The sequence below is a fragment of the Peromyscus leucopus genome, chromosome 2, assembly GCF_004664715.2.
Source record: "Peromyscus leucopus breed LL Stock chromosome 2, UCI_PerLeu_2.1, whole genome shotgun sequence".
NCBI classification, from domain to species: Eukaryota; Metazoa; Chordata; class Mammalia; order Rodentia; family Cricetidae; genus Peromyscus; species Peromyscus leucopus.
The window spans coordinates 141,885,326-142,013,161 of NC_051064.1; the positions used below are offsets into that span (position 1 = coordinate 141,885,326).

The window sequence follows — 127,836 nt, forward strand, 5'->3', positions numbered from 1 at the left end:
CCCCCCCCCCCCCCCCCCCCCCCCCCCCCCCCCCCCCCAGCCTCCAGCCCCAGCCCCAGCCAGCCCAGCCCCAGCCCCAGCCCCAGCCCCAGCCTCCAGCCCCAGCAGGCCTGGTTCCCAGCAGCTTGCTCAGTCCCTGGTCCAGCATCCCACCCATAGGTTGCTTTTTCTCGTCTATATCATCGATGTGCCATGAACCCCCAGTTTATCCTGTAGCCAAGACAAAGCACTCTTACCATATTACCCAAGTTGGGGTTATCAAACCTCAAATTCCTAAGGAGCAGCCAGGCAAGCAAATATCTCAGTTGCAAGGAACCCCTCAATTTAATCACCAAGGAAAAGCCAGGTTAGACCCAGGGCATTTGTGCTTCTGCTGATTTATTGGCCTGCAGGGACCCATAAACACACTTGAACACAGCTTCCCTGTATGTGGAGAGGTTCAACTGTCCCACTGAGTTCTGCCTTGGTGGCACCTGTGGGGGGTCCCTGGGCCTCTCCTACAGGACAGGTGTATTGGCAGACAGCGCAGGGCTAGGCCAGCCAGTGGTCTCCTGCAGAGCCCCCAGGCCAGTTGACCATCCTCCTCAAGTCGGTGGGGCAACCACAGTCAATCCTGCGCCTCAGGAAAGACACTCTTCACCCGGAATCCGTCTTCCTGAGCTTCCACAGCTCTCCTCCAAGTCACTTCACCTCCGAGAAGATTTGGACAACCAGATTCTCAAACATCAGATGATGGGAGTGTGTAAGGCTAACTGTGATACCGGACATTCCCAAAGCATCTAGAGGCACCCATTGTGTGGCAGCTCAGGCTGGGTGGGACAGAGGCAGGTCCTGGCCAGGAGCTTGCAGTGGGAATGATGGTCACACTTTGATCTAAATGAACCCCTAGGTGCTTCCTGGGGGGGGGTAGAATCTCTCTTGTCTTGTGTGGAATCGTCTGACTTTACAATCATCCCCTGAAGGACAGGAGGCAATTGGTCAAAATAAAACCCCGGGGGCTTTGCACCATAGGAAGCACAGACCAAGCTGCTGACCATGTACCCACAGAGGAATTCTGGACTGTGGGGGGGTGGTATTTAGGGGTGTCCCATGGGTCATGTTGATCTACATGAGAGTCCATTAACTCGAGGCCCTTCTTTGGGGGGCACAAAGAAGATTCATGCCTGGGAACTAAATGGGCTGCAGGTGAGTGCAGACACTTGAAGAGAAAGGCTTCTGAGGGGAATGAATCACCCTGGGCATTCCATCTAGAAACTGGGAGTCTCTCGGTGCTTGTTGCTCAGGGGTCTGTTTCCATCTCCTGGGCGGATGCCCCATTCCAGGGGAAGAATGGGGGATGGGTGGTGGCTCAGGGTATCATATGCCACCACTTGAAGGCAAACGGTTCCCGGCGCACATTGGTGCCGCAGTGAACTTCTCCGTGCAGCATGTGGTAGGGTGTGAAGTCATCGATGAAGGTGCAGTGCAGACCCAGCGGCTCCAGCAGGGAGCGCACCTTCTCTTCCAGGCAGCAGCGGCCATTGATGATGGGCCCGAAGGGCTTGGGGATGCCCAGGTGCTTGCCCAGCACCAGCATGTTCACCTGTGAGAAAGTGGGAACCCAGATCAGATCAGAGGTGGGACTTCAACATCACCTTCCCACCCCGGAGGCCCCAGGAGAATCTGGGATCATCTCCAGGCAGCCTTGAATGTATCTGCTCTCTCCTTCCTGTGTGGTGGTACCTGGAGAGAGCCGGTGACTCGGACACCTGCAGAAGGGTCTGCAGAGCCCAGCTACTGCCCTCCTCATTGGTGGGCTGTGGTGGCTGCCCTGATTGTGCAACAGAAAGCCAACCTCCTAGATCATCTCCGGTTGGACCAAGTTAAACAGCTGACCAAGATGAGCTAATCAGATTCTCTCTTCCAGAAAGCATTGACATGGGGAGCATCTCAGTTATTGTCTACACAGGTGCAGAAGCTCATGGCCATGTTCACTGTGGTGGTTTGAATGAGAAAGGTCCCCATAGCCTCATATATATGAATGCTTGGTCTCCAGCTGGTGGAACTGTTTGGGAAGGATTAAGAAATATGGCCTTGTTGGAGGAGGTGTGTCACTCGGGGTGTTTTTTTTTTTTTTTTTTAAAGATTTATTTATTTATTTATTTATTTATTTATTTATTTATTTATTTATTTATTTATTATGCATAGTGTTCTGTGTGCATGTATGCCTGCATGCCAGAAGAGGGTGCCCAATCTCATTACAGATGGTTGTGAGCCATCATGTGGTTGCTGGGAATTGAACTCAGGACCTCTGGAAGAGCAGCCAGTGCTCTTAACCGCTGAGCCACCTCTCCAGGCCCTGGGGTGGGTTTTGAGGTTTCAAAAAGCCCACACCCTTCCCAGTTAACTCTATCTGCCTTGCACTTGTGGATGGGGGACTCACTCTCTAAAAGTGTAAGCTCCCATGAAATGTTTCCTTCTATACGTGGCCTTGGTCATGGTGCTCTGTTCACAACAGCAGAAAAGTAACAAAGACATCCGAATCTGTCTGCAGAGCAGCAGAGGGGGGAGGGGCGGAGACGTGGACACAGAAATGAGAGAGCTCGGGGCCATGGTGACGGCTGGCTGCATCCGTCCCCACCCTCAGATGTCACAGCGTCCCTGTGTCAAATCTCTATCTGGCTGAGCCAGCTCGGGCGGGCCTCTGCTTCAGGCCAACACGAGAACCTCAGTCCTTGCACAAGCTTCCGGGAACGTGTGGACTAATTACAAGACACCCCAAACAAACAGGAAGGAAGGGGAGCGGAGGGAGGCTTTGCAAGCAAGGACCAGAAGCCAGAGAGGGAAGCAAAGGAGGGCCGGGTTAGGGCTAGTGGATACAGGCTCGGAGGATGGCGGGTGGAGAGAGCAGCTGGTGACCAGCAACAGGGCCCCTGGCCTGTGTAAGAAGCAGCCACACTCCATGACCCTCCCTTAGACCCACTCAGTCAGGACACCTGAGGGAGCTCCAGGTGTTGGGTGTTTGAGATGGACACTCGTGGCTTAGAGACGGCAGAGGCAAAGCCGTAGTTCCATTAAAAGCCGTCTTCCGCTGAGCCCTCTGGGATCTCCACTCCATCTCAGGTTGGCTGCACTTTGTCATGTCTGTGATCTGACCCCTTACCCCCTCACCCTACCGAGCAGATGCTTGGGACACGCCCTCAGAGCGGTGAGGAGAGTGTCCCCTCAACGGGGAACAGGCACATCTGGTTCTGTGTGGGGTCACGGCAGCAGAATCAGGCTGACCCCTCGACTCCTGGATGACGTCATGTGTTCTGCATACATGATCCTGTGTAACTTTTCTTCATGTCACAGATGTGAATGATGTCCCTTCCTCCATGGGCAGTCACAGGAAGCCACAATGTCAGCCTGGGCATCCTGGGACCCTGATTCTCCTCACCACCACCCCCTGGTCACGGCAGTTCCACACATGAAGGCAATCGAATGTCTTCCCCCAGAACTGAGATTCAGAGCCTCATCCGAGGAAGCCCAGGTGAGGAACTCACCAGGTCGGGGAAGAAAGCCACGGCCTTCCTCCTCTCGGCCTTGAAGAGCTGCGGGATGTCTATGATGTCGCAGTCAGTCAGGCCCAGCTCCCTCTTCAGCACCTCACGGTTCCAGTCAATACAGCTCTGCAGGTGGGCAAGGGACCAGTGTGGTGGAGAGACCTTGCCAGTGTGGCTGAGGCAGGGGCTCCAGTGTCCACCAGCAACCATACAAACCCACCTGCCTAGATCCCTCTCTCCCATGTCCTGCCCATCTGTCGGAGCAAACTCCATTCCAGAATCCCAACTTAGGGGGGATCTCATTCAATACCTGGTTTAAGATTTATGTTATCCGTGTGTGTGTGTGTGTGTGTGTGTGTGTGTGTGTGTGTGTGTGTGTGTGTGGTGCAGTACCCTTCAAGGCCAGAAGAGGGCATCAGATCCCCAGGCCAAAGGTATATTCATAATTTTGACTTCCCCAAGTTCTTCAGTTCTATGCCTATGACCACCCAACTCTGGGCTGTTGGGGCCACAAACTTGCTGTTATTCCCACGTCTCCTTTCACCCCACATCCAACAGTGCCATCTCACTCTGTCCCCATCGGCCCCCTCCTCGCCACCTTCATCGCCTCCCCTTGAAGGCTGCCCCCTGGCCTGCTGGGTTGCGGTGCCTTTGCCCACTGATGTATCCCCTCCTTCTCCTGTCTGTGTCTTCACACAGTCCCCCCTTCAGGGACTGAACAGGCCATACCTTTGCTATAGACGCTGACATCCTTCCTGGGTTGAATTATATCTATCTCATTGCTTACAGCCCCGGGTGCTCATGGCCCTGCCTGCATTTCTCAGAGGCCAGGGCTCACACCCTTCCCCCAGGTTAAAGGAGGGTCTGGGCCTGTTTCAACCTGACTGACCTTTTGTGAACTGTGGGTCCCAGATTCATGCCCTGGCCCTGACCCCAACCCCATCCACACCCATGTCCCACCCACAGCCCCATGGCTTTTGTACCTGGGCAAACTTATTAAAGTTGATGAGGTTCTGGTTGGAAAGGACCTGATTGATGGAGATGGTCTTGACCCGCCTGTCACCTGTGAAAGAGACAGAGAGGCCTGGGGATGCTAGCACAAGGCTGTGAGGGCCTTCTACTCTGAGACCAGAGGCCGAGTTCACAGCTGCTGGTCTGGCTGAGTCAGTGACTCCTAGACGTTTCTGGGCAGGGGGTGGGCAGCATCTACGGGAGCTCAGCCTGGCCAATGAGCACATCTGGAGGAAGAAGAGGGATTGGAGGAGTCTGGCTGCCAGGGTGCAATGACCTGCGGAGTTTTGAGTTCACTGGAGGTGACTAATTGGGGTTAGCAGTTGCCCCGGGCACCTGTAGTGATTCCTCTTCTTCCAGCTCCTGGGGAGAACCTGGGTGTGTTGACATCCCTCACCCCAGGGCTGGGGTTTATGGGTTCTCTAGGTAGTGAACCAACCCCTCCCAGCAGGTCCTAGGAGTCCAATACCAACAGGTTTTGGCTTGCTTTTTAAGAGCAACTTCAGGCCTGGCTTTCCGGCCTGCCCAACGGAGGCCGTGGAGACAGGGCTGGCCAGGGGAGCGGAGTTTACAGCATTCCCAGCGGCCAGCTAACCAAACCCTGGCCATGAGGCCGAAAAAAAGCTCCTCGGCGGCCGGTGCCTCATTCCCCTGTACTCTGCTAGGGATGCGTCATGACCGCCACCTGGACAGCCGAGGAAATTGAGGCTCCGAGTGCTCGGGTGACTCACGGTCAAACAGCCAGGGCTCACAAGGGCTTCTAGACCCTCCTTTAATCTGAGAAAACTAAGGGTGTGAGCCATGTGCATCTGAGGGCCAGGAGGGGCAGAAGAGGGCTCCTTTGACCTACACACACAGCTGTAGGTCCCTGTCCCCACCTGGAGGCAGACAGCCTCATTACAGGCCAGCTCTGTGGCATCCTTTGTGAGGTGCTGGGGCCAGTACCTTCTCCCTCTAAGCCTCACTAAAAGCAGATTCCCCTCATCCCCCCTGCACACACCCCCCCTCCCCGCTCTCATCAGGGACCTGTCAGGGTCATCAGGATAATGACTGTGATACCTCAACCCTGGGGCCTGGCGTGTCTGTGACTGGGGGATGTGGCTGCTGCATGTGGCTGACATTGGCAAGCCCCTCTACTGCCCTTCCCAGCTGGGCAGGTCGGACTGACTCTGGCTCACCTATTGCTCACTCTAAAAACAGTCCCCAGGGAATGATGGGGAACCACTCCTCCCTGTCCTTACCTTTAAGGCTGTTTTTGTTTTGGGTTCAAAGAAACCTCACTAGGGTCTCTTTGGAGCAATGGCTTAGGGAACAGAGTCGCTGTTTTATTTTCTGGGCTTCAGTGCTGTGCTTGGAGCAGAGAGACCGAACAAGCCGAACAGGGGACTTGGAAGCAGGTTTGGGCCAGGAGGTTCTCTACCTCCCATGTGCCCAAGAAAATCTGGGACTTTGGTGCCCAGAGGGCTTTATTTTATTTTAGTTATTTTTGTGTTTTTTTGTTTTTTTGTTTTTTGTTTTCTGAGCCAGGGGCTCACTCTGTAGCACAGGCTAGCCTCACAGCTGTGCTTATCCTGACCCCATCCTGAGTGCTGGGGCTACAGGCCTGCACCATGCCTGACTACAATCCAGTCAGCTCTGCCCATCCAAACTGTTCCACTGAATCATGCCAGCCCAGGCTCCTCTTTCAAACCCAGGTGGGAAAAGCCCCGCTAAACACACGTACATAGAAGATGCTTCTCCCACAGTCTCTCTCGACTCATCACAATGTTCAAACTTGGTTATTTGATGGGGTATCCATGGGGGCAGTGTGGACCTTCACAACCCCGAGGCCTGGCTCTGATGTGTCTGCATGAGAGACAGACTCTGCTGGCATGGGGTGACTCACTGAGCCCGGCACCTTCCTTTCTACAGGCTCCCCACCTCAAGCAGCCACCGTCGGAGGTGGCCAGAGTGCCACAGCCTCCTGGCAAAGATGAGCTGGCAAGAGGCTCCTCCCACCAAGTTGCCCTTCAGCTGCCCCTGAAGGGCAAAGGCAGTAGACACCAGGCTGTGGGTTCCTCCCCAAACCCAGGCCCTGTTGCAGGCAGGGGTGCAACTACACCCTATGATAACCAGGGGAAGAAGGCATGGTAGCCGCAGCTTCAGATGGCAAGGTGGCAGAGAGCCCCTCCGAGAGAGACAGAAACCTACTGATGGAGGGTCTGGGTCCCTAGCAGCTTCGTAGACCTGTTAGACGTCACTTAAAAAATCATCTGAACTTCAAACCAGCGACCAAAGAACACTAAACCTGGGCTCTGGGACCTTTGGAGTGGAGGCATGATGGGACATCCCTGGGCACACCTGGTCCTCATCTTCTTCTCCATGCCCTCTGCCCTGCACCCGCCTTAGCCCTGCCCCTACCACAGGCAGTGGTCACCCGTGACACAGGGTGTGTGCCATTTCAAGAAGAAGCAGTCCTGAATTTTGGGAGTACCACTTGGCTTTAAAATGCTCATTCCTTTCTCAAGTCATGGGGTGCTCAACTCAGGAGAGAGACAATATGCTTCTTTGGGGGGACTTGGCATCTTTACTCACCAATGACCCCCTCAAAGAGGAGGGACCTGCCATGACCCCACTTCTGCTTTTCCTGGAACAGACTGAAGCAGGCAGCGGGGCTGGCCAGGAGGAGGCGGAAGCCCTGTGTGGAGAGAAGCAGGTACAGCTGAATCATGGCCTTATGTGTCCACCGGCCCCGGCTCAGCCCCACTCTCAAGGCCGCCAAGACATGCCCACGAGTCCTTACCTTCCTGTCTGGTGCAGGGACGAAGCTCAGAAACTCATCCACGTGGCCCACAGCAAGCCAGTCCACAAAGAGCTCCACCAGAGGCTGCACCTTCTGAGCGTGCAGGAAGTCTCGTACCACCCGGGTGACTCTGCGGCCTCTCGACCTGGGCCGGGGTTAGGAGAAGACGCCAGACTTAACATGCGCTCTAGGAGAAATGGGATGGCCAGACGGCTGCTCTTCCCAGGATCTGACTCCAAACTGCGCTCCCAGGCACAGGGGCACAGACCTAGCATTCCAGCCTTGGGAAGTTGAGGCAGCAGAGTGGAAGTTCAAGGCTAGCCCAGGGTTTATAGTGAGTTCCAGGCCAGCCTGAGCTACATAGCAAGACTTTAATCTCAAAGCAACATATTACTTTATAAACAGGGAAGACAGTAAGTGTATTTTAACATTCCGCTCAGGGTGGGTTCCGACGACCCCACTTCACACGAGCTAGTCACAGTGAGAATGATGCACCACACAGGCGAGTCCTCAGAACCATGTTCTCCAGGACGCTGAACCCCCCCCCACCACTCTTGTCTTGGGTTGCGCATAGCTGAACAGCTCTTCCCTAGAGTTAGTTTGCACTGCTCTTGCAGCCTCCGTTTCCCAGATGTCAGTGGGAGAGGTCAACGAGGTCGCCCCAGCGGATCTCACAGTCCTGATCTTTCTATTCATGCGTTTACAGCCCCTCCTTCTGCCTTCTGGAAAAATACCCACAGCACGCTCTCAACGTCGTCTCTCCAGCTTGACTCTGGACTCATTATCATTTGAGCTCATCTGTTCTGGTGGCTTTGCCTGGCTGACTGTAAATATTACTGTCCTTTTCCATCGTCAACCTGTGTAACATGTAGAATGCCGTGTGTGTGTGTGTGTGTGTGTGTGTGTGTGTGTGTGTGTGTGTGTACATCAAGGCTACTGCCATCTTAACTCACGTTTTCCTTATTCCCTCTCCTTCTCTCAGAAAAAGACCTGACATTAGTCATTTCCACCATAGTATGAACAAGGTTTGAGAGAAATGCTGTTTTTCTCCATGCTCTCAGCTGCTACCTTATATGTACCGTATGTTTATTTCACAATCAGAGGAGCTCAGTCTAGCTAGAATGTGCTGTGTGTGTGACTCAGCCTCTCTGGGCCCCCTTATAAAAGGAAAGGGTTGGACTTAATGACATCTTCAGTCCCTGCTCACTCTGGCCTGCTTGGCAGGTACATCTGACTTCCCAGGGTAAGCACAGGCAGTCTAGAGAGTGGTCTCCCCCTCCCCCCACTGCTCTCCATCCCCACCACCACCATTACCACCCAGGGCCTCTCACCCAGGCAGGTTGCCCCCAATGAGGATCCTCCCCAAGGGGTACTCCTTCCCATTGGCCACCACCGGCGGGCTGACCTCCAGGTTGCCAAAGGAGTCCAGGCCACTCACAGAATTGTCTCGCGGTTCCCGAGTCACATAGCCAAAATCTAGACCCTGGAAGGGGAAACTGAGTCAGGCAGGGGCGAAGTACTAGGAAGAGACTGAACTCATGTGCTACTCCCTGTACACCTGGGTGTCCCTGGGGATGTGTCATCTCAGTCCCTAGGGCTGCACTGCGCCCTGCCCCCCACTCACCAGGATCCTTTTGTAAGGAAAACCCTGTAGTTCCCCATTCCTCGGGGAATCAAAGACCACAGGCAAGGTCTTGTGTGGCGCCTGCGCGTAGCCCAGCTCCATCTCATCCTGCAGACAGGGAGAGAGACCATAGCTGTGGACAGCCCAGCAGCGCCCCCAAGCGCTGGTCACTGAGCTCTTGGGAGGGCAGCGCCTAGGTGTGGGTCATTCTCTGCCCTTTGAGGTGGGGGAGCCAGCAGAGAGAAGGGGGTGGGGCTTGGTCACCTGTGAGACTAAAGGAGACACAGACTTGGGGGTGTGCCTGTGCTGGGGCAGGGCAGGGTGGGTACAGAGAGAGACACAGCACGGCCCGAGTTCTACACACAGGCCACCCATTGAGCATGTACCCACTCCTATGGCCTCCATACTTGATTGTGAAGGGCTGGCAGCCCTGCTGAGGGACCCGAGACAGGGATGCCCCTTCCTCAGAGTTCTTAAGGAAACGATGGTCCAGAATCCACAACGGCACAGCCAGGAGAGGCCTGCTGTGTGCCACGCCCTCCTGAGCTCTTTATGAACACCAACTCCATCAGTCTCCATGACTCACGCATAGAAGATATTGTTATCACTCATATGATACATGAAGGCAGAGAGGAACAGAGAAGGCTAGCTGTTTGTCCAAGGGCACACAGCCTGCCTGTGACAAGAACCTCGACTCCAGCTGTCTCACCTCAGGACCCTTCCCAGAATCCCCTCACGGGACTAAACCTGACCTCGAGCTGAACTGGAAGCTCCTCTACAGCTTGGCGTTCAAGGATTTTCACCTCAGCACCTGTCCCGCTGCCCTGGCCCAGGAAGCAAATTAGTTTCAATCTTCTGCCTCCTGCCTCGGGACCTTGGCATTTGCTGGTCCTCTGTCAAGACCTCCCCGTCCCATCCCACCTGATGATTGGCAGTCCAAGTCCCAGCCTTTGTCAGAACAGTGGCCGGGTGTTCATTGCGTGAGCTCATCAGCAAACACCCAGGTGTGATTGCAAGAGGCCAGAGAAGATGAAGTGATGCCACGCAGGGCTGTGGGGAAGTGCCTGGGAAACAGCCATGAGTATTCTCCACATTCCACGTCTGGGGGATCTAGTCCAGCTCACACAGAGGCCCTTCCCTGCCCCTCCCTCCTGGCCTTTTCCTTGGAAGATCCTCCCCCAGGGCTCTCCCCCAGAAGCTCTGCCCCTTGGAGGACCCCCCCTCCCATCCATCCATTCCCCCAGCAGAAACAGTAAGCCTTCTTCCAGTCCCCTCTGGCACTCTGGTACCCCCTTACATCCTGGACTCTAGGGGTTCTGAAACAGTCATTCACCACTGTGGGGCTTTCCAGTCCTGTGCTGTTGACGCGTTGGACCAGATTCTTCCCTGTAGGACTTACCTTGGCACTGCAGTTTTAGCAACATTATGGGACTCTAGGCCTTTAGGCCGATCCCTTTCCCCACCCTGTGTGACAACCACAATGTCTCCAGATGCTACCTAATGTTCCCTTGAGGGACAAGCTGCCTCTCGGCCCAGCTGTGGGCTGGGAGTGTGTGGCTTCTGCCACCTTACCCAGAGGGAAGAGAAAATTTTGGAACGAGAACTCTGGAGTCAGGGAGCCCTGGGTCCTCCTGGGTATTTCCTTGCAGGATGCTATCCTAGTGGGGCCGCCTGTGACAATGCTTACCTGGATCCAGCGGTCATTGCGGTTCTCCGCCTGAGGACAGACGGTGAGTTTGCAGCCTGCCTTCCTGGCCAGCTCCTCCACAGCTTCCACAAAACACATGTTATTCCTCACCCTGTGAGCAATCCCGGAGGAAGGAGGAACTCAGAGCCAGGGCCCAGGAACAGAGCCGACTGCAAGGCTAGGACCCCACCCAGACTCACCGGCACACGTACACCTCCAGGGGCGGTTGGGTGCTGGGAGTCATGATCCAGGGCGCCACCCGGAACACCACGGTGTCAGTGAAGATTGGGGTCTCGGAGAAGTCCTTCACAGGAGGGCCAAGACAAAGAGTGCTGGACTCAAGAGTCCAGTGGTTGGACAAGATTTCTGGTTCTCTGAAGCCCCTCCCCTAGGGTTCTCAAAAAATCCCCTGGTTTGGGCTATGGATGTAGCTCCTCTGGAAGAGTCCTGGGATCTATCCCCATCATTGTATAAAAGGGGGCATGGCAGGGCATGCCTAAAGTCCTAGCACTCAGGAGGCAGAGACAGGAGGGTTAGAAGTTCAAGGTCATCTTTGGTTATGTACTGAGTTTAAGATCAAGTTGGCTACAAGAGACCCTGTCTCAAGACAACGTTCTTTGGCTTCTTTAGAGGATGGAGATGCCCAGTAGAGTAGTGAGGGAGTGTGAGGCCTTTAATTACATCTGCCAAGCACATTCGTATCACCCTCTGCCGGGCTACCCTTACCTCATTGGAGTCATCCAGCAGGGTGACGTGGAAGGAGATGAGCCCTGGGAAGCCCGCATCAGGGAAGGAGAGGCCTTCCACAAAGAAGCGCTCCTCATCGCCGTTGAGGCGGGGTACCTCATAGGACACCCTGTCTGGGCCCAGAACACACCTATAGGCCTCACAGGAATCCTCGGGACCTATGAAGAGAGTAGTTGTGACTTTCGGGCTGCTCAGGAAATGTGAAGATCTCAGGAGAGTTGAGCAGTCTCACCCAGGTGTTCCCTTCAAAGGACCCCTTCCTCTCCTACCCCCAGCGAAGGAGAAATGAGGCACAGCCCCAGTGGGCATGCCGGAGAAGGGCTCTCTTTTCTAAGAGACAAGCGATGTTCACCCTAGCCAGCATGCTGCCTCTCGCCATCTTTCCTACAAGAAAATGCAGATGGGGCTGGAGAGATGGCTCAATAGTTAAGAGTGCTTGCTGCTCTTGCAGAGGACCTGGGTTCAATTCCCTGCACCCATGTTGGAAGGCTCATAACCACCTGTAACTTCAGCTCCAAGGGATCTGATACCCTTTCCTGGTCTCCATGAGCACCTGCACACGTGTGCAATAATACCCTTCCCCCACATACACAAATAAAAATAAATCTAAAAATATATGAGTGCAAATTGCATTAAGCAGCTCCACAACGGGGTGGTGGTGGCGGCGGTGGCGGCGGCGGCGGCGGCGGCGGCGGCGTACGCCTTTAATCCCAGAACTTGGCAGGCAGAGCCAGGAGGATCTCTGAGTTCAATGATGCCAGCCTGATCTACAGAGTGAGTCCCAGGAAAGTGAGGGATATACAGAAAAATCCTGTCTCTAAAATCCAAAACCAAACCAAACAAACAAAAACCCACTTCAGGGGTCTTGTAGAGAAGCCCATTCTACAGGCCGCAAAGATGATGGCTCAATTGATAAGGTTCATTTTTTATATAATTTATTTGTATTTTATGTACATTGGTGTTTCACACAGGAGTTACAGACAGTTGTGAGCTGCCATGTGGGTGCTGGGAATTGAACTCAGGTCCTCTGGAAGAGCAGGCAGTGCTCTTAACCACTGAGTCATCTCTCCAGCCCCTGACAAAGTTCTTGATGTGCAAGCATGAGAATGCACCTAAGTTCTGTGCCCAAAACTCAGGTTTAAAAATCTGGTGAGGAAATCTGACTTAGAAACAAAACAAGACCGTACCTGAGGAATGATACTCGAGGTTGTCCTCTGGGCTCCATACAATACACACACACACACACACACACACACACACACACGCACACGCACACGCACACGCACACGCACACGCACACGCACACACACACACACACACACACACACAGGCACACACTAAATAAACAAACAAACAGCCTGCACTTCCAATTGCTCTGACACCAGGGCACCGCCAGAACCCGAGCTGAGATGCACATCTGCCCCACAGCAGGGAGACAGAGGAAGCTTCCCTGGTTGGGTGCCCAGTACACACTTACCACAGACGTGGAAGACTCGTGCCCGCTCTGCATCACAGCTGGAGGTGTGGAGGATAAGTTTGTGGTCATCAAAGAGGGCTTCAGGTCCCTGGGTCCGGAGGACCATGATGGACATGTCTTCCAGATCTGTGGAGCCAGACAGAGGGGGTTGACAGCGGCTCCACCCAGGCACTGAGCGTCAGGTGTTGGGGATCCCAGCCTCAGCTCGGGGAGATATTCGAATCCACTGGTGTGAACGAGAGAGGCGTGTGTGCACATGTGACACTGCCCGACTCCATGCCCTCTTTGTGGGCCCGCCCACATATCCTCATGTGCCCAGAGCAGAGTTGAAGGCCACATGGGCATCTTCCTGGGCAAGCCATGCCCCTTTCCATCTCCAGGGGATGCCTGCTTTAGAAGGCAGCTCTTAGCTGGGCAGTGGTGGCGCACGCCTTTAATCCCAGCACTTGGGAGGCAGAGGCAGGTGGATCTTTGTGAGTTCGAGGCCAGCCTGGGCTACCAAGTGAGTTCCAGGAAAGGCGCAAAGCTACACAGAGAAACCCTGTCTCGAAAAAAAAAAAAAGAAGAAGAAGAAGGAGGAGGAGGAGGAGGAGGAGGAGGAGGAGGAGGAGGAGGCAGCTCTTGTGAGCACAGTGCAGGCCTCACTCCAACACAGACAGAGATCCAGTGGGAAGGGGTCTGGATGTGGGGCTGGCAGTCCACAGGCTGGGTGTGCAGTTTGGGAGACCCTCCTGACTTGTGAGTCTCAGCCCTCTCCTCTCTAAACTGGGGTAGCGACCCTCACCCCCTTGGATGATTAAAGAAAGATCTGAGGGAAGGGCCTTGCACACAGTAGGTACTCAAACAATGCTAGCAGCCCCTTCTCTCCTGCAGGAAGAAAAGGCTGAGGGCCCCAGCACGAGTGTCACAAGCACTGGGGAATGCAGAGAGGCAGCCTGGGCTGGGTTCTGAAGATTCTCATGGTGAACTCTGACCCTCCCCTGCCCACCTTCAGAGCCCCTCCTGGGGGTAGAAACCCCTGTCGGGTAACTGAGGAGAGACCCTGGGTACCCAGAGACTGGGCTGCCACAGCATGCTCACCTTGCAGGCAGCTCACATGTTGGTCACAGTTATCTTGGGCATCACAGCCCACATCATCCCGATCACAGTTCACCAGCAGGATGGCTCCATACCCATCAGGCCCCCACACCCACTGCCTCTGTCAATGAGAAAACACAGCTGGCCACCGGGGCTCCAGACAGACCCAGGACAGGCCTCCTGCTCAGTACTTCCGGGTCAGCCTCCTGAGCCTTCACCTATCCTGTGAGACATCCACTTCCACTGAAGCAGCTCCTGCTCCAGAAACATCAACGGCACCCAAGTGCTTACACCATCAAGTCCAGTCCATAAGGCTGTCCATCAGGGCTGGCTGTGAGCTGCCCCCTGGCCACGGCCCTCTTTCTTTATGGGTAACTTCTTGACTCCTCTCTCATCCCTCCAGCTTAAGTCCTGTTCTGGTTAATGGAACCCCTCCCCCACCCAGCTCAGGCATTCCCGGAAGTCCTCCTTGCCATTCCAGCCACCTTGGCTTTGTCTAAACCCCCAATGCATCGGCACTACCAAGACCGCATCAGAGACCTTTAATAGTGTCTTGTTCAGTAGGCTGCTCTTTCTGCCCAGATCTGGGTCCTCACATTTACTACCTTAGGACAAATCCACTCAGTGCCTGTTTTTAATCAATAAAGTTTTATCAGATCAGAGTTCCATGATCAGTTTATGCATTAACTGGCTGTTTCAAAGTAGTACAGGTCACAAGGCCTGAAGCATTTACAATCTGGCTCTTATTTATTTGTTTATCTATCTATCTATCTATCTATCTATCTATCTATCTAGTTAGTTAGTTGTTTTGGGGGGATAATGTTTCTCTGTGTAGCCCTAGCTGTCCTGGAACTCACTCTGTAGACCAGGCTGTCCTTGAACTCAGAGATCCACCTGCTTCTGCCCTGAGTGCTAGGACCAAAGGCATGCTTGACAAAGCTTTTATTTACTTATTAAGTTTCATAACCCTTGCCCTACTTTATACATCTAGAACTTTCTTCTCCTCAATCAAGGATAGCTCAGGACTGGGAACCCATGTTATGGTCCCATTTGCTGATGACTCCAGCCATACCTGGTACTTATCAGGCTACCTCAACCTCGAGTCAACTGAGATGAAGTAGGGGCACTCATATGGCCTCACCACTCTGACCTGGAGCACAGGAACTCCACACTTGCCACCCCTTCTAAGGCTCAACCAGAAACCCACCTTATCCACGAAGCTCCTGTCCTGTCGGCCCTTACAATTCATGTCACAGTCCAGGGTGATGTCTGTTGGGAGGCAGCAGCAGATGAGTCCCCATGATAGACTATGGTGTCCATCTCAGTCATCTGGGGCCAGGTAGATGGGTGCCATCCCCCGGGAGACACCCAGAGGTTGGGGCCCTGGAACTTCCCATCCTAGGGCAAGGGGAGGGGCTTTGGGGAGGAAGGAGGGTTGGAGCAAAGAATGGACCAAAGGTTGCCCCTGCAGGAAGCTTTCCTTGAATGTAACATGTTCTGAAACCCCAGAACCTGTGCTGTGTGGGGCACAGTAGCACTGAGCCCAGGTGGCTGGGGACAGTCTCCATGGGAGGGGGAAACAGGAGAACCCTAGAGTCTTGCTGGCTAGCCAGGCTGGCTGAATCATTGAGCTCCAGGTTCATGGAGAAACCCCATCTTAAAAAATAAAATGGAAGCCAGGTGTGATGGTGCATGCCTTTAAGTCCCACCACTGGGAGGCAGAGGCAGGTGGATCTCTGTGAGTTCCAGGCCAGCCTGATCTACATAGCAAGTTCTAGGCCAGCCAGGACTACATAGTACGGCCTTGTCTCAAAAACAAAAGCAAAAAATCACTTCACGCACCCAACTGTGCCCATTAAATGCAGTTACAAACCAAGAAACTTGACACCGCAATCACTGAATCCAGGGTGGGGACATGGTCAGCTTGCAGAGCCACCCCACCCAGTGACCCTGACACTGTCTCCTTCTGTGATCATCTTCTGTATGGTTTATAACTGAGCACATGGAGCAAAGCATGTAGTCTATCGGTTTTCTGTGGCTGCCATCCCTCCACAGCTGTTCTTCCGTGAAGGGCTCCTTCCACCCACGTAGTGCTGGTGAGAGTCCGCCATCTTGTCACAGTGATTGGAGAATAAAATGACCCGAGCTCTCTCGCGCCCCCCCCTGCCCCCAATGCCTGCATCTGACCCCCTAAGCATTGTAAGCACTGCACTTTAGCATGCATGTGTCCCTGGGGCCAAACTCTGCTTGCAAAGGCAGGGAGGGTATTCTACTGCAGAGCTGTGTGGCCATCTCCCAACAGTTCATGGGTAGTCTTCACAGGGCTCCCGGCCACACCTCAGCCCCACCCGCTTACCCACACAGGTGAGGTAGAGTACGGCATAGGCCAGCGGCAACTGCTCATGGCTGGAGTGGTAGGCTATCTGAACCTGCAGAGAGACATGCTCAGTGTCACATATGGAGCATCCCATGGAGACCTGATGGGCAGGGACAGGACCCTCAGCCACCTCTGTCTCTGCGCCAGCTCCCCTTTGAGCTCCTCAGAGTCAGAGATTCCTATCCCTGGGCACATCTGTAAAGTGGGCACCATTTGTTCTGGGTCTGTGGGGATCTGGGTTCTGGTCCTACCAACAAGTACCTGGACTTGACTCCAGCATCTCTTGGCCAAGGACCAATGACTGTCTGAGCTGCCTCAGTTTCCCTACCCTTTCTGACCAGAGCTGAAGATCCTTTGAGGTTGGGACCTGCACGGGCCCCCGTTTTGCAGGTAAGAAAACTCAAGAGCCCTGATTTGACCTGCCTGTGTTTGCCACTCACTGGTCACAGAAGCGTACTACTTACTGCCTATGGGCTCTGTGGGGTGGCCTGGTCTCAGATCTCACACTTGCCCATCATGACTCTCCTGAGACAGTTTCTGACCTTCTCTGGGACTCAAATCCTCAACCATAAAGTGGGGGGATAATAATGGTTTCTACCCGATAGGGTGGGTTACAGCCAGATAGAGAGCATGTGGGGGTTCATCATAGCTGGCCCAGGCCCAGCTCCCAGGCACCATTAGGGGTGAGGACGGAGGTGGCCATGTTGGGAAGCTGGTGGCGGCAGCTCTGTCACTGACCCTTTGATCCGTTCCTCTCCCTGGGGCAGGCCCTGTGGACACCTGTGCCGTGCCACCCCGACTCTGACATCCTCCTTCATCTGGGTCATAGTGTCAGGACCCTGTGGAGCCCATCTACCCCTCAGTCTGGGAGCCTCCAAATTCTGCACCAGCATCTCAAAGGTGGATGAGGGGAGGAGCGCCTTCCTCGGTCCTACTGGTCCATGAGCCCTAGAGCTCAGGATCGGGAGGCACCCAGAGGCACCCATACAGCCTCAATGGGCAAAACACCAGGTGGCGCCTCCACAGCTTGGGAGGTCCTGTTGCCCAGCCCAAGGGACTCTGATCCTCACTACTCAACTACTCACTAGGACTTGTGACTTCAGATAAGCCACACCCCTTCTCAGCCTCAGTTTCTCCCTCTGAAAAAATGGGTTCATTGAGCTTAGGGCAGAAGCCAGATTCAGAGGGGAGATGGGAAGAATAGGCAGGGAGGGAGCCAGATGTGCGGGAATTCTTCTGTTCCCTGGCTGGGTGGACCCCCTGACAGTTACTCGGTGCCCCACATAGGGGAGGGGACCAGCCCATGATATAGGAGCTACCCAGGGCTTAGTAATGGTCAGTGCTTCTTAAAGGGCTAGCTCCCCAAAACCTTGACCTTGATGCAAGAATGTCTCCCTCCTGACTGGTCCTGGTCCCTATCAGTCCTTCAAAGAAATATCACCAGTCCCCAGCTCAAAGGCCACCCATTTCTTCTGTGTTTTAAATCTCTCCTACCTTTTAAATGGGGATGAGAAGAAGGTGGGTGGGAGGGAGGTGAGACCCATCTGGCAGCTCCTGGGCATCAGTTTCCCTCCCCATCCATCCAGAGCAGCAGAAACCCCCTAACCAATCCCTTCCTTACAGATGGGGAAACTGAGGTCCAACACAGCAGGACTACGCTAACGCCTCCCCTCATGGGGGCTGGTTAAGCCAGAGAAGACAGTCAGGATCTGTCCCCACCCCACCCTGGGAGCAGGACTGGAGTGGCCCCACCCTACAGACTGACAGACGGGGTCTGAGGACATATAGCCTGGACTTGTAAGTTGCAGAATCGAGAGTCGCACCCAGCTGCTCCTCCATAGAGCTGTGGCACCCTACAGAAAGAGGGACGCAGGACCAGGGGTGAGCTCACATGACTGTCGTTGAGGTGATTGCTCGGGGAGTTCATGACCACGATGATTTCCAGCCCCTCATTGAAGCACCACCGCCTGGTGTCAGCTCTCTCTCGGCTCCTCTCGATGCTGGGGGACACGTAGATGTCCACGCCGGGTGTCCCATAGACCTCAAACATGGCTGTGCCCTCGGGAACCGACCTGAGTAGAGCGGGGGAGCATGGGCAATGTGAGCGGAACTTACTCAGACCTGTGAGCTGGTCAAGCCTCACACCATCTGCCAGGAAGCCTTCCCCAACTACCCAGGCAGCTCACAGCAAGCTGTGGGAAGCAGAACTCAAGCAGGTACCCACAAACTCATGCACACTCTTGCGCCTAAGTGCTGAGATCCAGTATCTTACCTTCATCCAGCTTATTTGGTGCTGGTGATGTTGCGCGCGCGCGCACACACACACACACACACACACACACACACACACACACGCACACGCACACGCATGCACGGCAGGAAGACTCAGAGATGGATGAGTCAGAAAGACAGACATGGGCTAGGTACAGTGGCACACGCTTTTATTTAATCCCAGCATTCGGGAGGCAGACACAGGTGGATTCTGTGAGTTTGAGGCCAGCCTGGTCTACAGAGACAGTTCCAGGACAGCCAGAACTACATAGTGAGACCCTGTCTCAAAAAAACAACAGTTAAAGAAAAAAAAAAAAAAAAGGCAGACATAGGCACTTGAGCCAGGGAGGAAGTTCTCTCTCTTGCACCCCAAGGAGCACCCCACTCTCAGAGGCAACTGGCTTCCAGTAACCCAGAAAGCTGGTCAGATTTCTACAGCAGGCCGACCACCATGCTTGGTCCTGGATCCGCCACCACCGAGGGCCAAGGTGCCTTGACACCTTCCTGGTGTGAAAGCCCTTTGGCTCAGAGGTCCCGGTTGCCTCAGCTCAGCACCCCTGGGCTCTTCCCTAGGCCACCCTATGAGTCCTGAGGGAAGCTGGAGACAGCCTGGCTAGGAGGACCGCACAAAGGTGGTGGCTGCCGCCTCAGCAGTGGAGGTCCCAGTGATGCCACAGCCACAGTCAGCAGTCAGGTGGATATCGAGCTGGATCCCATTTCAGTCAGGTGACCTTGACTAAATCACCTAGAGCGTGGGATAATGACACACACTCGGCCAGCCTCTTGGGAAATCAGGAGGCTCAAGTGTATTAATAGCCACGAGAAGCTTGGAACACCCCTGACCAGGGTACCGAAGCTGCTATTAAGATGAATTATGGTGCAGGCTGCAGGAGAACATAGACGGCTTAGACAGCAAGCTGGGGTGACTGAGATGCATCTGAGGGAAAGGGGGGTTCACGCTGCAGCTTCAGGAGGTCAGCGTTAGACTGTCATGGCTTGAGTCCCATTTTACCCACAGGAAGTGCGGAACCGGCGATGGTTCTAGAGAGGAGTGGTGTGGCAAGATGATTGAAACCCATGGTCCCTGCAGCCTGGAAGCCTGCGTTCAAATCTCAATGCACTCCTCACACCCGAAGGATGATACGGCCTCCTCAGCACCCCACTCTGTCATCCGGTTGGGACCGGTTGGGATGACAAGGAGCTGGAAGGAGTGGATGTGGCTGTAAAGCACTCAGAATGAGTGAAAGTCATAAATGTTGTTTTTCTGTCGACTTAGCGGCTGTACCTGAGCCCCAAACCTCTGTAGTCAGCACCCCGACGCTCAGACCGAGGCCTGGAGGGATTTCCAGTCCACTGTCACTGGTTCGGCTGCAGCCACCAAATGTAGGTTTTTAACTAAGTCTCTATCATTCTATTTACTAATAAAGACTCGGGAGTCAGATGTTGGGGTGAAAACCTGCTAGATCAGAGAGGCCGAGAAGCAACCAGCTGACCTTCCTTTTTGGCCAGAGACCCAGGAAGAGAGGCATCTCTCTTTCCCTGTCCAAAACCAAAAAAGACCAAGAATTTCCAAGTCTCTCCCTACTCCTTCCTGTGAGGCTCTCTATCCATATTCCTGGGTCCTCCATCCTCTCTATGGCCAATTCTTGTCCAGGAGTCTCTGACCCTAATCCAAGGTTAATTTTATTAAAAGTTTTGGAGTTTCACAGTGCCATCAAATAGCCCTCAACATGTAACCTTATTTTACTGCTAGAGAAACTGAGGCAGTCAGAAAGTAAGACTCCAGACCCCCATCCAGGGCTGACACCTCAGCATGGAAGCTGTGTGTTGGGATGGCCAAGGTGGCTCCTGGAAGGAGATCTCTGTTCCTGGAAGTTAGGAAGTGCCTAGAACCTCTCTGGGCCAACACTCTTCCTTGGGCCAGGCCGCCAGGACAGATAGGGAGGCAAATCCCACACCCTAGCTTCCAGATGGTTCTAGGCCATTCTCCTAACCCACCTGAGCCTGTTCACAGTCCCCCCAGGTAGCCTGAGTGCATAGTGGCTCTGAACACAGCAAGGTGACCAGCCTTGCAGGAACCAAGGCACATTTTCTGGGACATGGAACATCTGGAGCTAAAACCTAGGCAGGGGCTGGTGAGATGGCTGTGTTGGTAAAGGCGCTTTCCACCAAGATTGATGATGTGAGTTTGATCCTTGGATCTACATGGTAGAAAGAGAACTGACTCTTCCTAAATATTGTCCTCTGACCTCCACCTGTACTCTATGTTACCCTCACCATGCACAAATAAATAATTAATAAATGTAATTGTGTGTGTGTGTGTGTGTGTGTGTGTGTGTGTGTGTGTGTGTATACATATACTTAAAAACTGGGCGGTCCTTGAAAATGGGGACAGCTCATTTACCCTACAGGTGGCCAGTCCCTGGAACCCTGTGGACAAAGCTCCCAGTGCCAGCGGCGCTGCAGGGACCTGGCCATCAAGCCCTTCTGATGGCTACTGATGCCTAAGCCTCATAGCAAAGGGACTGCTTAGAAATGCTGGCCCTAAGTCCCTGTTGGGAACACAAGGATGACTTGGGGTGAGACTACCTGTCCTGGGAACCCTCAGTATGGTGATGTTTTAATTGTACCGAAATGTGATTTTATTTGTATGTTAATAAATAAAGTTGCTGAGGGTCAGAGCTAATAGCAAGCCATAGCAAAAACTGGGTGGTGGTGGTGCACGCCTTTAATCCCAGCTCTTGGGAGACAGAGCTAGGCAGATCTCTGTGTGTTCAAGGAGACAGCCAGCATGGAGACACACGCCTTTAATCTCAATACCAACCATAGAAGACCTGGAGGTCTGTACAGACAGGCAGTGACGAGAAGGTCATGTGATTGGATTTACAACCAATGAGAAGGCAGAATAGAAAGTCTATAAAAAGACAAACAGACAGGAAGTAGCTCTCTGGCTGAGGAGGACAGCAGCGACAGTGAAGGGTAAGGTTTTTAGCTCTGACCTCTTGGGCTTTCATCTCTGCATTGGCTCTGTGTTTCTTATTTAACACCTCAGCCATCTCTTCCTCTGTGCCCTTGTTCCCCCTGGCCACAGTGAGGATCACACTGGTCTCCTCAGTGCTGGCCCGTGGGGCGGTGATCACAGTCCAAACAACAGCACAGGCTCTGAGTGGCAGTTTCATTTAACAAGGGCCCCAGATCCCCCTACCATACCAGCTTTGCTCACAGAACTAGGGCCAGGAGACTCTGGGTCCATCTGACCCCACATCCCACCCACCCTGCTCTGGTCCTGGACAGTGGTGGTCACACTGACCCTTCTCCAAAGACTGAGTGGCTCTGAGACCCCTGACTCAGTTCTTTGTGCAGATACTCAGAACCCCTGTGTCAGAACTGCCATGTGGACAGAGAGGCTTGCCCTGTTGGTCCAGGAGACTCTGAGGTCTCAGAGCAGAGCTCAAAAGGCAATTTCTTTTCCTTCCTTCCTTCCTTCCTTCCTTCCTTCCTTCCTTCCTTCCTTCCTTCCTTCCTTCCTTCCTTCCTTCCTTCCTTCCTTCCTTCCTTCCCAGAGGTTTATTTATTTAGTATGTATATAGTGTTCTGCCTGCAGGCCAGAAGAGGGCACCAGATCCCATTATGTGGCTGGGAATTGAACTCAGGTCCTCTGGAAGAGCAGCCAGTGCTCTTAACTTCTGAGCCATCTCTCCAGGCCCAAAAGGCACTTTCTATGCCAAACCCTTCTGGTGTCTTCCAGGAAATTGAGGCCCAGGAAAGAGGAGCCAGTAGCTCAGGATGGCATAGCCTTGGAGACACCTGGGACCCAAACTCAGGGCTCCTTCCTGGCTCCACTGGGCAACTCATTGGTGCCATGAGTTGTCTGCCTTCCCAACATGCCTCTCAACAAAGGAACAGGGTCAGCTTTTTTGTTTTGTTTTGTTTTGTTTTGTTTTGTTTGTTTGTTTGTTTTGGGAGCTGAGAATCGAACCCAGGGCCTTGCACTTGCTAGGCAAGCGCTCTGCCACTGAGCTAAATCCCCAACCCTTTTTGTTTGTTTTTTAAGAGACCCAAACTGCAACAGGGGTAGGGTGGGGTGGGGTGGGGAGGTGCTGGTCATGAAATCCAGGACCCCAAGCACACTAAGCACATGTTTTCCCACAATAAGGTACCCCAGCCACACCCCACATGAGCTAGCCTAGTCAACACTTTTTTTTTTTTTTGGCTAGGGTCTCATTTTTTGACAGGGTCTCATGTAGCCCAGGGTGGCCTTGAATTTATGGAGCCAAGGATGATCTTGAACTTCTGAATCTCTTGTCTCTACCTCCAGAGTGCTGGGATTACCGTCCTAAGCCACCACGTCTGCTGGTTTTTAATGGCACCAGGAATGAAACCCACGGCCCTGTCCATGCTAAGTAAGCCTTCTACTAACTTCTGTCAACTGAGCACCATCCTGGCAGTACTTTTTAAAGGTCCCACATGACTCAAAGATGCAGCGGGGGTAGAGACTCCACTGCAGAGAAGAGGATGCCACCTCATCACCAGGTGTGGTCACTTAAGAGACACTTGCTCGTAGAGAACAGCCTCCTTGGGGAAGCCCGGGGCAGCTTCCTGTGGATGGAGACCTCCCTAGTGGATCCCAGTCATGGCCTCCCTACCCTCTGGCTTTTCCAAGTGCTGCTTCTGAGGCTCTCTCCAAGGTGACTGAGATCTACCTGAAGGTCAAGGTGCCTGGGCTGGTTCAAGAGAGGCCAAGAAGCATGCAGCCACCTACGGATCCTGCCCCACCGCAGCCGAGCAGCCCAGACCTGACTCCACCTGAATACACGTGGGGCCCTGATGTCCCACCAGACCCACAGGACCTTTGGAACCAGGTCACCATCACCAGTCATCATGGGCTGTTTGGGTCCCAAGACCTGGTTTCTATCTTAGCTCACTTTCTCTATCTGGGTAAGTCCTTTCACCCACCAGGCCTCAGTTTCCCTGTTTAGAAGAAGGAGTGGGTGAGCCCCAGAGGCCACCACTGGAGCAGCCTGGGGACTGTTTTCCACAGTCATATGTGATATGTCACAAAGATGTCAGCTTCCCAGACAAGGAGCCCCATGAGCAGCCCCAGGGGACAGACGTCTAGAAGTGAGTCACATGGTAGGGGATGGCTGATGGCGGCTTTCATCCTGTCTTCCCGCCTCATTGCAGCTGGCGGCTGTGGCCCCAGGTAAGCCCACTCCCTGTTCCAGAACTTCCTCTTCCCAGTGTGAACCAATCTTTCCTTCTCTGCCCCCAAGGCTGAAGTCTCAGCTTTACACCTCAGCGGACACCTCAGCCCCAAGAAGGGTCCCGTGAGGCTCCTTGCTTCACAGCATAGAACGGGTCAGCCGCATGGCCCTGAGCCTCACCACACACATGTGAAATGGAGATGAATAAATACAGACGAGGCCTGGAGTCTTGCCTTCCTCCCCTGGCTGCTCAGGAGCTGCTCCTGCCTCATCCTTCAGGCTCCTCCTCCAGGAAGCCCACTCTGATTGCTCACATCACACTGATTTCCTTTTCCATCCATTCCTCCATCTCCCAGTAGGGCTCAGGAGCTGTGTCTTAGCCAGCTGGTACATGGCAGGTTTGGGAACACTTGAGACTTTCTCCAGGATCAGTGCAGAGCCATAAAATGATGGCGACGATAATGATGGTGATGGAGACCGTAATAAAATGTTCTGTGCATGCTAGTATTGGCTCTGCAGTCTATATTCTGCACAAATCTATGTCCTCCTCCCCGTGTCTCCTGAAGGAAGGACCAAACAGTTCAGACAGCCTCCTGCCTCTCTACCAACTGGCTGTGTGACCTTTGACAGGTTAGTTAACTCTCTGGTCTCACTTTACTCATCTATGAAGTGGTGGGGACACTTTGGCTGTGGTAAGCTCGTTATCTGGGTAAAGAACGTAGGATGGTGCAGGCCACTAAAAGCCTGGTGCCCACTCACATCACTGGCCCACCACTTTGCAGAGCTAGAAGCAGAGTCCACAGGGAAAGAATTCTCCAAGACGAGGCAGCTGGGCAGGGCCAGAGCCAGGGCTGAGCCTGCTGCTCCTGGTTTGCCGGCCAAGGCCGGGCTCCGGGAAGAGCCCTCAAGATGTCTGGTCTCGCTCTCCCCTTCCAGGATACATCCACAGCCCTCACTGGACAGCAGTCTGGCCCATGCTAGAACTCCCCAACCCAGGTAGGACCAGAGCCTTCCACTTCTTAGAGCCCCTGTGGCCAGGCATACGCTAATGCTCAAAGACCATGATGAGTGTGTGACTCCATTTCCCAGGGTGACTGGCTATCAGGGTGAGTGGACATCTTGGAAGACACCAAAGCCCTGCCACCACCCATGGCTGTCCCACCCCCAGTCTTCTAGGTGGATCCCCACCATTGCTCTGTATCACTCAAGTCACCCCCAACCAGCTGCCTGCCTCTCACCCAGCCCATCCCCCATCCTAGAAGGTACCTCTGAGGGGAGGAGAAGAAGTCATCCCCAGCTCCCTGGACGGGTCAAACCGGAGACATATCTACCCATCGGGCACAAGGCAGCCGGGCAGTGAGTCACCCCCATGGGCACGCAGCCCTGGAGCAGGCTGTGGCGCCAGGGAGCATCCACCCCCCTCCTGTCCTGCCTGATTTGTTGGAGGCCACAGACTGCCCTCTGCACATCTCACAGCCCACCTACCCTCAGCCAGGCTTTAGCTCCTGGGATGCAGGGCATTCAGACTTGGTTATTTCCTGTGAGAGGCAACTCCCTCCCTCTCTTCCACACCTGGGACCTCTTTGCTTCCAACTGAGTTCACCCCCGCCCACTTTTAAAATTCTTAGTTCTAGACACTTGTTCTCAAAGGGTGTGAAACTCTAGCACATCTGACAATATCTAGAGACATTTTTGCCAACCCAGGAGGGGTGGGAGCATCATTGGCCCCTGGTAAGTGGAGGCCAAGGATGACCCTCACGGTGTTACAGTGTGGCATTGTCCCACCAGGACTTCTGGTGTTCCCGGTGCTGAAGCCAAGTCCAAGAAGGGGGTAGGGAAGTCTGAGAGGTGGCACTCTGACCCCAGCATCCTTGGAATCTGTCCCCAGTTCAGCCTCGGAGATGGGACTCAAAAGCCTAAGAAACCAGACTTGCTCCTACACTCCCTACCCAAACCACCCTGGAGCGTAGAGGCTCAGCCTGGCACTCAGCAGGCACAGTGCGTGGGTGGCAAAGAGCTGGTGGTGGTAGATCTGAAGCCCCGGTGATCCAGCAGCTGAGCGGCTGGACGTGACGTCCTCAGTGAGTCCACAGTGGGGTTAAAGCCCAGCTTTGCCTCCCGGGGACTGTGTGACCTGGGCTAGTGGCTCGCCATCTCTGTGGCCGCACTTGCACACTGTGGCCAACATCGTGTGAGATGGCGTTAAACCTCAGGGCTCTCAACAGGGTGGCATTTGAGAAGTCTGACCAGCTCTGGGGACAGAGCGTGGCACCTTGAGCAGATGTGGCCGTTTAAGAAATGACTTAATTCTCCCAGGGGCTGTAGGACGAGGGGACACATCCCTTCCTTGCCTTGTGGGCCATAGACAGACTGCCCAGCCTCATCCTGAGTATCCCTGAAGAGAGACACGAGCCCATGCCCCCCCCCCCCCAACCCTCTAAGCTCAGCTCTGCATGTCTCACCTCTCTGGTTCAAGAACCCTGCTTGGAACCTAGTTGGCTTCCCGTGTTCTAAGGTTAAGGCTAGGGACTAGGCAGCCAGGCCCAGCCTGTGCCCCGAGGAATACCCACCCACACAGCTCCCAGGGACCCGGCATGAAGAACCCAGACCCTCCAGGGCCAGCTCTTACCCATAAATGTCCACGATGGTCTCAACACCTGCCACACACACAGCGCTGGTAGGGTGTTCCAGGGACACACGCACAATCCTCTGCAGAGACATACTGGCCTAGGATGGGGGCTTTGGCCACCAAACCCAGCATTAGCCAGAAGTCCCCCGGGATGTGGTTTAAAAGTACCCAGCCCCACCCCTCCAGCCCAGGGTGCAAGCTCATTGGCTCCAGCCCTAGATGCCCAGTCTCTTCTTAGAGGCCAACGGGCTAGCCCCCTCTTCAGGATTGGCTGGAAAGGCTCTTGGTATTTGCATATGAACCTGTGCCTCCCACCCCAGGGCACCCAGAGTTAATTTCTAGCTGGAAAGAACGCAAGTCCCCACGGGCAGTTGGCTAACACATCTGGGTCAATGGGGGCAGGGGGAGGGCAGGTAGGGCTTTGCCCTGGCCCTTCACTGTCCTCTTGGGGTTCCTCTCTACACTACTGGAAGGGACTGCTGAGAATGCAGGTTCCCAGGCCTGACCCAATCTGGTGCAGGCAACCGGATTCTTCATGCAAGCCTGTGAGAAATACTGGCCTTGTCTCCTTTTCCGCCTCCCTTTCCTCCTTCTCCTCTTCTCCCCACCCACCTCCCCACCTTTCTTTGTCTTTACTTCTTTGAAAAAAAAATTTAATTAATTAATTATTATTATTACTATTATTATTATTTTTGAGACAGGGTTTCTCTGTGTAACAGCTTTGGCTATTCTGGAACTCTCTCTGTAGACCAGGCTGACTTCAAACTCACAGAGATCCACCTGCCTCTGCCTTTCAAATGCTGGGATTAAAGGCATGCCCCACCACCACCCAGGTTTTTTTTTTTTTTTTTTTTTTTTTGAGACAAGGTCTCTAATACCTCAAAGTCACTATGAGGCTGAGGATGGTCTCGAACTTCTGATCCTTCTGCCTCTCAAGTGCTGGGATTACAGTCGTGCATGCCCTACTCAGTTTTATCTGGTACTAAGGATCGCAAGGAGAGATTGGCGCATGCTAGGCAGGCACTCTACCAGTTGAGCTGTATCTCCAGCTCCCACTGGCTTGTTTTTTTTTTTTTTTTCTTTCTTTAAATATATTACAACTATATGTATATATATGATGTTTTACACTGGTGTATTTTGGAGGAGACAGTGCACATGTGTGTCATGGTACATGTGTGGAGGCCAGAGGAGCTGGCTCTCTCCTTCCACTGTGGGCATTCCAGAGCAGAACTTGGTCGTCAGGCTTAGTGGTAAGCATCTTCACCACTGGGCCATCTTGTTGGTTCCCTGCCTTTCTTAATTAAAAGCTTGAGTTGTAGGACAGGACTGGGCTTCCTCCCTGCCTCAGGGCTTCCTGGCAGAGCTGCCATGTCCCCCCCCCCCCACCCCCTTGTATCCCCCCTCCCCCCTTCCAGCACCCCAACCTGTGAGGGCTGAAGGAATCAGTGGTGGGCGGGTCTAACATGGACCTGCGCTCATCCTCCTGGCTGCTGTTGGAGGTCAAAATCTCTCAAGGGGGTAAATGATGCAGAAGTGAATTCCGTCATCCTTAGTCATTAGGATCCAAAAATGTCAGGTTAGGAGGCCAACTTGTAGGTAGGGAAACTGAGGCTGAGAGGTGTGTGGACTATCAAGAACAAGGACTCTGGGAAGAGGAGTCTTGGGTTCGTTCGGATCAGGCTGTGCCAGGTACTGATGAGGCTGCATCTCTTCTTCTGGGGCCTCCATTTCCTCATGTGTAGAAAATGTGGCCAGTCACCTGCGCTGGCAGAGATAATGGCTGTGGAGGCTCGGAAGTGCTGAGTAGAGGTCCTTCCCTCTTCCCTGTGGCTGCTTCCCTCCAGGGCAGGGCAGGGGCCAGCATCCATTTCCCAGAGTCCCCCATTTGCACCAGTCAGAGGATGACATTTGGAGCCTATGACTGTCCCTCTGTGGTAGTGCAGTATCTGGGAAGAGCATTCCCTGAAGTAGTGAGGACCCAAGGACAGCTTCACCAGAGTTCTGGAGAAAGTCCCAGGCAGCCTCCATAACTGTGAGGAATGGGTAGAAAGCGGGGGAGGGCGGGAGCCAGGCAGTGATGGCACACGGGAGGCAGAGCACTTTAATCCCAGCACTCGGGAGGCAGAGCCAGGCGGATCTCTGTGAGTTCGAGGCCAGCCTGGGCTACCAAGTGAGTCCCAGGAAAGGCGCAAAGCTACACAGAGAAACCCTGTCTCAAAAAAAAAAAAAAAAAAAAGAAAAAAAGAAAAAAAAAAGTTGGGGGACTCCCCTCCAAGGATGCTGACACACTGTGCTAGGGACGTGATGAGTCTCACACCCGAGTCTGTATCTCCCTTGGGAAGTAGGATCCCTGCTGTCAAATCTACCCAGCTGGTACCAGTTTTTAAACTGCATTTTTATTATAGTACATGTATTCATTTATCTTGTGTGTATGGACATATGTGTGCTGTGGTGCATATATGGATTTGTGGGCGTCTGATCTCTCCTTCCACCATGTGGGTCCTGGGAATTGAACTCAGGTCATTAGGATTGGCACCAAGTACCTTTACCCACTGAGCCCAGTACCAACTTTCAGAAACAGCCCCAGGGTTGATTCAGGCTTTTAGATGTCAATGACTGGTGGACAGCTTCCTAGTCCATAAAAAAGAAGCTAACTCTGTGTCAAAGGGTACAGTCTGAGGTCATGGCAAGCGTGCAAGATGAGAAGGGAGGGGTAGTTCCAGGCTCCTGAGATCAGACCACCAAGGCTGGCACCTCAGCATTGAGGACTGGGGCTACAGAATCGCCTTGGCCTGTGTCCTGGGCCCAGGGGAGCATCATCTGGAGCACCTTCCGCCTCTGCTGGCAGAACCCAGGGCCTCTCCGCCTCTTTTCATCCTCCCTGACAGAAGAAGATAAAGCCAAGGAGTGGGGAGAGAGGAAGAGGCAGGTCTCTTCTCTCAGATAGTATCTCAGGCAGATAGCAGGGTGGAAATGGCATGTGCCAAGCATTCTGTTGAATCAGCTGCTGCCTGGCACTCACCTGCCTTAGCCCAGGAAGCTGTTCAGCTGACAGGGGCCCCCTGTGGCCTGCTGAGGCTGAGCCCCTGGACTTGTGGCAGGGTGTGTAGAACAGGGAAGGGGGGGGCTCACTTTCCTCTCCGTCAGCCAAGGGACAAAGGAAGCAGCCACTTAAAGAATGCACGATGATGTTTTTATTGATCAGCAAGACGGTGGCCAGGCACCCAGAACCTCAGACAGCCTGGGCGGCAACTCCAGAGGACCCCGCATGAGGTTCTGAAGACTCCCTCCCATGCTCACCAGGGCTCTGTGGTCTCCTCTTCAGAGGCCAGGCCCTGCCCCCAACCTTTCTCTCCCTCTTCCATTTTCTTCTCCTTCTCCATGGCTCAGCCTCAGCTGGGTCATGATCATAGAGGAGGGTGTTGGCGTCAGGAGCATACAAATGGGGATCCAATTCCATAGAATCTTCTAGAGGGGAGGAGCCAAACCCTCCCTGGCCATGTCCATCCTAACAGGTCCATGGAAGCCTTTGCTACTTGAATGTCCTATGATTACAAAGTGACAGCAGCTACCTCAAGTCTGGGATCGTACCAGAAACTACTGAAAAACGCAGACAGAAGCCAGGGGCTGGCAGCTCGGCGTGGCTCCTTGACCAGAGGAGGAAGGGAGCAGGCAGCTCCCTCTACCAGCCATGCCCTGCAGCCGGGTCGGCCTGCCTGCTTGCCTACACATGCCTCTCTGACCTCACCCAGTACCATTAGCCTGTAGGGCATCTGTCTGTCCTCCCGTGGGAGGGGGACACAGGCATGCCATGGGGTTTACTAGGGCAGTGCAAGTGTTATGCAGGGTCCCAGGCTGCTGGGGGAAGTGTGGGCTCCCCCCTCCCACTGCCTGCAGCAGGTCGGGGAGTAATTAGAGACTATTAGAGGAAATTAAGCCCCACCTCCAGATGTAACTTAATGGCCCGCTCACCCTCTCCTAACACCTTGGGCCCCACCCACTTCGTATCTGGAACAGCCAGCAGCCTTCAGATTCAGGGGCCCCACACGCCTAGCCAGGAGTCCTAGGCTTCTAGGTTCCCTGCTCCAAGATGGGCAACCTATTTGACTTCCTGTTTGGACCTTCCTGCTGCCCTTCCCTACCCCCCACCCCCGCTTGCAGACTTCTGAAGGCTTCCCTATGCCCCCCAGCATCTTCGAACCGGAAGCACCAGGTCTCATAATTAAAGGCTGTCCCAACAACTAACAAGCATCCTGAGGAGGAAGAGTGGATAGAGCAGCATATTAAAGGGGCTTTCGTGCCTGCTCGCTTTCCTATTTGAAAGAGGCTCCCGGCCACCCGGATTGCCTGTCTTTGCTTGCCTACATAGAGCCGAAGGGTGCTTGCAGGCCATGGCCTGAGGTCCCCTTAGGAAAAAGGATGCCCCAAATATTCCTTTTCATCTTACACAACCCAGGAATCATATGGAACCATTGTGCTTTCTCACCCCAGGGTCCAGGCATGGTGGGCATTTCTGAAACAGCCCCAAAGTCATTTTTTCTCCGGCTCCAGAGAAATGTCCAAAGACAAGGGAACAATCTCAAAATGGGGTGTGCCTGTGGAGGCCATGCCTTTAACAGGCTCAGCTGCCAACCTTGACCCTCTGGGAGCTGTGGCTGGGAACGGGAGAGGAAGAGTTACAATAGTCTCCCTGGGCAAGACAGACTGCTCCAGAGACGAAGAAGTGTGGTGTCCCCCTGGAGTCCAGCTGACAGAAGTAGCCAGCCTGCTTTCAGGCCCCAGCAGGATGGAGGCTGGTCCATGTCCTTCACCCTTGCCCTGGCACTCCCATTAAAAGGGCAGCAAGGGTGGTGGCCGGGCAGGCTCAGGGCACTGAGTTCCACCACCGAAAGGTGAAAGGTTTCCTCCGCACGTTAGTGCCACAGTGAATCTCCCCCAGCAGCTGGTGGTAAGACAGGAAGTCGTCGATGAAGACACAGCGTAAGCCCAGCGGCTCCAGCAGGGAGCGGACCTTCTCCTCCAGGCAGCAGCGGCCATTGATGAGGGGACCGAAGGGCTTAGGGATGCCCAGGTACTTGCCGAGGACTACCATGTTGACCTGCCAGAGACAGGAAGAGCCCCATTGGCGGTGAATGTACCAAACCCTCTGCTCCTTCTCCAAATGGGTCAGGAACTAGCGTCTGAGATAGGGGGTGGGGTATGAGCCCATTATAATTCGGGAATCATAAACAGGAAGATGATGACTTTGAGGCCAGCCTGGGCTCCATAACTAAAACCTATCTCAACATTTAAAAAAAGGCAGGGTGGGGGAGGGGTGCTGGGAATGTAGCTCAGGGGGAGAGTGGTTCCTTAGTGGATAGCAGGTACTGGTTAACTCCCTACCGATAGATGGCTGATGGCAGTCACCCCTCCCTCCCATGCTTTCTTCCATCTCCCAGACAATTGTCACGTTGTTACAAGTTTGTTACAGCCAGAGATTAAATACGCAGATCTAGGACAGTGGTAATGCCTTTGCTGTTCACAACAGGCTTTAGTCCTCAGCAATTACTGAGAACGTGTGGACTCCAGATACCCCTTCACGGCCCCCTCTGAGGCTGTGGTTCAGACAGGTTGAGTGACATTACCGAGGTCACAAAGCCTTGTTGCCCACTGATGGGCTGGAATGTGCCTGCTGGGGAGGTGAGGAATGCTGGGGGGTCAAAGGGCAGAGAGAGGAATAAGAAGCTATGGTTATTGCCATGGCCAGGTCTCTGCTCCTGGAGTCAAGAGTCACAGCCCAAGGCCATGGGGTTTAACCTCAGCCACTCTCCACCTGCCATGGGAACCAGAGCCCAGGGTCCAGATGCCAGCAGCCATTAGCCACATACCGCTGTGCAGGTTAAAAATCACTTCCTGTCCCTGGTTGTTTCTACAGGCCACATGTGGCACACCATGTCATCCCAATGGCTCTGAGGATGCTGCGTTCCACTGCAGAGCGCCAGGGTGCTCACCCCAGCAGGGAAAGCTCTAACAGGAGGCAGAGGCCCAGCTTCAAACAGTGCTGCTCAGTGAGGAAGGATTTACCTGCCTGGTATTGGTTGTTATAGGAGGCCAGAGAAACCATTAAACACCCCGCTATGCCCAGCAGCAGCAGCAGGCTCAGGTGGAAAACTCCTTCTTTGGGGAACAGTGCCCTGCCAGCTTGGAGGCTAGACCTCGGGGGACAGCCAGGAACTAGGCACCCCTTCGCTCCAGCTTTCACACCCCTTCCCCTAACTCAGTACTACTCTGGTCTTGTCCCAGGAGAAGTACCCAAGCTACAGAAAAGGAGGGTCACTTCCTGCTCCAGAGCTCACCTCTCACTGAGGCCCTCACCCTATATCCTTTCCTGGCAGGAAATGGGCTTATGGGCCAGCTGATTTGAGAGCATCACTCAGGCCCCTCCCCAGGGAGGGCTCTAGGCCTCATCTGCATGTCAGCTGCCTAATGGCCACTCTTTGTTCTGCCTGCCAGGAAGGCCTTTTACAAAGAAGCCCCTTGGGGGAGCTTCAAGTGAAGGCTAATGTGGGAACGGGGCAAGCGAGCCTCCAGACAGAAAATGAAAGCCCCTTGGGGTGGGCTGACCTCTCCACTGTGGGTGTCCAGCAACCCTTCCTGCAGTTGCCCACCAGGTGCCAAAGGCACCAACTCACTGTGGCCATCAGATAAGCCCCAGGGCATGCACCTGCCCCGTCTAGGAGCTGCTGACCAAGCTGTGCCCTCACCATGCAGCCTCCGTATCCGCCTGTCCTCCCACCACCAGGGGCTCTCACCATGTCGGGGAAGAAGGCTTCAGCATAGGCTCCCTTCAGGAAGAAGAGCTGTGGGATGTCCACGATGTCGCTCTCGGATAGGCCCAGCTCCCGCTTCAGTAGCTCCCGGTTCCAGTCGATACATTTCTGGGGAGAAGGGAAGCCGTGCCCCCGGACAGGAGAATCTGGATGCACTGTGCTTGAGTGCAGCCCTGAGCACCTGTGGGCGCCTCGGAGCCTCTCAATGGCTTTGTGCAAAAGGATTCACAGCTGTCTGAAGTGGGGGAAACTGAGGCTCGGGGCAGCTTGCCCAACTGCACAGAGCTAGGAATAGTTGAGGTTTGGTTCCAAAGGATCCTGTCACTTGACTACAACTTTTAAAAGTTATTTTTATTTTATGTATATGGATGTTTTGCCTGCATGTATGCCTGTGTGCTAAGTGCATGCCTGGCGTCAGTGGAGGCCAAAAGAGGGCATCAGATCACCTGGAACTGGAGTAACAGACGGTTGTGAGCTGTTGTGTGGGTGCTGGGAATTGAACCTGGGTCCTCTGGAAGAGCAGTCAGTGCTCTTAAACGCTGAGTCCTCTCTTTAGCCCTTGATTACATTTTTAATTGTGGGGTGTGTGTGTGTGTGTGTGTGTGTGTGTGTGTGTGTGTGTGTGTGTGTAACACAGGCATGTGTGGAGGTCAGTCAATAATTCTTTCCTTTCACTATGAATTCCAGGGTCGAACTCAGCTCCCCAGGCAGCAGGAGCCTCTACCCTGCTGAACGACTTTGATGACCCCGTCACTTTAACAGACTGTCCCAACCACTGCGTGGCTAAGACGTCTGCCCCACCCCAGCCGTCTAGGTAAAGTCCCTGGTTTGGTGGGGGAAGGGCAGGGGGCCAAGAGACCAGCTCCAAGGCCTGCAGAGCAGGGCTGGAAGAAAAAGCTGCAGCACAGCCAGACTTAGGACCTTTTTATTCATCCGGTGGGTTGACCTTATGAATATCAGTTGTCACTGCTGTGTATTTACGGCTCTTAGCATTCCGCCTCCCTTTTCTGAGCCCAGCACCACACACGTGGCGGGCACTGTCTTTGGTGAGCCCTCTCCCTTCCCAGAACTGTCCCACCTGCTCTCTGCTCAGGGTCCCTAAGGACTCCATGTCACTGCATCTCCCATCCCATTCCCAGGGCGAGGCCTTGGATTCACTTCCGTGGAAGGGGACTGCACCCCCAGAACCAGGCAACCCCAGGTCCCTGCCATGGCCTAAGGGCGGCCAGCCTGTCCCCCCAGTCTGCCAGCCCCTGAGGGTAAAACTCATCCCCACAACCTCAGAAACCTACAGGACAAACCGAGGCTGGGCCATGTCCCCCCCTCTGGACCCAGCCACTGTCCTGCCCTCACCTGCACGTGCATGCTGTCCCTCCTGAGGTGTCTGTCGGCTAGCATGTCGTTGATGCTTCTCTTTGCCTTATGCTTGAGGCCTGTTCAGGGACAGACAGACTGTGTGAGTTCAGGGACAGACAGACAGTGTGAGTTCAGGGACAGACAGACTGTGTGAGTTCAGGGACAGACTGCATGAGCAGACAGACAGACTGTGAGTTCAGACAACAGACTGTGGATCAGGACAGACGTGCATGAGTTCAGGACAGACAGACGTGAGTCAGGACAGACTGTGCATGAGTTCAGGGACAGACAACATGTAGCAAAGACAGTCTTGAGTTCAGGGACACAGACAGACAGTGTGAGTTCAGGGACAGACAGACTGTGTGAGTTCAGGGACAGACAGACTTGTGAGTTCAGGGACAGACAGACTGTGTGAGTTCAGGGACAGACAGTGCATGAGTTCAGGGACAGACAGACTGTGAGTTCAGGGACACAGACAGACTGTGAGTTCAGGGACAGACAGACTGTGTGAGTTCAGGGACAGACAGATGGTGTGAGCCACATCACCACCCAAGTATCTGGGATGACTCCCTGGCTCCTTACTTTCTCTCCTCGCCCCGGGGCAGCAGTCGGAACATCCCCAGGGATGGTGATGACAGAATCCCCGTGAGGTGACAGAGGGTGACACTCACCATCAAACTGTGCGGCCTCCCCATAGCCCTCCTCCTTCTTCTCCTGGAACAGCTCGAGACAGGCACTGGGGCTGGCCAGGAGCAGCCGGAAGCCCTGCCACAGAGGGGAGCAAAGGGCCCAAAGCATGGCTCCGTTAGACGCCAGAGACCCTCAAGGACTGAGTTCAGGAGCCAGGTGTGCACTGGGCTCCTTTCTCCCCCTCCCTGGCCACCCCACCCTCCACCCAAGTGGGTCCCAACTGCAGACCCTTCCCCCACCTGTCCCCCTACCTGCTCACTTTGCCCTACCAGGGAACTGGATTCCTGCCTTCCACATAACCCAGGTGTGTCCTGCTGCAGCTGCTCACTGCCTCCATCGGGGCCCTCACCACGCTGGACCAGAATCTCTGGCCACTAGGAAGCCCCTCCCCCAGATGGTTTTTCTCCCTGAGGCTGAGGGTCACTTTCTTCCTGGCCCTCTCCACAAGATAGTGGGACTCTGTGGTCCACATCGTGATTAAAATCCTTCCCAGCTACCCCTAGGCTGTATGGACCTGAGAGAGTGCAGAACCCTCCTGAGCCGCAGTTTCCTTACCTGTAAAATGGAGGCAAGCATGGGCTTGTTGGAGGGTTACCTGGCTAACAGTGGGTGTGAGTCTGGCACATAGTAGGGGCCCGAGTCATTTTCTCAGCTCTTACCAGGTGTCATTCCTGACTTGGAGTGTTCTGGGTCTGAAAAGGCCAGCAGGAAGCACGCAGTCTCCTGGCCTGAGGCTTTTTTACTCCTCCAGGAAGCCCTCCCTGATTAACACAGCCTAAGCCTGGGGCATGCTGACCGCATAGGACTGAGTTGGTTGCCCACACCCCGAGCCATTCCATCAGGCCAGGTGGGGGCAGAGGGGTCTCAGTTGGAAAGCTGTGGGATGGTGAAGCCGGAGACACACCTTTTGGTCAGAGGTGGGCACAAAGCTCAGAAACTCATCTATGTGGCCCACAGAAAGCCAGTCGGAGTAGAGTTCTATGGGAGCCTGCACCTGCTGGGCCTGCAGGAAGTCACGTACCACCCTGGCCATGCGCCGCCCACTGGACCTGGTGGGGAGAGAGGCTTGGTCAGTCACCTTATGCACCCTCCCCTGCCCACCCAGTGCATCTCCTGTGCCCTCACAACACTCTGAGTGCGTCCTCTTTATCAGAGGGGAAACTGAGGCTCAGTGAGCTAAGGTGACGTAGCCTGGGTCATGCTGCTGAGAAAGGTCAGGGCCAGACTCCACTGCTTAACAGGCCCAGAGATTTGAAAGCCAAGCTGAAGCCACTGGGGATAGAGTGGGAGAGGATGTCCCAGAAGGAGAGACGCAGACACATAGGTCAGGGGACAGATGGGCATGGGCATGACAGATGCAGGCCGAGATCAGGGGTCAGGTTTGGCAAGGGGGCGGAGCTTGTTTGAATGAGGCCTCGTGAGTCCAGCCAATTACTCCATGTTGAAGAGAGGTTGCATCTTACTCGTGCCAGAGTGCCTCGGGGATTTAGGGTCCCCACTCCCCAACACCCAGAAGTTCCTGAGATGAAATCTAGCATTTCCTAAGCACCCCTTACCCGGGGAGAATACAGCAGGATGTGTCCTCCACTACCTCCCATACAGCTGAGGATGACTTCGAACCCTGGTCCTCCTGCTTCTGCCTCCCAAGTACTGAGATCACAAGTGCAAGACCTGAATGGTTTATACAGTGCTGCGGGTTGAACCTAGGCTCATGCGCGTCACCAACTGGGCTACATCCCCAGGCCCTGGTCTCAGCTTGGGCTTCTCAGTCTCTGGGCTTGGGATCACTAAGGTCTGGCCCTGACCTTTCTCGGCTGTGTGGCCCAGGCTGTCTTCTCGGCTCTCTCTAAGCCTTAGTCTACCTTCTGGGAAAAAGAACCCACTCAGAAGGTTATTTTGTATAAAAAGATCCTGTTCCCAACCAACCATCCAGCTTAAGACCACACCACCCACAAGCTCTCAGACCTGCTTCCAGTGTGGAGACTGCCCTGAGCAAGGAGTGATGTCAACCCTTCTCTGGCCAGTGGAAGCCTTTCTCTCTGGGTGGCCAGTGACCTGTCCTTTTCCTTGATCCCTTATTATCTATCCAGAGGAGGATTTGAAAAGTCACACTCTGTACCTCTTCTGGTTGAAACCTTGGGGTCACTCCCATCTTACCTCCAGAAACTGCACATCCCCCACTGACCTCCTCTGGACCTCCCCATGGCCTACAGTCCACCTAACCTCCACCCTGGCCCTGACCCTCTCCTCTCCACTCATTCTGATCTCTTCTTGTCCCTTGAATTTATCAGACACAATCCTGCCCCAGGACCTTTGCACCTCCTCTGCCTTCCCGCGGGAGTCACAGTCCTCTCCCCATGGTCCCATGGCTCCCCTTTTCCCTCTTCTGGGTGTAACTCAAACCTTGACTTCTTTCTCTGAGGTTTTGACAAACGGCAGCCATGGCCCAACCCCCTTCATAGCTTCATTTTCCCCCATGGCACTGGTTATCTAGCTGGACCCATCTGGGTCTCACCCCCTGCTGGGATGCACACTCTACCAGGGCAGGGTAAGGCTGAGCTGTTCTCTGCTGTTCTCACACAATATCTGATTCAGAAACACTCGTGAGTAACGCAAACGCTTTGGAGCAGCTGTGCAACAAATAGGACCCAGAGGTTCCAGAGGCAGGTCGGTTAGTACAGTGCTTGCCTGCCATGCATGAGGTCCTGAGTTCAATCCCTGGTACTGCATAAACGGGGTGTGGTGGCACACACCAGTCATTATGGCCCCTGGGAGGCGGAGGCAGGAGGAGCCTTGGCTGTATTTTGAGTTTGAATTCAGCCAGGAAAAAAAGAAGTCCATAATTTATAGAAACTGGAGCCTGCCACAAACAAGCTTGACAAAGACTCAAGTGAGGCTCCTGGCTGGAATTGTGGCATGTTCTTCCGCCTGTTAGTTTAATGTAGCACTGGCCGTTTGGAAGGGCATCTTTAAAACAATGAGATGGGGAGAAAGCACACACTTCAGAAAATGCAGCGTGAAGCCCCTCCTTGGGACTCGCTCCCACTCTCTTTTCTGGAGGTTGGGCAAGGAAAAGGTGGTCCCAGCCCCAGGAGAGGGCAGATTGTCTCCATACCATCACCAAAACTACCACCAGGGGGCAGAATTGTTCAATGATTGGAGCGAACCCAAGGTAGCCTTGAAAGACCTGGTTTGTTGGGTACCTACTGTGCGCTTGGCTTAGGCTCTTACACTTAGTGCCTCTTTTAGTCCTTAAGATCATCCTGAGCTGGGCGGTGGTGGCGCACACCTTTAATCCCAGCCCCCGGGAGGCAGAGGCAGGCGAATCTCTGAGTTGGAGGCCAGCCTGATCTACAGAGCGAGTTCCAGGAAGGCCAGAGCTGCACAGAGCAGCCTTGTCTCAGAAACCAACCAACCAACCTAAAAAGATCATCTTGGGATGCATACTACCAATATTAGCAATATTACCATCTGGGGGGTCACATTGCCTCCTCCCTCATCTTGTGCCTCATGAGCTTCTCCTTCCTCCCTCAGCTTCAGCCCCTGCCCACTGACCTCCTCCCAGCCTTCCAAAGCCTCGGGCATGCTCCTGCCTCAGGGCCTTTACAAATGCTCTTGTCTTTCCTCGAAACATTCTCCTTCTGAACACTTAGGCTTGTGACTCTCTTCCTTCAGGACATCATCTCACTGTCAGATTCTTGCCCAGACTGAGGGGACAGGTGCGCCATGCATGGAGTCCTCTACCAGGGCCATGTCTGATGACACAGCAGCCCCATGAGGCTGGGGCTGGCACTGTCCCCATTTTGTAGACATGAATGCTGTGGCTCTGAAAAATTACTGGGATTTATTTTGTTTTACTGACAGGGTCTCACTGCATAACCCCAGTTAGCCTGGAACTGGCTATGTAGACCAGGCTAGGCTGGAACTCACAGAGATCTGCCTGCCTTTGCTCCCGAGGGCTGGGATTAAAGGTGTGCGCCACCTGCTGGGATTTTGAAGGCTGCCTGCTCTGTTCACCTCAGAGAACAGATGTCAGAGAGGACACAGGACAGCAGCAGCCCAACTTGCCAAATTCTACACTGGGATCCAGAGAGGACACCTGGACAGCATCATTAATCCTGTGTGACTCTAGATGGGTGGCTGTCTCTCTCTGGGCACCAAGGTCTCATCTTCCACTAAGGGCCCCATTCCTGGGTTTTAGCAGCCCAAAGGCTGATGTACAGCTCCTCCGTGGGCCACAGCCAATGGGTACCTGGAGACCCTGCCTTCCTTACAGGTCCTTGAGATGAACCTAGAGACTTCAGAAGGGGGTCTCTGCCGCTTGTGTGTGGAAAATGTCCTGGTTTGGGACAGACCTGCCTCTTCTGCCCCCACCCCAACCCTCTGTGTATGTGTGTTGTTGTGTGTTGTGTGTGTGCTGTGTGTGTGTGTGTGTTGTGTATGCTCTGTATGTTGTGTAGTGCTTTGTTTGTTGTTGTGCTTGTATGTGTTGTGTGTGTGCTGTGTGTGTGTGTGTTGTGTGTGTGCTCTGTGTGTGTGTGTGTGCTCTTGTGTATGTGTTGTGTGTTTTTGTGTTTGTTGTTTTTTGTGTTTTGTGTTGTGTGTTCTGTATGTGTCGTGTGCTGTGTGTGTTTGTGTGTGCTCTGTATGTGTGTGTATGTTGTGTTTGTTTTGTGTGTCTGTATGTGTGTGCGTGTTCTGTGTTGTGTGTGTGTGTGTGTGTGTGCTCTGTGTGTGTGTGTGTGTGTGTTGTGTTTTGTGTGTGCTGTGTGTGTGTGTGTGTGTATGTGTGTGTGTGTGTGTGTGTGTTTTTGTTTTGTGTTGTGTTATGTTGTTTGTGTATGTGTGTGTTGACATCAAGTGTCCTCCTCTAGTGCCCTCCACTTTAGTTTTGGGGACAGGATCTCTCACTAAACTTGTGACTGCTTCAGGAGGGCTGGCTATCCAGCGAGCCTCGGGGATCCTCTTGTCTCTGCCCCCCCTCCGCCCCCCCCCCCATGCTGGAGTTACAAACTCGTGGGCTATGCCCGGCTTTTTACCCCAGTGCTGAGGATCCAGACTCAGGCTTTGCGATTAGGAAGCTTGCACCTTACCCACTAAGCTATCTAGTCAGCCCCGAGGGAGAGGCTTTTGGTTGGTTTATTTTTCAAAATAGGGTTTCTCTGTGTAGCCCTGAGTGTCCTGAACTCACTCTGTAGACCAGGCTGGTCTTGAACTCTCTTGCCTCCTGAGTCTGAGTACTACAATTAAAGGCCTGCGCCACCAATGCATTTAATCCTAGAGGAGCGTTTCTCTTGAGGGGGTGGTCGGGGGGTGGGCAGTTTGAGACAGGGTTTCTCTGTGCAGCCCTGGCTGTCCTGGACTCACTGTGTAGACCAGGCTGGTCTCAAGCTCACAGAGATCGGTCTGCTTCTGTCTCCCAAGTGCTGGGATTAAAGGTGTGCACTGCTTGGCGGGAGAGGGCTTTTTATCAAGCCTATTTTACAGTTGAAGAAAACAAGGCATGAATAGAAAAGAAATTATTTATTTAAAATGTAACACCATTGCTCACCCTGTTTCCCTAGAATTTCGTTTTCTGTTTTTTTTTTTTTTTTTTTTTTTTTTTTTTTTTTGCTCAGTCTTCCTGCCCTTTTAGTTTGTTGGTTTTGTTTTATTTGTTTGGTTTTTCGTTTTGGAGAAAGAGCCTCACTCTGTAGTCAAAGCTGGCCTCGAACTCATGATCCTCCTGCCTCAGCCTCCTGGAGTTATTGGGTTGTACCACCATGTTTAGCACCCACAGTACTTTCACCCATGCCTGGCACATGACCCTCATTTAAATGAACAAATCGAGCACCAACTGGATTTGCCAGACACCGTGGTGAACACTGCCTGAGTGGCACAGCCCACATCAATGGGCATCGGATCCTGAGACCCACAGCCTGTGCCCTGGGGACCTCCAGATCTGAAGCCAGCTGCAGGGTACTATGTGAGGTGGGTGGCCAGCTGGGCCTCTGTTCATCACCTGGCCAGCCCCAGCCAGTGCAGCAGGTCCGGGCACCCAACTCAGTGCCTCACTTGGTACCAGCAAAACCCACCTCGTCTGATTCAGCAGCCCCAGGTTGTGTGGCCAGCTGGGACTCAGAGGACAATTTGGGCACACCTAGACTCCACACCAAGCTCCACAAATGGAAGGGGCTCCAGGTTTGTGACAGAGTGAAACCCCAGTGGGCTTCAAGGGGCACACCCTCGTCCGGCTCCCTGGGGGCAGGAGGGACTCACTGACTGATGAGTCAGCATCTGTACCGTAACTGAGTCCTAAACATCTTGTTCTTTGCACCCAGCTTGGCTGACTTCAGACAGGGTCTCATTAGCCCAGGATGGCCTTGAGCTCTCCATATAGCTGAGGATGACCTTGAACTTCTGATCCTCCTGCTTCCACTCAACCAAGTGCTGGGATCACAACTATGATCCACCACTCTTGGCTTACCTACGCCAAGCTAGAGATCAAACCCAGGGAGGGACCCATGCTTGGTAGGCAAGTCCCTATCAATCAAGCTCATTCCCAGCCTCTGACAGGCTGGTTTAATGTGGTGATTATCTTTATCAGACTCTGGACCACTAATTTGACCCTGAGACCTTACGATCTCTGTGACTATTAGTCCATGAGCTCTGGAGCACGCCTCCCAGACTGGACTCCGTGACAGTCATTCCCCATGGGCTCTGGAAAGCACCTTCCAGTCCAGAGTCTGGGACAGTCATGGGCTCTGGTGAGCACCTCCCAGTCTGGAGAGCCACATGGAGGAGGTGATTGCATCCTCCTGCACCCGCCACCCTCCCAGACCACTTACTTGGGGAAGCTGCCACCGATGAGGATTCTGCCGAGTGGGTACTCTTTGCTGCCCACCCTCACCGGTGGGCTCACATCTAGGTTGCCGAAGGAATCCAGGCCAGAGGCGCCTGCGAACTGGATCTCCCGGGTCACATATCCGAAGTCAGGACCCTAGAGAGGCATCATCAGCGCATGCATGGGCAGGAAGATGTGTGTGTGGTGAGGGGGGGTTCATGCTGAGAGGAGAGGAGGACATTGGACACCTGCTTCCATCCACACCTCACAAGCCCCTTTCTCTATACACTGAGCAGGTCGTGATCAAGTCAGTGCCCAGAGGAGAGCAGAGAGTCTCCAGGCCCTTGATCAAGCAGCATATGTCTGAAGGACTTGTGGATGGACAGACGTGGAAAAGAGACCGTGGGTAGGAAAAGGAGGAAGAATGGAACACGTCAGGGCTGGGCAGATGGCTCAGGAGGTTAAGAAAGCACTTGTTACGCAAGTTTGAGGACCCAGCACCCACATAAAAGCCAGGTGTGGGAGTAAACACTTGCAGTTCCAGCACTGGGAGGCAGAGTAGACAGAGGTGGAATCCTGGGATTCACTAATTAGCTAGCCAAGCCTAATTGGCAAGTCCTAGTCAATAGGAGACACTATCTAAAAAAAAAAAAAAATGAGGTGGACAACTTTTGAGGCATGACCTCTGGTCTCCGCACGTATGCGCACACGCAAATACCCCACACATTAAAACTTGTGAGCTGCTGGGGAGACAGAGGGTTCAGGACTCCTGACATACCAGTCAGGAGGAGAAGGTATTCAGCAGCCTCAGCCTGCATAGTAAGCCAAGAGGAAAGGAGCACCATGAACCCAAAGGGAGCAGAGGCCGAGGGGTCACAGAGCCAAGAGCCAGGGCACTCCAGTCTCCACCCCCTACCCCCACCCCCCTTGCATAATATTCCTTTACACTGTGTGAAGATGTGGCACTGTGATTAGTTTAATAAAGAGCTAAATGGTCACTAGCTGGGCAGGAAGAGGTTAGGCGGGATTTCTGGGGATAAAGAAGACTTAGAGCAGAAAAAGGTGGAGCTGTCAACCAGACACAGGGGAATCAGGGCGTGCAGGAGGAGAGGTAACAGCCAGGAGCCACGTGGCAGCGCGTAGATGAATAGAAATGGGTTCATTTAAGTTATAAGAGCTAGTGGGACAGGCCTAAGCTAAGGCCCAGCTTCCATAATAAGTTTCCATGTAGTTATTTGGGAGCTGAATGGTAGAACTGAGAAAGACTTGTTGCATCCCATCCCTACTCCCCGTCCAGGTATGCTAGATACTGGTTTGAGACACCCTATTCCCAAACACCCTTCTGGGTCCACACTGTCCCAGCAGGAAGGGACTTGGAGCCCACAAACCCACAGAAATGGGGCCACCTCGGGAGAAGGTGCAGCCAGCTGTCAGGTACGGGGGCCTTGCAGGTCCCAGCTGGGGTTTGTGCATGGGTGGCCCATGGGCTTCCTGCCTAGGGCAAGTTGTTTAACCCCCCCCCCCAGGCCTCAGTTTCCTTGGTAGTGAGAAGGAATCTTTATAAATAACAATTATTAATAATAGGGCAGAGTGTCTTGTGGACTGAACATGGGAAGCCATAAAAAACTAGGGGCAGTGTCCAGAACTCAGTGGTGCCAGTAGCTGCTGCCACCGTCCTGTGCATAGGGAGTACCACGGTCCCTGGCATACTTTAAAGGTACACTGCCCCTCAAAGGCAGTCTGGTCTCCAAGGCCACCGTTTCTGTTGATTCCCCATTGAGAATGACCCCTGGCCACTGAGAATGACCCCTGGCCACTGAGAATGACCCCTGGCCACTGAGAATGACCCCTGGCTACTGAGAATGACCCCTGGCCACTGAGAATGACCCCTGACCACTGAGAATGACCCTGGCCACTGAGAATAACCCTTGGCCATTTAGAATGACCCCTGAAACCTGACTATTGAGAATGATCCCTGCCACTGAAATACTGCATAGAATGACCCCTGACCACTGAGAATGACCCCTGGCCACTGAGAATGACCTCTGACCACTGAGAATGACCTCTGACCAAGAACCTTGCTGTTCTGTCTTTCCCAGGATGGAGGAGGTGTAATGGGAGTGGGTGTCTATTTGCATGTGATTTGCATATCATTTGCATTCTTAGCTGGAACCTTCCACCCACTCTCCAGGTTGCTGTCACCACCCCCACCAGTCTCTGGACCCTAAAAGACCAGATGAGGCTCTACCAGAGCTCCCGGGAGAGGAGCCACCAAAGTCCCTCCCTCTACCCCCTCCCCACCCCCATGTACTTGGCCACACACCAGGATCTTCTTAAGGGCGAAATCCCTCAGGCCTCTGTTTCGAGGGGAGTCAAAGACCACAGGGAAGGATTTGTGAGGGGCGTCAATGTAGCCAAACTCCATCTCATCCTGTGTGAAGAAGAAAGATCTACAGCAGGCCTCCGCAGGAGGTTTCAGTAAAGATGACCCCAGACAATGACATCTCCCAAGACCTGAGGAGAACATGGGGGAGGCCTCCAGGGCTCCATCCGGAAGACCCAGCCCAGAGTCAGGAGGAGACAGGAGAGATTGCTCCTGTTGAAGGGTGGCCCTCAGTCCTGGGCCAGGCTGCTCTCACTTGGGCCAGGCAGGCAGATAGATGTGATTGGGCTCCTGTACTCCCAGTCACCCACCATCCACCCAGTTCTTTGGCTCGGCCTTGCACCCACCTGGATCCAGCGATCATTGTTATTCTCCACCCGGGGACAGACCACCAGTTTGCAGTCGGCTTTCAGGGCCAGGTGGGCCATGGCATCCAGGAACTTGTCATTGCGGCCATGGACGTCTGTCACACTGCAAGGACAGAGACTGCAGCTGGGACCAGATTCCAGCTGTGCCAGGCCCTGGGTGCCTGGGTGCTGAGCTTCAGATCCATGCCTACCCTGGAGAGGCTGGAGATGGGGGTTGGGGATGGGGTAGGGGTCACGTCCCTAGATCACATCATATGACCAGTGCATGAGCAGGGCAAGGCCAGGCTGTGGAGCCCAGAGGCACGGTGCCTGAACCAGCCCAGGCAGTCCAGGGTAGCTATGGAGGTGACCTGGGGCTGATGCCACTGACAGAGACGGCAGTAAGTGGGCTAGCCCTGTCTTCTTGGAGCAGAGACTGAAGGTGAGGTCTCTGACAGACAGGAGGCTGGGACACTCCTGGCTCCAGGTGGACAGATAACCCCGAGTGGCCACATCCTCTAGCTATGAATTTGCCTCTGGCTCAGCAGGACTTGTCCTCTGCCCCTACCTGTGGTATCTCAAGGATTGACCAGCAGAGGCCACTAGATACCAGGGCATAGCCGAAGGACCAGGACACCCTGAATGGGCAAGACTCACAATGGGGCCTGTGGCTGGGTCCTAGGTCCTCAGAAGATGCAGAAGTGGCCTCAGGAGAGTGAGGCCAGGTCCCTGTAGTCCCTGGCACACATGCAGGCCTCAGCCCCACCAGCCTGATTTTGTTTTGTTTTGAAACAGGGTCTCACGTAGCAGAGGCTGGATGTGAACTGCCAGTCTTCTCCTTCAGCCTCCCAGATGAGGGATTACAGGCTCGTACCACCACACCTGACCCCACTACCCAGACTGAATTCAAGGTGTCTAACAGGGAGGGAGCCCGCAGACTTAGCGCTGGTGCTGGTGAGCGTGGCAGGATCTCTACTGTGGTCCTGTGGCAGCCAGGGCTGTGACGCCATCCCCGGAATGAAGGCTGGCCAGCATTATTGCTTACTCTTCTGCTTTTGGCAAGGTGGAGCTGGGGGGCGGCTCACCTGCACACATACAGCTCCAGAGGTGGCTGGGTGTTGGGGGTCATGATCCAGGGGGCCACGCGGAAGCTCACGCTGTCTGTGAACAGTGACACCTCAAGGAGGCCCTGGGGGAGAGGAGAGCTCAGTGGCTTTGTGGGCTCCAGACTGTCCTCTGACCCCACACCCCGCCCTTGGCACAGCCCTCATCTAGTGTTTACCTCGGTGCCTACCAGGCTGACGCTGAGAGAGACCAACCCTGAGAAATCGGTGTCAGGGAAGACAAGTCCCTCCACATAGAACTGGATATGGCTCTCCCCGGGAAGCCGCTCCACCTCATAGTCCTGATGATAGGGTCCTAGCACCTGCTTGTAGTCGGAGAGGGAGGTCCCACCTAAGGAGAACAGGGTTAGGCCAATGTGGAGACAGGGTCGGGGCTGGTAGGACAGGAAGACAGGAAATGTGTGGCTGGAGTCTGGGTCTGAGCCACCTCTGGGAAGCATTCCTTGAGTTCCCTTCCAGCTCTACAATGCACAAGCTTTGTGACCTTGGCTCAGTGACTCAACCTCTTTGAACCTCAGGTGAACTGTATAGCAGATAACTAGAGAAAAGCATCACCCAGAAGGTGATGATGACTCAAATGTCTGTCCATAGAGTTTATAAACAAATGATGCCAAATAAAGGATATCCACAGATGGCTGTGACCCGCCCCCAGAGAGCAATGAAGTGATTGTGCGGGCCACACAATGGATGAATCTCATTTGTGGTGACAGAAGAAGGGAGTGGCTTCTGATGTGGTTGGATTTTTATTTGGGGTAACTAAATATATCACCACTGAACTGCACCCCAGGCCCCTAAAGCTGCAGATTCTGATTAGAAAAATCTAGTGATTCAATCTGGCCCTGGGCCCCAGCCTCTAAGGTCCCTTGCCCCTCTTTGCCTGCTTGGGTCAGGGGCCCAAGGCTACCAGACAGCAAGAGATCGGTGCTAAAGAGGAGCCAACAAGTCATGTGGGGTCAGGGAGGGGCCTTGGTGGCCAAGAAGCCAATGGTTTCATCCCCTGGGCCGTGTGACGGTGACTCCGTGTGTCTGGACTTCAGCCTCTCCATCTGTGCGATGGGACCAGCAGTTGGCCCCATCCTTGGTTGTCATTCTGTTCCCCAATGGCGCAGTCACACAAGTCACGACGAGTTACAAAAAGGTGACAGTGGCAGAGAGTGACGGAAGGAAGAAGGGGATGAGACGGGCCACGGCCACTCACCTCGGGCACAGAAGACCCTCAGCCTTCTGGAATCAGGCAAAGATGCCTTCAAGACCAGCTTGTGGCTTTCAAAGAGCTCATCAGGGCCACCGCAGCTCAGGACCATTGGGGACATGTCCTGCAGGTCTGAGAGAGTGATTTCTGAGACAAACGTATCCCCCCAAGACTGCTGTGGATTATTATTATTATTATTATTATTATTATTATTATTATTATTATTATTATTTGGTTTTTTTGAGACAGGGTTTCTCTGTGTAATAGTCCTGGCTGGCCTTGAACTCACAGAGATCAGTCTGCCTCTGCCTCCCAAGTGCTGGATTAAAGGCGTGCACCTCCACCGCCCGGCAGAATATTATTTTAATTAGGCAAAGCTGTGTTACACTTGTTTATGCTACTGAGTTTCTTTAACTGTGTAAGGTGTGCTACATTTGTTTATGCTGTATTTGTTTAACATGTAAGGATGTGTGTTTAATTATGTAAAGATGTGCTGCATTTGCTTCACCTGCCCACCTAAGGCATCTGATTGGTCTAATAAAAAGCTGAATGGCCAATAGCTAGGCAGGAGAGGGATAGACAGGCCTGGCAGGCAGAGAGAATAAGGAGGAGGAGAAAGCTAGAGAGAAGAAGAAGGAGAGAATGAAGGAGAAAAAAGAGGGACATGCCTGCAGCCAGAAGCCAGCCAGATGTGAGAAGCAGCAAAAGTAAGACGTACAGAAGGAAAGAAAAGTAAAAAGCCCCGAGGCAAAACGTAGATATAGAGAAACAAGTTAAGTTATAAGAGCTAGCAAGAAACGAGCCTAAGCTAAGGCTGAGCATTCAAAACAAATAAGAAGTCTCTGTGTCATGACTTGGGAACTGTTTGGTGGCCCAAAAGAAAGCCTGGGACACAAGACCCCTCTCTCTTTCCCTCCCCACCTCCCATGCCTGAGGTCACTCACCCTCCAGTGATCTCAAATGTCTGTCATGCAGGTCTTCCCTGGACCCACGGGCGTCTCTGTCACAGTTTACCAGCAGGATGGCCCCAGAGCCCCCGGAGCCCCAGCGCCAGGTTTCCTGTGGCACACAGGAAGGTTTGGGTTAGTCAAGCCTAGGGGTTCTGGGACTAGACATGGCCTGGGTTGGCTCAGTGGTTAGCTCAGAAACTTTCATATTCTGGGTTCGCTTAAAGTTTTCAAGAGGGACTGTGGACATGGGGAGCAGAACTCTTTAGTGAAGCTCAGACCCAGGGACAGCCATCCTTGTGCAGTGAGCAACCTGTGTGACCGTATGTAGTGGCTCTGCCCAGCACTCACAGTGGAGGAGCAGGGTGACATCACCACATACAGAGATGGCCACGTTTTGGCACTGCCTAAGACAGATCTCACCTTGATCTCCATGAAGAAGACTCCCCGATTCCAGCATTCTCCTGAGCCTAACGTTCACCAGGGTCTTGCAGGCCCTCCCAGGCTGAGGACCAAGCTGCCTGACTCTGGGGTCACTATGTCCCCAATAACCTATACGTTTTCTCCATTTGACAAAAAAAAGTAAAGAGAAGCTCTGGGAGGGAGCCTTGGGCTGCACAGTTAATCTTCAAACCCAGGTCTCTGAGATGGCACAGGTCCACTGCTTGCCTCCATGGCACTCATAGCACTCTTGCCCTCCCCTCTGAGTAGATGCCATCCTGTGCCAGGCCCACGCCATGGTTTTCATTGTAGCCCCAGCCTGCAACCCCCTGGAGCAACCTTGTGCAGTGAATAACCTATGCAGCCATTCAGAAGTCCTGCCCCACCTTGCCCACAAAGCCTTGAGATCCAGCCTGCCTCTCTGGGTCTCTCCCTGCAAGCTGTAACTCCTGCCCCTATGTGAGCTGCATGCTCCCCATGGGACAGCTTCATTCTCCTTCATTCTTTGTGGCCTAGCTGTAGCTGAATACCATAGCCCCCTCTACCGGAAATAACAACCTTTCGTGAAGCCCTAGCCATGTTGAGAGGTCCAGACACAACCTCCTGAGTAGAAACTGCAGTGAGCAGACTAAGACAGACCAGAGAGGGTGTTTTCCCAACAGTCACACAGCATTTGGCCACACTTCCATAAATGGCACCAATCCTGGACTGGAATTGGTGGCTCTTCTGTTGCCGAGATCACCCAGGTCTGCCCGTCAGCTCCACACTCTTGGGGTACCTAGTGTCTCACCTTGTCACCCGAGCCTTTCTTCACCTTGCCTGTGCGGCCTGTGTCGACATCGAGGGACACATCTGCAAAAGGCAGACAGGTCACCTGCCTCTGTACCTGTGATGGCAGGCCCAGCCGTCTTGGCTCCCACCCCAGCTGATGAGGACCCAGAAGCCTAGCTCAAGAGACTCAACATCTGGGAGCCCCTGTGCTGGCCCTGGGGCTCTGGCTAGGGTGACCCTGGCGGCTCTGGTGTTGGAGGGACACAAGTTGCTGGCTTGGCCATGTGTGTTGGGTGACTATGTCTCGGTGGCCCTGGATTTCTATGCCATATGCAGGGGGCCCTTAACAGTAGCCACTGGGGCCCCATGGCCAGGGTCTGTTGTCCTCAGAGGAGGCTGCCATGGGCTCTGGGTGAAAGAAGCACGTGGCTCTTTGTGGTTCTAGGTTGGGTCTCAGGGATCCAGAGACATGTGGGACTCCCATGAGGAAGCCACTGTGACTCAAGCTGGTAGCAGGAATGTTTCTAGATCCTATTGGCCCTAAGCATGGCTGGGTCTCAACTCCTGTGGTCCTGGAGATGTTTGGTGTTCCCAGGAAGCAGAAGGAGAGAGGTGGCTGGCTGAGGCCTCCCCTCCAAGTCTCCTCGACCTTCAGTCACCTTCACCATATTCCAATAGCTACCATGTCCACAGCCAGGCAAAAGCAGGACTCACCAACACTTGTGAGGTAGAGCACGCTGTGACCCAGGGCACCAGCTTCCTGCGACCCGAAGTATGACACCTTCACCTGGGGAAGGAAGTCAGTCCTAAGAGAAGGCAGAGGACATGTGGGCCACACCTACAGCCCTGTTTTGAGGCAGAGGCAAAGCTCGTTGGCAATTATGACCTGGGGTGCTGTTCCAGGGCGCCAAGCAATTTGAGGAGAAACAAGGGCTACAAAGAGAGATATGGTGATTCCAAGACCTTCTGGGATATGAGAGGGACAGACAGACAGGGGCCACTGTCGCTACTGGCCTAGGCAACTTGACCTCCTTTGGGATCGTTCATTCCCTGTACTGAGGGAATGACCACCCTGGTCCATGACCACAGTGAGTGTCAGGGCTTTTGCCACAGTCCAGACTCCCATCCCCTCCCCCACTTGACCCACGTGACAGGATTCCTTCCAGGGCAGGTTGCCACAGACCCTGTCATGAACAGAGCTACACACAGGTCCTAGCTGGTCTCCTGGAGAAGGCACTGGGCCAGGAGTTGAGGGAACATTGGGTATGAGAGACACTGGACCAGCAGGAAAGGGTCAGCCAGAGGTGGCTGGCTGGGTACATGTGGAGGCTTGAGTGGCCGTGCTGAGGCCCTGTGTGAGAGAAACATGTGAGTGCAACCATGGGATCCTGCCCAGGGAGCACAGAGGTTTGTGGACAACTGGAGGGTGTAACAGAGCTGTGTGAATCTGAGGGGTGACCAGGTTGTTCCTGAGTGCTGTGTGATGTTGGGGTACATGAGGTGGGCTGTGGGCCTGGGTCTCTGTGTGGATCTGAGGGGTGACTGGGGTATTCCCATGTGCCGTATGATGTTGGGGAACATGAGGTGAATGAAATGTGGATCTGGGTCTCTGTGTGGATCTCGGTGGTGATCAGGGAGTTCCCATATGCTGTGTGATATTGGGGTGCATGAGGTGGGCTGTGGGTCTGGGTCTCTGTGTGGATCTTGGGGGTGACCGGTTGTGCTGTGTAGTGTTGGGGTGTGTGAAGTTTGGGTCTCTGTGGAGATGTGTCCAAGATGACTCAGGATGGGATATAAGCCAGCCCGAGGGATACTTACCTTGAGGTCATTTAAGTTTTTACTGACTGTGTCCGCCGCCACCACCACATCCACGTTGGCATCCAGGGGCCAGTGGGCCCGGCTTGCGGGCTCCGCCACCCGTGCGGGATCATAGACCATGTAGATCTTCACCTCAGAGCTCCCAGACACCCCAAAGGTGTTGGCACCCTTGGGCACATCGCTAAGGAAAGGTGGGGAGAGAGAGAGAGACTGAGGGGCTCAGACAGTGGCCATGTGAGGCAGAGGCTGGAATGTCACTGTTTAGGAGGAGGTACCCCTTACCGGTGGGGTGGGGCCCCTGCCTCCAAGTCTCTCTGCTCTAACCACATGGCCCTCCCTGCTGGCTCATGAAGACACCAAGCTTTCCTGGCTCAGGACCTTCATATAACTGAATGCACTCCCCCAACATCCACAAGGCTCATACCCTCAGACTTTAGGGCTTTGCTTTAATGTCTCCTTTTCAACTACCCTCTTGAGATGGTTAGGGTTAATTGACAGCATCTGGAACTATCTGGGGGTCTGGGCCTTAGAACCTGCCTATGAGGGATTGTCTTGATTGTATTAATCGATGTAAATGGGGTGGTAAGATGGTCAGTAGGTAAGGGGCTTGCCGCCAAGCCTGATAATCTGAGTTCGGTCCCCCAGGCCCTAATGGCAGAATGAAAGAACCAACTCTCTCTGACCTCCGCTTGTGTACATGCACACACATAGATTTTTTAAAACATAATTTGTTAATTGGTGTGAGGATACCCATTTTAATTATGGGTGGGGCCATTCCCTGGGCCGAAGATCCCAGACTGTACGAGGACAGAGAGAGGGCCAAGTAGAAGTACGGCTTCTCTCATGGCTCCCTTCCGACTCTGGACAGCTGCTTCTGGCTCTGGCTGCCTTGACTCCCCACTGTGATGGGCTGCACCCTGAACCCTGGACCAGAATAAGCCCCTGCTCCTTTATCTGTTTCATTGTGTTATTTTACCACAGCAACGGGAAGAGAGACTAAGCACCTGCCTCATCCCTCTAGCTAAGGCTGCATCATCCTTCTGCATACCTGTCCTTTCCTGCTTTATCAACTGTGCACGTCACTGTCCTGCTGTCCTGATAGCTTAGTTCTGGAGGGCAGCCAGTTTGCCTAGCTTGCTGCTGGATCCTCAGAGAGTGTAGGGACACTCAACAATCACGTGGAAAGGAAAAAATGGATTCCCACTTTCTGTCAACCTCAGGGTTCCCTCCAGCCCATCTGCACCGGAGTATGGCAACAGTACCCACTGACATGGACCCCACCATACAGCAGCTTCTCCCTGTCCACCTGATGCCTGGTACCCAACTGAAGCTCCAGAGCTCTTGGCTCTGGAGAGACAGGGAACCATCAATCTGCTGAGCCCCTTAGCTGCTGGACCACCTGCTTGGGATCCTTCTGTAGCCATAGGCAAGGGTCCTGGGGAGATGTATTGTCCTTCGACTGATGGATATAAGCTGCCTACCTCTGTGTCAGGCTCTAGCCTGGTCTCAGGCCTCACAGAGTCCTCCTCTGAGGAGCTGCTGCCCTGAGGAGACATCAGAAGAGGGGGCCACACATGCATGGCTCTCTCCCCTGCCTATTAGTGCTCTGACCACTCATGACCACTTATAGAGATCCCCTGACTGCATAGACAAGGTGGGAGGTCTTTTCTCACATCCTCCTGCCTCTACCCTTCCCTGGGCCCCTGAGAATCCATCCAAGCACAGCTCCGAAAAAAGTCCTTCCCCAGCCCCCTTCATAGGCACCCTGTCCCCGCCAAGTAACTGTCTTCATTGACAATAGTGATAACGGCTGTTGCCACATGAGAGCACATTCACTGTTCAATAGCCAAGCAAGGGGCCTTATGTCCTGTGTGGTCATGTAATTAGCGCACAGCGTGATCGCGCAATCTATGTGCATGCACTGCGTAGCTATGTGAGCACATATGCGCATGTGCAGGGGCAATCCATAAAAAGCGGGTCACAGACTCCTCCCTCCTTTATCTTCCCCCTTCTCCTCCTTCCTCCCTCTCCGCACATGTCTCTCCAACAGGCCTGAGCACACCCTCTCCTGCCCCTCCCTTTCCTAATAAACTCTCATAGTGGGTTTTGTTGTGCCTCGTCATGACTTTTCCTAGCAGGGTAAACAGTGCCGCATAAAACCAACAATGGCCACAGTTCCTTCAGTCACACCCTGTGGCCCACCACAGCCCCACTCTACTGAAGAGGCAGAAGCAGAGGGGAGAGGTCCCTGGAGTACCACAGGCCTCCCCTCAGAGCATCCTTCACTCTGCGCTCCTGTTGCCATGGAAACCTCACACATCCCACTCCTTCCACTTCTTCCAGGTGCCGTGACCATTTCGATTTAGTGTCCCATTGAACACCAGGGACCGACTTGCCCCACAGTGGCCATGCCCTCCTAAAGCCTTATCCCCATGGCTACCGCCATTCTGCCCACATGACTTGAGACTCCAGCTGTTCCTTGCTCCTCACTGTCCCAGACTGGCCTTGAACTCACCATATAACCAAGGATGACCTTGAATTCCTGATCCTCCCGCCCTTGAAGTTAATTGTTCAGATGTCAGCATGTGCAAGGCCCCCTCCCTCCTGCTGGCTGTCACTCTGCCCCTGCCCCTGGAGGGTACCAGCTCCCAGCTCCCAGAATGCTGTGGTCCCCAGATTTTATTGTCCCCAGCTCCTGACATCTCCTTGGCCCCACCCCATGCTTCCAATGCAGCTGCCTCCGTCTGGCCTCAGGCTTCTCTCTGGGGTAGGCCCCACACACTGTCATTACTAAGGACCAAATGGCTGTGAACTGCCCTGTCAGCACCCATGGGACCACATCTGAATCTCAACCCTCCCACACCAGGGCTCAACCCCCTGGGCCTTCTGCACCTGACCCTCTTAGCTTTCCCTCTGTCAGCTGCCTGGCTTAGTTCCAGCAGCTGCCAAGGCCAGCTCGCCACTCAGTTTCTGAGCTGTGCTAGACACAGTGGACTGTCTGGGTCTGTGGCTACTGACCTTGAATATGACCTTTGACACTGCCTGACTGCTGAGCGTCCTCTCTCTCTCTGGAAACTACTGCCACCTTCCCCTTCTCCCCCAGGGCAGGTCACCTGCACATCACCTGTACCCTATCACACCTGTCTCTTAGCCGCACCCAAGCCTGTCCTGACTTGGACCAGGGGTGTCCTCTACACCCCACCTTCCCTTCTCCCTCATACCCAACTCGTGGGCACTGCAAATGTCACCATTTGACCATCACGGCTCCCGGCACTGTCACCAGGCTGTTGGTGCCCTCTCTAAGACAGCTCCTGGCCCCTACTCCCATGGTTCCTGGGACACATCTCCACCTAGGCCTCAGCCTTCCTCCCCTACCCGGGACACCAGAGTTACTCCATCCCTGGACCCAGCACTTTCCCCCTCTTGCTGGGAACTTGTCCCCAGCTGGCTGCAAGCTCCCGGGCTCTGCTTTCTCTGCCTCCACCCAGCCTCACTAACACATCCTTTGCTGCCCCATCCCAGCAGCAAAAGTTTAACAGCTTTCTGGGGGCACATATATGTGAACACTGTAACACCTATTAACATAAACAAGGTATCTCCTATGATTGTAACACTGTATATTACTCCTCATCGGCGAGTGCCTAGTAAAGTCCACAGAACCCATTTCTCCTCACTGTAGCGGGCTGTGGCAGCAACCATGCCACAATTGGACAAGGCAGTGGTGTCTGTCCCAGACTGATCATTATCTCACCAATAATGCTGTTGTCATTGAATCTGATGGGCAACTTGACGGTGGTCTGAGGTAGGTGTGTGTGTGTGTGTGTGTGTGTGTGTGTGTGTGTGTGTGTGTACCCAGTGTCTCCCCTTGGGTCAGCAACTTTACAAAGTCAATGTAGGAAGATGTGGTGGTTTGAATAATAATGCCCCCACAGGGCTGTGTATTTGAATGCTTGGTGGAGGGATTAGGAGGCGTGGAGGAGGTGAATCGCTAGGGGTGGCCTTGGAGGTTTCACAGATGTGGACCATTGCTTGTTGGTGCTCTCTCCCTCTGTCTCCTGATAGTGGAGCGGATGTGAGCTCTCAGCTACCGCTCCAGCACCCAGCTGGCCGTGGACTTCAACCCTTCTGAATCCATGAGTCCCAGATGAAAAGCTTTCTTGTGTAAGTTGCCTTGATCATGGCGCTTTGTCACAGGTATTAAGGTGCCACATACATGTCTCGCCACCCTCATAGGTAGGGGCCAGTTGTAGCTTCCCTTGAGAGGCAGCTCTAGGCAGAACAGGCCTGCCGGGCCCTTCCCTGGGGGCATGGAGGGGCCTGTCCCGCCCAATCCTGCTGCCTTCAAGGCTCTGGCCACCCCCCACCCTGTCCCTGTCAGAAGCAGGTGCTCAGCAAGGTCCCAGGGTGGCAGTGGAGTCATGGCTATTTCTTGTGGTGCCGGAGAGAGGCAGCTTTTGCCAGGAGGGTGCTGTGTGTCCTTGGATTCTCATTCCCCTGGCATCCTGGCCCTACCCCTCCTAGAGCCTCAGGCACCGGACTGGCACTACAGGTCTGTGGCTGGGCCATGAATTAAGTGACAGGCATGTGTGGGAGCTGGGGTAAGCCCAGGAAATCCACAGTTGGATCTGCTTCCGGCATACATTGCCATGCCACCCATGCCCCTCTCCGTGAGGAGGTTATCTTGCTGGGAAGCTCCTGACAGTGTGACATTCTGGCACATCCCCAGACTCACAGTCAAAGAAAATCTACTCTCTAAAATGAAGGGACAACACTGGTATGGTAGTGCATTCCCCTAATCCCCAGCACTAGAGAGACAGAGGCAGGCAGATCTCTGTGAGTTCGAGGCCAGCCTGGTCTACATGGCCACCTCCAGGCCAGCTGGGCTTGCAAAGTGAAACCCATTCTCAAAAACAACGGGGAGGAACCACAGGGGGCTGTACTGGTCAGTTTTCTGTCAACTTGACACAAGCGAGGTCTATTTGGGCAGAGGGAACTTCAATTCAGAAAACGGCCTACTCAGCCTTGGCTTTTCTCCACAAAGCGGGCACGTCTACAGAGCCACCTCCCGGTCTGGTGAGGATTCTGGAAATGCTGTAAAAAAAAAAGTGTGCTGTGTTTGGTGACTGCGATTGTCACCTTTCTCGGCCTGTGCCACCTGCACTGGCCCAGCACCACGGCCCCCCTCTTCCTCTGCAGCCTGCAAGGCTGGGGTCCCTTCAGGTCTGCCTGTACGCTGGAGAGCAGGGGTGCCAGGCTGAGTCGTCCTGTAGGGTCTTCTGTCTGGTGCCTGGAGGAGGGCCAGCCAGACCAGCAGCGCTGGAGGCCACCAGAGCCTAGTGAGTCCTTAGAGGACAACACCAAGAGGGCGTGAGGGAGTGTGAGGTGGAGCGGAACCCGGCCCTCCTCGACTGCCCCTCACTCCGTCAAGGTGTACCTGCATGCCTGCTGGGGGCACCTGTCCGGACTGCCGGAGTGGGGGAGCTTCAAGCACCTCATTTCACTTAGTTTGTGATACGTACTCCTGACCTCATCTCTGCTGCACCCCAACCCTCTGGGGCGGGCGGTTCTGTCTCTGTTTAACAGATGAAGACATCTTCTCAGAGAGCTGAGGTAACTCTCCTCAGATCGCACAGCAGGGAGCAGCACAGTTATCTCCCATCTCCTACGTGGGCTGATACTATAAGGAGCATGTGGCCGGGGCATGTCCTGCTGAGGGCAGGGAGGAGGTCACGTGGGAGGATGTAGGAAGGACATGGAAAAGGCAAACTCCCATACAAGCTCCTCATAGATGGTTACTTGTGAGCAAGCCTGGGGGACCAAGCAGGGAAGCCACCATCCCTGTCTCTGTCCCCACCCATCCACCTGACCCTCTCAAGGTTAGTGCAGGCCAGAACATGGTGTCTGTGACTTTCTGGTTCTGAGAACAGTGAGCACACACTTTATGTGTCCTCTGGGGTCACAGGGGCCCGGAGCTCATCTTGGCCAGCCCCCACCCCAACAGAACACAGCCTTAGCGCTTCCCAGGACAGGCAGCCCCCACACCTTTCTCTTTAGTTACATTTCCTGCTAGGCTGCAGACTTCCACCTTTCAGGCCATATGTAGCTCTTCAGCTAGGAAGCTTGCCACCTGGTCTCTGGAGGAGGAAGAGGAACAAGACCTCTGTGCCACCCCCGCATACCAACTGGGGCATCACCAGCAACTGGGGCATCACCAGCAACTGGAGCATTACCAGCAACTGGGGCAGGAGCTGGGTAGGCAGGGCCTGTGAGAGGCCCGGGCTGGGCAGTGGCCCAGCAGGAGCAGGAGGTGCATGCTGTCTCATAGACTGAAACAGGGAAGGCCACAGAACCGGGTGGCTGGGAGCTCAGGACTGACAGCAGGTCAGACACAGGCTGACCTGGCCCCCAAAGTCTCTGCCCTGAGAGTCAGTGGTGCTTCTGTTAGAACTGGCCTCGGCTCAGCCTGAGTACCCTTGTAGTGCATAGCGTGGGTAACACAGGACACAGAGAAGAATGGCACCCAGAAGAGGCACATGGTCCCTGCTCTGCTCTCTGTCTCCATCCCTAGCCAGCCACCCGCAGAACAGGGGTAAAACCTGGCTGTACACAGCAGAGAGGAAGCCCCGAGTAGTCATGTAGGGCTCTACTGTGCGGAGATGAGATTGGGGCCAGAGCATGCCCACTGCCCTGTCCTCACCCCACCTCTCACACAGAGCCTGCAGCATAGCTAATTCCCAGAGATCAGGCTCTCCTGAGGTAGAGGTCACAGAACCTGGAATCAGGCAGGTTCAAATCCCAGTCCCAGCAGTCGTAGGCTCTATGACTTCAAAAGTCTCTCAATTTCTCTGTGTCTTGGTTTCTTTGCAAAATGGAGATTATAGTGATCTCTGCCTTGCAAGCTTTCTGTGAGAGTTAACAGGAGAATTGTGGGAAGCACTCCCAGCAGCCATGGCCAATGCCGCTATGAACAGGGCCTGAGAGGCATGAGGGTGGGCACCACACGGGAAGAGAGACACGAGGCCTGAGAGGCATGAGGACTGAGAGGCATGAGGGGTGGGCACCACAGGGGAAGAGAGTCACGAGGCCTGAGAGGCATGAGGGTGGGCACCACACGGGAAGAGAGACACGAGGCCTGAGAGGCATGAGGGGTGGGCACCACACGGGAAGAGAGACACGAGGCCTGAGAGGCATGAGGGGTGGGCACCACACGGGAAGAGAGACACGAGGCCTGAGAGGCATGAGGGGTGGGCACCACACAGGAAGAGAGACATGAGGGCTGAGAGGCATGAGGGGTGGGCACCACACAGGAAGAGAGTCATGAGGGCTGAGAGGCATGAGGGGTGAGAGGCATGAGGGGTGAGCACCACACAGGAAGAGAGTCACGAGGCCTGAGAGGCATGAGGGTGGGCACCACACAGGAAGAGAGACACGAGGGCTGAGAAGCATGAGGGGTAGGCACCACACGGGAAGAGAGAAGGACCCATGGATGAGAATGCTGCTGTGACCCTTCTCTCTCAGCAGACCAAGGAGACAGACCGATTGGAGCACCACACAAACCCGCACCTACAGCAATGACTGACATCTAAGATGCCAGCACACAGGAGGCAGAGGCAGGAGGATTAGGAGTTCAAGGCCAGCCTGGATTATGTAGCAAGAACCATCTTAAAATAAATAAACAAAACCAGGGACTGGGGAAATAGCTCTATTGGTAAATCCTTGCAAGTATAAGGACCTGAATTCAATGCCCAAAACCCACATTATAAAAAAGCAACAACAACAACAAAAAAAAACCCCTAAAAACCTGGCTGTGGGCTGGAGTGATGGTTCAGTGGTTAAGAGTGCTTACTGTTCTCTCAGAGGACCCAGGTTCAATTCCCAGCACCCACTAGACAGCTCACAACTACTTGTAACTCCAGTTTCCAGGGGATCTGATGCCCTCTTCTGACCTCCTTGGGCACTGCATGCATGTGGTGTATATACACACACACACACACACACACACACACACACACACACACACACACACTCACATGTACCCAGGCAAAACACTCATAAGAGTTAAAATAAAATAAAAACCTGGGTGTGGTGGCTCATGCACCCAGGAGGACTCAGAGGAGGATCCATCTCCAGAGATCACTTTCCAGAGAGTCTATTCTAATAGGCAAGCTACAGGACCCTGTCTAAAAAAATCCAGGGTGGATGGCTCTTGAGGAAATACACCCAAGATTATCCTCTGACCTCCACACACACATGCACATACAGGAGCAACACACACACACACACACACACACACACACACACACACACACACACACTGAGAGAGAGACAGAGAGAGAGAGACAGAGACAGACAGACAGACATATTTAAAAACAAGAACAAAACATCTGGCAAGCTGTCTCTCAGTGAGTTCCCCTCAGCAGAGCCCAGCAAAGCAGGTGTGAGCGTGTGCTGAGTGATGGGGTAGGGGGCATGGGAGATAGCAGGGGCCTCTTCTACCACATGGAGGGGAGCACTCAGCAAGGAGGTACCACTCAGACACCAGCCAGCCTTGACTTTCTCCCTCGATCTCTTTTAGCCGATTGCAGCTGGCAGGGATCATGAGGGCCTTGGCTGGTCCGGCACCATATATACACATTTCCTTAAGGTCTACACCGTATTGGGAGTGTCTGTGACCTCTCCTTTCCAAAGATAGTGATCAGTGGCTCATGGGCACCTTGCAACGCCCTGTTATTGCTCAGGACAGGCTGCCTAGCAAGCCCAGGAGGACGGCCAGACAGGCAGGCCTCCCCACAATGGGTACAGGGGGCAGCTGTCACGCTCTAGTCTTCAAAGCAGAGCAAGACTAGAGCCTGGGACCAAAAACCTCCATGAGAAAGGGCCCTGGTTTAAAGTCAGTGCAGTGAGTCATGTTCCTCTAGCCAAAGTAGATCTGAGGCCTGTGGGTGATGAAATTCCTCATTAGTAAAATGGGAGAATACGGATGCCATCTGTACAGACACACAATATGTGATGTCACCCCCACTTAGCTAGCTTGGGAGAAAGCAAGCTCAGAGGGGCCGAGGGACTGGCCCAAGGTCACACAGCCTGCAAGGGCCAGTATGATCCCTCAGCTATTCTGTTCTGAGAAGCCAACAAATTGGCCACCTCTGAGCGCTTCTTCCTCCTAAACAGTGCAACCAGGTGAGTATCGGTGGGATGTGGGAGGGGAAGATCTAGGCCTCTTTGCTCACTAAGTCCGGAGGTTGGGCCCACACTCACCCATATCCAGAGCCTTGGTGGCCAATCTGGCTCACAGCATGCCTGCTGCCCCTCTGCAGAGTCCCCTGGGGAGTTGACCTGTCTTCTGTCCCACCTAGATAGCACTATGCCCAAGACCTAAGCCACAAGTTTGGACAGATGTATGGCCCCAAGGGCATGTTGGAAGCACTTGCAAGTAGTGTTTCAAGTGGCCTTGAACTCTAACACAGAGCGACTGGGATCCTGCTCTGGGGCCCAGGGTGCACTTAGAGGCCCAAACACAGAACTCTTTTCTATGAGGCCAGGTTAGCCCATGTCCACAAGTCTCAACTTTCTCAGTGCCAGCTCTGGGTGCTTTGGAATCCTCCTGGCCTTTCCCACTTGTAGCTGGGTTCCATCCCTGCCCTTGCCAGGTGTCTAGGGTCCTCATCCAGATTGGCAGGTCCCCAGGCCACACCTCCCTGGGGAGCAGGAACTCAGGTAGAGGGAGCAGTGAAGGAGGCAGCCCCGTCAAAAGGATGCATCCTGATGGTGGGAGGCATCTGTACCTAGGCAGGCATCCCTCTCCAGATCCACTGTTCAGGACAGCAAGCGCTGGACCCTGCTGGCCACAGCCCTTCCCCACGCTGGCTCCAAGTGAGCAGAGGGATTCAGGTCCAGGGATGAGTGAGCAGAACCAGGGCTTGAATGTGAAGTTGCTGAGAACCCAGAAGGACAAGACCCAAGGAATAACTTACATATCAGAACCCCAGTGACAGAAAAAAGAGGCCTGAGGGTGTCGGAGGGATGGATCCCCAGCCAGCTCACCATGGTAAGTGGCAGCTAGTACTGAGGAACAGTGTCTGTGGAACTGAGGGAATGGACCTCTCAGGCCAGTACCAATATCGGATTTCCATTTTGACAGTACTGAGGATTAAACCCAGGGGATCCTGCACACTAGGCAAGCACTCTACCCCTGAGCTACACCCCCAGGTCTCTTTTTAGTTTTTGAGACAGGGTCTTACTCAGTTGCCCAGGCTGGCCTTGGACTTGCAATCCTCCTGCCTCAGCCTCCTAAGTGGTGGAATGACAAGCGTGTGTTTCCTCATCTTGCCTGATGCCAACACTCCATGCTGTGAAGATGCCCACTGTCCACTCACTGTCCCACATCTGATAGCCCTCAGACGACCATGAACCCCAAACAGGGCCTCCTCTCAGTGGCCTCATATAGTCCAGGAACTCAAAAACGTAAGCATTTGAACATGACCTCCAACTAAGGGCACTCTCCCTTCTGTAGGTACAAGGACAGGATGGTCCTAGTGGCGCCTACAACCTGTCAGTCCCTCGAATTAGGATCCCATCAATCCTATAATTACTTCCCTGGCAGTTCAGCCCAGCTTCCCCCTGCTCCCGGGAATGCTAGGAGCACTTGTCTACATGGGGGTGGAAACAGTCAGACAGACACGATGCAGGACATGGTTGATTTTGGAATTCAGGAAGCCCAGAAGATGCTCAGGCATGGTCCTTCCTCCCTGTGGCTCATCTGAGAGGCTCACAGTGCTCCACGCATCCCAAACCCCAGAGCTATAGGACCTGAAGACCCTATTTTGCATTGCTGAAAGGGAGGTAAGAGTGTTGCAGCAGCCCACTGGAGTGAGGGGATCAGGGTGCTGAAGTAGCCTGCTGTGGATGGGAGGCACAGCCTGCTGGAGGATAGGCATCAAGGTGCTGAGATACTCCATGAGGATATTGGGGTAAGGGTGCTGAGCTAGCCCAATGAGGGGTAGTCTACAGCACCTGCTGAGTCTGATTACCCCATGGTACACAGTTAACCCCACACACAAACATTTTTCCAAATAGCCATGCCATGCAGCCCCTGGGGAATTCATCACTTCCTCTGATGTCACCCTAAGCGCCATTACCTGGAAGCTCAAACTCTGGGCAGCTCAGATGACTGACACCCCAACCACTTGGGGGGGGGCCTTCCGCAGGCTTATCAGCAAGCAAGACCAGTTCTAAGTCTCTTGGTTGGCCTCAACTGGAGCTAGTCACCAAGCAAAGGGGTGGGGGAGACCCAAGTTCGCCTCTCATTATCAAGTGTGGCCTGGCTCCCAGCCAGCCCCCAGGGGAGCCTCAGGCTCCTGGAAGGCCCGCTGGCTTGCCCATCCAAGGCACCTTTCCCACTGCCACTGCTTTCTGGACAGGAGAGGCCTCCTCGGTGTCACAGAGCAGACTCCTGTGTGTGCGCGCGCGCGCGCGCGCTCACACACACACACACACACACACACACACACACACCCGTAAACTCTGGGTAGCTGTGATGCTGGTCACCACTCAGGGTATAAAGTGACACTTCAGTCCCTCCTAGAGCCAGCCAAGAGACACCACAGCCAAGGCAGCTTCCCTGCGCCCGCAACACTGAAGGATGCTAAGGGCTTGGTCTTCCCACCACACACCCCATCTTGTCCTTGTCCCGTCCCACCTCTGAGGAGCAATGGGAAGAAAAGACGTGGGGGTGCCCACAGCTGGCATAGCCTACAGGCCAACTACCATGGAAAGGGTTCTGCATACACACATCTCATTTACCCAACCATGGTACTGTTGCATTCCCATTGACTCTCGGCAGAGGCAGAGGCAGAGGCAGAGGCAGAGGCAGAGGCAGAGGCAGAGGCAGAGGCAGAGGCAGAGGCAGAGGCAGAGGCAGAGGCAGAGAGGCAGGCTCACAGAAGTGCAGTGGCATGCCCAAGGTCACACAGCCAGGGACCAACAGGACCAGGATGCACTAGCTGCATACATAACCTCCATGTCGAGCTTCAGAGGGGGCCCAGCACGTCCAATCAGGGTTCAGCGCACACAGCAGAGAGGAGCCAGAGATAAACTGGTGAGGAAAAGCAGACCTGGCTCCCTGCCACGTGCTTGAGTAGAATAACAACACAAGGCTGAGGTTTGAAAGAACCTTCTAGAAACAACCTTGTCTCTAGGTGAGAGCAGGGGCCCGGGATCAGGCAGGTGGGACCCATGGGCTCTTCTTCCCTGGCATCAATGTCAAATCAGGGCTGCCAGACGCAGTAGAGGAAGGCTAGTCTCAGCTGAGCTCCAGCTAAACCGCAGGCTGCAGGATATGGATGTCCCATGCCATCGCTAAAAAATTAGTGGGGGCCAGCCCCAGTGTAGAGCGTTTGACCAGCGTGTGTAAGGCCTCGGGAAGTACCAAAAAGGTCCGTCCCTCTGTCTCTATCTCTGTCTCTCTCTTTCCTCCCCTTCCTCCCCACTCCCCGTTCCACTCAGTGGACCCTTTATTCATTAAATCTAGAATCCTGTGCTAAACGGACAGGAGTGGTATGATCCCTCTAGCCATGTAGGTCTGATGAGACCAGCCCGACCTCTGGTCCCCAGAAGTAAGTAGTCAAGGTCTGGCCTCTAGGGCTTCTGTCTATTCCTCCCCCTCTCGGTCACTGGGGTCCTCCACCACTGCTTGAGAGAGGGCAGTGGAATTCAGGTAGGCATAAAATACAGAGTTCACCCACCTGGCTGGGCAAGTGCAGGAGCCCCAAGGGTGATCTGAGTTCAGATGGTGCCTGGGAACCCCCAGCTCTCAGCTCCCTAGGAAAGATGACCCACCTAGAGCTCCAGAGGCCCTAGACATCACCACAGCCAACTTCCCTAGTAGCCAGGTAAAGAACTGAGGCTTTACTGGGTCCCTGCATCCCTGTCTAAACAGCCAGGACAGGGAAGACTTGGGTCAATGGGGGAAACTGATGTCACGGCTGTCCTGTTCACAGGTCTCTATTGCCACCACTATCTCAACCACCATCAAGGCTGCTGCGACAGTCATCATCATCACCGTCCCTACCATCACCACACCATCATTACCATTACCACCATCATCTCTTGCCAGCCCAAGTCCCAGGCTTTGCTCCAGGTTCCTTCTTAAATTAAGTCATTGAGTTATCCTTTGGCCACGCCCTCTTAATCCCAGTCACTCTGGTTGTCCCTGGCTGGCCTCCAAGGGTCAAGATGTCACATGCACACCCCTAACCGCAGAGAGGCGGAAAATTGGCAAGACATGGAGAGAGGAAGGGGGAGTCCAACCCTCTTCTCTGGATTGAGCCCCAGCTCCTTCTGCTGCTCTACTTGAAGACTGGCATGTAGAACCCAGACAGAGCTTGGTCCCAGGACTCAGAGTAATCTTCTCATCCAGACACTGGACCCAGTGTCCTGACCTCGGAGCACCTGGGCAGATCCTGTTCCCTCCCCTCCCAAGCTCTGAAACCAGCTCCACCTTCTCTGGTATCCCAACATCATCCTGCCTACACCCCCCTGCATACTCTTTGGTCCAGGGATTCCCCCACCTAAGCACAGGAAAGTGCCCCAGTTCTCACCTGTAGACATCCACCAGCGTCTCCACACCTACCACACACACAGCATGGGTGGGCTTCTTCAGAGACAGTTGCACAGCTCTCTGTGGGGCCATCATGTGCTGAGCTCCCAGCCTTCCGGTCGGGCTAGCTCGGGTGCCCAGCAGCCACAAGCCCCGGCTGCTGCCCCGGCTCCCCAGCTCTTCTTGGGGACACCTGGCTGCCGGGTAGGAACGTGCGTTCTAATGGGTTGGTGCTCTCTCCTCCCTTTTAATTTCGCCCTGCAACCTGGGGAGCCTGCCTGAGCCTGGTCCCCACCTCCTGGCTCCACGCCCAGTCACCTAAGTCATGGGCTGTCAATCTAGGAGGCTGGGAGGGAGGTGTCTGGAGCTCTCTGTGAGGTGGGAAGGGGCCCTGGGAAAAGCCAGGTTCAGGTGCCAACAGGAAACTCAGAGGGTCTAGTCATCCCACTCATGGGCTGTCGTGCCTGAACCCAGACTGTGACAGCCATTCTGAGGGCTCCATGCCAGGCACCAGCTAAGCAATTTGTAGATCCTGTCTCCTAGGTGTGGCAATCCAGTCTTCAGGGTCAGCTTGGTGGATGGACATTGTGTGGTTCAAATCCCAGCCCTGACACTCAGAGCCTCTGAGGGAATAAGGTCACTTAAGCTCTGCTCGACTCCGTTTACCCACGTGTGTGTAACAGCTGCTGTAACAGAAGGGCCTACGGGGTGAGAGTGCAGGGCAGTGGAGGAGAGTTAGCCTGGTCTAAAAGACGTGCTGGTGGCTGTTCAGGTCTCTTGTCTTCAAGACAGGTTCGAAATCCTACTTCTCTGTCCACTGACATCCCAGGGCCAAGGCAGGCAAGGAGCCTGGTCTCTCCTGCACCTCCTAGGGTGCTGAGCACATAGGAGCCAGCAACACCAGTGTGAGCACAGGGTATCCCAGGAACCATCACTCCACAGGTTCAGAACCTGCCTCCTGAGTTCAGAAAAGAATTTTTCTATATGCTTTTCCCTTCCTTCCTTCCTTCCTTCCTTCCTTCCTTCCTTCCTTCCTTCCTTCCTTCCTTCCTCCCTCCTCCTCCCTCCTTCCTTCCTTCCTTCCTTCCTTCCTTCCTGTGAAAACAGTGAATTTTATTAAACACTGACAGTACTTCATGAAGAAACAAAATCAGGGGATGGAGATGTTGCCTGCTTGGTAGAGTGCTTACTTAGTCTGCACGCAGCCCTGGGTTTGATCCAGAGTACCACATAAAACTGGGTTTTGCGGCAGTGAATGCCTGCAACAGTGGCAGAAAGATCGGGAGTTCAAGGTCATCCTGAGCTGAAGAGTGAGTATGAGGTTGGCATTTCAGCAAGAAAGGAAGGAAGGAAGGAAGGAAGGAAGGAGGGAAGAAGGAGGAGGGAGGAGGGAGGGAGGAGGAAGGAAGGAAGGAAGGAAGGAAGGAAGGAAGGAAATCAAATTCCAAAACCATTTTATTTCAATCATCTCTGCGTCTATGTTTGTGTCTGTCTGTCTCTCTCTCATACACACAGATACACATACATGATCAGAAGAACATAGGTCAAAATTAATAAACACGTTCTATAACTGTTATTTTCTTCATATTTCCCCTCAGGTCGTCTTCAACTTTAAAGAAGTAAATTTCCTTGAATAAGAAAACAATATTTGGGACAGTGTGCAATCAGGTTTGTGTAGACCATAGTCACGTGACACCGTCTCTGGCCCAGCTTTGCTTATGGGAAGGCTGGGTAGAGCAGCTGAGAAAACCCCCCATTCACCACAGTCACATGGGGGCAATTCAGACCCTCCTCATGGGCCACTGTGGGAGTGAAAGGCATGGAAGCAAAGCCAGGGGTGGTGGCCAACACTTTGAGGCCCTGTTCAAGTCCCCTCCCCCATGGCTGGTCAAGGGTGCTCCCCCACTGACTTGTACCCTCTGAATTCTGGCACCAGGGCAGCCGATGCCATCCTCGGGTCAACTGGAAGTGGTGTAGGAGGAAGCATGTAAGGATGGCCACGGTGTTCGGGGCCCGAGTCACCAAAGGGATGGCACCTTAGTTCGATGGAGGGAGAAGGCTGGGTGTAGGTCTAGGGATTGGCTATTCTGTCATAAACATGAAGAGGCCACTGGACTGCTGACTGGAGAGGGTGGATGACATGTCCCCTTCATGATGAGAGACTTCTCTGGGCCACAGGACATGCCTCCCAAGCGGCGAACACACAGCCTAGAACCCTTTCCACAGGCAGGGGACAGCAAAGACAAGGAGGAGAGATGCATTCCCTGCAGGAGGGCTACCTGACAGCCCCATGGAAGTGCTTGCCTCCAGGAACCTCCAGTCTGGCTAGGAAGCAGGAAACAAACGAAGAAAGACCGCATAAACTTGTATTTGGTTCCTCTTTCTGGAATGATCTTCCTTTCCATCAGCATGACTGAGTATGATATTCCTGGCCTTAAAAGTTCATTCTGCACTGGGCAGTGGTGGTGCACACCTTTGATCCCAGCACCTGGGAGGCAGAGCCAGGCAGATCTCTGAGTTTGAGGCCAGCCTGGTCTGCAGAGTGAGTTCCAGGACAGCCAGGCCTAAAAACAGAGAAACCCTGTCTTGAAAAACAAAAATTCATTTTACCTATAGGCATCAAGGCTAAGCCTCAGTTTACCCCCTGGCTACAGAAACCAGCAAAACAGCCCTGCAGGAGTGGGCCTTTCCACCATCTTTTCCCCAAACCAGAAGGACCCAGCCATTTTGTCTAAACCCATCTAGCGGTAGAGACATATAGCGTGAGCTCTCCCAAAGTGCACAGGCTTCCACTGAGGAAGACGGGACGGATGGAGGGGTGGAGGCATAGACCGGTGGATAGATGAACAAGGGGATGAGTGGACAGATGGAAGAGAAAGAGGCAAGTGAGGAGGGAGGTGTGGTGTATAGGAAGATGATGGAGGTGACACGATGGGACAGTCCCAGTGCTGATGACAATGATGTCCGCCACAGCAGTCATCCCAGGCCCAGCCTCGCCTGTTTGTAGGACTCTTCCGTATAGTCGCTCATCCAACCTTCCCAACAGTTCCAGGAGACAATTCCGACCAAGTCTGAAGACCCGAGTTCAGACAGATCATGGCCTGGCTGTGCTCTTGGCCAGTGTGGGGAGGGCAGGGCAGCAGGACCTGGCTTCACTCTTGGGATTGCAGAAAAAGAAGGGAGGCAAGGAGGGCTGGAGAGGATTGGGTGGGGTACAGAGGTAGGAACCGAGGCCTGAGCTGAGCTGAACTCACAAGGCCGGCTTTCTGCACACAGGCCACCTCACCTCTACCTGGGCTTCTGAGCATCCACAGGTCCCTGCCAGGGAGCATTAGGTCCTTCTGTGCACTTCCCTTTGCTCAAATAGGCTTCCTGAGCAATTTGAACAGCCATTTGCACTGTTTTAGGAAATAGCACGCACTGTCGTGATTCATTGAAGGAAACCCACGTGGCTGTTCTCCAGGCCCCGCTGTGGATTCTGAACCCTCCTCACCCTCTTCCTTTTCTTCGACCTGAGAACATTTCCTGGGAGACATCATGACCTGCCCAGGCCCCTGCCCTACCCACACCCCACAAAGTCACGTCCTGCACATCCAGGCTGTGGTCTCTTTGAACTTGAGACTCCAGGTTTGATGGGTCAGATCCGGGAGCAGCGGGGGTGGAAACTGGGTGACCTCACCACCCCCTCCACAGATGGAATATTCAGCTCACAGTTCCTGCCCTCACTGGGCAGCTGAAATGACAACGCCATGCCGGGGACAGCTGCCCAGGAACTGTGGGACTGAGAGGTTTCCAGCATGCCCTGTGAACAAGCCGGGGATACGGTAGCTGGGCAGGTGTCTAGGTCTGGGCTATGACATCCACGTCCCATTTCTTCACTAGCTTTGTGGAGGCTGATCATTTTTCTTTGTGCCGTGGTACAGCAGGGAGCCAGCCAATAAAGACCTTGCCCTCCTGGGGCACAGACAGCAGCAAGCTGTACACACAGTGACAGCCAGGCAGCAAGCAAGGATGAGGACCAAAAGAGGTGGGGAGCATTAGACAGAGGATGGTGATCAGGGCAGGCTTGGCTATACAAATGACTTGGGAGTAAGTCGGAAAAACAGCAGCTCAGACATACACATGCACACATGCACACACACATGCACACAATACACACATACACATAATACACACACACACACACACACACACACAAAATCTTAGTAAGTTCCAGGGTGCTGCTGAGTTCAGAGACTACAATTCCTGCCCCCTCTAGGCCACCAGCTCCCCATGTGTGGAACTAGATCAGAATTCTCACCCAGGACACCTTTCAGGGGCCAGGCAGGCTACTCAAAGGAGAAGAATTGCCAGGAGGGAGATGGTAGGGCTGGGTGGCTACTGTGTCCAGGGACACAGCCTGCCTGGGCTGATCACAAGTTGCTATCCCCTGAGAAAAAACCCCGATGCGGTGCGGGCTCTGGGTCAGGGTAGGATGAAGTCTGTTCGGGGAGGTGACTGGATGTCTGTGAGGTTAGGCACCTGGGCCAGGGGAACTATGGCAACCAGCGAGACATAGGAATGGCCAGTCCAGGCTGCCTGGTGACTGCCAACCCCAGATGTGGCTCTTCCAGCCTGAGGGTCACACCCCTGACGGTGCTTCTCCAGGGCAGCCTGCGGGGAGGGTCATCTGTAGAGCCCCTAGCTCCAGACCCCTTCCCTTTCCTGTTCTCACCTCCCTTCCCAGGACCCGAGGGCATGGCAGGGATGGTCCCACCTGCTTCCTGGACTCCACCTTTGCTCTGGAAGGGTCTTCTGTCACCATTAGAGGGTCATGGTCTCTGGGCTCATTTTCCAGTCGGATTAGCCAAAGCTTAAAGGGAGCAATGACTTACCCAAGGTGACATGGGAGAAATCACAGGAAGTGGAAGCGAGACCCAGTGTTTTCATTCATTCATTCCTCATTCACTCATTCACTCACTCATTCGGCAGACATCTAGAGGGAACTTGTTATTTCCAGGTGCCACCCTAGAACCCACAGTTACAGACAGCAGGAGAGCGCTCTCAACTCTTACTGGGGTCTTCAATATCCTCCAGCCTCTCTGCGCCACTGCCACCAAGGCTTGCTAGTGACCGGGGAGTGTCCCCAGACGCTCTGACTCTTCCGTCATGAGAAAGCTGAGCACAGGGGACCCTGGGGCCAGTGGTTGTAATGGCAGGAAGGGGTGAGGGCCAAAAGCCACGTGACTCTGTCAGCCCTGTTCCCACAGAGCCCAAAGCTCAGGCCCAGCTCTCTGCTGAGGGACACCTGAGGCCCATGCGACCGTATGAGCAGTACTAAATGATACCTTTGCTAGGGCTGGGTCAGGCTTGGGCACCAGCTGAGCAGGCACGAGGATGCTGCCCCCAGGGGCTTGGGTTCCAGAGCGCCACCCCACAGGTGGCCGACTCAGTGACCTCAGATCAATCAGCCCTGTCCAGGCCACGCTTGGCCTCCACATCTCTAAAAATGGTGTTTAAGGGACACCCCAGCCACATCTTCAGTCTCTGCTTTCCTCCACCTCAGACTCTAAGCGGTCACCCTCCTGCTCATCTTCTCTGCCTCCCAGTTTCTCTTGGTCACAGGCTCCTCTTCACACTCCCTTCACCACCACCCTGACCCGGATACCGCTGTCTCTTTTTGGAGAGTTCCGCAGCTCCTGGTGTCCCAGGCCCGGGTTGCTGCACTCTGATCATGTCATTCCTCTCTTGAAAGCCTTCTGCATTGCCTCGGATGTGGGTCAGTTGGTAGAATGCTTGCCTAGCATGCCCGAGCCCAAATTCGGTCCCCAGCACCAGTTATACAGGGTATGGTGATCAGATCTGTAATCTCAGCACCCAGGTGGTAGAGCTAATAGGAACAGGAGTTTGAGGTCATCCTCAGCTACATAGGGAGTTGGAGGCTAGCCTGGGCTATGTAAGACCCTATTGCAACAAAATGAACAAACATAAAAAAAAAAAATTCCAAAATCCCTCAGGATGGAGGAAGTGGCTGAGTGGGAAGCAAAGAAATTTTGGGGCCTGATCCTTGTGTTCCAACAGGATTCTGGGCATGTGACTGGACTTCTCCATGGTTTCTAATCTTCTAAATTTCTCAGTCTTTTAATTTTTAAAGTTTTCAACAATGCACAAGTTTAGAGACATACATTAAACAGTGATGGGTTTAAAGCTGATGCTCAGGAACCGAGAAATGCAAGCTTGACCTGGCATTCAAGGCCCCTAAGACCAGCCCCCTCAATGACCCTCCTGACTGGGAACCTCATCTAATCTATCGGGGCCTTCCTGCTGCTCCTGCTGGGGACCTACTCCCTGACCTGGGATTTCCACAGGTTTCTTGCCTTCTGGTCCCCAGCACTCTCTCACCTCCACTGCTTAGCCCTTCACACATCCCAGAAGACTTAGCATCCATTACCGTGGTGGGGTCACACTCACATCCTAGGAAAAACAATTTGAGAACGCCTTCCTAATGCTGCGACCCTTAATACAGTTCCTTATGTTGTGGTGACTCCCCCCAACCATACAATTATTAAATTACTACTTCATAACTGCAATTTTGCTACTGTTATGAATCGTACTGTAAATATCTGATATGTAACACACACACACCCAAAGGAGTTGGACCTACAGGTTGAGAACCACTGCTCAGGGCTTTTTTTTTTTTTCTCTCCCCAAGTGAAGATATTAAGTCAAAGAAAAGAAAGGGGTGGGGGACCTGTTATGGAATTTATCTGTATGGTAGATTTAGCTATGAGTTCCCTAGTAGACCAGGAAAAAGAGAAAGTAGCATGGATTTCATGAATCATGGTATTCACAAAGTAAAACTAAGCCAGTTGAGGCAGAGAAGCCCAGCTCTACTTGACCTGGAGGACTGACTTTGGGTGGAGCTTAATAAATGACTCAAAGGAAGAATCTTGAACCATATGGCTCATGGGAGTCATACAGTTGCATCTGGCCGGACCCCCAGGCTTATCTGGGGGACCATATCTATAGACAAACATGCTCTGCCTCTCTTAAACTCTTTTAGGAGAATTCTTTGTTTTAAGCAAACTTTTGGGTTAAGAGAATATGGCAGGGATTCTATACCGTCTTCCCTGAAACTGCTAGGCCAGAGACCTAGGCTCCAGGGACATCCCACTCAAAACTTAGCTCAGATCCAGAACCTTCTACAGACTCTCAGAGCCACGACATCATTTGAGGAGGTACAGTGCCTCTGCTGGGCGTCCCTCCAACACAAGGTTTCATGTCTCACCTGGCCTTTCCATGAAACCTGCCCCACCCGCCTCATGGGCCACATGGACGCAGGAGGGCTGTGTGACTTGCCATTAACCACACAGCAAGGGAACTGGGCGTGTGGCTCAGTTGGCAGAGCACTTGCCTAGGACGCATGAAGCCTTGGGTCCATTCCTGACACCCCATAACCTAGGTTCTGCAGGGGTGGCTCCACCTGCTAGAGACTTCCCATTGGGGTCTGGGCTCTCGTCATCCATACACTATGGCAGTCTCCTGCTTCATCCATACACTATGGCAATCTACAGCGTCAGAACAAATCCACAAGCTTTGCCAGTGGCATCAGCTGCTCCTGATTCGGCTCGTCGTGCTGATTAATATTGTCAGCCTGTCTGGGAGAGAGGGATAGCTAGACCAGGTTTAAACTCCGAAGACTCACTCAGAATGTAGCTGTCACTGGTCTCTGAGCTGGAGTCCCAGACTGAACAAAAAGGAGAACGTGAGCTGAGTGGGTACCCTCCTCCTCAGCTTCCTCAGCTTCCTCAGCCTCCTCAGCCTCCTCAGCCTCCTCGCTTCTTCCTCGCTCGGATGCAATGGGCCAGCAGCCTCACCTTTCAGCTGGCATGCCTGCCCCGCCATGATGGATTGTATCCTCAAAGTGTGAGCCAAAATAACGCCTCCCTTTCTTTCTCTCTCTCTCTCTCTCTCTCTCTCTCTCTCTCTCTCTCTCTCTCTCTCTCTCTCTCTCTCTCGATTTGCTGTTGTTTGGTTTTGTTTTGTATTTTGGTTTTCTGAAACAGGGTTTCTCTGTGGATCCTTGGCTGTCCTGGAACTCACTCTGTAGCCCAGGCTGGCCTCAAAGTCACAGAGACCTGCCTGTCTCTGCCTCCTGAGTGCTGGGATTAAAGGAGTGTGCCACCACTGCCGGGCTGAGACTCCCTTTCTTAAGTGGTTTCTTGTTAAGTATTTGGTTGTAGCCACAAGGAGAGCAACTGATGCACTTGGTAATCATAACTGTGAGCGATCACAGTGTCTTTTATTCCATTCCCACCATCCCACCGTAATTACTAAGATCAAATACTCTCAGATCCCATATCACATGTCATGGTTATCCAGGCTACAGAATGACCAGGGCAGGGTTCAAGGAGCTTCAAGGTTCAGACAGCTGAGCCCCTCCAGATGAGAAATAAAACAACCTGGGCACAAGGCTGTCAACACCAACTAGGTGGCAGCTGTCAGTCTGAAGAGGACCCTGTGTGCTACATGTCACCTTCAAGGATCCATCCCACCCGAGCTGAAGCTGCCAAGGGACAGAGATCATCAGGCAGGTTCCCTGCTTAGATGATGCTTTTCCTGAGAGGTGACTGAGTGAGGGGCTGGCATGCAAGGTCACATGGCAGTCTGGTGGTGTTCCTTGGCAGTCCGAGTGTGGGGCGACACCCGGTGCATGGGTAAGCCCTTGTGACTGGCATTTCTTTGTGATTCGGTGTGCTCACAGGCATTGTTTATTGGCATAGATAAACCCTTTATCAGTTTGTGGCTCCAGGTATGCTGGCAGCTGTTTGCTCAGATAAACAAGGCGGAGTCCTTCTGTCTTGGCACCTGCACTCAACATGGAGTAACATGACAAACCGCTGCTTTGTAAAACATGGTAACCCAGAGCAGGCACGGCCTGAAAGCCACCACGATATACACCACGATGTAACCCAGAGCAGGCACAGCCCACTGCTCTCACCTGTTCCCCATTGCTCTCTCCCAAGTCAACGTAAGCAAGACAGCGACTCCCAAGTCCCCACTGCACAGAGGGCTCCTCCCCTTTCCCGGAGCCACCCACCATCCATTCAGCAGCTATTTCTTGGGCACCTGCCTTGATCCAGACCAAGAGTTGAGGAGGGAAAGCTGGTGATGGCCTGACTTCAGGGTGTGTGTGTGTGTGTGTGTGTGTGTGTGTGTGTGTGTCCCATGGGGACCTTGGGTGTGAATACTGGGACATTTGTGTGTGTGGGGCCTTCGAACTGGGCTGTCACATTCTTGTCCAAACAACTGGACCCCACCATCTGTGGATGGCAGCCACACTTGAGAGTCCTAGCAGCAGCAGCTGAACTAAGTGGCAGGCTCTCAAGATCACCCTGTTGCAGGCAACTGCGGTAAGCTCCATCCACTGCCTCTCAGACCTTCTGAGCCATTCTTCTCTCTCTCCTTGGACCCTCACCAGCCCAAGTCTTTCACTTAGAAAACCCTCCTCCCCCAGAGATGCTCAAGACCACTCTCACAGGGTATTTAAACTGCCCCCAACCCCGAAAACAGGTAAGTGGGTTTCCTGGTCTTTCTTTCTCGACTTCTGTCTGGGGTGCTAGAAGATTATCATGGAACACTTTACCCATTAAGCCTGGGCTTTTTCTAATTTGGTCTGATTTGGATTGCTGGGTCGGTGGAGAAACTTATTGGGGTGCAAAATCTTTTCAGTATGTGCATGCGTGTGTAGCTGTGAAGGGCAGGGGTTGATGTAGGCTGTCTTCCCCATCACTCTCTGACTTATTTTTTGAGACAGGGTCTCTCACTGAACCTGGAGTCACTGATATGCTAATTTATGGTGATATATTATGTATCAAATAAAGCTTGCTTGAGGATTAGAGGACAGAGCCAGCCACTAGATTAAATATAGAGGCCAGGCAGTGGTGGCACACACCTTTAATCCCAATACTTGGGAGTCACATGCCTTTGATCCCAGCACTTGAGATCTCATGTCTTTGCTCCCAGCATTTGGGATGCACACATGCCGTTAATCCCAGCACTAGGAAGGAAGTGATATGGCTGGGCAGAGAAGGGCATGTAAGGCATGAGGAGACAAGAACTTACCTGTAACACGAATTCTAAATGGTCTTTTAATAAAAATCTCGGTGCCAGATATTGGGGTAAATGCTGAAAGATCAGAGAGACAAAGGAACAAGCCACATCCACCACCTCTTACCTGAAAAAGCTTCTAGTTCCTATCTCCTCACACCTTATATACCTTTTTCCACCCAGTCATCACTTCCTGGGATTAAAGGCATGTGTGCTTCCCAAGCAAAGGCATGAGATCTCAAGTGCTGAGATTAAAGGTGTGTGACTTCCCAAATACTGGAATTAAAGGTGTGTGCCACCACTGCCTGGCTCTGTTTCTCTCCTAGACTGAGTCAATCTCATGTAGTCCAGGGTGACTTTGAACTCACAGGGATCCAGACAGATCTCTGCCTCCCAAGTGCTAGGATTAAAGGTGTGTGCCACCACTGCCTGGCCTCTATGTTTAATCTAGTGGCTTGTTCTGTTCTCTGATCTTTAGGCAAATTTTATTAGGATACACAATACATCACCACACTAGCCCCTTTTCAGCTGAGGACTCCGAGGCTCTCAGTCAGAGGATTCGTGGAGACAGGATCTCGCCTTCCATTTAGCCTGAGGATTGGGTAGTGGTGAGAAGTTCCTCTAGTGGCTTGTTCCTTTGACTCTCTGATCTTTCAGCATTTACCCCAACATCTGGCTCTGGGTTTTTATTATAGACCATTTAGGATTCATGCAAACTTCAATTAGCCATCATGCTCAAAGTATAGGCTGTGTCAGCTTCCCAGTGCTGAGATTACAGGACGTGTGCCACTGTGTCTGCCTCCCAAGTGCTAGGATTAAAGGTGTGTGCCACCACGGCCTGGCGTCTGTGTTTAATCTCGTGGCTGGTGCTGGAGACCCGAACTCAGGTCCTCATGCTTGTGTGGCAACCACTGTGGCAACCGAGTCATCTCCCCAGCTCCCTACCAGAACATTAAAAAAATGTTTTTGGTTTGTATGTATATATGTGTACACACACACACACACACACACACACACACACACACACACACGGGGCAGGGAAGCATAATGGGCTTACATTTACGTTAGAAGGCATGGCTGTCCCAAGGCTGTTCGACCCCTCATCTTCCATGACAGCATCTTAGCGATAGTTCCTGTTTCTACCCACACTGTCCCCCATGTCCTTGGCTTTGTCTGGAGTCCAGCCTTTCTGGTTACAACAGGAAGGCTCAGGCACCAACCCCTAGGGGCCTTATGTCAGGGTGTCCAGGCAACAGCTGTGCCCAGAGAGGGTGAGTAGTTAATCCAAGGCCACACAGCACATTCTCTTTCTCCCATACCTGAGGAGAGGAGGGCACCAAGGTAGAGGGTGAAGAATGAAGGTTGGTAGTGTGGCAGGCAGAACCAGCAGGGGACAGAGCGTGAGCCCTTGGCTGCCTCAGCCTTCTGGGGGTGCTTTGGACCCATCTGTCCATGGGCCTATTAGGAACACCAGCTGCATACCTGCTCCAAGTACCAGCACCTTATACCAGGCCCTTCCAGCACCAACCAGGGAGCTAGCCATGAACACACATGCATGCTGGCCCTGCTTCTCGGGAACTGTTCTGTTCTTAAAGCCACACCCATCGTCTCTGTTATGGAAAACTTGACTTCAGCCTTAGTCCCTTGTCATTCTAGCAGGATTTACATCCCACAGATGGATGGATGGACGATGGACAGACACAGGGCCAGCTCAGACAGGCTGGCTCATGTGAAGAAAGTCTTAAACTCCAGGTCTTGTGAGACCAAAACAGGAACAATATACCTTGCAGGTTAAGGGTTCTGTTTGAGGTCAAGACAGTTAAGAATAAGTCCCTGTTTGTCCTGTGTAAGTCCTTGCAAGTTAAGGTTTCTATTTGCAGTTAAGAATATGTTCCTGTTTCTTAGATCTGATGTAAACTGCAAAAGATGTTTTTTGCGGGGTGGTGGCGCACGCCTTTAATCCCAGCACTTGGGAGGCAGAGGCAGGTGGATCTCTGTGAGTTCGAGGCCAGCCTGGTCTACACAGTGAGTTCTAGGACAGCCAGGGCTACACAGAGAAACCCTGTCTCAAAAAACCAAAAAAAACAAAACAGAGGTTTTTCAACCTACACTAAACTCACGATCCCATTCACATGCTGTCTATCTTTCCCTTTCAATGTGTTCTTCTAACTGTGTGTAACAGCCAAGTCTCCGCCCCTGGGAACACCTTATCTCTCCTATAAAAAGACCCTCAAGAGGCCAGCAAGGACTGCTCTCTAAAATCCCAACTTAAGGAGAAGCAGCCGGATGGGCCAGTCCTGAATGCACCCCAAAATAGAGCTTGCTTCAATTGGACATTCATGGGTTCAGTCTTCCTCCTCACAATGTCCAGTCTTATAGGTGTTCTGAGCCATCAGTCAACCACTGGGCAGCAGCCACCACCCTTGGTAGACAGTGTCCCCAGGGTCCCTAGTGCCCTGGGCAGTGGCTCTTGGGGAGCAGGGTCACCTGTGAGCAGAACTCTCAACATAACCCTACCTCTCCTGGCCCCGCATCCCAGTGGTAGTGGGTGGGGAGAGGGAAGGACAGGGATAGATGGACGGACAGACGGGCAAGCTGAGGTGGAAATAAGGGATGCTCAGAGATGAATGAAGAAGAAAGCATAAGGAAGGCAGAGGCAGACCGCAGCTAGGAAGTCATGACAAAAAGAGTGAGGCCCAGAGACAGGTAGTAACTGGCTCTGGGTCACACAGCAGGCAGCTGCAGAGCCACCTCCCTGGCGCAATGCCTGACTCCAGAGAAAACAAAGAAAATCTCATTAAGTCTCCGGCAACATTTATCAGATGGGCGATGGCCCACACCCTAGATCTGTCACCATTTCCTGTCCTGTTCCTCCTCCCCTGCCTCCCGCCTCCCTCTGCTCACTTTGGAATAGGCAGCTGGGGACTGCCCAAACTCATCTGTGTGAAGCTGGAGCCGGGTCCCCAGCTCACGGCAATGACACCTCCCCACCCTGCTGTCCAAGCTAGGCCACCACGCAGAGAGGGTGAGAGGCAGGTGGCTGTAACAGCGGGATGTCTTCAGCTCCCAGCTCCTACCTTCTGGAGGCAGAGAGGGGCCTGATCGGCCTTAGGCATCTGCCCAGGTTCACTGGGTCTCTGGCACCCCATAGGTAGGCACACATGAGCAGGAGACACAGGATGCCTCCACTGGCTCATATGGGTGACATGGGACAGTCGTCACCCTCCCTCCTCCTGCTCCTGCCACTTCCTGGGCTCCCCAGCTGTGTTTCCTGTGTCCTGTTCACATTTTTGTCCTGGAATAAGGTATGGGTGGCCAACCTGCAGCGCCCTTCCCCCCCTCCACATGCAGCCAAACCCTGAGGTGCACTGGGCTGGGACAGGGACTCTCTAGCGATGTCTCCTCAGACATGACAATTCTGCCTGCATCTCACAGGTAGATGGGAAGCCTCGATGGCCTCAGAGTCACAGACCAGCCTCCCTTGCCCTTTGCCTTGCTGGGTTTAGAGACTTCCCTTCTCTCCCTCAAGGGCCAGGCTGCCAGACCTTTGGGAGGACAGCACTTCCCCTTCGGAGGACAGCACTCCGGAGGGGAAGAGGTCATCTAGGTGAGGGTGCTGGGACCCGCCTGACTCTCCTGACCCCAGGAGGAGGGCCGAGTGCCCAAGAGCAGGGTCTGGTGACCTGTGGCAGACGTACAGCTATAAGATCACTCACCACAGGCATGCAGAGAGGGGTGCCAGGTCCTGCTCAGGGCGGGGCCTTTCTGTGGGAGGTAGCACTGGGGGTGGTGACCTGAGCAAGGGAGGGTTTATGACCTAGGTCAGGCATGCCCCTTTTCTCCCGTCCTCCATCAGGGTGCTCAAGGTTGGGTGACTATAATGCCTCCCCCTTCGGTAAACTATAGCCCTCAAGTGACACCCAGGCTACCAGATGGGAGACATTTGGCATCTAGTTAATGGCATGGGTTCATTAGAAAAGGGGCAGATGAGAACCCACGGGTCCATGGCTCTGGGTCCAGTGCTCTCTGGACTGGTCCTTAACCTCCACATCTGCCCAGATCCTTGCCGCTCAGTTACTGGGCATAGACTTCTCTCTTGGCCTGAGCCTGGCTCCCAAACAGGCCATCCTCCGCTCAGTTACTGGGCATAGACTTCTCTCTTGGCCTGAGCCTGGCTCCCAAACAAGCCATCCTGTCTGGCACCACACAGCCAGTGTGTCTATCCTCTGTGCACCACGTGGCTCCAAGTCTCCTGAGTCCTTTTCAGCAGGAGCAACCACAGGTTCATAGCAGATTCTGCCTTCATCTGAGCTGGGCATACACCTCCACTCGCTGCACCCCCACCAAGGCCTCCATCCTCCCCAGCTCTTCTTACAGCCCCACTGAGCCCCAGACACCGGGTTCTGCAGATAAGGCTTCCCCCAGGCCCCGTGGAGTCAGCCTCTGTCCCCCAAGTTGGGGAAAACAGCAGGCCAACAGAGCCTCTGGAATTCTGGCTTCTCAGCTCCCCTGAGTTTTAAAGAAGTCTCCTTAAGGGGGAGGTGTCAAGTGAACCCTCTGAGCTCAGGAGGCAAGAGCAGTTCAGACAGGAAGGTTACCCCAACTCTACCTGGAATACCTGTATGCAATAAGCAACCTGCTCAACCGTTCAGAGCACCCTACGTGGTGCATTGTGGGGAGGGATTCAAAGTGTACAAGGCTTTGTTGTTTGTTTGTTTGTTTTGCTTTTTGAGACAGGGTTTCACTGACCCTAGCTGTCCTGAACTTGCTCTGTAGAGCAGGCTGGCCTCGAACTCACATAGATCCATCCTCTGCCTCCCGAGGGCTGGGATTAAAGGCGTGAGTCACCACTGCCCGGCTCAAGTGCGCAGGGCTTTAAGCAGGGGCCAGCAATGTGATTCTGAGCTTGCAGCTGGTGTCCAGGCTATGAGGCCTGGGCTCCTCCCAACCATGTCTCCATGAGTCTCCTTCAGAAGGTACCATGTGAAGCATCCTCAGCCTCATAGACCCCGGAGGATGGTGAGAGGAAGAGAAGGATGATGGAGGAGTGCCATCAGAAGAAGAGGAAGAGGGTGGTTTCCCCAGCAGGACCAGCCCTGCCCACCTGTGGGGGAGAGGATCATAGGCTCAGTGTGTGGCTTGGATCTTAAGCATTCTCTAAAAGTGCGTGCGTGCGTGCGTGCATGCGTGGATTCAGAGGCTTGGCCTCTGGGGTGATGGGTCACTGAGACTCTTGCTCCTATGTGCGTGCATGGATTCAGAGGCGGGGCAGTTGGAGTGATAGATCACTGAGACTCTTACATAGTTGATTGATTAATCCATCGATGAACTCTGCTTAATGGGCTCTTGGGAGGCCGTGGAGGCTTCAGGAGGTGGAGCCCCGCTGAAGGAAGTAGGCCATGGCTGTGTGCCTTTGAATGGGGACGGTTGTCCTGGCGCCATCCTCTCTCTTTGCTTCCCAGCCAGCCTGGAGAGAGCAGCTAGCTTGGTCACGTGCTCCCTGCCTGTGATGTCCGCCTGGTCAGGGTGACCCAGGGGTGGAACCGCCAGAGCCCTGAGCCAAGATAAACCTGTCATCGTGTGAGTTGCTTTCTCAACGGTAGTTTATCACAGCAATGGAAAGCTGACCAACCAGGGGCATAAGGATTCTATGTATTCCCAGACTGGAGGGGGCTTCCTCAGCACAAACGGGATCTCTCCAAGAGGTAGCTGGGCAGAATACGGGGAGCCTTGGGTCCCATAGTGAGACCCCACAGATTGCTGGGGTCCTCTGGCGCTCTCTCCTCAGCCTTCTCTTTCTCTGACTCTGTGAAAGGAAGCATTGGGTAGCTAAAGCTCTGAGGTCTGTCCAGCTCTGACTCCATGAGACCAAAGGACACCTTTCCCCACTCCCCCCAGCAGCACCCCGGCCTCAGCGCCACTCTGCAGAATGAGGCCAGTCGGACTGGGGCTGGGACTGAGCACCCACAGCCCAACCCAGGCCTGAATCACTCCACCTGATCTTGGCCTCCAGTCCTGGAGCTGGGGTTGCCGGCCTGGCGGGGCAGGGCAGGCTCTGGCTCAGAAGAATTATTGCTTCCTGGCTTACTTCCTCCTGCGCATGTCTGGCTCTCTTCTCCCAGACACCCAAGCCGTGGCCCCTTGTGCCAGCCACCTACAGAGTAGTGCAGGCCTCCTGTGTGCCGTCCTCACAGGTGGGGTGGGGTGGGGCTGGGAGCCTGATGGTAGAGCCTCTGTGAGATTGCAGGCTGAGTGTCCAGCCCTAGGAGCCCCCTCTCTGAGGTAACAAAGCCACATTGCCCTTGAGATTCCTGGTGTGATGGACAGGACTCAGGCCTGGTCCTTTGGAAGGGGAAACCACCCTCTTCCTCTTCTTCTGATTGCAGGCCTCCTCTCACCATCCTCTGGGGTCTATGAGGTTGAGGATGCTTTACATGGTACCTGGCTGATGGATACCTGGTCTGATGGACAGGACTCAGGCCTGGCTGATTGCTAGGCTGTCCCTGTCCATGCCTTCAGGCTCCCTCTGGGCAAGTGTGGTCAGGGTTAGGGTCAGGTACAAACCAGAGTTGCCATGGGAGATGTGCTGGGGGCCACCTCTGGGTCAGAGACTCCCCTCCCACACTGCACAGCCGTTTGCCCATGCTCTCCAGCTGCACTTGCTGGCTGCCCATGCGTGTGGCCAGCCAGACATCCACTTTTCCTGTTCCACGGCAGGGGAACCAGACCTCGAAGGAGAAGACGTAAGGCCAAGGCCACACAGACTGGGGCCCAGTTTTACTACAGCTGGGAGGTGGAGAGCAGCAGCCGGTGACTCGGGGAGCTGGGTTCCCCATGCGTTTGGCCCAGAAGGCTGCCAGGCAGACACCCTCTGCCCCAGTGCCCTCTATGTGGCCTGCCTCAGGCTGCCCAGAGCTGGCCTTTCCCAACCCTGTTTGGAAAATGCTTTTTATTTGAGGGAGGCCTGCTGTCTCATCAGGAGTTCATGAGCCTGGTTTATGGGTCTGGTCCAGAGAGCCTGGGGCACAGCTTTGGCATGTGCCAACAAAAGTACCCACTTAGGTGCAACCTGGACTCTGACTTCAGCTTCTCTGAAAGCCAAGATTAGGGATGAGTCAGCGTATGAAGGGAACAGGAAGGACCAGAGATAGGTAGTAACTTACTGAGGTCGCACAGCACACCAGTAGCAGACCTTGATCCTGATATTGCTCCCCTGGCCTCTGTCCAGGACTTGCATAGTGCCAAAGCTAGGTGGACACAGGTCTTCGTGCTGGTAGGGGCAGCTCAGGATGTCAGCAAGATCCGTATTGAGGACATGATGGGCTTTGCCTTTTATGGGTCTCAATTCCTGGTTTTGTAGGAGGCAGCTGTAAGATCCTGGCAAGCCAGGGTTTGGGGTACACAGAAGACCAACCACCCTTCCTTTAACCAGTCACCAGGATCCTCTAAGATGGTCTAGCTGTGATATGTTGGAAATAGAAGGACCCTACTACATACTGAGCCCCTCTGGACATAGCCAGGGTAAGACACCAGAATACATCACCCCCTAACTGCTGGGATCTGCAGCTGCTGGGAGACCATGCAACTTTACAAGAGAGCAAGGTAGTTCAAAGATGCCCAGATGCTTCACCGAGGCTGCACGGCACCTAGGCAGGGAGGTGAGCGCTCCTGTCTGCTTCCAAAGCCCACACTTACTTCTCCATCTCCCCTTAGCTCCTCCTCTTGGGGCTGCCTGCACCTCCACAGGGGCCTCCAAGTGCCCTGTCATCTGCTCACTGGCCCGGCCCTGCAGGGGCAGAGTCTCACAAGTGGCCTTTTCCCAAGCTGTATCTCCCCCCTGGACCCCCTGAGAATAATGGAGTGGGCAGAGGTGCACTTGACCCTGGGGTTTGCTTGAGCCGCTGAGGTTCCCAGGGAGGCTCAGGGCAGCAAGCAGAAGGGAGTTGCGGGAGGGGGGTGATTTGTGCCCAGAATGCACAGGCTAGAACCTTGGCTTATTGAACACTGCCATATATGACCTGCTAAGTGACTTTGGATGTGTCATTGGCTCTCTCTGAGACTTCCCTCTCTGTGCCCAGGGAGTGAAGAAGAGGGAAGATGCACACCCCTGAAATCCCAGCATTGGGAGGCAGAAGCAGGAGGATCACAAATTCTAGACCAGCCTAGTCTACACAGTGAGACCCTGTCATTTTTTCAAATGAATGAATGAAATTTTAAAAATTGAAGAGAGAGAGAGAGAGAGAGAGAGAGAGAGAGAGAGAGAGAGAGAGAGAGCTGGGCCAAATTTGTGGCATCCCCCAGCTGCAGCATCAGCCACTCCCCCAGCGTAGAAGACAGCTTGATGGGGTCTCTTCTATAGATAGACAAGAGACATCAGAAGCTCAGGAGGTGCAGGAATGGAGGCCTGGGGATGTAGCTCAGCTGGTAGAGTGCTTGGCTATCATGCATGAAGCCCTGGGTTCGAACCCCAAACACCGCATAAACAACCCCAAACACCGCATAAACTAGGCCTGGTGATACATGCAGCTTTCCTTATGCACAGAAACAAATTCCACAACCCCTTCCTTCCATCCTTAACTCCAGAACCACATGGCCAAAGTTGTCAGGTTCTGCAGCTTTCTGGGGCTAGAACTTAACCCCCTTATTTAATTACATCTTTACCAGTTTTTCTGTTTTCTTTCACTGCCTAAACTTGGCTGTTCTTGAACTTGCCCAGTAAGCCAGGCTGGCCTCAACTCAGAGATCTGCCAGCTTTTGCCCCCACCCCCACCCCAGTGCTGGGATTAAAGACATGGACCACCACTCCTGGCTCTAAGCTTTTCTTTAATTCCTTTTCACAAGTAGGAAACTTAGCTGGGTGGGATCTTGCCCTGAGGTCACCATCCCTTTATTCCATTTCTTAATCTGTTTATCTCCTTAAACATAGGATTTAATTCTCTTCCAAGTCCTGGTCCCCCTTTACTCAATCTGTACATTTTATATTTTTATTTGCTCAGTTTGCTCCTTTTCATTATAAATCTTCTTCAGAGTTAACACTAATAACCACATAACAGAGTCTATACTAGGTTGTTATGAGATTTCCTCTGCCAACGGAACTAATCCAAAACTGATTTTTCCGACAAGGGCAAAAAGCAACCACATTCTTCACCAAAATATCATAAGACTGGCCTCTATTCCACACACTAACATTCTTCTCCTTTGAAACATCTTGAACTCCACAGTCCAAATCATTCACAGCGACACTGTCTTCCATGCTCTACTAGTATGGCCCATTAAGCAGTGCTTAAAGCTTCCCACTGCCTTCCTAACCCAAAGTAACGAAGTCCAAATTCCTCCAAGTAAAAACATGGCCAGGCTTATCAAAGCAATACCCCAGTCCCTGGTGCCAACATCTGTTTATTTGGCTCACAGTTTGAGGGTTCCATCGTGGTGGGGAAGGTGTGGTGACAGGAGAAAGATGGATGCTGGTCCTCAGCTCGCTTTCTTTTTATTCAGCCCAGGACCCCAGCCCATGGGATCATGCTGCCCACAGGACAGTGCTGCTCACGGGACAGTGCTGCTCATGGGAGGGGGCTGCCCATGGGATGGGAGGGGGCTGCCCATGGGATGGGAGGGGGCTGCCCATGGGATGGGAGGGGGCTGCCCATGGGATGGGAGGGGGCTGCCCATGGGATGGGAAGGAGGGTGGGTCTTCTCCAGCTAAACTTCCCTGGAAACCTTCACAGATGTGTCTTCAGGTCTCTTAGAAGCCACCAAACTGATGTGACTCTGGTCCCAACAGGCACCACCAGCTCTTTTATCTCTCAGTTTCACGTCTTTAGAACCTACCCCTTCCCCTTTCTCTCAGTCTCATATATCCAAGTCTGGCATGGCACTCACAATGTAGCCAAGGGTGACTTTGATCCTCCTATCTCTGAGTCCTAAGTGCAGGGATGACAAGCATGTGTCCCCACTCCCAGTTTTATAAGATGCTGGGAAGAGAACTTCGTGCATGGTAGATATACACTCTACCAAGTGAGCCATACCCCTGGTCCCAAGGGATTTTCATTGTAGTTATTTTTATTTCCTTTTAGAACTTTTTTAGATTATATATTTTATCTTTTGTGTAAGAATATTTTGCCTGCATTTATGTCTATGCTGCACTTGAATGCCTGGTGCCGAGGAGGTCAGAAGAGGGCATTGAATACCCTGGAACTGGAGTTTCATGGGAACAGAACCCAGGTCCTCTGAAAGAGCAGCTGTTGTGGGATATTTGATAACACTGTAACACCCCCAATACTGTGTTAATAAAATTAACCTTGGATCAGGAGGCAGAGCCAGTGACTAGTTGACAAGAATTAGTCATAGAGGATATGGAGGACCCAGGATACAGCTAGAGAGGCACAGGAAGGAGGAGGGAGGGACTTGGAGATTCTCAGGCTTTTGGTCAGGGACATGAGGAGAGGAGGTCAGCTGGTCGCTCCTCCACTGGTTCTTTGATCTATCAGGTTTTCACCCAAATATGTGACTCTCGAGTCTCTGTTGGTAATAGAGCAACTTAGAGACACACAATAATTGGTGCCCAACGTGGGGCATGAGGACTTCTCCCAATGCTGCAGTCACCGCTCAGGTGGCTTCTCTTGCCACCACCCCACTCCCTTCCCTCAGATCACAGGCTTCTCTCGCCATGGCCCCCCTGGGTCTGCTCCGTGGGCAGACACCACCCACACTGACCACACAATACCCACTTGCACTACAGAGCCTGCCCTGGCTTCTGCTGCCGCTGATCCTTCAAGCATGCACATGGGACACTCTGTTCCTGCTGGCTTCTGCAGATGCCTCACCTGAAGCCAGCTTTGTCATCCAGGCAGCCCCACACCTGCCATGCCCTAGGCACCTGCTGCTCATGCCCCCAGTCACCTGGGCACCCTGCCACACCCCACGACTCCCCCCCCCCTCCGTGTCACCCATCATTGCTATCACAGCCACCACTGCCACGGAAAAACTGAAAGGAAAGTCAGCAGGTTTGGTAAGACACCTGGGAAGTCCAAAGAAAAATCTTTCCCATGTTAAGAATGGGAAACATCACAATGCAGGGAGCTAGGACTCTGTATAATGCAACTATGGAGGGCTTGAAAATGGAAAAAATAAATGAATGGATAACTTAGCTGGGATTGGCATAATGTCAATGACAGTTACTATCAGTTTGGTAATTTATATTTTATCCTTAAAAAAGTGGTTGGATAACTGTGCCAAATATGAAAAATTGACTGATAAAGCCTTAGAAAGACCTACTAATGAAAATAAGAAAAATACTCAGACATAGAGGAATTTAGACCAGAACTTACTGAACCACTACATTAAAAAAATCAAGACAGGCAGCCCACGGTTATTAAAAAACCAACCTTAGTTTGTCTGATTACCATACAAGAATGACCACCAGATGATATGCATCCCAAGGTTATGCAGAAGTTAACTGTAATCCTGTAGAACTGTTGGATTTGAGAAGATTTAAGGAAGTGGTCATTTCATAGGGTATGCATTCACCCTATGTGAATCAGATGTTAAATTCATGGGCAACTCAGAACAGAATTACCCCTCAAGACTGGAAAGATTTAGCTACAGCAATGTTGGAAGCTAGTCCTCAGTTACAATGGAAAATATGGTGCAAAGAGGAAGGTAGGGCCATAGTACAATGAAATAGGGCTAGAGGTATTGATATTTCCCAAGACCAGCTTCTTGATGAAGGTCAATATGCTGAATTGCAAAGACAGTTTGAATTTGATGATCAAATCTTGGCTCTATGTTGTTTAGTAACCTTTAATGCTTGGGACAACATTGAAGAACCAGAAAAGAGGTCTGAATCATTTACTAAAATTATACAAGGCCCAAAAGAAGCATTTATTGACTTTTTTTTCAAAGATTGACTTCAGTTGTAAATAGGAAAGTATCAGATTCACAAGTCAGACAAATATTGATTGAATCTTTGAAAATGTTAATTCAGAATGCAGGAGGGTAATTAGGCCTTTAAAGGCAAGATTAGCACCAATAGATGAATGGATTAGAAATACAGCTGATATTGGATTTCACACTTATGATGATGCTACTTAGATAGGAGAAGTGATTTCTAAAAACTTTAAGAAACATAAAAATGTCAGATGTTTTCATTTTGGTAAGCAAGATCATCTGAAAAGGGATTGTAGGCAAGGCATTCCTAGAAACAATGTTTTTTTTTTCTAGAGATAATTCAAGTAGAAGGCCCCAACCTGCTGTAGTATACAGAAGGTATGGCAAAGGTCAGCATTGGACTAATGAATACATATCAACAAGAGACAGGTAAGGTAACCATTTGCCATCTGTGAACACCTTAGGGGGCCTCCTGCAGATCCAAATATCAAATTTGGTTCAATCATTACCTGTCAGCATTGCAGAAACTCATCCACAGAGCAATTAAAAGATTTAATGCCTGTTGTTAAAAACCACACTACTCTGGATGTGATCAAGGACAGAACAGCTTCAGTAGATAACATAAAAAATTCAGGAGAGACCATAAAACAAATATTTTTGAAAACTTCTATAAATGATCAAAGACCAAAGCTAAAAATATGAATAAATGGCATTGTGATTGACACAGGCACAGATGTGCCAATAATTTCACCAAAATCTTGACATCCAGGTTGGCCTCTTCAGGAGGTAAATATTCAGCTTCTAGGGATTGGAACTTTATCTCAGGTAAAACAAAGTACAAGATGGGTTGAATGTATAGGGCCAGAAAAACAGAGAGGAAAATTAAAGCCATATGTGGCTAACACATCAATGAATTTATGGGGACATGATTTGTTACAACAATGAAAAACACAGATTAACACTCCTCCAATCTCAGAAACAAACCGTAAAATAAAGAATGCTTCTGAGAGAAATATTAAAATATATTATCAAGAACAGTCACAAACCATTCAGTTTGTACATAAACAGAGGACAACAGTTGTTGGTCTTTTAAAGGTACCAACCTTTCAAATGTTCAACTGACTAACCTGTGTGTGTGGAACAATGGCTTTTGACATCAGAGAAATTGCAGGTACCAGAACAGCTGGTACAGGAGCAGCTAAATGCTCAACATATTGAAGAATCGACCAGTGCTTGGAATTCTCCTGTATTTGTCATTAAATAGAAATCTGGAAAATGAAGAATGGTAACAAATCTGATAGCTGTAAATAAGGAGATCCAGCCAAAGGGCTCTTTACAGCCTGGAATTCCCTTACCTTCCTTATTACCTGAGGGATGGTCTATTACAGTGATTGATTTAAAAGACTGCCTTTTTACTATACCTTATAAGAACAGGCTAGAGGAAAACTTGCCTTCCCAGTGCCTGCTTATAACAATTCTCAACCTGTTAGCAGAGACCAGTGGAGGGTCTTGGTTAAACAGCCCCACTTGTGTCAATATCTTGTACAACAGCCGTTAGAGATAATTTGTGAACAGTTTCCTCAATCTATAATTTACCATTATATGGATGATATCTTACTGGCTGATTCAGACGCAGATACCTTAGGGAAAAAATGTTTGATAAAATAAAGAGAATTTTGCCTTGTTGGGGATTACAAATTGCTCCTGAAAAATACAAAGAGGAGATTCTGTTAATTACCTAGAATATAAGATAGGTTTACAGAAAATCCAACCACAGAAAGTACAAATCAGGAGAGATCAATTATAAACTCTTAATAGTTTTCAAAAATTGCTGGGAGAAATTAACTGGCTATGGCCCACAATTGGATTAACAACACAAGAACTAAGTAATCTATTTCAAACCTTACCAAGGTGATAAGAACTTAAATAGTCCAAGAAAATTATCAGCTGAAGCTGAGAGAGAATGCATATTCTGTAGGTCTTTGAAGTGTTTGAAGACTACCTATCTGTCTGAAATATATCTATACATACCTAGAAAACTAAACTTACATGGCTACTAGTATGATTATCATAGATGACTAATTATTAATCTATTTCTTAATTATCTACTACAATTTTAAATGAGCTGTACAAACATAATACCTTAAACAAGAGTAGAAATATACACACAGTATAACAAAATTAACTTTAAATGTATAATAACTAAAATATAACACAGATGTGGCACTTTAATAGCATTGGACAGAGCAGCGATTCTGTGAGTTCAAGTCGAACGTACAAGACTCTATAACAATGTAAAACATTTCAAACAAGTTGTTGCTCTTTAAAAGTAGGTTCATTAATCTACCCTTTCATCTTATCATATCTATATCATATCCCCCTTTTTCTTTAGAAAGAGATTGCATTTATAATCAACCTGTTTTAAATAAAAATATTGGTTTTTCTTTGGCCCACACCAAAGGGCTCTTCTGATATGGGACAAAAGAATCACAGCACCCGAGAGATAGATTACACAATGCTTTATTAACTTTAAATTTTCTAAATGCTGCGGAGAGACACTGGATAGTAGAAAAAACTGAGTTAAATTTAGCCTATATACTTTAAAATGTGCTGACCTCAGAATGGAAACCAGGATATGTGTTACATTGGGGAAGAGGTTTTGCTTTTGTTTCCATGGGAGAAAAAAAGCTATGGATACTATCAAGATTGATGGTATCAAACAGGAGAGACCTTCTGAATAAGGAGAGGTGATAATCCTTCATCAAACAATGTGACCATTCAGTCTAAACTAACTTATAAGACTAACAAATGCCTTTCATTTGATCATGTATGAAAAAAATATTAAATTTTTATTATTAAAAGATAATATTTTTTCTGTTGCCAAAAACATTTTGCCTTAACTAAGATATAACCTGCCAAAAAAAGGTACTCCAAAGAGTTAGGGTTGGGACAGGATTTTGTTTTTGACTTTTCAGGAGAATAAAACCATCCAACTAAGGAATCCAAAGACCACTGGAAAAAAATGAGACATCTAAAGAAGAAGGACAAATAATTCAGAGAAAATGTCCTAAGAAAAGGAGTAAATTGGCCTAATGGTATAGCACACCTCCAACAGGTTGGAATTTCATAAATCTTCCCAAATGTTTGTTTCTGCTGCTCTCTACAAACATATAAGGTAAATGGTCCTTTTTATAGTCTCAATTCAATTAAAAATTTAAAGCTGGCTTTGGAATTGGAGTGTGGTTAGTTGTTGGATTTTCTTTTATTCTTTTGGGGGGGGTTGCCATTCAGCTCCCAAATAAATCACAAATGGAGGCTTATTCTTAATTATGAATGCCTGGCCTTAGCTTGGCTTGTTTCTTGGCAGCTTTTTTTTTTTTTTTTTTTTTTTTTTTTTTTGTTTTTGTTTTTGGTTTTTCAAGACAGGGTTTCTCTGTGTAGTTTTTTGCACCTTTCCTGGCTGGCCTCGAACTCCCAGAGATCTGCCTGCCTCTGCCTCCCGAGTGCTGGGATTAAAGGCGTGTGCCACCGCCAACTGGCGGCAGCTTTTCTTAATCTAAACTAACCCATCTATCTTTTGCCTCTGGGCTTTTACCTTTCTCTATTTCTGTATATCTTTCTGTCTTACTCCATTGCTGGCTGTGTAGCTGGGTGGCTGGCCCCTGACATCTTCCTTCTTCTCTCGCTCCTAGATCTCCCTTTCCCAGATTTCTCCTTCTATCTATTCTCTCTGCCTGACAGCCCCACTGATCCTTTCCCCTGCCTCCCTATTGGCCATTCAGCTCTTTATTAGTCCATCAGGTGTTTTAGACAGGCACAGTAACACAGCTTCCCAGAGTTAAAATAACACACTTTAAAATAATATTCCCCAACAGTGGTTCTCTCTCCTTCTCTAAACCCATGTATATTTGTTAAAGGAAAATCCAAAATCTCTGTCTCATGTCAGAAGACCCACCTGGTATGGGACAGAAGAAAGCAAAAAGTATGGGACAATTCTATTGTCATTAATCTTATCATCCTTTGGTTTCTATTTGATTCTTTAAAATTTTTAAGGTATAAATATTATTTCAAAATTTATAAGGATGGACACACACACACACACACATATACATACTTTCTGTCATGGTACCAATGATCATGTAGAGTATTAACTAATTCTAGAAATAATCTTCATCCAGCTTCCTATATGTGATTTCGGGCTTGAGTCTGAAGTAGGTAACTAGGAACTAAGTTTGTGTACCCCATATGTATTTAACAGATTGTGGTTCTTTAACATCTCAGGCATCTGCTGCATATGTTGAAGCTTTCTATAGTGAACTGTGACCATTCCTGGTAGTGACCTTTGAGGTCTCCAAGAAGATGCTGGGGCCCTGCAATGATGAATCCACTTGGATTGTGATAACACCACTAAGCTGAGAAACACACCCAAAGATCAGCTTCAACTGCAAACTGCTCAGGACAACTTCAACACAGGTAGCTAAGATGGTCCAGCCTTGTAGACTACGCCAGTCAGAACTGCAGATAAGCTCTGCACTTTCTCCTCACACAGTGATTGGACAACAAATGATACAGCTAGATTTCCCAGGACTTGACCATATCCAACTTTCTCAGGGTCCCCTAAAGATGCCATCATCCCCAGACAACAGGAAGTAATTTTAAGAACACAACACCCACATTGCCAAGGGGTGTAGTGGTGATTTCTGGTCATTTGATTGGTTATTGATGTTTGTCATTGTTTTGGGGAGAGGGTTAGTTGCACGTTGTTATTGGTCACAGTCAGGGAGGAAACTAAGCAAAGGAGGTTAGATTTAGGGATTTCTTTCTGAAAAGAGAAAAGGGAGGATATAGGAATGAGGATAAAAGAGTAGATTATTGAATCTACTTTTAGACTAAAAATCAACTACTAGTCTCAAATATTTTATATTGTTATGATTTTTTGTATATTGAAACAAATTTAAGGTTGTTTTGTTACAACATACTATAAGGTACCTATGCAACTCATTTAAAGTTCTAGTAAGCTACTATTACAAACTGTTTAAGATAATTAAGATAATAATCAAACTTCTATTTAGAGTTTAGATATAGACAGAAAAAAACTCTATTTAGCCTCATGTATTTTAGATAGATAGGTGGTCTCTTCAAATACTTTAGAGACCTACAGAGTATGGTATTTAAGATGTTTTAATAACCTAAGGATTTTCATGACAGTGAGACTTGTCTGCTCCTGGCAGCACCAATCTACTTCAGAGAAGATGATGGGCATCAAAGAACCTCCATATGGAATTTGCTTTCAATGTAGCACAGTTAGTCACTGTGCAAAGAAATTGCCCTTGCTTTGACAGCTGACAGTATGTTGTCCGAATTGGACAAGCAGGACACAAAGGAAAGCAACTGCCAAACTTCACAAAGACAAGGCAGGACAGTCCTTCAAAATTCCTGCTTCACAGAAAAGTCTGTCAGATATTCTAGGCCTGTAGGCTGAAGATGGATGCTCCGACATCACAGAGGAACCTTGGGTGGCTGTCCAGGCAGCCAGCTGTCTCTCAGAGTTAAAACCTTTCTTTTTTATGTAGACAAGAATGAGGAAATGTTTCAGGATATTTGATCGCACTGTGATACCCAGAGACTGTGCTAATAAAGTCAACCTTGAGTCAGGGGGCAGAGCCAGCAACTAGTTGACAAGGATTAGTCATAGAGGATAGGGAGATTGCGGATAGAGAGGCAAGGAAGGAGGAGGGAGGGACTTGGAGATTCGTGGGCTTCTGGTCTGGGAAGTGTGGAGAGAAGGTCAGCTGTCCGCTCCTCCACCGCTTCTTTGATCTATTAGGTTTTCGCCTTAACATCTAACTCCCCAGTCTTTATTGGTAATAGAACAACTTAGATAGACACAACAGCAGCAAGTGCTCCTAACAGCTGAGCCATCTCTCCAGGCTCTGGTTATATTTTCTTCAGTGCTGGGGCTTGAACTCATGGCCTGTGCATGCTAGGCAAGCACTGTACCACTGAGCTACATCCCAACTCATGCCCTGTCTTGTTAAGTTCCTTTATTTGGACCTTCTCTTTTTGCCCAGGGACCCATTCTAGAGATTCACCAATTTCACCAAATCTTTTCTAAAATTTTGACGGTAAAAGTAAACATAAACCAAACAAACACACAAACAAAAACCCAAAACCTTTTCCCCACCGATTTCCATTTGACAGCTGTTCAGCTCTTCTCTGGGTTCATCTGGTGGTTTTCCTATCTTCTCAAACTCCGGACCCATCACTTCCTGCCCCCGCCACTCTGCTCTGCTCTGGTCAGCGTCCACACCCCTTCTCTTCTCAGGACCATTTCGCTGAGTGCGTGGTTTCCCTGCGGTCTCCTTACCATTGCTCAGTCCATAATTTCTGTGCTGATGTCTTCTTTGAAGAGTGAGTTATTTCATGCTTTTGACGTTTCCGGGTGGATGCATCAGAGGATGTGGTCAGGATGACATGATTTATTTCAGTTTTGTTGAGACTTGCTTCGGCTTTCAAGGCTGTCCCATGCCCTGCTCATGGCTGACACCAAACCCCCTCATGGTGACTGAGTGGGACTTGTTACCTGTGTCCATCAAATCCTCTGGTGATAACTGGATTGTTTTGTTTGTTTTTTTTTTTTTTTATTTTTTTTTTTTTTTAATCCATTGTATCTTTATATCCTTTTTTCAGATGCAGCTGCGGCTTGTATATGAGACTAGGCACCTCCTCTCCTGTTAAGGCTGGACAAGGCAACCAGGTAGGAGAAAAGGGTCCCCAAAGCAGGCAACAGAGTCAGAGACAGCCCCTGCTCCCACTGTTAGGAGTCCCACAAGAAGACCAAACTATATAACTGTAACACATGTGCAGAAGGCCTAAGTCAGTCCCTTGCAGGCTCTCTGGTTCTTGGTTCAGTCTCTATGAGCTCCTATGAGCCTAGGTTAGTTGATTCTTGGTGTTTTCTTGGGGTGTCCTTGACCCCTCTGGCTCCTACAATCCTTCCTCCCTCTCTTCAGCAGGATTCCCGAGCTCGGCCTGTTGTTTGCCTGTGGGTCTCTGCTTCTGTTTCCATCAGTTGCTGGATGAAGCCTCTGATGACAATTGGGCTAGGCACCAATCTGTGAGTATAGCAGAATATTGTTAGGACTCATTTCATAAACTTTTTTTTTCCAATTGTGTTTGGTTCTATCTAGGTCCCTGGGCTATCCAGCCTCTGGGTCCTGGCACTGCAGGCAGTCAGGGGTGGAACCCCCTCTCGTGGCATGGGTCTCAAGCTAGACCAGTCATTGGTTGGCCACTCCTACAATTTCTGTGCATCTTTAATAACCCAGCGCATCTTGTAGGCAGGACAAATTGTAGATGGAAAGCTGTGTGGCAGGGCTGGTGTCCCAATCCCTCCACTGGAGATGGCTGGTTCAGGCTCCATATCTCCCATTGCTAGGAGTCTTAGCTAGGGTCACCCTCATAGATTCCCAGGATTTCCATTGCACTAGGTTTCTAGCTCATCCCAGAGATGCACCCCCCCCCATCCAGTTGTCTTTCCCAGTGTTCTCTCCCTCCATCCTCCTGCACCTGATCCCTCCTGTTCCTATCCCTCCTGTAGCCAGCCCCCTCCCTGTCCACCAGTATGTCTATTTGCCCTGGAGCCCTCCTTGTTACTTAGCTTCTCTGGGTTTATGGATGGTACTGCTCTGTTTTTGGAACCCTCTATTTTTTAAATATTGAGACACATAAACTACCATTTCTCTCACAAGAACTGGACAAGTCCATTTTAATTTTATTTATTTATCTTTTTATTACATTTTATTGTTTGTTTGTGTGTGTGTGTGTGTGTGTGTGTGCGTGATTGTGTCTGTTGAGAAATTAGTCCATTTCATCAAACTTGTCAAGTGTGTGTTTGTGAGCCTTTTTGTGGTACTGAGACCGGATAGAAAGACTGGGGGAGTTAAAGGGATACAGGAAGGGATTGCTTTAATAAACCATTGGCTTGGGGCAGGAGAGATGGCTCAGTGATTAAGAGCCCTGGCTGCTCTTCCAGAGATCCTGAGTTCAATTCCCAGCACCCACATGGTGGCTCACAACCATCTATAACTGTAGTCCCATGAGATCTACTGGCTTTTTCTGGTATGCAAATGTACATACAGAAAAAAATCCTTCTACATAAAGTACATAAATAAATAAATAAACCATTGGCTTCAGGTTTCATGTAGACCACCAAGAAGTGGGGATCTGAGCTCTGGGCTCCCTGGGGGCTGGTTCTAGGTAAAGCTCAGTTTCAAGTAAACACCTTTCTTGGCCCCAGCCCTGGGAATGGTGTGGCTCGAATTCAGGATGTGTCTTCCTTCCTCCACTAAACATCTCTCAAAGGCCGGGCGGTGGTGATGCACGCCTTTAATCCCAGCACTCGGGGAGAGCAGGTGGATCTCTGTGAGTTCAGCCAGCCTGGCTACCAAGTGAGTTCCAGGAAAGGTGCAAAGCTACACAGAGAAACCCTGTCTCGAAAAACCAAAAAAAATAAAAATAAAATAAAAAAATAAAAAATAAAGATCTCTCAAGCTTGTCTCTTCACATAGATGCCCCCATACACAACACACACACACACACACACACACTTCAGGGAGTATGATTCTTACCATCAACTTGACAGGATTTGCAATCACCTAGGAGTTACATCTCTAGGAATTTCTAGAGAGACTGAGCTGAGAAGGGAAGACCTGTCCTGACTGGGTGGCATCATCCCATAGGCTGAGGTCCCCAACTACATAAAGGGAGAGAGCGAGCTGAGCACCAGCAATCATCTCTCTCTGCTTCCTGACTGTGGATGCCATGTGACTAGCCAAGACATGCTCTTGACACCATGACTTCCTCACGGTGATTGACTGTGCACCCTTAAACTGTGAGCCACAATAAACCCTCCTAGCCACAGGAAAGTAATTAATATAAGAGAGGTCTCAGATCACTCTTTCTCGGGTCTGAGCCACCACCCTATCTCGTGTATATCTACTGAAAGTGAAGCTCCACCATCATGAGAGGAGGGACTCAAGGTGGCACGTCCGCTTTAGGAACCAGTCTGGCAGTTTCTTCTCAAGTCAAACAAAGGCTTCCCAGGTAACTCAGCAATCTCCCAACTAGCTATTAACCTCAGCTCACCCGAGGATGAACACTGGTAGCAGTCTCACTCATCATAAAGAACAGAAAACCACTGCTGTGGGATGGTCTGTATGTCAAATTACTCTGACTGGTCAATAAATAAAACACTGATTGGCCAGTGGCTAGGCAGGAAGTATAGGCGGGACTAAAAGAGAAGAGAAAAGAAAGAACAGGAAGGCGGAAGGAGACACTGCCAGCCACCACCAGGACAAGCAGCATGTAAAGATGCCGGTAAGCCACGAGCCATGTGGCAAGGTATAGATTTATGGAAATAGATTAATTTAAGATATAAGAACAGTGAGCAAAAAGCCTGCCACGGCCATACAGTTTATAAGTAATATAAGCGTCTCAGTGATTATTTTATACATGGGTTGTGGGACTGCGGGGCTTGGTGGGACCTGGAGAGAAGCTCTCCAGCAACAAACCACCTCCCACATCCTTCAATAAGCACACAAATCACCCTACCATCCATCCACACAGTACCAATGCACACAAACCCACACAACATGAAGGAGTTGCTGGTACACTGAGGAGAACCAGGTTCCCAAGAGGGGGAGCTGTCCGGGTTCGTTTGTGTACAATCCTAGAAAAGGCAAACTGGGAAGGCAAACCGGGTATCTGCCAAGGCTGGAGCTGAGAAGGGGAGGGGCTGCAAACAGTAGGGAAACAGGTTGGGGGAGGGGAACTAACTGCCTTAGCTAGGGCAATGGGTAATCCTGGTCAAAACTCAGAGGGAGGGAGGCTGAGGATGTAGCTCAGTCGGTAGAGTTCTCGCCTGGTACACACCAAGCTCTAGGTCCCACCCCCAGTACTGCCTAAACCAATCATGGTGGTGCACACCTGTAATCCCAGAACTAGGGAGGGGGAGGCAGGAGAGTCTTGTACTAAAGGTCAGCCTGAGCTATGTAGGGAAGTCTCAAACAAATAGTAATAACAATAACAGACATAAACCCTCAGAGAATTTTATCCTGGATTCTGCTCTGTGTAAATTGGCCCTGTCTTTAAATAGCAAGGCTCAGGTTCACAGGAAGGAGGGGGCAGCTGCCAGTTCAAGGCTCGTTTACCTCTCAATTTGGATATGCATTCCTGTGTGTGCATGCAGGTACGCGTGTGTACACACATGCACACTGTGAACATGCCTCTGCTGTCCTGCCTGCCCAGTCATGTGCTTTGAGACACTTTGTGCAGAATTCCCAGCCAAGCAGGTAAATGCCATCAGGAACCTCAAAGAGGAGACAGTGGGCAGCAAGGATACCCCCTCCCCCTTTTTGGCCTCCACACATAGCTGCTCTCCAGCTTCCAGAAGGTCACATCACTTTTCTAGGATGACACTAATGGCCATAATTAGCTGGTATAAAATTGTGATGCACAGAAGTCAGTCAGCTGGGCCCCACAGGCACAGAGGTGGTACCCTGTGACTCACCACACTGCTAGAGAGCAGCAGGTCTGGCCCAGGGGCCTGTGGCTGGCCAGGCTCCTGAGAGAGCCCAGCAGATCTGAAGATGTTCCAGCGTGGGCGGCATTAAGGTCAAATCTTTGAGAAAGGGCTTGACTCAGAATCCACAGGGACTCAGGCCTAGTCAGCATCCACAGGGACTCAGGCCTAGTCAGCATCCACAGGGACCCAGGCCTGTGCCAGGGAACAAAATCCTGTTTCACTGGCAACTGACCGGATAGGGTGCTCTTGAAGACCAGGATGGAACCCAGCCCTTCACCCCAGACAGCTCCTGAGCCTCACCTGTCTCCTGGGGCAGTGGGAAGGTCCAATTAGCCACTGTGTAAAAGGCACTTAGCACCTGCCCCCCATTATCATTAGACCACCCCCACCCATTTAACAGGTGAGGTAACCTGGGTGCTAATAAGGGACCTGTCCAGAGTCACACTGGGGCTGGGTTGCAAAATGGGTATGCCGTGGTCTAAAACCTCACAGGACAGCCTACGGGAAGCAAAGCCTTGCTCTAAAAGAAGTTTCTAGACCTCGATGGGAATAAAAGTATTACCGCCGGGCAGTGGTGGCGCACACCTTTAATCCCAGCACTCAGGAGGCAGAGGCAGGCGGATCTCTGTGAGTTCGAGGCCAGCCTGGTCTACCAAGTGAGTTCCAGGAAAGGCGCAAAGCTACGCAGAGAAACCCTGTCTCGAAAAACCAAAAAAAAAAAAAAAAAAAAAAAAAAAAAAAAAAAAACTATTACAAGGATGTGGCCGTGGCTCCCTTGTGCCCCTCCTGCATGTAAATTTGGCCATGATTTTAAACCGTTCACGGGAAGGACAGAACAACTGCCTGCCCAGGGCTCTGAGCACCACTACCCCCTCCTCACTGCTACCCGCCCCCTCCTCCTCCAATTTTGCTTTCCACACAGAACACCTCCTCCAGAGAACCCTCCTTGGCCCCTCCCACACCCTCCTCAGTTTAACGCACAGGGGCCTTGGTTATGTGTCAGAGACAGGACCCATCAGCCCCATCCCAGGCAGCTGGTCTTCTCATGGAGAGAGGGAAAGTTACAATCGAAAGTAGGAAACTCAATTTCAAATTGCAGTGCGGTCTGCGAAAGACACAGATAGGAAAGCCTAGAGAGAGCCTGAGCACACAAGCACACTGAAGCCATGTGTAAGAAGCCCAGAACAACGTCAGGAATGGTGTCCATGTGGGAAGAAGACAGCACACACAGATTGGGGGTTGAAACCATCCTGAGGGCTTAGGGGATGCATGAGACCCCAGGAACCATGAAGGTGGGGAGAAATGTGGGTAAGGAATTAGCAACAGGGAGAGCCAGGTCACAAGCAGCCCCACCCCCCACCCACCCACTTCCCCCCCATCCCCCAGCCCCCAAGCTGAACCCTGAAGTGTGGCCTAGAGAGAGTAGGCCACCATGCAGGGAGTGGATGCTGAGGAGGAGGGCAGGAAAGAGGGAGATGCAGGGGTCCTGGTGGCCTGACAGAAGCTGGGATGGGGTGAGGGCACGAGGTGAGAGGTCAAGTGGATGAGCACCCAGGATTAATGTTGGAGGAGGCGGCACTGGGCCTTCTCCAACATTAATTTCCTAGCTCTAACCACCTCTTCCAGGAAGCCCTCCCTAATTCTCCTACCCCCTGCCCATAGAGGAGACTCTCCCAGAGTCCTTCACACACCCTGTTGCCCAACACCACCCTCCCAACTACAGGATTAATAGCTTCAGCTGAGGGTGGAGTCTGAGAATAAAGAAAATGCCTAGGAGCAGAGGTTTAGGACAGTCTGGCTCCAGAGGGGCCCTGTTTTCCACTGATTCCATATAGAGGGCTTGCTTCCCATCAGGGGCCCAGGTTCTGTCTCCAGGCTGTATGAACCAGGCATAGGCGACCACGCCTGACATCCCAGCATCCAGGATGCAGAGGCAGGAGGATCAGAAGTTCAAAGTCAACCTCAGCGACACAGCAAACTGAAGACCAGCCTGGGCTACATGAGACCTCTGTAAAGCTGGAACTTCTGGTCCTGTCCCCAGATTAGGGGCAGCTTGGTGCCCCTCTAGCCACAGAAGTGATAGTCAAAATCTCACTTAATCTTCTGAAAGGGAAAAAACGAATAGCCATCTTGAGAGACACCCACCCCGCCTCCTCCAAAGGTATTTGCTGATCAGCAGTTTTAGAAGTGACCAGAAGTTGAACTTATAATGCTGGGACAATAAGCCCAGTCTTATGTATCCTGGACTTGGCAAAACAAGATATGGGGAGTAATGAGCTCAACTGACCTCAGGAGAGTAGGACTGGAACAATAAATCTGAATGTATATATCCTGGGTTCAGCAAAAATAGGACATAGGGAGTAAAAAAATTGATGTCTCTGTAGATACCCTGAATCCTGTTAGCCATCAGTAACCTCATGTTTATAGTTCAGCCAGTAACTTCAAAGAACACTTCACCCCAGCCCCTTCGTCCAATCCCAAGCTGCATGTAAACCTTTCCTATATAAACCCCTTCAAGTGAGTGCTCAGGCCGTCCTCCTCCACCGCCATGTCTGTGCCAGATGGCAGACCAAGCTTGCTTGTTTTGTTATTAAAAACCTCTGTGTGTTTTGCATCGGATATTGGCTCTGTGGTGGTCTTGCTTGGGGGTCTTACGACCTGGGCACAACACTTCTCCTCCACTACCAGCTTCCTTAATCCTCCTGAACTCGGTCCCAAGCTTGCCCCCAAGACCAAAGAACCAGGCGCAGCTCTGCCCTCAGGTTCCTACCTGGAAAGAGAGATGAGTGAACTGGTGATGGAGGTAGGGATGGGGTGGGGATGATGGTGAGGATGGGGAGTGGGGAGGGTGACAGTGACGAGGGAGGATCATGCCGCCTTCCTGAGTGCTTACCATGAGCCTAGCGAGGTACTAATCCCTTAATACCAATCCCCATGCCAGCTGTATGAGGTAAGAGTAATTGCTTTAATAATGGGGAATATTTATTACTTAGTGCATAGCAGGCATTCTCAGAAGAGCTTACAAATGTCAACCCATTCAAGGCAGGAACCATTATGCACCCTGGTTTATAGATGAGGAAACAGGGAAATTTAACAGCTCACCTGAGGTCTTCCGGCCAGTTATTTGAGCTCCTGGGCTCTGCTGGCTCTAGGCAGGAGTTGCCCGGACCCCTGAGAAACAGGGTATCTGCCTTCTGTGTAGACTGAGGAAGTCATTGTGGTGGAGGCCGTGCCAGCCCAGCCTTAGGGATTCACAGTTTTCTAGGTGGGGCATGAGGCAGGTTGGTGTTAAGGTGCTTTGGGTGGGTTCCGGTAAAACTTAGGAGATTAGGTGGGATACTTGGCTTAAAGAGTGGGAAGGAACCTGCTACCAAAGGGGCCCAGCCAGGTTGGAGGTCTGCATTCGAAGTCTGTGTGGGGGCTGGAAGCCTGTTCCTCTCACCTGAGCCACTGAAATCCAGTCTAGCCCAACCAGATGCAGGAACGAAAAGCCTTCCTAAAACCAAACCCTCAGCAGCCTCCCCCACCCCAAGAAAGGGTGGGCCTTGCCTCTCACCCCACTCTTGTTGCACCCCCAGACCTCCACACCACCCCTCATACTGCCCCAAGGCTCGGCTTGCCGCTTCTTCCACGGTCATGATGCCTGTTCCTCTCCCCACAGGCTCTCAGTTCTCTGTCAGCCTGTCCCCAGTTCATCCCTCTCCAGGGATCCCTCCAGGAACCCCCAACACACACACCGCCTGTCACGTCAGGCCCACCCAGATGAGCTGCTGGCATAGCTACTCCTGACTCCCTCATTCAGGACTTATATTGTAATGGGAGTGACAGACCCTGCCCCCTTTCCTGCTGGTCCAGCTCTCGGGTGTCCTGTGAGTTCCTTCAGGGCCGAAACCAAACCTTATAATTAATCGTAGGGCTGGGCACTGCTTCCTGGGTGCCCCACAGGTGGGCCAGTATCATGAGCATGCAGTGCTATGACCCACTCTGGGGCATCCCCTCACCCTATCTTCATGAGCACCTTGCCGCTTAGGGAGACTGGGGCTCTATAGTTAGAGAGATTTCTCCACGGTCACCAGGCCTGGAGCTAACCTCAAGTCTGGCAAACTCTGGTCTACACAGGCAGTCACCTCTCTCAGCCAGGTGGAACCCGCTCCCAGGCAGCACACAGCAGCTGCTTGGTAGATAGAAACTCAGACACTGGCCAGGCCCCAGGACTCACGGATAGGGAGAGACTGAGCAGCTCTGTTCTTTGGGGGTGTTCTTCTAGAAGAGGCACTCTCCATGACTGGTGGACCCTGAATGACAGCCCTGGAGTCTGAGAGGCCCACAAGTCCTCAGGGAACTGGCATGTCTGACAGATGCTGGTCTGTACTCATCCCCAAGGCCAGATCTGAATCAAGGCCCACAGAGCCCAGTCAGGCAAAAACATGAGTTCCTGCCACTCTGCCCCGCCAGACAACAGTCAATTCAGACAACAGACAGACAGACAGACAGACAGACAGACAGAACTTGGTCCTTGTTGTGTCCAGGTCATAAGACCCCCAAGCAAGACCACCACAGAGCCGATATCCGATGCAAGCACACAGAGGTTTTTAATAACAAAACAAGCAAGCCCGGGGCTGGAGTCCAACATCCGACACAGCGGTGGAGGAGGACGGCCCGAGCATTCACTTGAAGGGGTTTATATAGGAAAGGTTTACATGCAGCTTGGGATTGGACGAGGGGGCTGGGGTGAGGTGGTTCTTTGAAGTTACTGGCTGAACTATAAGCATGAGGTTACTGACGGCTGACAGGATTCAGGGTATCTACAGAGACATCAATTTTTTTACTCCCTATGTCCTATTTTTGCTGAACCCAGAATATATACATTCAGATTTATTATTCCAGTCTTATTTCCCCATAAGTTCAATTTCTAGTCAGTTGAGTCCATTACTCCCCATATCCTGTTTTACCAAGTCCAGGATATATAGATTTATTGTTTCAGCCATATCTTCCCATAAGTTCAATTTCTGGTCAGTTCTAAAACTGCTGGGCAGCAAATACCTTTAGAGGGGTGAGGGGAGCATCTCTCAAGATGGCTATTGATTTTTCCCTTTCAGTCCTGATCCATCCAGCGCTTCTCCCCTCTCCTCCCCATGGGCCTTCTGTATACATGACCATGTCCAAGGCATTGATTCCATCATGCAGGCATTCACAGGCCACGGATACTTACTGAAGACCTAGAACATGCCGTGGTCTGGAACCCAGGACAAAATCTATGAGATATACACAGTACCAGATCCTTAGCACAGTGTCCCAGTGGTGCATGGCTGTAGGCCCCATGGGTAGAAATACTCAAAGGCCTCCTCACTCATGGTGGAGTGTGGTCCAGACCTAAACAAGACAACCTGCCACATCTGAGTGACCTGTCCCGTTCGATATCTGGAGTGAGCCCAGAGGCAAAGCCCATGAGTGTCCGGGAGACAGCTGAGTCCAGCAAGTGTCCCCACCCCTGTACCCTGACATCATAAAGAGAGTGACGAGATATAAGGATTGACACTGGGAACCGAGAGCACCCGCCACTAACCCAGGGAGAACACAGGTCATGAGGTCAAAGCCTCTGTAAGGAAGGGACTATTGGCTTGGACAGCAAGGACATCCTCCAGGGTGTCTGAGGAGTGGTCTGGGCCACACAGCAAGAGGCGTGGGGGGGGGGGATAGCTCCAGCAGCTATGAATGACCCACCACCCCCAGGCACAGTGCTGCCGGGTAGTGCTGAGTCACGAGGTCACTCCCCCAGGGGCCCCACGTGGCTTCCTTATGAGGCCCCATCATGTCCTCCTGACCAGCCACTCAGCAAGTTACTCACTGTCTAGTTGAGGCCTGCGCAGTGGAGGAGGGCGGTAGGCCTTGGCCTTGCCTCCCGCCCCACTCCCCTCCCACCAATGGCAACTCCATCCCACCCACTTCCTCCTCTTTTCCTCTCTTCTTTCCTCACTAGAACAGGGAGAAGGGCACTCCCAGGCACGGTCGATCCTTTCCTCTATACTGGCATCCCAGAGCACCCTGGGCAGACGCGAGCTGGCACTCAGAGAAATCCTGCCCCCAACAGCACCAGGAGCATCTAGGCTCCTGCCCTGAGACACTAGATAAGCTTCTCCTGTTTGGAGTCACCATGGGGACCTGAGTACAGCTGCAGGCACAAGGCCAGAGGCAAGCTCTTGACTCTCAGTTGTGGGACCCCAAGCAATCTGCTACCACCACCCCACCCACACCCAGAGCCTGCAGCCGCCACCTGCCTTGAGGGGCTGGCAAGGAATAAGTGATGCAATGTTTGTGGAGTGTTTACCTAGGACCGGCCCCTGGTGAGTGGCCCTCAAATGGGTGCTGTTATCATCATTAAAAAGGAATCACGAGAGAGGACCACACCTTGGAGCCCAGAGCTCTGGTTTACAAAGCACAGTGCAGAGCATGGGAGCCTTGAGGAGGCCTATGAGGTGACAGGGACGGAGGCTCTCCGCAGACTCCAGAGCCACTCCTGGCCTGGCACAGTGTCCTGCTCCCAATCCCACAAGTGACAGGTCTGTGCTTTACCAGATCCTTATGAGCAGGGTGCCTGGAACGCCTCACTCCACCTCATCTGTGAAATGGGAAAACGGCAGCTCCCACACAGCAGGTGAGATTGGAGCCAGACCAGTCTGTCTTCCACGTAGGTGCTCACAGGTTCACCGTTTGCTGAGCGACTGGTCTGTGCTGTGTGTTTGACGGAAAATGTCGTGTTTCTGCCAGTGATGATACTGTCAGATGGAGGGAGCTGTGTGTCGGCCTGGGATCCTGGGAAGATGATGAGGAGATTAATTGGTAGGTTCAGGATCATCACTGAGGGAGACAAGGGGGTCAGCTTGGGTGCGTGGAGGAGGAAGCCAGCACTGGGGACTCCAACAGAGGCCTCAGTCACACCTAAGAAGTCTCCAGGGCTGCCCTTTCCCTGGAGGTGATCTACAGGGAGGAACACACATGGCCCTTCCACTGAGAATCCTTCCTTTCCACGTCTGTGGCAACTGGTGTAACCAGCGTGTGTCCAAATCGTATGAGAGGAAGTGACGTATGAGAGGAAGTGACAAGTACAGTTTCTCTGCTGTGTCCAAGAAAGGAAGAAAGGAAAAAGGAAGGAGAGAAGAGAGGAAAGAAGAAAGGAAGAAAGGAGGGAAGAAGGGAGGGGGGAGGAAAGGAAGTCACTTCACTTTCCCCCTATCTCCCCCCTCATTAGCTAGAATGCAGATGTGATAAAGGGATCTAGGCAGTCACTTTAGGTCATGAGGTACCAGCCAAGTATCAGGCGGGTGGAGCAACAAGAGAGAAGGAGCCTGGGTCCCTAGCATATCAGTCATCTCCCTCATAGTTCTAGACACACATGTCCCACTCTGTCATCCCCTCTCTTATTAAAGCCATTGCCTTTCTGATCTTTGTGACAGTAATTACTGACAGCCGACTGACAACCTATTTGGAAGGATTATTTGCTGTCTCTCCTTTTTTAAAAATTGTATCTGTGCTGGACAAGTACAGGTTTTTTTTTTTTCCCTAAACAGTACAGGGTAACAGTTCTCCTCACAGTATCTATCCTGTGCTTGGTAGCCTAAGTCATCTAGAGATATGCGCTAGCTAGATTTATGTCAACTTGATACAAACTATAGTCATCTGAGAGGAGGAAACCTTGATTGAGAAGATGTCTCCATAAGATTGGGCTATAGGCAACCTGAAGATGATTTTCTTAATTAGTGATTGATGGAGGAGGGCCCAGCCAATGTGGGTGGTGCCATCCCTGGGCTGGTGGGCCTGGGTTCTATAAGAAAGCAGGCTGAGCAAGCCAGTAAGTGGTACCACTCCATGGCCTCTGCATCAGCTCCTGCCTCCAGGTTCCTGCCCTGTTTGAGTTCCTGTCCTGACTTCTTTCAGTGATGGACTGTGGATGTGGAAGTGTAAACCGAATAAACCCTTTCCTCTTCAACTTGGTTTTGGGTCATGGTGTTTCATCACAGCAATAGAAACCCTAGCTAGGTTTCTTTATGGTCTATGGTCTTTGGTCTTTGAAGGGATGTTTGGGGGTTAAACCCAAATACTACAGTGTTTCACAGAAAGTAGACAGAACTGTTTGGGTTTCAGTGTTTGTAGGATTCATGGGAAGAGCTCTCCTATGAAGAAGAGGCAAAACTCCATCTTGGCACCCACACCAGTGCCCACCTATTTACTGAGATGTGTGTTCTGTTATACATCACTTCCTGACAAACTTGTGTATGAAAAAAAACCCTCAGTGTTAGGCTGTTGTGTCTGTGTGCAAACACTTTAGATAGCAACAACACAGCCAGGCAATCTAATCCCGGGCCATCAACATCCTATGTACAGTCTGTCATTGACCAAAATCATCATTAGCACAGGCACATGACTATTTGATGTGTGGTGGATTTGGGTTTCCCAGGACACAAGCTCCAGTTTGGGAGACCTGACAAGTGCAGGGTGTGGCTCAAGCCCTTATTCCTTCCACAGCCCATGACCTGTTCCATTTCAGAGCTGCTTCAGCCAAGCAGGATGTGTTTGTCTTTGAGCAATCAATGGGGTGGGAAGGAATTCTCACTTGCCCCGAACTCTTTCCTTCTCTCACTGAAGCTTCCAGGTTCCAGTTAGTGATTTAACAGACTGTCACTGAATGGATCTGGGGACATCTGTAGCCAAGTGGACTCAGAGGCCCATGGTATGTGGTTTGTGACCCACCTTAAAAAAAAAGTCTCATGTGTAGGGTAAAAAGGGCCAGTGAAAGAACACCCTGGCCCTGAGACCAGAGCCCAGGAAACACCCTGTCCCTAACCAATCCCTGACACAAAAACCAACCAATCCCTGAGCACGAAAACCAGCCAATCTCTGAGCTTGTCCCAAGCTCAGGAATTGAGATCCTACCAATTCCCACCCTGAAAATCTCCACCTTGGGAAGCTCCACCCCTAAGAAACCCTATATAAGCTCTGTACCTGTTTAGTTTGGGGCTGCCCTTTTTCCACCCTGGCAGAGGCAGTACTCCCCTGGATTCCTCCCTCCCAATAAATCTCTTGAGTGAGGTTTTTGTAATGACTTTCTTTCCCCCAACGGAGCAGAGGTGAAACAACTTTTGCCAGAGCAGAGCAGAATTGCTACATTTCTGTGCGGAAGCTCCCTTAGCAGAGCAAAGCAGTAACAACTTGGGCTGGAGTAGAGCAGAGCTGTAACACTTTGGCTGGGGAAACTTTCCCTTGCTGGAGCCAAGTGTTACACTCCAGGGAAGCTGAGCAGAGCTGTAACATCTCTCCTGAGCAGAGTGGAGCAGAGCTGTAACAACCTCCCTGGGGAAATCCTCCCTGCCGAAGCAGAGCTGTTACACACTTGCATTAGGGAAACCTTGCCCTGAGCAAGGACTTTACATTGGCTGGGGAAACTGTCCCCACTGGATCAGCGGTGTAACACTTCTGTTGGGATGCCTTTCCCTGCAGAGCTGTAGGTATTCCTTGGCTTCCAACGGCCAGGATACCTTGCCCTGCAGAGCTATAACACTTACTGGTATTCCTTGGCTTCTGACTACCAGGATACCTTTCCCTTCAGAGCTTACCATCATGCAGCCCAGGCTGGTTCAAACTTACTACATAGCCAAGGATGACCTTGAACAGTTTATCCTCCTGCTTCCATCCCTAAGTGCTGGGATCACAGGCATGCACCACCACCTGGGATTCAACTCCAGTTTTTGTGCATGCTAGGCAATCTTTCTACCACCTGAGCTGCATCCCCAGCTGGCTTCCTTACTTGTACTTAAAATAGTGGTGTGTGTAGACTGGTAGGTGTTAGACTTGGTGGAATGCTGCCTTCTCCATCTTCACACTTTGCAAATGAGGAAACTAAGGCCCAGAGAGGCAAAATCCAAGTCATTGAAAGGTTCAGACGCAGGTTCGAGAGAACACTGATGGCTGGGTGTTGGTGATGCACGCCTTTAATCCCAGCACTGGAGAGACAGAAGTAGGTGGATCTCTGTAAGTTTGAGGCCAGCCTGGTCTACAGAGTGAGTACCAAGACAGCCAGGGCTTGAGAAACCCTGTCTCAAAAAAACCAAAAAGAAAGAAAGAAAGAGAAAAATAAAAAAGTGGGGGGACACTGATGCAGGTCCTCGGGGTTAAGGGGGTTGTTAATGCCATGATAGACAGATGGCACAGTGAGGGCTCTGAGAAGAGGAAACTGGGGTCCACATGGCAGGAGCAGGTATGGGGTGGGGGTCTCTTCTGAGACTAGTGGAGGTTTCACAGCACAGGCCTGCAGCCAGGCTCTCTGGCTCCCAGGTAGAAAGCAGGAATGGGGTGGGGAACACAGTGTGTGCCCACCAATACCCACTTTGATGTAAACTCACCTCCCAGAAGTGAGCCCCTGGCCCCTGGGAGTCTGTTAGCTGGGGACACATGTCTCAGTAGGTGCCTGTCAGTGTCGTGATGGGAAGGGCTGCAGGTGGCCTCATCCACAGCTGGATTCTCACACTATTCTTACAGTCATACGCCTTTGACTAGGGACAGGCAGCTGGAACCAGAACAGAGGCATCGGCACCCAAACCTTGTGGCCATCTGCCCCCGCCCCGGTGTCCCGCCCTATCCTGCTTCTCCCTCCTGTATTTCAGTATTAGCAGACCTCTTCCTCATAAGGAAGTCAAGGAATGGATGAAGCAAAGAGGCTCCCATGTACAAGGAGGGAAACCGAGGCCCAGAAAGAAGGGAGCTCAGCCTTAGAGAGGTTGGGGCACAGTGGAGAGAGCTCATAGACCCATCTTACACAACCTGCCTACATGACATGTCACAGAAGGGAACAGCCACAGTAAAACTGGCCTTTCCGTTCCTTGTGGCTTCATCCCAGAATGCAAAAATCATTACGTGGCCCTCATCCTCTGCCTGCCTCCCTGGAAGGCACTTGAACAGCTGGCAGAGAAAGTAGAGCCATGGAGCCCTGACTCACTCTCTGCCCCAATTACCCGGAGCAGTTTGGGAAGGGCTTGTTTCTCCTGGAGCCAGGAAGAGCAACTTCAAATGAAAACCACAAGGAAATGCAACTCTTTAACCAAGAGGCAGCTACTGTGCTACTATGTGTGAAGGGAGAGGCTGTGGGACCCACCCAAGGGCCCTCAGGGCTTCTGGGCTCTTCAAGTCCCAGGTCTTCCATCTTTAAGAATCTTTGGGAAGGCCATCACCCATCTGTGGCAGCTGCAGATGTTCCTATGACACCAGTGTCTTTCAGTTACTGTGACAATCCCTTTAGGTCCCCAGATCCAAGGACCTGTGTCTGCCTGGCCTATCGCTGGGTCCTCAGGATGTCGCCTGGCCAACAGTGGGCACCTTAAGAAATGGTGTTGAATGATCAGCTGTTTGCTTCTATTTACTTTTGCAAACCTCTCCTCCTGGTTTCACGCTCCAGGGTTTGAATCCTCATTTTATAGATGAGGAAATAGGTTCAGTCCAGGCACGGGCATGCTTAGCCATGAATGGGCTCTCCCTAGTTTTATCTTCCTTACCTCCACTGTTCCCTCCCCTAATTCCCTTACTGTCTGAACTCACATGCAGTGCCCATGGGTTCTGTCAGTCATGTCTCCTCATAATCAAGAAGCCAAGAAAACCACATATGAAGAGGCAGGGCCTACTGTGGCTGCAGGTGCACACACCTGAGGACCTGAAGAACTCACCTCTCCCAAGAGTGTCACCCTAGAAACCAAGCTGTCAGCACACAAGCCTTCAGTGACATTCAACTTCCAAAATTTCCCTGCTTAGAAGGAGCAAAGCTGGATGACGTCCCCCCCAGGGAAATGACGGCTGGAAGGATATGTAGCCACCTATTCGATCTTACAAGCGGATCCTGAATTCACCAGCCTAGTATTTTGTGAGGCATGAACCCACCCTCAACTTCAACCCCAGTGCAGATCCACTCAAATCAAGCCAAGCCACATATCTGGGTCCTTCTGGAGACAGTCATCCATTGGGAAATGGAGAGATGTCCTGAGGCAGGACATAGGCTCAATGGGACCAACAAGGTCTCATTCCAAAGTTTTTTGAGCCACCAAAACTTTTTTAAAATTTGAATCTCAGTGCTTCTTACAGCCGTCTTAGGAACCCAAGAGAGATTCCACCTGGGGGAAAAAGCTGACAGTGAAGCCATAAACTTGGGTCTGGATGAGCTGCTGGGTCAAGCTGTGCCTGAAACTCTGGCTTTTCAGTACCATGAGACAATAAGTACCCCCTGAGTTGAGCAGGGTTTTCTCAACCCGAGTACTGCTGAACATATCCTACCAAACCTACGTGGCTTCAAGCCCGTCTCCGCTAAACACAGGGGTCTTACAGGGGTCTCGGGAACAGAAGGGGGACCCCCTTTCCACCAGCTCCATTTACACCATTTACACAGTAGGCTCCCTCCACAGCTCAGAGCAACAACCTCAGGGGTACACCTCAAATTCCAGTTTCCAGGACGGCACACTGGCTGGGGGAGCGGGCCAGGCCCCCCACTGCCACCTGCAAGGAGCCCCTTCTCTCACACAAAGGACCTCCTGCCTTTAGCTAGCCTGGTAGAGACAGACTCTGCGGCTCTTAGGTAGTCAGGCGGCCCAAGGGTGCGGCTTCTGCCTGCTCCCCAGCAGCCATGGAGCCCAGTACCACCTCACTCCTCCCTTGGACCTTGATCTCCAGCCAGGCAGAAACTGTAAGGATTAAGAGAGCGCTGACAGGGACTGAAGGAACAAGGGCGGGCGAGATGCCACCTGGGGTCAGAATGCCGGGATAACTGGAACTGTCGGGATCAGAGCCGGAGCCGGGCAGCCCTGACAAGCTAGGCTCGGCCATTTGTCCCCAATATGCAAATTAACACAGAAGCATCGGTGCAAAGCAGGGAAAGGAATTTGTTCCATGTGGCCACTTTGGGGAGAGGAATTAAGTCTAATGACACCCTCACCCCCACATCCATTTCCAGTCCCTAACATGAGGTATAAATGGAGATGGGGAGCCAGAGAGATGGCTCAGTGGGTAAAGGCCCTTGCCACCGAGCTGGACAGCCTGAGTTTGACTTCTTTCTTTCTTTCTTTCTTTCTTTCTTTCTTTCTTTCTTTCTTTCTTTCTTTCTTTTTTCTTTTTTTTTATAGGGTTTCTCTGTGTAGCTTTTGGAGCCTGTCCTGGAACTCACTTTGTAGACCAGGCTGGCCTCGAACTCACAGAGATTCACCTGCCTCTGCCTCCCGAGCGCTGGGATTAAGGGCGTGTTACACCACCGGCCGATCTGCATTTCATGGCTAAAGGTAGAAGAAGAGAACAGACCCCTGCGAGTTGTCCTCTGACCCTCACATATGTATCGTGGGTGGTCTGGTGTGTGTCATTTAAACAGAGGGACAGAGGTGTGCACAGGTTAAGTCCTAGTCAGGAGCTGGCCACCCTGGCCATAGAGTCAACAAGGGCCTAAGGGTGTCCTCTAGGCAAACGTCTTTGTCTCCCTTCCTCCTTAATTTGTCCTCATCGGTGCAAAGCAGGGAAAGGAATCCATTGGCCACTTTGGGGAGAGGAATTAAGTCTAAGACACCCTCACCCCCACATCCATTTCCAGTCCCTAACATGAGGTATAAATGGAGATGGGGAGCCAGAGAGATGGCTCTAAAGGCCCTTGCCACCGAGCTGGACAGCCTGAGTCAGGTGTGTGTCATTCTTATTTAAACAGAGGGACAGAGGTGTGCACAGGTTAAGTCCTAGTCAGGATGGGGCCCTTCATCACTGGCCATCCTTGTGTCTGTTTGTCTGTCCTGCGAGGTGGCCTGGCAAATTGTCAGAGGGCATAGAGTCTCTTCCTAGGAGGCAAGTGCCTCCTCCTGCCTGTGCCAGCCTTCAGCCCTATCCTTCTCCCGGCATGAAACTGCCAGCGGAAATTTGAATTCCTTGGGGACAGTCATATTTTCATCCCCGCCAGGGCAGTTTCACTGGGGACAGAAATGAGCTCAAGGGACAGTTTAGTGGGCACTGTCTGCTTTGGCTGTGGCAGCCATGGAGGCGGTGAGGTCCAGCCTTAGTAACTGCAGAGCCATCTGGTATTAGAGATGGTGTTCCCTGTGTTCTCTCTCTCTCTCTCTCTCTCTCTCCTCCCTCCCCTGCTTCCTTGTGGCTGAACAAGGGAGTAAGGAGAGAGCTTCACACCTTCCAGAGCTGTTTATGAAGCAGTAGGACAATCCCACAAAATAGTCATCGAGGACTGGACCTGGTGGCACACGCCTTTAGTCCCAGCACTTCGGAGGCAGAGGCAGGTGGAGCTCTGTGAGTTCGAGGCCAGCCTGGTCTACAGAGTGAGTTCCAGGACAGCCAGGGCTACACAGAGAAATCCCATCTCAAAAAAAAAGAAAAGAAAGAAAAATAGTTATCGAGGGTTAGAAAACCAGGAGTGTGCTAAGGACTCCAGGAAGGCTGTCATCGGCTCCGCGAGCCCCACCTGTACACTGCTATCCGCTCTGACACTCGGGGTACCATGTAAAAGCCCTAGCACACGCCAGTCCTTTCTCTGCCTTGGCCACCAGGGAGAGGGGAGGGGAGGGAAGATTGAACAGGGCAAGCAGAACTGGGTGACCAGGGCCCCTTGGCCCCAGAGTTATTTATGAAGTCCCCACTTTGGACCCAACACTCTTTGTAGGTTTTCCATTTTTAGGTTGTATTAGCCCATCAGCTTGCTGCCCGTGTGTGTGTGTGTGTGTGTGTGTGTGTGTGTGTGTGTGTGTGTGTGTGTATTGAGTGGGCACACAAACTATTATTCATCTCTACTTTCCAAAGGAGGAAGCCACACCCCAGTATAACCCAGACTGACCCAGAAGGAGTCAGAAGCCCGAGCCTGGGACTTGGGACTCCAGCACGCACACTGTGTTCCTCAGCCTTGAGGATCAGGTTAAGATGCAGTCTGGCTCTACAGGTCTTGCAGGGCTCCTGAGGCTGCACCTCCAGCCAGGTCACTCTGTGGGGATGTAGGATGCTGGTCCTCAGAGGACCACACTTGATGGAGTGCCCATGCTCTCCACTGAGCCCGTTCACTGCTCAACTTCACTTCCTGGTGGGGCTGGGGGATCAAACCCAGGGCCTTGTGAATGCCAGGCAGGTGCTCTGTTACTCTACCGTGACCCTGTGACTGTTGTGCTGAAAGATGAGATTTACCTGGATCTTGTAAGGAGAGTTCAACTTGTGGAGGCCAGGGGATGGAAGGGATTGGAACCCGAGTCTGTGTAGGATGGTTGCACCACCCACTAGGGGGTGTTTGGGGCTGGGAAGCACAGCTTTCCTTGGAGGACCACTGTCATGCGAGCCTTCTCTCCTACAGGTCCCCTCCCTGGACTAGAATGATGGCATTAGTCACCACCAACCTCACAGCCAGCCTTGATCCTCTTAATCCCCGCTAAATACTACTGCCAGCTCATGCCACTGGTGATCGTCACGGTCACTACAGGGCCAAGTGCACGTGACTTGTCCACCCACACCACATGAACCCCTCCCAAGTCCTAGGACTTCAAAAGGGAGGCCCTGCCCCCACCCACACTATGCCATAGCAAGAATGACATCATTCCCGGGTCACATGGGGAAAACCAAGGCCCTGTAGGAAGGAACTTCCCTGTGGTTGGCAAAGCTGCTCTCCCTGCAGAAGCCCTGGAGAGCTGGCTGTCTGGCTGTTCTCCCTCTTCTACTAGAGACTAGAGGGGTGTTCTAGGGACCAAACTCAAGCCTTACAATTTCGGCTTGTGCTGGATCCCAGCATTCATTGAGTGTCAAATAAATGAAGCCGGCCCTTTGAAGGACAATCCAGAAACCTACAGCGAACTGGTAAAATAGGAAAGACTGCAGTCTAAAGACTTAAAAGTGAGGGGTAGAATGTTTTGGAATTTGTAGAAGGCTCTACAGTCCTTGGTGTTTATGGAACTCCTTTATCATTTTTTAAAAGATTTGGGTTTTTTTTGTTTTAATTATGTGTATGGGTATGTGTCTGTAGGTATGGACACTTTGTGAGTGCAGTACCCATATGTCGAGAAGAGGGCATGAGATGCCCTGGAACTGGAGTTACAGAGGGCTGTGAGTCCACCCACCTGGGTGCTGGGAACCAAACTCAAGTCCTGTGTAAGAGCAGTTTGAGTTCTTAACTGCTGAGCTGTCTGTCCAGCCCCTTCATTCTTTTCCTCTCACTTCGGGAATGAAATCAATTTTCCATGTGAGCCCTGGGCTGGCAATTTGTTCGCAGAGTGTGTTTGCAGACATTATCCTTGTTTCCTCCGTAAAAGAGGTGGTACAATGTCTACCCAAGCAAGGCTGGACAGAGGTAGTGTTGAGATTTGAACTCAGGTCTGTGCTTTGTTTCAGGCTAATTGAACTACATCTCTAAGGACGGCTTTCAGTGCCATGGTCCTGATGCTGCATTGAATATCACTGAATTGATCCTTCCCATGTCTGGTCGGCTCCAAGGCTGTAGGGCCAGCTTCAGCCAGAGCTGCCAGTGGAACTCCAGCTGCTGAGAGTTCCTCTGAGCTGACCGTGCCGATAGCGCGTCTCTCCTCCTCAGAAATCTCTCTCTCTCTCTCTCTCCTCTCTCTTCCTCCCTTCTGTCAGTCACAAGAATGATCCATGGTGAACAATGCCTTGGGGAAATGTGAGGCTCCAGGAAAACAAAAAAAGGCAGAGGGCCTTTTACCTCAAGTGTATTTTGTTCTCTGGAATGTTCTTGGATGTGATTTCATGCCACCTGTGACAAACATTTACGTTCAATTTATAAGACACGTTTATTCTTGTTGGATGTCACGGCACAGCTACAGAACCCAATCTGGTCAATGGATGAATCTGGATATGGCTTCTGCCTGGCTTTCATCCTTTCCCAGACAGAATCCATAGCATGTGCCAGGCATTGCATTTGAACTGGTCTGTCCTGAGAAAGTTCTGGAAAGGGCTGCTCTGTGAATATTTAGTATGTGCTTACTGACATTTATTTACACGTTTTTCTGATCATATTTTTCTGAACTCTAACAACCTACCTTGGATCACTGCTTTCTTTGTTACATTCATGTATCAAAGTAAAGTTGTCTATATTGGGCTGTAGTCCGCCCCATTTTTTTAAGTTCCTCAAATCCCAGGTTTCCCAAACAGATCTGCATAGGTTGGCAAATGTCAACACCTCCCTCTCCTCCTGCTCCTCCTTCTCCTCCTCTTTGTTCTTTAAGACAGAACCCTGCTATGAACTCAGGCTGGTCTTGAACCCATGATCCTCCTGCCTCAGCCTAAGTGCTAAGATTACCACTGTACACCACCACACACAGCTTAAGAGTCCAGTAGGGTGCTCTGAGGGTAGGGAGACCATTTTTGTGTATTGTAGGATATTGAGCACTGTCCCTGGTCTCTTACTCATCAGATGCCAGCAGCACACACATGTGTGCATACAAGTGTACACACACACAAATACCCACGTACACACAGTCCCCAAATGGTCAATCCTAGGCCTCTCTGGACCGTGCCATGTGGCCCCTTGGGAGGAACCTTCCAGGCCTAGACCACTGCTGTACAAGCAATCTCTCACAGAACCCTCACAGCCCCTGAAAGGGCGATTCCTTTGATTGTCCCCATTGAACAGGTGAGGAAACTGAGGCCTGTGCATAGCTATCCACAGTTGGGAGGTCTTTTTGGTTTTGAGAGTACAGTGACCATTGGCAGGGTGATATGGGACAGGCAGGCATATGAACGTGACAGGAGCTGTGTGGTGGGGTGCCTGGTGCTTAGATAGATTGACACCACAGGATTGGTCCGGGTTACCTAAGGAGAATGTGACACTCCCTCTCTTCTGCCTGCTCTCTCAGGCATCACCAGTTTCTATTCTGAATCATCCCCACATGCAGACACACACAGATACACACAGACACACATAGACAGACACACACACAGATACACACAGACACACAGATATACACCTACACACAGATACAGACAGACAGACACACAAACACAAATACATACATACAGACACAGATAAACACAGACAGACACACACACAGATACATACAGACAGACACAGACACACACATAGACAGACAGACAGACAGACAGACACACACACACACACACACACACACACACACACACACACACACACGACAGCTGATTCCTGCCCTGTTTCTCCGCAAACTTCCTGACTGAGTGGGGAGGTCTATGTCTTCCCAACGCTCTCCCTTCATCTGCTCCACCCATTTCAAGTGGCTCCCATGCCAACGTCTGCTAAGGCTGTGACCTGCCTGCTCTAGATCTCACCACCACTCCTCTGTCCTTGCAAGTCCTGTTGAAAGCCTGGAAGGTGGCCCTCCCTGCTCCTTGAAGCACTCTCTTTCATCGGCTGCCTCAGGGAAGCACAGCTGGGATTCCCTCCCTGGAGTTTCTAAGCATAGGAGGTCCCAGCACATCTGTCCCTGGCCAGCTGCACATCCCTGCTTACACAGAGGGAAGAATGCAGACACAGCCCAGACCCTGGAGAGGTGACTCTCGGTGGCACAGTGTCGGGGGTGTGGCTTAGTGAAATAGACCCTGGGGGAATGGCTCCATGGAACCGAGCTGGGGAGAGCACTTGGGGGTGTGACTGGGGGGGGCAGACCCTGGGGGCGTGGTTCCATGGTACAGCTCTTTCCTCACATGCAACAGGCTCTGGGTTCAGTCTCTAGTACTCACTGCAAAATAGTAATGTTCAAGTCTATACTTTGCCTTAAAGATTTTCCTGACACAGTTTCAGATGTACCCCCAAAGTGCAAGAATTATACAACAGCGCCCCAGTTACCCCTTTCACATCTCCAATTCCCCAGATTCTAACGTTAGCTGCCTTCCTCTCCCTTTCTCCATACCCCTCTTTTACATGTTTCCCTCTCCATTTTCCTCTTTCTCTCTTCCTCCCTCTGCCTTTCCCCTTCTACTCTCTGTCTATATTCATACTTACATTTCATACACAGTATGTTTGTAATAAATCATATATCTTTATTGTGATGGTCTGATTGAGAATGGTCCCATAGGCTCCTATGTTTGAATAGTTGATCTCCATTTGGTGGAACTGTTTGGGAAGGATTAGGAGGTGTGGCATTGTTAGCCATTTCCAGTCTCTCTTTCTTGCTCTCTCCCTCTCTCTCTGCCTGATAGCTGTGTCTCGGAAAGTGAGCTCTGCCATGCTCCCTGCCACATAGCCATGGACTTAGCCTCTGAAACCCTAAGCCCCAAATAAACTCTTCTATAAGTTGCCTTGGTCACAGTGTCTTATCACAGTAGTAAAAAGATGACTGAGATATTTATGTTTTGTATCGCCTATATATTAACCCAAGCCACCTGCTAGTAAGTTGCAGCCATGACAGCTTTCATCAGGAAGGGTTCTGTAATCAGCTTCTTCTTTTAGGCCACCAACCAGCTCCCAAATCATAACACACAGACTTATTATTATTTATGAATGCTTGGCCTTATCTTATGCTTGTTCCACTGGCTCTTAGAACTACAAGATGTTTCTCCTCATCTATGTTTTGTCTCATAGCTTTCTCTCTCTCTCTCTCTCTCTCTCTCTCTCTCTCTCTCTCTCTCTCTCTCTCTCTGCTTCTTGTGCCTAGCTGGCCAGTGGCTGCCTAGCTTCTGGCCCTGGACATGTTCCTCTTTCTCCCTTGTTCTCTCCTTCTTCTCCCTTTCCTAGATCTCTCCTCCTACTCATTCTCTCTAACCACCAGACCCACCTATTCCTCTCCTGCCTAGCTATTGGACATTCAGCTTTTTATTAGACCAATCAGGTGCCTTAGGCAGGCAAAGTGAAACAGATGCAACACATCTTTACATAATTAAACAGATGCAGCACAAACAAATATAACACACCTTCACATTGTTAAAGTGATATTCCACAGCATAAACAAACGTAACACATCTTTGCCTAGTTACTGTAATATTCCACAACAGGATTCTATTATGAAACCAGAGGAAGTTAAGATGGGTGCACTCTTCTATCCACAGAACTATTTTGGCAATTCTCAGCATAGTCTCACTGTAAGCCAAAGACAAACCCAGCTCATGCAACATTCAATGACATTTCTTCTGTAACTTTGTAGCTGGACAATTTTTTGGCTTGGCATTTCAAGGCCTGGATGACAAGGTGAGTCCAGGTGAGTTGTGCTATGGAGTCTGTGTGGAGCCCACACAACTCATACACCAAGTCAATGCAGATGACAAAAATTTATTGTAGTCAAGCCCTACTGGCCAATCAGGGCCACAGAACAGACTCAGGAGTTCAACTGTGACCCTGAATGTCAGCTGAAGCAAGTATTTAAGCACAAAAATCACAAACATCCACGTCAAGCTACAGTTACAAATTTTCACCAATCAGAATTCAAAGATTATGGGCTTTCCTTAAGTGTCCATCATTGTCAACTGCTAGTGGCCATGTCAGAGGAGGAGCAGGTGGCAATTGAAGTTCAGGAGGTTGGTCCACCAGGAAGCAAAGCTCTGATGAATGAATCTCAGGTAGGTAAGGCCCTGAGGGCTCCGGCTCCAGAATGTCTCTTGCTACTGCTATTCCTCTATATGTTTGCCACTGCCATTTTTCTCTGGTATCTGGCATGGTGTAAATGGGGGCGGGTATCCCACTGCCTTTAATATAGTGTGATTATCTCATGGAAATATCCCATTCTACTGGGCATTTTTACCTGTGGATTATTATGAAGATGATTTCCTCTTAAGCTGTACTGTTTAACTGAAGCAATGATTTTATATAATAATAGTGTTAGTTTAAATAGGACTTTGATGATTGAGGGTCTTTAATAAATATAGTAAGGGATTATGCTAGAGGTTAGCTTACTGGAAAAACTAATATAGGTCAAAGCAAGATATGGTGTTGTTTCTGCCCCCTGATAAAACAGGGGCTGCAGAGGATAGAAAAGAAGAATGAGGAAATGTCACACAGCTAGTTTCTCTTGAGGAACCATGTAGACTGTGGCTTAGGTTAATGGTTAAGAAAAGCAATTGAGTGCCAGAAAGCTAAGTTAGTTCAAGTTCTTTAAATCTTAAAGTTGAGAGGTGTGCTCACAAGTTTCGGTGTGCGTCATAGCTAAAACAAAGCTTTAAATATGACTTGAGGTCAGATTGAGCTGTTTTTGTTAGTAGCTTTGAGGTGAAAACACAAGGAAACAATCTAAAATTTTAAAAAGCACGTAGTTGAGTGAGAGACTTGTTGAGGTCAAGGAACAAGAACAAAGCAGCCCGGTTATTATTAGCTGACGTGCTTTTCTTGTTAGGATGGGCTGGGGATCAAAGATGATGATTAATTCCTTGTGCCCATTTCTGCCCTCAGCTTCCTGATATAAAAACTGTTGATGAGTGGGTATGCACCCTAAGGATTTAAAGTAGAGCTGACTGATTGTTTTTCATATATAAAAGTTTAGATTTGTGATTCTTCTAAGATTTCTTATAAAGTCCTTATTATCTTTTGAGATAAATAATAAAGTGATTGGTCCTTTCTTTGTAACCACAAAATGCAGCCTGCCAGTAAAAGAACTGGCTGAGAAAAATATCTTGCTTGCTTACACTCTGTTAATGAATAACAAGTTGATTGAGTATGGATGTGTGTGGGATCTTGGGACAACTTGTTTTTCACCTGTAACAGTAAAATGTTTAATAAGGGATATGGAAAACATGTTGTCTTTTACTTGTCATTGTGACCATCCACTTAAAAAATGTAACCACACTGTAATTTTTATACTGCTTGAAAGATTTTGCTGGAATATATAAGATATAAGAGAAAAAATAAATTTAGCTAGAAAAAAGACATCGAGAGAGAGACAGAAGATACATCCGGATAGAAGTAAGAAAAGAAATAAAGAGATGAGAGAGAAGATGATAGAGAGACCCTAAAGGTGTGTGTGTGTGTGTGTGTGTGTGTGGTGTGTGTGTGTGTGTGTGTGTTTCCCTTTCACTGGCCCCAGAGAATTAAGTTTTACACACTCAGAAAAGTCAAAGTTGAGGGATTAGTTTGCTGATTCCATGGATTCCCCTCAATCCCTGAGCTTCAGAAGCTGGTCCTCACAGGAACAACAGTCAACTGCCACAGAAGCTAAGCTTTTCAGTCCAACCAGTTAGACTCATTTGTTCTTTCTTTCTTTTTCTTTCTTTCTTTTTTTTTTTTTTTTTTTTTTTTTTTTTTTTTTTTTTTTTTTTTTTTTTTTTTTGGAAACAGAATTTTGTAGCCTGGGCTGTCCTGGAACTCGCTCTGTAGACCAGGCTGAGCTCACAGAGATCTACCTGCCTCTGCCTTCTGAGTGCTGGGATTAAAGGCGTGCGCCACCGTAGCCCTGCAAAAACTTTTAACAGCTGAGCCAATCTCTTCAGTCTTCGGTCCCAGCAGCATTCTGTGTCTCCCACCTGGCTTACTTCTATCCGGCCTTCGAGACCCAGTTCAAAGGCCACCCCTTTTCACCATGTGGGTCCCAGAGATGGAACTCATGTTGGGAAGCCATTCAATATCTGGTCTTGAGTGCTCCCTCCCAACACGCCCTCTCTGCTGTAATGAGCATGATGCTGCAGCCTGTATGGGTGTCCCCACAAAACCTGGCACTCCCTGGAGTCAGAACCTGCTCCTGTGCATCGAGTCCCGGGATCCCACACAGTAACCAGTGTGTACATGCAGGAGTTCTGGTGTCCTGGCAGCATCTATGGAGAGGGACAGAAATAGGCCAGACACATCTGAACATAAATTCTTAAATAACAACACCCTTAAGCTGTGTTTCGGGAGAAGCCTCTAGAATCTGCCCAAGACTCTCTGAAACTGGCTTTTCAAGAACAGACATGTGGGACTAGGAAGCGTCTCAGTGGCAGAGCATTTTCCTAACATACACAAGACCCTGGGTGTATTCCCAGGACCATAAGAAAAAGGAAACTTCTGGTAGGTGTGGTGGTACATATGTATAAGCCCAGCACAGGAAGTGGAGCACAATTTCAAGTCTGGGCTACAGAGTGAAACTGTCTCCAAAACAGAAAGAAAGGGAGGGGGGAGGGAGGGGGGAGAGAGGAGAGAGAGAGAGAGAGAGAGAGAGAGAGAGAGAGAGAGAGAGAGAGAGAGAGAATGGAAGGAAGGAAGGAAGGAAGGAAGGAAGGAAGGAAGGAAGGAAGGAAGGAAGGAAGGAAGGAAGGAAGGAAGGTACTGAGGAGCTGAGAGACAGCACTGTGGGTAGAAGCACTTGCTGCTTTTCCAGAGGTCTTCAGTTCAGTTCCCAGCACCCAAGTCAGGAAGCTCACAACTGCCTGTAACTCCAGCTTCAGAGATATGACGCCCTCTTCCGGCCTCCATTGCATGCACGTTCACACACAAACAAAAATAAATAAAATGTTTATGTGACTAGTAAAGATAACGAGGTGCATAAATAGTAACTGACTCCATGTACTTTCCATAAGTCTTTAAAATTTTGGTTGACAGGCTGTAAATCCACTATAACTTACTTCCAGCATAATCATGTCAATAATTTCTCTCTTTTTTCTAATTAATTTATTTTTTTAAGGTTTATTTATTTCTATGTGCATTGGTGTTTTGTCAGCATATATGTCTTACAAGGGTGCCAGATCTCCTGAGACTAGAGTTACAGACTCCATGTGGGTGCTGGGAACTGAACCCAGGTCCTCTGCAAGAGCAAACAGTGCTCTTAACTGCTGAGCCATCTCTCCAGCCCCATGTTGACACTTTCTCATGGGGTATTTGGTAAGGAGAGTGTTTCATCTCAGTACCTCAGTATTACCCACTATTTAAAAACACTTGGCAGGGAGTTGTGGCATGTGTCTGTAATCTGAGCAAACCAGAGGCCAAGGCAGAAAGACCCAAACTTTCAGGCCAGCCTGGGCTTCATAGTGAGACCCTGTCTCAAAAATCAACAGGGGCCAGAGATTTTACTGTTAGTAAAGTGCTTGCCATACAAAAATGAGTTTAGACCTGAGTTTGGCTGGCCAGCACCCAAGTAAAACGCTGACAGAGGTGTCCACCACTGAGGCTCACCAGGCCTCATTATCAGGTGAGTTTCAGGTGCCAATAAGAGACCCTGCCTTAAAAACCAAGGTTGGGGCCAACAATGTGAGTGAAAGCAATTGCCACAAACCCTAGCAACCCGAGTTCTATCCCCACATAAAAGCCAGGCACACAACAGCATGTGCATCCTCAATGCCAGAGAGACAGAGACAGGAGGATCCCCTGGGGCTCGCTGGCCAGTCGGTCTGACCAAACCAGTGAGCTCCAATTCATCTACATACATACATACATACATACATACATACATACATACATAAGGTGGCCAGGCGGTGGTGGTGCACACCTTTAATCCCAGCACTCAGGAGGCAGAGGCAGGTGGATCTCCGAGTTCACAGCCAGCCTGGACTACAGAGAGAGTTCCAGGACAGCCAGGGCTACACAGAGAAACCCAGTCTTGGAAAACCAAAACTAAAATAAAATTAAAAAATAAGGTGGAGAGTATTGAGGAAGACAGCTGATGTCAACTTCTGGCCTCCACATGCGTTCACACATACATGTGTACACACAAAAGAAAATGTGCACACACATAAATGACCATGTACACCCATGTACACGCACATAGCATACATTTTGCTATCTTAACTGTTTTTGCTGGTGCAGTGCAATAGCTTTATTGTGCAACCATTGCCACCAAGCATCCAAGAACCATTTTTATCTTGAAGAAGCGAACACAGCAGGGTGGTAGTGGCAGACAGATCTCTGAGTTCGAGGCCAGCCTGGTCAACAGAGCAAGTCCCAGGACAGCCAGGGCTACACAGAGAAACCCTGTCTTGAAAAACCAAAAAAGGAGGAGAAGAAAAAGGAGGAGAAGCAGCAGCAGCAGGGAACGCTGTCTTCATAGAGCACTGACTTCTCTGCCCCCAACATCATTGTTCCTACGTGCTGTCTATGAATCTGATATTTTTGTTTGGTTTTCGAGGCAGGGTCTCCTGTAGCTCAGACTGATCATGAACTTCTGAACCTCCTGCCTACACCTCCAGCATGCTGAGGTTATAGACATGCACCCAATTTTATGTAGTGGTGCAGCTTGAGCCCAGGGCATCGCGCACAGCAGACAAGCCCTGTAGCTACACATCCAACCCACGGTCTGTGAACCTGCTAACTCTCAGTACCACCGCGCATGAGCGGGACCAACTGGCACTTCCCTTTTGTGTCAGACTTCTCTTAGCATAATGTCAAGTTTCACCTGCACTGTGGCACGTGACAAAAATATCTTTTATCAGGAATAGGACTGTTAAGACATTGAGTCTTGCTCTGTAGCTCAGGCTACCCTAGAACTCACTATGTAGCCCAGGCTGGCCTCACACTCAACAGCAATCCTCCTGCCTCAACCTCTTGAGAAGTTATAACTTCCATTCAGCAGCCTACCTCCCATCTAGTTGCTGCCACATGATTCCAGGTCCATCACATGCTCCTCTGCAGGTTCATGTGGGCACCTGACCATTGCCTCTCCCCTTTACCAATCCTGCACTTGGCCCAGAACACTCAGACCCCACCCAAGCCGAAGCCACCCTCTCCTTTGTTTCCTGGGACAGCCCGACAGTCAACCATTTATGACTAGGCCCCTGGGAAATGATGCCTCAGCAGGGAGGCCCCAGGCTATGCCCAGAGACCTGGCCCTGACTCGCCCACCCAGGTGCCGGCTACCGTCCTGAATGTAACCACAGAATCTCCACATTCTAGAGCCTGAGACAAGGCTCAGCACCTGTGAACTACAGAGAATTAGGGAGAATCTTAGAATAGAAGAAATGCTGGAACTGGGACCCTGGTTCTGATGAGGGATCTCAGTGTGAGGAAGGGTTCAAAATACCCACAAAAGTGTTTAAATGCTGCAATTGTTTCAGCTGGGTCCTGAGGGACAGTAGAATGTTGAAGGTCTGGGTGCAAGGGACACTCCTTTTATTTTTTAAGGTTTATTTTAATTTTATTTGTGTGTGTGTATGTGTGTGTTTGAAAGAATTTTTTTTCCTTTAACTTTTTAGGTTCTCAAACTAAGGGGCCCCCTGCCTCGACATACAAATTAACAAAAGGAAAAAGCATGGAAGTTGTATGTAACACTAGAGTTTTCACGAGCCAAAGAAAACCCAGAGAAACCGTAATGCCCGGGTGTTTTCATGCAAAGTTCTGGGAAGACGAGATGAAAGAGTTGGACTGACTGGGAGAGAGCTGAGGGTGCCAGAGCTGTTAAGACCAGAGCCTGCGTGACCCCCCACCCCACCCCAGCACTGAGAAGAGACACAGAGATGTCCAGGGACCCCTCCCTACAAAGTCCATCCTCTGGGTCCTGACCTCTGACATGAGGCTTGGGTTTAAATGGAGGGTAAGAGGTGTGTATAACCAAGCACTCTCTGTCAAGGTGTGGCCCTGCTAGTCACTGGCTGATCATTATCTCCATTTCTGTCTCTTCCAAAGGTGGTCTGACAAGCTGCCAGAACCGAGAGAAACATCTTCCCCTGGAAATGTTCCTCCTCTGGCTGGGACCAGGTTTCCACCTTTTCCTTCTCCCAGCCTGGGACTCCAGGGACTTCGCAGTTCCTCCAGGGAACTGCATCAGTACTCCGAGAGCCAAAGGGAGGGCACAGAGCTACTCTTCAGGAACCTCATTCCTGCCACCTTCTCCCGCCTCCGCCATCAGTCTGACTCCTCGGGGTGCCTCACATGCCTGGGAGAAGACAGCGTTCAGAAAAGATGTTTACCTGAACTCACAGCGTAAAGCAGTGGTTCTCAGCCTTCCTGATGCTGCCACCCTTGAGTACAATTCCTCATGCTGTGGTGACCCCCAACCAAAAAATTATTTCATCACTACTTCATAGCTGCAGTTTTGCTGTTATGAATTTTAATGTAAATATCTGATAAGCAGGATATCTGATACGCACCCCCAGAGGCGTTGTGACCCACAGATGGAGAACTGCTGACTCAGAGGGTTTGGGTGGGTGTGTGGCTTTGATAAACTGACGATTGGCTTTGATGACTCTTCATTTTGAAAACCAAAGGAAACTGACCATCTATTCTCAGCACGGAAGCCTCAAGGGAGTCAAAACTGCACCCCGATGCCCATGAAACAACAGCTGTGGAAACTGAAGTGCAGTCGCCCACTCCTGCTTCCTGCTGACTCAAGGAAGGCGGTGCCTCATGGCCAGAGGGAGCGGGCTGCCCTGGGCCTGCGTGGGCTGCACTGGGCCTGTATGTGCCCTAGCCCATTTCATCTCTCTCTCTCTCTCTGCCTCTCTCTGTCTGTCTGTCTGTCTGTCTGTCTGTCTGTCTGTCTCTCTCTCTCTCTCTCTCTGTGTGTGTGTGTGTGTGTGTGTGTGTGTGTGTGTGTTTTAAAGACAGGGTTTCTCTGTGTAGCCCTGACTGTCCTAGAACTCTGTACACAAGGCTGGCCTCAAACTCAGAGATCTGCCTCCTGAGTGCCAGGACTGAAAACATGCACAGCCGTGTTGGCTCCCTTCGTTCTTGTAACAATCGTGTATAGAACTTTCACCACTTAACTTTATAAGCAGGGAAACGGAGGCACAGAACGGCACGTTTGGCCCCGGGGCTTCAAATCCAGGCTCTTCTGACTTTGAGATCCTAGGCCGTGTCATGCTGGATCTTAAGCTCTGCTCCCCGTCTCTGAGGAAGGAATCCTGGGACGACCCTGCTCCCAGGAGCCATTCCACCGTCCTCCTTGGGGCTGAGGCCCGGTTCCTTGGGTTCCTGGCGCCTCCAGCTGGCAGCAAGGTCCATAGCACTTGCCTGAAGCTTCTGCTCAGTGAAGGGTCAGAGAGGGCTCAGGGCTCCAAGGTCTCCAGGAACTGTTCCAGAAAGTTCTTTCATGCCCACACTGCCTCTGTAAGCTCATCCAACCGTCACCTGAAGCACCACCTCCCACCTGCACGTCAGGTGGTTGACATCACCTGTGACTCCAGCTCCAGGGATCTGGACACTTCTGGCCTCCGTTGGGCACCCAGACACACATGTGTATATCCACACATGAACACAAAGTTTTAAAAAGTTAAACTTTAGGGCTAGAGAGATGGCTCAAAGGTTAAGAGCACTGGCTGCTCTTCCAAAGGTCCTGAGTTCAATTCCCAGCAACCACATGGTGACTCACAACCATCTGTAATGAGATTTGGTGCCCTCTTCTGGCCTGAAGTGATACTTGCAGACAGAGCACTAGATGCGTAATAAATAAACAAATCTTAAAAAAAAAAAAAAAAAAAAAAAAAAAAAAAGTTAAACTTTAAAAATGAGTTGATGGCCCAGGTTCACTGAACAAACACATTAAAGTAATAAGATAGGCCTAGAGGACCCGCCTCTACAGCCCGAAGTGCTCCCCGAAGTGCTCTGTGATGTCAGCCAGGGCATTGGGGCCCTGTTTGGGGTTTCAGTTGTTCCTCTGACCAGAGAGCCTGTCTCATCCCGGGGACCTGTCATTGACCTGGCCTCATGCAAGTGGAGTCCCTGGATCACAACCCAAGCTCTGGGGAGCAAGAGGGTCCTGGGTGCTAAAAGAAGGTGCTAAGCAAGCTTGGGCAGCAGCAAGCTGTTCCAATGTATGCCTGTGCACTGCGTGTGTGCCTGGTGCCCTGGGAGGCCAGAAGTGGGCATTGGGTCCCGTAGAGCTGGAGTTCCAGACAGCTATGAGCCACCACGCGGGTGCTGGTCCTCTGGAGGAGTAACCAGTGCTCTCAACCACGGAGCTGAATCATCTCTATGCCCCAGCCCTGCCACCTCAGTTTTTGAGGTGACCCAACCCCACTCAGAACACTGGTTTCCTGTGCCTCGAAAATGGGGACCTGGTGCCACCTTGTGGCCATCACCTCTTCCAGCCTTCGCCGGAATCGCAGAGTGCCTTCTGACCATGGCAGCCTGGCGAACTGCAGAATCTGGCTCACTCCACCAAGTGTTGTGTCAACCTCCCCCACCATCCCCGCCTCCCCCACCCCCCCCCCCCGCCTCCCCCACCATCACCGCCTCCCCCACCATCACCGCCATCCCCAGCTGCCTCTCTTTCACCAGCCAGCCGGTTACCCACCCCTAAGAAAGAGAAGAACAGGACTCTCCTGGGGACAGGGGCGATGTGAGGGAGTGAGGCCAGGCCAGGCCTGCAGGTCCCCTGGCACAGCCACAGAGGGAGGGCGCCCGCCTCCATCTCAAGTGCACTCTGGTCGCCCGCCAGGATTCCTGTCTCCACAGGGAGTCTCCTCAAGTGAGGTCATGCCATCATCACATTCCGGAGGGTTCTGTGACTTCCCATGACCTTAAGATAGAGCCCAAGTTCTTCATAGGACTCACAAGGTGGAGCCAGGCTGTCCCTCACACTGTGGACATTCCAAGTGTCTAATAAAATAGCACAGTCAGAAGCCCCTCTTGCAAAACCGGCAGACAAGGGTCATCTGCAGAGAAAATAACTATGAGCTAGCGGGACCTGGCCCTGTGCCAGGCCACCATAGGCGGAGCCATTTGCCACCCATCATTTTTACCATCTGCAATCACGCAGGCTTGGTACCATGAGTGTTTTCTTTCATAGAGGAAGACACAGAGGCCAGAAAGGGCCCCAGCAGACCCCAGTCTGCCATGTCCAAAGGCCGACATCTTTTCTGCTGGGAGGGTTGGGGCCTCTGTTCAAATGGGGTGACAATGCTGTCCACTGCACCGGGCTGTCGTGGGGGTGAAGTGAGCTCAGATGTGGGAAAACGTTAGAGCAGTTCCTGGCGCAGCCTCGGGGCTCTATGTCATGGCTGTTGCCCCGGGCGGGACCTTTGTACCGAGACTCAAAGCACAGCCAAGGGCTTGCTTTACTCAGATGGAATGGGGGGGGGGGAGGTTGTTGAGTTCCAGGTTCAGGGAGAGACCCTGCCTCAAAAACTAAGGTGGCAGGGCTGGAACATAGAGATGATTCAGCTCTGTGGTTGAGAGAACTGGTTACTCTTCCAGAGGACCAGCACCCACGTGGTGGCTCACAGCTGTCTGGAACTCCAGCTCCAGGGGACCAATGCCCACTTCTGGCCTCCCAGGGCACCAGGCACACACACAGTGCACAGGCATACATCCATGGAAGCAAAACATCCATACACAGAACATGTAACATTAAGAAACTAAGGTAGAAGGTGATACAGGAAGATACCTGACATTGACCTCTGGCCTCCACACATGCATACACGGTGAGCATACCCACACACATGTGCGCACACACCTGAAAATGGGGAGGTCCTACCACAAAGATGTCCACATTGATCTTTGCTGCTAGGTCCTGGATGGTCATGATTTTTTAATTTTCCCCAGTAATCAGCTTTTTTCTTTTTTTCTTTTTTTTTTTTCCATTTTTTAAAAATATCCTTGGTGAGCTGCCCATCTCAAAGCAGGCTCATGGATGTTTTAAGTCACCTCCCAAAGTCAGGCACAGAGCAAGCCCACAACAGTCAGAGCGCCTGGCAGAGGAGGCCCCCTCTAGGCTCAGGCTCTCTGGCCCTGTGTTTGGCAGGGTTTGTATTGGAGGAGGGGTCC

The 127,836-nt window shown here is 51.6% G+C and overlaps 2 protein-coding genes across 3 annotated transcripts; both read right to left on the reverse strand.

Annotated features, from left to right (window-relative positions):
- Positions 1–426: 426 nt before the first annotated feature.
- On the reverse strand, positions 427–26,541 carry Padi3 (peptidyl arginine deiminase 3). The gene is made up of 16 exons (XM_028880652.2): positions 26,411–26,541; positions 18,198–18,378; positions 16,286–16,358; positions 15,137–15,198; positions 13,933–14,050; positions 12,853–12,978; positions 11,355–11,533; positions 10,829–10,932; positions 10,629–10,740; positions 8,942–9,049; positions 8,649–8,800; positions 7,318–7,462; positions 7,110–7,212; positions 4,508–4,587; positions 3,525–3,650; positions 427–1,582 (listed from the first exon to the last, which is right to left on the reverse strand). Exons 1-16 carry the CDS (start codon positions 26,500–26,502, stop codon positions 1,349–1,351), a joined length of 1,995 nt encoding a protein of 664 aa, XP_028736485.1. The 5' UTR covers positions 26,503–26,541; the 3' UTR covers positions 427–1,348.
- Positions 26,542–29,581: 3,040 nt separating this feature from the next.
- On the reverse strand, positions 29,582–64,939 carry Padi1 (peptidyl arginine deiminase 1). 2 transcript variants are annotated; one of them, XM_028880651.2, is made up of 16 exons: positions 64,710–64,939; positions 51,112–51,292; positions 50,008–50,080; positions 49,313–49,374; positions 48,079–48,193; positions 47,141–47,266; positions 46,101–46,273; positions 45,904–46,007; positions 44,819–44,942; positions 44,412–44,519; positions 42,093–42,244; positions 36,170–36,314; positions 35,247–35,340; positions 34,573–34,652; positions 33,202–33,327; positions 29,582–31,508 (listed from the first exon to the last, which is right to left on the reverse strand). In XM_028880651.2, the coding sequence occupies exons 1-16, from the start codon at positions 64,802–64,804 to the stop codon at positions 31,275–31,277; spliced, it is 1,992 nt and encodes a 663-aa protein (XP_028736484.2). In that variant the 5' UTR covers positions 64,805–64,939; the 3' UTR covers positions 29,582–31,274. The 2 variants fall into 2 exon arrangements, with proteins under 2 accessions (XP_028736484.2, XP_037059041.1); XM_037203146.1 differs by lacking the exon at positions 64,710–64,939 and adding an exon at positions 53,627–53,750.
- Between the last annotated feature and the right edge of the window lie 62,897 nt (positions 64,940–127,836).

What these genes read in the sequence shown, in the direction of transcription:
- Padi3 (XM_028880652.2), bottom strand. Translation starts at nt 26,502, where the DNA reads ATGTCTCTGCAGAGGATTGTGCGTGTGTCCCTGGAACACCCTACCAGC. An exon ending in TGCTGGATGACTCCAATGAG is followed by an intron (nt 10,933 to 11,354) that starts GTAAGGGTAGCC and finishes CCTCCTGTGAAG; the next exon opens with GACTTCTCCGAGACCCCAAT. An exon ending in TCCCTGCACCAGACAGGAAG is followed by an intron (nt 7,213 to 7,317) that starts GTAAGGACTCGT and finishes CTCTCCACACAG; the next exon opens with GGCTTCCGCCTCCTCCTGGC.
- Padi1 (XM_028880651.2), bottom strand. Translation starts at nt 64,804, where the DNA reads ATGATGGCCCCACAGAGAGCTGTGCAACTGTCTCTGAAGAAGCCCACC. An exon ending in ACATTTGAGATCACTGGAGG is followed by an intron (nt 47,267 to 48,078) that starts GTGAGTGACCTC and finishes TCACTCTCTCAG; the next exon opens with ACCTGCAGGACATGTCCCCA. An exon ending in GGAGGCCGCACAGTTTGATG is followed by an intron (nt 34,653 to 35,246) that starts GTGAGTGTCACC and finishes GTCCCTGAACAG; the next exon opens with GCCTCAAGCATAAGGCAAAG.